The sequence below is a fragment of the Argopecten irradians genome, chromosome 3 (genome assembly GCF_041381155.1).
Source record: "Argopecten irradians isolate NY chromosome 3, Ai_NY, whole genome shotgun sequence".
Taxonomy (NCBI): domain Eukaryota; kingdom Metazoa; phylum Mollusca; class Bivalvia; order Pectinida; family Pectinidae; genus Argopecten; species Argopecten irradians.
In genome coordinates, this window is record NC_091136.1 from 11,254,626 (window position 1) to 11,368,495 (window position 113,870).

General features: G+C 34.6%; 7 protein-coding genes across 10 annotated transcripts; 5 read left to right on the forward strand and 2 right to left on the reverse strand.

The window, feature by feature from the left end:
• Positions 1-1,147: 1,147 nt before the first annotated feature.
• Positions 1,148-2,265, forward strand: LOC138317545 (transmembrane protein 79-like). Its single transcript, XM_069259296.1, has one exon. The coding sequence runs from the start codon at positions 1,223-1,225 to the stop codon at positions 1,757-1,759; it is 537 nt and encodes a 178-aa protein (XP_069115397.1). The 5' UTR covers positions 1,148-1,222; the 3' UTR covers positions 1,760-2,265.
• Positions 2,266-7,906: 5,641 nt separating this feature from the next.
• On the forward strand, positions 7,907-8,877 carry LOC138319916 (transmembrane protein 79-like). Its single transcript, XM_069263031.1, has one exon. The coding sequence runs from the start codon at positions 8,049-8,051 to the stop codon at positions 8,601-8,603; it is 555 nt and encodes a 184-aa protein (XP_069119132.1). The 5' UTR covers positions 7,907-8,048; the 3' UTR covers positions 8,604-8,877.
• A 1,231-nt stretch (positions 8,878-10,108) lies between these two features.
• On the forward strand, positions 10,109-23,938 carry LOC138317544 (ammonium transporter Rh type A-like). Of its 3 annotated transcripts, XM_069259294.1 has the most exons (11): positions 10,109-10,260; positions 10,424-10,659; positions 17,840-18,032; positions 18,410-18,560; positions 19,351-19,495; positions 19,900-20,063; positions 20,495-20,632; positions 20,988-21,121; positions 21,636-21,775; positions 22,692-22,824; positions 23,319-23,938. In XM_069259294.1, exons 2-11 carry the CDS (start codon positions 10,509-10,511, stop codon positions 23,353-23,355), a joined length of 1,386 nt encoding a protein of 461 aa, XP_069115395.1. In that variant the 5' UTR covers positions 10,109-10,260; positions 10,424-10,508; the 3' UTR covers positions 23,356-23,938. The 3 variants fall into 3 exon arrangements, with proteins under 3 accessions (XP_069115395.1, XP_069115396.1, XP_069115394.1); XM_069259295.1 differs by lacking the exon at positions 10,109-10,260 and having other exon boundaries at positions 10,278-10,659; positions 22,692-22,820; XM_069259293.1 differs by lacking the exon at positions 10,109-10,260 and having other exon boundaries at positions 10,279-10,659.
• A 3,826-nt stretch (positions 23,939-27,764) lies between these two features.
• LOC138319469 (uncharacterized) lies at positions 27,765-43,214 on the forward strand. Its single transcript, XM_069262625.1, has 9 exons — positions 27,765-28,343; positions 29,342-29,438; positions 29,920-30,081; positions 31,716-31,915; positions 39,251-39,347; positions 39,804-39,925; positions 41,694-41,790; positions 42,031-42,192; positions 42,854-43,214. Exons 1-9 carry the CDS (start codon positions 28,293-28,295, stop codon positions 43,069-43,071), a joined length of 1,206 nt encoding a protein of 401 aa, XP_069118726.1. The 5' UTR covers positions 27,765-28,292; the 3' UTR covers positions 43,072-43,214.
• A 1,436-nt stretch (positions 43,215-44,650) lies between these two features.
• LOC138317547 (uncharacterized) lies at positions 44,651-64,409 on the forward strand. The gene is made up of 3 exons (XM_069259297.1): positions 44,651-44,788; positions 57,457-59,443; positions 60,448-64,409. The coding sequence occupies exons 1-3, from the start codon at positions 44,768-44,770 to the stop codon at positions 60,528-60,530; spliced, it is 2,091 nt and encodes a 696-aa protein (XP_069115398.1). The 5' UTR covers positions 44,651-44,767; the 3' UTR covers positions 60,531-64,409.
• Positions 64,410-65,264: 855 nt separating this feature from the next.
• On the reverse strand, positions 65,265-71,579 carry LOC138317548 (brain-specific homeobox protein homolog). The gene is made up of 3 exons (XM_069259298.1): positions 70,974-71,579; positions 69,155-69,453; positions 65,265-65,442 (listed from the first exon to the last, which is right to left on the reverse strand). Exons 1-3 carry the CDS (start codon positions 71,239-71,241, stop codon positions 65,266-65,268), a joined length of 744 nt encoding a protein of 247 aa, XP_069115399.1. The 5' UTR covers positions 71,242-71,579; the 3' UTR covers position 65,265.
• Positions 71,580-76,012: 4,433 nt separating this feature from the next.
• Positions 76,013-82,526, reverse strand: LOC138317549 (phospholipid scramblase 1-like). Of its 2 annotated transcripts, XM_069259301.1 has the most exons (8): positions 82,502-82,526; positions 81,448-81,633; positions 81,110-81,193; positions 80,136-80,337; positions 79,608-79,719; positions 79,079-79,184; positions 78,182-78,303; positions 76,013-78,095 (listed from the first exon to the last, which is right to left on the reverse strand). In XM_069259301.1, exons 2-7 carry the CDS (start codon positions 81,596-81,598, stop codon positions 78,200-78,202), a joined length of 759 nt encoding a protein of 252 aa, XP_069115402.1. In that variant the 5' UTR covers positions 81,599-81,633; positions 82,502-82,526; the 3' UTR covers positions 76,013-78,095; positions 78,182-78,199. The 2 variants fall into 2 exon arrangements, with proteins under 2 accessions (XP_069115402.1, XP_069115400.1); XM_069259299.1 differs by having other exon boundaries at positions 76,013-78,303.
• Positions 82,527-113,870: the final 31,344 nt, after the last annotated feature.

Consider the following 113,870-nt stretch of genomic DNA (forward strand, 5'->3'; position numbering starts at 1 on the left):
ATATGGAAAGGCCTTAAAGTCCTTCAAAACGCTTGTGAGTTATATGACTCTTGGGTCTCACGTTTCCCCCTTGGGAGTGGGTCAAGTTTATTATAGTTTATATTAGGAAAAACACATTGTTGAGCATTTTTTGCTCAATTTTCATAGGAAATGCATCAAACTTGTTTAAAATTATTATCCTGAGATAGCATTTTAATATCATATCCATATTGGTCCTGGCCGATCCCCTGGAGGCAGAGGGGCGCGGCCAAATGGGGCAATTTGACTAGAACTTCAAAAGATTCTTCTAAAATTCTGGAAATGATAGAATCAAATATTCTTTATAGATGGAAAAGTCTTAAGGTGTTTTATGAAAATTGTGAATTATATGACCCTGGGGTCTCACGTTTACCCCCGGGGAGGGAGTCAAGTTTACTTTATACATGAAAAATATATTTTTGAACGTTATTTGCTCAATTTTCATAAGAAATCAGTCAAAGTTGATTAGAATTATTAGCCTGGTTCACAGGTTTGATGGAAGTAAATACTCTTCATAGATTAAATAGTCAAATTTATAAAATTACTGACCGACTTCAAGGGCCAGTATATTAGTGTTTATATGTCTTTGTTTCATTCTAAACGAACTCAGGTGATCGTTAAGGTACATTGGACTCTTGATTTTCTTAGAGTTATTCATTATTCATATCGAAAAGAGTGTTCTAGTGAGAGGTAAAGAACCGTTTGAGACGTATCACTCATATTTTATGTTGTAGAATTAAACATTGACTGTACACCGACTGTAAATTATAATTTTAAATTTTATATCTTTTCCCGTTTCATGTATATGTGAATTAGAAAAGGGAAAATACAGAGAAAATGGGTTTTTCTGACAATTTTGTGCTTAGGGAACAGATACATATACATAATAAAGTCTGTTTAATCTACTATGAAAGCAAAACATGTGCATACTATACATGTATATATATATATATATTTAAATAGCACCTATCGATATAAAGATAATTAGTTTAAAATTATCTTGCTGTGAATGTTAAATGCGTGTATGCAATATGCTTGACTCTCAATAGACATATTCATATTAACTTAACCTCTTATCAATGTACCGACCTAAGCAGGTCGATATGTAGGACGTTCCGGCCAGTCATTATTTAGAACGCTAACACTCAAAGGGGATATTTACTTTATAAAGCCAGGGAGCTAGCCATTGTGGAAGACAAAGAAAATGGCGTTCGGATTGTCGCCTTCCCTTCTTTCACTTCTCCGTTTCAGGTTGTCTGTGACGGTTGCAGCATCCTTAGGATTTATCCTAGTGGGGTACAACAAGTTTCCTTTTGAGCTTCCTATTATGAATTCCGTTAGTGATAGACTCATTTTTACGATACGATGCCAACTATTTGGAGCTTTAACGATACTTATGGGTATCCATGGAGTCGGGAAAATTCGTGGAATGTCGGACGCAGCGAGTGATCCTGTCTATGGCAATGGCGAACATCTGGTGTATTTACCGAAGAGGATTTTACAGAACACCATTGAACAGTTTGTCTTTCATTTCATAGGCCAGCTTGCCTTGTGTACCTATCTGTCACCGGAGGCTATGAAACTGATTCCTGTTTTGGTTGCCCTGTTTGTTATTGCCAGAATCATCTTCAAAATAACCTATCAGAGAGATGCCATGTTGCGGATCTACGGAATGATGAGCACCTTAATTCCGACAGTAGGGGTATATGGCTACTGTCTTTATTGCTTCCTCACAGAGTAGAAACATCTTTAATTATTCCGTCAACCAGTGCTATCGTGTGTGTGCCATCGAACACCAAGAAGTATTCTAAACAAAATATTTGTTAAATGCAAAGTGAAGATTGAAGATATCTAGACGTTATGGCACAGATTTAATACAGAGGTAACTGATGTTTGCTATACAACTATCGTATAATACTTTGTGTTAAAGACAGATAATACAATAGTAACTGTAGACAATTGTTGGAACAGAATTCGTCAGAAGGCAGAAACACAGGGGACAAGAACGGCACAAGACTATATAAAACTATATAATGATTTTTTAGGAAAAAGGCAAATGCTTGTTTGTCAAATTATTGAAATGTTATTATTGTTAAGAGTACAATTGCAGACATTATTGCTGTTTAAGTGGCTTACGATGATAAATTGATAAGTCTTACCTTAACTCTGCTTTGGTAGATTTCATCTCCAATTACTGCAAACGTTGTGACGGATATTCATAGCTGTTAAATAAATATCGGAATATTACTGCCTCAGAGTTATATTATTTATTAATTATCTGTACATCATACGTCGCTTTTCAACTATTTTATGTAATGTTAAAGTGAATAGTCGGACAAATGAAAGCGTTAGAATTTAATGGCTATATCCGTGATTTCCACGCAACCTCGCTTTCAAAGTGTCAGGTAAAAGAAGAGTGTCAATTTGGGCTTTCTGGTGTCCATGGCCGATAAGCATTATATTTCGTTTACAATTACCCGTGATTGAGGACATCATGATATGGCATATGATTAAGGTCAGGTCGGAGTTCCTTGTGAGTTATGTACCATGTTTGAGTGATATTTAAGTCGTTTGTGTATCATGATACACTTTTGCATGGTACACAATCAAAGCATTTGTTACTCAAATATGTACCGCGATACACTATGACATGGTACACAAACGTAGTATTTTACACTCGATTCTGTGACACTTAATATTATGGGGTACAGATTTTTTTTATTCAATTATGTCCCGTAAGCCGAACCCGGCCTGGCAAAGGATAAGTGTCAATTTGGGCCCTCTGGTGGCCATGACCGATAAGCATTATTGTTGTTTACAGATACCCGGGGGTTAGGACATCATGATATGATATATGATTAAGGTCAGATCGGAGTCCCGTTTTAGTTATGGGGGGTTAAACAGGAGGGACAATTTTCTGTTTTGTGTAGTTTTGTTGGAACCAAATTATATTTTTGAATGAGTTTTTTAATGAAGTATAATGCATTTATATGTTAGAAATAAAACATTTTGGAAATATAACTTGGTGTTAAAAAGTAGGTCACAGTGACATAATTTTGTTAAATGTCAATTATTTAAGAATAAAGTTCAACTGGTGCCAAAACACACCAGATTTTTTTTCTATAAATATTATATTAAATTATATTTACACCTACTAGGCTTGTTCACTATACGCAAGTACTAGCCGATTTTGTTTACCATAACTGCATGGTAACATTGAACTTTGAACTTGCGTATGAAAATGTTCTATGCAACGTAAAGGGGCTACTGTTTTTAAAGAAACACATGGCTTTGTTTACATTTTGACGCAATAATTTACGTGTATTTTGTTGCTTTTCATAGAATTTATAGAATTTTGGAAAAATGTAAACAATTCATATATTTTATATTTATATATGATAGTAAATTTTTTTATAAAGGAACGGAAAAAATATAACGACCGGGGCGACGTGCATTGCTTTCATTTTTGTAAAAATGATGATGTCAAATGTAAACATTACCTCTGTGTCTGTGTTCGTCCTACGATAGAGTCTTTGGGATGGACGGGCGTGAGACCCTCTGACAGAGGTCAGTTATAAACATATCCTCTTGTCTTTTTTTCTTTGAGAATTTAATCGTATGTATTATACAATACGCAACGCTAGTAATCCACGTGTTAACAGTAACGCGTCACCACAAATACAATGTATCCATCGAACACAAGTGAAGTTGTTCCATCTATCGATGGCGATGGATCTAAGCGTATATTATATAATCACATGGCTCCCAAGGATGTAATATCGTCAAGTCAGACGACAATCTCAAACACATTGAGCTACTAAACACATTGAGCTACTTGAACACAGGTGCTTTGACAACTTCGGCAAACTCCAGTGTGTAAGCGTGCGTCAGCTTCGCCTCGCTGCATAATAACGGTCACCGAGTACACACATATGGCCGACAACTACTACTTTGTTATTACGCTATATATTAACTTTTAGCAAAATTGAATATATTTAAAGTTCTGAACTGATTAAATAAAATTATCTCTGAAATTTACTTTGTTTGCCATGTTTATTTTACGCTAAAATATTGAACTTTTTTGTCGTCGCGGATGAATAATTCTATCTTACGTAAAGAGTCATCATTCGCTGTTCGATTGAGTAAGCTCCTCCCACTTTTGACCGATTTTATTGAATATTTACGTCACTTTCAAATGACTATTTTATGGCATAAAATCATAATTATCAAATTATTAGGCAAAGAATATTATGAATGACATAGGATTGAGGAGGGGGAGCAGGGGGAAGGGTGAGTGGATTTTTAATTTTTATTTTTTTTTTAATTTTAAAACACCAATAAATGTTTTTTTTTGTTCAGAGGGCCATATACTTGCTCGAATACTTTGCTATACAATTTTGAAATGCAATAATGATTTTGTAAATGTTTTAAATGTGTATTGTATTATTTATAGTTTCCTTATCTCAAAGGCATTCATTACAGAAAAATGGTAATGTTTAAGCCAGTTTATTTTCATTCTGAATATAACAATATATTTATTTGTGTTTTAAAGTTAAAAAATAAAAATACTTCTCCCCGACCTGCTCCCTTTCCCATTCACAATATCTTTTGAGTTGATAATATACAAATATATTGCTCAGTGCAATCTAATATGATATATAACATTATTGTCTGGTGAATTATGGCATCAGATGAACTTAATTATTACATAATTGACATTTTACAAAAATAAGGTCTCTATGACATATTCTTTGACATTTAGTTATATTTTCAAAAATGTTTTATTTTCAACATATAAATGCATTATTATTAATAGAAAATCATTTAAAAATATCATTTGGTTACAAAAAAACGGGACAAAAACAGAAAATTGCCTCTCCTGTTTAACCCTCCTATAACTCCCAAGGGACTCCGACCTGACCTTAATCATATGTCATATCATAATGTCCTAAACTCCGGGTATCTGTAAACAAAAGATAATGCTTATCGGTCATGGCCACCAGAAGGCCCAAATTGACACTCATCCTTTGGTTTTAGAGCTGTACTTTTAAACGGTGCTTTTCATAATTGCAATGGTCAAAACTGAACAACGTAAAGACTTTTGGAAGGCCAATAAACGCATTTCAACTGGTCTTCATTGTCCGACTATTCAATTTAAAAAAGAAAATACGTTTTTGTGTATATTGCTACCGTGTATTTGGTAGTTTATTATTAGACCCAGAAAATAAATCTTTATACCTAGTAATTCAATTACATGTTGACTTCATGTTATCGTATGTAATGACTTCTAACAAGCTACGTTTTTATAATAAATGTATAGTAATCGGTAGTTGTGTTAGGTAATTATCATATCGGTCGTTTTATGTGGTAGTATCTATATCAGGTATTAATTTCTTTATATGACATGCATTAACGCTGTCATACCATCATACAATAAAATATTCTGAAATGAAATATGAAATATGCAAACTTTTAAACGTCATCATGTGATATAGCTTATACATTGGTCACCGAATACAAACGATCTAACGCCTAATGTATTAATGTCTGTATTCCTATTTTAAAGGACCCCGTTATCATTCCCCTGTGATATATTTCTAGGTTACTATCATAATTATAGATATAGATTATTCAAAATTCTCGTCTTATAAAGATACTATATATCCTGATTTTGGACGATTTATGATATTTACAACATAAACAGCGAGGAACATAACTGCAACCTTTCAAATGAATAAGTGTATCCATAAACTTTGTAACATATATCAATTGAATGCAAATTAAACTGTGTACTCTGCGTTTAAATACACTTTAAATTATATTAATATTATCACAAAGTGAATAAGAATTTACATTTCAGCAAGGTGTCACATTCGTTCTACAAAATCATGTAGTGATCATTCTGGTTAGATAATGTTTGTCAATAAATGTTAAACTTAAAAGTACAACTAATAACCTGGACATCCATAGTAAGAGTTCATTTTCATTTCAGCAAACCTTTTTTTCCTTTTCCTGTGTGTATAAATTATGAAGCTTTGTTTGAATACGAAATGTATTAGGTAGCTTAGTTTATTTATTTATTTGTTTGATTAAATCTATGTCCTATCAACGACCAGTGTCGTGTAAAGTCCAATGTATGCGTGGTATATCGTGCATAACGTGTGTGGTGCGTGTTTTGGGAATCTGTAGTATATTCGTGTTGTATTTTCTGCCTGCTGGTAGGGCGTAAGAATTACACGTGCTGCCCGTATTGCATGGTCGTAAAAGGCGACTAAATTTAGGATTTTATATTTTCTCTTCTTCCTAACTACCTTTCTTCTTCCTAACGTCTCTCTTGACAGCCTAAACGCTCGCCCCTGTGTGGTGGGCTGTGGGTTCTGTCCCCTCGCCGAGACATACCTAAGTCTATAAAAGTAGTAGTCTCTGGTTCTGCTTAGCAATCAGCATACTGGGAGTGGGACGACTGGTTTCCCCGTTATCAGTATAATGTGACCGGGTGGGGTATGATGCTTAAAGTCTTTGGCTGCTTGCTTCAGCGATATGAACCACAAAAAGGGCAATAGTCCCCCTATACAAGAAGACACAACACGAATATACCGCAGTCTCCCAAAACACGCACCTCGCACTACATACCGCAGATAAAGTGGAATAGTGGAACTCTTGCTCTTTGTAATGTTATATTACTGAAGCATATATATACCATCGAATAACCATCCGTCACATTATACTTACAACAGTTGAACCAGTCGTCCCACGTCTTTAATGCTAAAGTTACATTATTGAAATATATCTATCTTTTCATTATTCTACTGAAATGTTATAAATAGCTATGCGTGTAGGGTAGCGCGAATACATTTATCTGTAATATTGTACATTATATATATATATATATATCTTTAACACGATTCAATTTAACAAAACAATTTTAATTTTAATTGATCTATCTAAAAATTATTTCTGATATAGATTTTTGCTTATGGCGGATGATGTATATTCTGTACTAATTAGTTCTGTTTTCTTTACAAGTGTTATTCCTGTCAAAACACGCCGTTGTGAGTGTTATTAAAGAACCGTTTGAGACGTATGACTCATGTTTTATGTTGTAGAATTAGATATGGAATGTACACTAACTGTACATTATAATTTTACATTTAATTGATTTCTATGACTATTCCCGTTTAATGTACATCTACATTATGTATATGTGAAAATAGAATAGAGAAAAGTAGAGAAAATGTGTTTCAGGCATTTGTGTGCTAAGCAAACTGATAAATAGACAGAAAAAGGTGGGTTTTTTTTCTCATACAGGTGTAACACTGGCTGGTCTCGGGCAACACACTCATGTCACCTGAGGCTGTATTCCATGGCTACCAATGCAATAAAGCCTCATGATGTCAACGCGTCAACAAAATTACAATTTTACTCATTTTTGTCAGAAACTAGACTTGCTTTGCTATAATACATGCAATCAGTGATGCTTGCGTTAAAACAATCACGCAATTTCCATTTGTCGTTTTTTTCGAACTTATTTCAAATGGAGGGATATCACATAAAAGTACTCGTACATGTATGGATATGAAGGATATGGATATTCTCCCCACAGGATCACAAAATTTTGTAAAACCCTCGGCAAGCCTCGGATTTAACAACATTTTGTGACCCTTGCATAGAATATCCCTATCCTTCATATCCACATATGAAAGAGCCTTAATGTACAATGAAAGCAAAACGTATGGATAAAATACATATATATATATAAATATTTGTTATTTTTGAAATATACATACCATACCACATTATAGGTAAATAGATAAAGACAATTTGTCAAATAATTATCTTGCAGTGATTGCTAGATATGTCAATATGCTTGGCTCTCAACAGACATATTTGCTTAATCTTTTATCAATGTACCGACCTAAGCAGGTCGATATGTAGGACGTTCCGGCCGGTCATTATTTAGAACGCTCACACTCAAAGGTGATATTTACTTTATAAAGCCAGGGAGCTAGCCATTGTGGTAGGCAGAGAAAATGGCGGTCGGGATGTCGCCTTCCCTTCTTTCACTTATCCGGTTCAGGTTCTCTGTGACGGTTGCAGCATCCTTAGGATTTATCCTAGTGGGGTACAACAAGTTTCCGTTTGAGCTTCCTATCATGAATTCCGTAAGTGAGAGACTCATTTTTACGATACGATGCCAACTATTTGGAGCTTTAACGATACTTATGGGTATCCATGGAGTCGGGAAAATTCATGGAGTCGGGAAAATTCGGGGAATGTCGGATGCAGCGAGTGATCCTGTTTATGGCAATGGCGAACATCTGGTGTATTTACCGAAGAGGATTTTACAGAACACTGTGGAACAGTTCGTCTTTCATTTCATAGGCCAGCTAGCCTTGTGTACCTATCTGTCACCGGAGGCTATGAAACTGATTCCTGTTTTGGTTGCCCTGTTTGTTATTGCAAGAATCATCTTCAAAATAACCTATCAGATAGATGCCATGTTGCGGATCTACGGATCGATGAGCACCTTTATTCCGACAGTAGGGGTATATGGCTACTGTCTTTATTGTTTCCTCACACAGTAGACAAAGCTTTCATCAATCCGTCGCGAGTGCTATCGTGTGTGTGCCATCGAACACTAAGAAGTATTCTGAACAGAATATGTGTTAAATACATAGTGAAGATTGATGATATCTAGACGTTATGGCACAGATTTAATACAGAGGTAAACAAATGTCTAGAATACAATGTATTAAAGACAGATAATATTGTAGTAACTGTAGACAATTGTCTGAAGAGAATTCGTCAGAAAACAGAAGCACAGGGGACAAGAACGGCACAAGAATATTAATTTCAATATATTAATTTAAACTATATAATGTAACACATATGAGTTTTTATAAAAAAAGGCAAATGCTTGTTTGTCAAATTATTGAAATGATATTAAGGGTACTATTGCAGAGATTAATGCTGATGTCAAAATTTTCGTCCAGTTACGGCACATATAACTTTAAGTGACTTACGATGATACATTGAAATACTTAATGTGTTTTGGTGGATTTCATCCAATTACTGTAACCTTTGTGACGAATATTCATAGCTGTTAAATAAATATCGGAATAAAACTGCCCCAGAGTTAGATTATTTACTCCAGTAACTATCTGTACATCATAGGGAACTACACAATTTAAGTTTTATCAAACGTTAACGTGAATATTCGGGCAAGTGAAGGCGGTAAAGTCGGTAAAAATGGTGTTAAGATTTTCTATATGATTTCTTATGACATAGAAAAAATTAACGTCAAAATTGCTCTTGATGCGATCCCGGCTGGCTATGTCCGTGTTGACATTTCCACACAACCTCGCTTTCAAAGAGTCCGACAAATTTATTTTTAGAACTGCTAAATTTAAACTAGGCTTTTCCATAATTTCAATAGTCAAAACTCGACAACATTAGCAGAATTATCGTTTTGATATGTAAGGACGTTTGGAAGGCCAATGAACGCCTTTAAACTGGTCTTCTGTACCCGACTATTCACTTTAAAAAGAAAAAAAAGAAAATATGTTTTCGTTAACATACTGTAACATTACGATGAGATGTAATACTGTCGTGCATGTGGTGTTTTTATTATAAGACGCAGACAAGAATCTATATACTCGGTAATTAAATTATATGACTTCATATATTCGTAAATAGTGACTTTTACGTTACATGCCTTTGTTACATTTCGTAGCTATACTTTTATGGTAAATGTATGGTAATCAATGGTTGTATTAAGTGCGCATTATTCCAAGTCGTTAAATAGATTTATTCGTTGTCATGATCATCAGGTAGGTAAAGTGAAACATTCTTGTCTGTTCACACTTCTCTTTATATGAAATGTATTAAGGTTGTAACATCATCAGGCAAAAATATTCTGAAATGAATATAATATGCACACATTGAAAACGTCCTCATGTGATACAATATATAAATTGGTCACCGAATAAAAACGAAATAACGCCGAATATAGTAATATCAATTGTATCCTTAGTTGTAGGGACTTCATTAGCATTAACCTGTGGTAAATTCTAGGTTACTACTAAGATTATAGAGTTAGATTATTCATAGGTTTCGTATTACAAAGATAGGATATAGGTTGATTTTGGACGATTTATGATATTGTAGAAACTGGTGGTTCATCTACCTTTATATAGACGGTGACCTATATGTGTATGTGTGTTAATGATAGGGCCTAGAGAGGTATGTATAACTTATACGTGTTTGTTTCCGTGTATTGGCCATGGACGTATGTGTAAGTTTGTAATATGATGTTTATGTCTCACGCTTGGTTGGCTAGTCACAATACTAAACCAGACTCGGTGATTAAATGGAAAGCTGTTTGCCGACAATTTACTCATTATAGATATATCACGCATTCTGGGTAAATAAGACGAACCTACCCAGTATCTCGGAGCGGTGCCGATCGCAGCATTCAATCCGAACACATCATGGCTCTCCCAAAACGAGTGAAATTTCCGTTGGCTACCTTATTAATTCAGGCTGTTTTTATCATCATCTATGTCATCTTTGTTGATTATGAAGATGCCGCAGATCCAACAAAGCCCGACAGCGATTATCCGACACCTAGATATTATCCAAGTAAGTAATAATTGCTAAATACGAGGTGAGGATTAAGTGCAGCATAATTGCATAAGAACATTTTCTGCTGCCCCTAATGTAATTGTGAAAGGAGACTTTATTTTGGATCTCTTCTTTTTTCTTGTTCCTAACCGACTCTTGCTAAGGTCTCCCTTGACAGAGTCTTTTGGCCTTCAGTTGAGCGTTCGTCCCTGTGAGGAAGACCCTGTGGGTTCTGTTCCCTTGGTGAGGCACACTATAGTCTATAAAAGTGGTAATTTCTGCTCCTGCATAGCGCTCAGCATAAGGGAATGGGACAACGGGCTGTCCCTTGTTTTTATAATGTAACTGGATGGGATATACACACAGACAAGGCAATCTTTAAATGATGCTGGCTATTAATAGGACGTTTATTTAACCAACCAACCAAACAAACAAACAAACATAAGTAATGAAACAATATAAACAAACATACCTTTGGTGATCCTAACAAGTATCATCTTAAAACATTGCCGGGAGGATAGGTCGATAGCAATCTCTACGTTCGAAACAATAAGACCCCATTATTTTGTACGGCTCAATACACTAATATTATTAGTATAATGTATCATTTTTCGCTTGTTAAGAAAACTATATTGACTAAATCAATGCCACTGCTTATTTAGATATTCTGTTGTGGTACCGACATGGTGTAAATATAGTTGTTACATACGAGAATAATTAAACTAAGGGTTAATGAAACACTAGGTAGGGCGTTAGAATTGTACCTGCTGCCCCTATTGCAGGATCGTAAAAGGCGACTAAATTTAGGATCTTATCTTTTCTCTTCTTCCTAACTGACTTTATCCTTCCTAATGCCTCTCTTGGCACCGCCTCACTTTTTGGCCTTCAGTTGAGCGTTCGCCCCTGTGAGGAAGGCTCTGGGTTCTGTCCCCTGGCCGAGACACACCAAAGTCTATAAAAGTGGTAGTTTCTGCTCCTGCTTAGCGCTCAGCATACAGGGAGTGAGACGACTGGTTCACCCGTTGTCAGTATAATGTGACCGGGTGAGATGTGTTGCTTGGTGTCTTCGGCGGCATGTTTCAGTGATATAGCACTATAAAAAGGGCAACAGTTCCACTATACAAGAAGACACTACATGAATATACCGCAGTCTCCCAAAACACGCACCTTGCATTACATACACGCAACACAGCATACACGGGAGGCCGTCCTTACATGACCATAGCTGTTAATAGGACGTTAATTAAACAAACAAAAACCTCGTCAAAGATTGATGAATCAGGTCCACTTTCGCGCTGGACAAGTAATTAGTAAGACAAGAAGCATTTCTAAACAGTGTAAATACGTTACCTCAATTGTGGGTATATCTATTAATGTTACAATAGCAGTGAGGAGGCTGATGTGGCACTGTTCTTCAATACACATATTAGGAAAGGGTCAATGTAAATCACGGCGGAAAGTGTGTCAGCCGAAAGCATATCTGCAATATGTGTTTGGTTTGGGTTACTAGGTTTACCATCTTTATGATAGCCAGGCTCATTTACGGAAGTCTTATATGTGTGAAATGTGCTGCGGTGTGTGAATGTCTGACTGGTTTGGAAGGCCAAAACAGTCAATGCAGCAGGAAACATTGCATTGTATTGTTTCACCAGACACAGTATTGCCCTGTGAATCATTCATTGGTTTACCTGAGATATACATGAACTGTTTATCTCGCAAAAAAGCCTTTAAGTATTGTTATCTAAGTCCGATTTCTCATCGGCTGTAAAACATATTTCAAATTTAATATTACGATTGATATCTAGTAAGTGAATATGGCGTAGATACAAATCAAGACCTTCACGGGTTGTTTCTTTAATAATATAAATGTTTACAAAATGCGATATAAAGTTGTTTTCGTATCAAAGGCAAACAACAATCTTCATAAAATATGTTCATATCTGATTTCCTGAAGCTATGGCAGGCGACACACTTGTGACATTAGGAGAGAAAGATAAAAGTAAGATTTTAGCAAATGATATTCTACATATTAAGTAGAACACATACTACAGAAATGACCTCTCACGACTATCATGTACCCGCTGTATATAGTTTTCAACATTAAAATGTATCATTTAGGTTTCTGGAGTATATGGTTGACGTCATGACGATCGCGTTACAGTTTACTTCGGTACACTGAGCACCATGTTTGCCTTGTCTATCATGATGTGCGTAAGTCATTTTTATAATATAATTGTGGTCATAAAAATAGTCTATTTTCTAAAGCATTTTTGAGATATACACTAAATATAGAACGATGGATGTCAGTTAGTGTCGAGAATTCGTCTTTAGAACGTGAATGGAAGACGTTTGTTAATAATTTAACTTATATATATAGGTCGTTAAAATTAATCCGATGAAAGGAAAATGTATGATGTTTAAACTTCCTACAAAACCCTATCCTAATATCAACATGTAACATGGAACAGAAAAATAGTCTCAAAAGTCCATTTAAATTGTGGAACAAGCTATTGGGAAGGTAGACCAAAAACTCAATTTTCTCAATTAATGAAATAATTTAGTACACGGCAGAAAAGGTAGAAAAAATACATACTAGGTCCAAATACCTTGTAGAGTAGGTATATGATAGTAAAATGCATAACATATGTATGGAAGATAGAGTGAAAAGATTTTATTGATAGTAGACAATATATAACAACTCTTCATATAAGTAATCAAGTAATTGACTCTGGAAATAGGTACCACTTTTTGTATATACACAACACATCATATGCATTCTGATCAGAAGAAATGATTTCTATTTAATCAAAATAAGGCAACTTGACTTGTTTAGCTGTTGATATAATAGTATTTGAATACAGTAAAACACTGGTGTTCTTTCAAGGATTCGCCGTATCATAGACGGTAGAGTAATCAGTTTCAGATAAATGTACACCAACCCTGTGCTGTATAAAGCGCTAAAAAATATGAAAGAAATTTAAACTATGTACATGTAGTTATGCTAGGATATGTAACAGTCTGATTTATTACAATCCTGATCCTGCAGGTCGGGCGTTAAGGATGTTCCTGCTGTCCCTATTGCATGATCATATAGAAGATATGGTGTCTTCGGCGGTAAACTTCAGTTGGATAGCACTATATAAAGGACAAGAGTTTATCTGTTGCATGAAGACTCAACACGACGAATATACAACAATCTCTGCTCCCCACACTTCATACACACAACACATCACATACATGGGAAGCCGTCTTTATCTTACCCTGTATGCTGATATAAACGTTAATTTAATCAAACAAACATACAAAAACATATTAATGGAATCTTATTTCATTATCCTAGTTGTGACCACAACGAAATTACATCGCTCGATTATACATAAATATGCTGTGACTGATTACATGGTTCTTAGTTGCTATGTTTTTTTTATTTATCTATTAACTTATTTATCAATTGAACACACAGAAAAGAAATATTGAAAAAAATAATACAGTTTAAATTAATAAACATTCAACATACAGATATCTCAGCAATTAAAATTAGCATGCAAAATAATTTGCAAATGACAATATAAGATATGGTATGTACAAATACGTATTAGAATATGGCGATGTCACAAATGAAATACAACTTGAAATACATTTTGACAATGCTGAGTAAATGTGATTTACATGTATTAAAAACATATTATATTCATTTGATTTAAAGAGTTCAAGTAAACAATTGGCGAAACTGTCAGGGAAACAAGCAATATGGTCTATTCTCTGATTAGAAAACTATAGTTTCATATATTGATATAACATATTATAGGATAAATCATCATTGACACTGATTTTATCAATACCTGTATTATCCATCACATTTATCTGGTCTCACAATGTGTCGGTTATGTCAGGTTTCACTGAGTATAGTAAACAATTTCAGCGTTCATGAAAACAAAACCATCATCAGGTCTTGGTTTACACAACATTGGAGATTATCAAAAGTATTTGTGACTGTATGTGTTCAAATAATTAGTTTCATTACTTCCTGTCTGACGTTCTTTTTCAACCTTCCTCCATAACACTTCCATCGTTTTGTCTGTAAGTTGACCATTCGTCCTTTTGAGAAAAGCTACGGATTATTTTTCTTTACAGATACATGGCATATTTTAGAAATAAGTAATTGCAACTGTTAAAAGTTTAGCATATCGACTGCTTTACCGTTGTCAATATAATTGGACCTGATTGGCTATGCTGGTCTGTATCTTTACCAGGTATACTTCGGCGAGGTTGCGGTGAACAAAGTGAGCAAAAACCTACTACTATTGAGATTTATCACAAACATTACCGCATTTTTTCCCGACACACATTATATTCGCGGTTTAATTTTGTCCCTTTTGTAAAGGGATAGACCAATTATCAGACCTTAAATGAGTAATATTATAGAGTAAATAAACGAAACAAATGATTGATAAATGAGTAAACAAATAAAATCAGTATGTCTATATTATATCTAACTAATCAGTATTCAGGTCAATTTTCAATTTGTTTATTTCCGTAAACCTTGCGGTTTATAAGACACAAAGTACAATTTTAATACTGAATAATGAATAATTTAAACATGTACATAGTCCAGTAAAAATACGAAAAATTGAGGCCTAACCTTCAAATAATTGCAACAGAATTTGTTTTCTGCTTTTTGGGTTGGAGGATCTTAGTATTTTACCATGAAAAAAGTCGCCAAAAATCATATGTTCGGAAAGTCGTTTTTTCAACACCCGAAAAAATAAGAAAAATATATAGAAATTACACTTTTGACCACTTTTAAAGAACAATATCTGCTATTTTTGCAATACTTGAAATATGAAATCTGGTGTATAGTAATACAAACTTCAGGTTAGCACAAATAAGTTGAAATGGTACAATAATTTCAGTCAGTCCAAGAAATAAAGAAGGATGAAAACGGCTCAAAACCTTTTGAATTTAGTTATCATTACCGTTTTTGTTCCTTTTAGATGCAAACATTTATAAAATCTTACCCTGAACTATATCAGTTTATGTTTTATGCCTTAAAGAATTACAATTTCTTTGATATTAATGCATGATCAATAATACATTAGCTAGAAAAACCTAAATATTAACTTGTCAAGTTGACTGATCGTGCCAATTTGACGTGTTTTTGTACTTAGATTTTTGGTAGTTGATATTTCGGAAAATAAAAAAGCAAATGCTTCCAAATATGTTATATCCTTTTTTGTATATTTTGTACTTGTTATTTTGATCATTTGTTGTAAAAACGGTATAAATATGCACATCTTATTTGGTAGTAAAAACTCCCTATTTAGTTAATTTGGCTGAATACCAAAATATGTCTAAGTCCATAAATCTGCAATACAAAAATCTTAATTTTTCGAATATGCTTTATTCGATTGTCATAAAATTTTGCCAGTAAATAAATTCGAACTGTTATGATTTTCAGCTATAAAATTGAACTTGAACTTTTATTTTATTCCTTTATCTCATTGAAAATTATGTAACCCCCATCCGGTTCTAATATGGAAAAATGAAAAACTGACCTATGCAAATATTTGATCAAAAAGAAACTTCAATAATATTGGCTAATATCTGCCAAAGGATTTTCTAATCTGATTAGTCACAAAATAGATATTCACATTTTTGACATTTCAACTTAAGGACTTAGCCAATTAGAGAAGTTTAGTCAAATTGGCACTATATGAGGATTTGATCGACCTCACGTCTTTTATATTTGGGGATATATTGATATAGTAGTCTCTTTTAGGTGAGTATAGCCTATATAGAATCTGAATTAATAACTATCTAAACACTTTAGACGGTGATTACTGAATATTTCTTGAATGAAAAAGACACATTATTCAATTTGGACTTCAAAATGTCCTTGGAAAAGGCCAAAAATCCAAACTTTGAGCAACCATGTTATCTCAGGTATTTAAGTAAAATGTTTTACTTTTAAAGCCTTTAAATAACAAGTTTTATTTAAAAAGATTCCACCAAAATGAGTACCAATGGTATTGTTGATAATAACATTTTTTTATCTTAACAATCAAACAAAAGCATATTTGGCTGTTACAAGGACATATTTATGCAATTTTCATGCTGTCATCGATTTTCCCTGTGTTGATATCAACTTATCTTTTTGGCAATCTGTGCTGTCCTTATAATGATCTTGCCATACATTTATTTTCTAGTATCTCATGATAACCATGTAAGTTTATATTTGGCTTCAAAGTTGGCAAATTATGCAAATATCCCTATTTTTCTGATTTTTGGGGGGTCAAGAAAAACACTTTCCCAAATTTGTGTTTGTGGCGACTTGTATAAAACAGTCAGATCTGTATGAAAAACAAAGAAAAAATTATGTTGCAATTATTTTGGGGTAACACCCTATCTTTCCTGGACTAACAGGAGAGTGATTGTATACAATAAAACACAAACATTAGTACACAATTATTATACATCAGATACTATACAGTTACGGTGTATTAAGAGACTGAGAACGTTTCTGGAATGCAAGTTTTAAGAATTTTCCGAGATTATTTGGAACTTAAACATTATTTACACTGAGTAATTGAACAAGTTTGAACACACTTGGATGATAAAAATAATAAGGTCATTGTATGATGGACTACATATATATATCATTGTACTATACAAGAAGACACAACAAAAAGATATCACAGTCTTCTAAAGCACATAACACACTAAATAACACACTACACACACCATGCATGGGAGGCCGTCCTTGCATGACGCTGACTGTTTATAGGACATTAACAAACCAAGCAAACAAATAAACTATATGTTATATTTTATTTTATTTCTCTAGTGTTCCGGGATGTACATGTTATATAATTTCATTATCTAGTGTTCCATGACGTACTTTTTATAATTTTTATCATCTTGTGTTCCAGGATGTACTATATATCATTTTTATTCTCTAGTGTTCCAGGATGCGCATGTTATGCATTATATACTATATATTATTTTCATTCTCAAGTGTTCCAAGATGTACTTTATATAATTTCTATTCTCCAGTGTTTCAGAATGTAAATGTTATGCATCATATACTATATATCATTTTTATTCTTTAGTGTTCCAGGATGTACTATATATCATTTTTGTTCTCTAGTGTTTCAGGATGTACATATTATGTATCATATACTATTTTGTTATTATCCAGTGTTCCAGGATGTACACGTTATGGTATTTGTGGGGTTCGGCTTTCTCTATACGTTCCTTCAGCGGTATGGCTACTCCGGGTTTGGTTACAATATCTTACTGGGGGCTGTAGCAGTGCAGTGGACACTTATAGTAAGAGCCCTTTTCTTTCATGACATGGCCTCAGGAAGTCGGGTGAAGATGTCCCTAATCGAGTAAGTATGACGTTCTTTTGAGTAAATATGATAATAATATCATATGATATAAGGTACTCACAGCGGTCATTTGTTTCTGTTAGCTTAAAGATAAGTACTTAACAAGTTTATTTTTCTGATCATCTTTTCATTCAGATAAGTCGCCTTAGTAATACACTTTAAGGACATACAACGTTTCATGACGTTTGGCCGATGTATAAAATTTACCACAATACATGTAGCTGTAAAATAAGGTTTACAGACATGAGATGATTTGCTTTTCCCCATATTGCAATTGCAATAATTTTCGCTTTACAGTCAAAAATCTTTCCGTCTAACACTACCTAAATTAACGGAACCCCCCCCCAAAAAATTTTTTTGTGTTTCCTGTTTTATAGAATGATAAATGGCGATTTTAATGCTGCGACAGTGTTAATATCGTTTGGAGCCCTTATCGGGAAGACCGGGCCTTTACAACTTCTAGTCATGGTCATTCTGGAGGTAGTCTTTGCCAACCTGAACCAGTATATAGGGACTGAACACCTCACGGTACGTCTACAGAAATATTCTTTATTGCAGATATCATTAATAATTTATGATTTAGTTTGGTTTAGTTTATTATCATTATGTCCTATTATTGTCAGGGTCATTTAAGGACGGCCTCCTGAGGATCTGGTGTCTAGTGTGTGTGAAGTGTGAATTGCGTGTTCTAGGAGAATACGGTATATTCGTGTTGTGTCTTCTTTCTTAGTGGAACTCTTGTCCTCTTCATACATGTAGTGTTATATCACTGAAGTATGCCGTCACAGTCAAACAACACACCCTACCCAGGCACATTATACTGACAACAAGCGAACCAGTCGTCCCTCTCATTTTATGCTGAGCACTAAGCAGGAGCATAAACTACCATTTTGATGTGTGTCTCGGCCATGGAACAGAACCCATAGCCTATCTCACTGGGGCGAAAGCTCTGTTATCTGTATAAGATGGTCGATGTGCTTGCTCGGTATATCGGGTGCATGCTTCAGTGAAATATCACTAATTTTACATGGACACACGAAAATATCACAGTCTACCAAAACACACAGACATCTTCAAACCGCACAGATGGGAGACCGGCCTTAAATGAACTTGGCTGTAATTAGGAAGATAATCTAAAAAACAAAACCAAATCTCATTAATGTGAGAAACACATCCTGAAGAATTTCTTGTCAACAAAGTATCTGATGAATTGATGTCTCTTCATCATTTTTGGACTTTTCACATTATTTTGACGTTATATCTGTTATTTTGTAGGGTTTTAGTGATATTATGTATTATTTAACATGATTTATTTTAGGCCAGCGATGTTGGCGGGTCCATGTATATACACGTCTTTGGAGCCTACTTTGGACTAGCTGTGTCACGTGTCCTTTACAAAGACTCGCACGAGACATCGACCAGTCTCCGTAGCGGATACCTTTCTGACATATTTGCTCTTGTCGGTAAGTAGATTTGATAATCACATGGGCGTTAAAAACGGTAGAGTGCACTCCGATGACGTTTATCAAACACAGTTTAATTTAGTGGGGTATTCAAACTCTCGCTCTGTTTTTCAGGTTGACTGAGTCTGGATATTTGATCTGACATCTTATCCCCAAACACATCCAAATACCAAATATTGTAACAATTCCACGTTTAAATATAAAACCTATTACTAAAATCTATACATCTCTCAAATTTTATTATATTTCACACGTGTTCTGCTTAGCATTCTACGATATGACCGGCTTGCCATTTTAAAGATAAATTGATCAATTAGGTCGTCATTTGAGTTGACATAAAAGTTGATAAATGAAGCTGAATAAAGTAAATGCCAATTAATGTTGAGAATAATGTTGTGTTCCAGGCACGGTTTTCCTGTGGTGTTTCTGGCCAAGCTTTAATGCAGTCTCTGCAGTAGATGACGGTAGATTGCGGGCTGTCCTCAACACTTTCGCCTCACTTCTCGCATGTGTTGTGGTGACACTGGCAGTATCATCAATGCTTAGTCGACGAGGTACCTTTGATATCGTAAGTGATTAATGCATTTTTCATACGCTTGTTTAGTAATCATAAAGTTCATTGTTCCCATGACGTTTTTTTTGTCTTTTTCATATTTTGACATGGATGATAAAGATAACATTACACAATTTTTACGTGCGATGGTTTATTATCAATGTCATTCTAAGGATATATTTAATTGGCTACTTTAGTGCATATCTAAAGTCAATATCATTGCATATCATTTTATGATAAAGATAAACCTCTGCGAGGTATAGATTATGCATATATATTATCATTTCTGAATAATTGTATTTATATATATATTTCTTCCCCTGTTATTTGTGCCACGCTGTATTGATTTGGAATCTTCCTATTTTCTCAGATCTATATATCAAGAACCTGCGTAGTTCAATTTCAGTTTCTAAAGCTTAGTTTGATAATTATCTTTCTATTTTAAGATTCATCTACAAAATGCATCGCTTGCTGGTGGTGTTGCTGTAGGGACATGCGCAGACATGCCAATAAAACCTTGGGGCGCTATGGTAATTGGGTCACTAGCAGCCATCATATCAACGTTTGGTTACAAATACGGCTGTGTAAGTATACTCGTTTTCTTTTTTACTTCATAAATATTACGTCATCATAGACTTATTTCGTGTTGTTAGTCTGATACTACTTACAGTCCTCTGTTTAAATCTCATTGCAGAAGAATTCAGTACATTGACACTGTTATAGTTGAATCACTTAGATTACCACATATATTTTTTCTCTCTCGTCATTGTTGATACCAATCTCATGTTATATGATTCTTTATATCGATAAAGATTAACCTTAAAGCTATGAAGACTTATTAATAATAGTACATCTATTGATAATCCCTGGTTTTGGTATTGACGACAAACTGCATTCTTTTGAGTAAAACAATGATATCAGATCGAATCTCTGTTGCAGGATATTCTATCTTCTAAATGGAAAGTCCACGACCCAGCCGGAATTAATAATCTACACGGTATGCCAGGAATTTTAGCAGCGTTGGCCGGGGCAGCCATGGCGGGATTGGCAACTTCAAACAATTTTGGTGATAGGTGAAGACTTTATTTGGTCTTTATGATTCACATGATATGTGAAAGTTGAGTTTACGCATGTGCTGATTACCGAAACATTTGGATTGACAATCGACACATATTTTTCATGAATTAAATGAAAAACTAAGCAAGGGGTTACAGACTTCATAAGTAAATCTATATGCGCCAAAACTCATATAGTGATAACTGCAGGTCACATAAAATGTGTATTTTTTTTTAATCAGTGATATTTGGAGCGGTTTAAGACATACCAATGAAATACATAATTACTATAATTGTAAATGAAATTCATTTCGAAAAAAAACCCATTCTAGATAATATGATATTTAAAACGGCCTTTGCGAAGCTCTTTTACAACAGCAATGTAAGCCAACTAAAAAGATAAATGTTTTATGTACCCTTGTCTGAATAAAGAAAAATATATATTATAAGATTCTTTTATCTATAAAAATACTTTAGTACCGGAAATGAGTGTGCGCCATTGCCTGTCATCAATGTCTTTGTACCTTTGTAGTCTCTATGTTGTCTTCCCTGCCCGGGCTTCAAACGGTACGATATATGCTGATGATCGGTCAGCTAATGAACAGGCAGGGTATCAGCTGGCAGCCCTGGCGACGACCTTAGGGATAGCTATAGTTGGTGGTTTACTGACAGGTAAGTATACCCAATGGGAAGATAGTGTCATAGATTAACTCAATCACGAAGTTTTCTTTCTCTTGATTCAGTTCCATCCAGTCCATCCCGATATCATGATAATGATTTGACGTGTTTATTGTTTGTTTGATTAATTAACGTCGTCTTGACAGCATGTATGCAGTGTGTAGCGTGTGTGAAATGCGAGGTGCGTGTTTTGGGAGACTGTGGTATGTTCATATTGTATCTCCTTGTATACTGGAACTGTTGCCCTTTTTATACTTTTATATCACTGACGCATGTGACTAATTTCAACTTCAATACAAAGTGAAATTTCTTAGATGGTTCTAAGATGAGGTGTTGTATTTGTCTTTACGCATAAACGTCTCAAAAAAATATCCACACAAAAGTTAACAAAATGTGTTTGTTTTAATGAAACAAATATAAGCTATATTTCTAAGCATTGCTTGGTATTGTGAATTGACATGCTCGTAGGTGAATTGTTATGCTTATTTGGTTTCGTATTTCTATTTTCTACTACTGTAAATGTGCCAATTTTAGCGCAAATACAAAAACTGTATGGTCATGAACAGGTTAGTTCGTGATGAATTAGCAGAATCTGTATGATTGCTATATAAACAACATAGAAACAAATGCTAGCGCGAAAAGCGCTGAGATAAGTTTATCGCTAAATTATGGTTAACATGTATTTTGTTTTTTTTGAACACATGATAAAACTTGGTCGAAAGGAAGGTTCCGTAACTTCCGAGTTTCCCTTAATTTATGTAACACTTTCCTATGGGTAAATTTAATATAGGGAACTTTCTTAAGTTAAGAAACGTTTGTGAAAGTGGGTTTGAGATAAAAAAGAGATACATTAACATAAACATAGGAAGTGTTAAAAAGGCGTGACTTTACAGCAAACCCTTGTTTGTAGGACTTGTAATGCGTCTCCCGGTCTGGGACGATCCTGAGGACGAATACCTGTATGATGATAGGGATTATTGGGAAGTCTCGGATCAGGGTTTCCCTTCCGACCTGAGTGAAGTCCGACCACTTAATACAGGCGGGTAACTATCGTAAAGTAGTTTTGTGTTTTTTTTATCTTGTCTGCCAAAGAATCTTAAGATGTATTGGTCTTTGTTCAAATAGTATCACCAAAGTATCTTAAGATTATATCTTTGTTCAAATAGTATATGTTCTAAACTAACGATATGACTAACAGCAAAACAAACCTTGGTCATCTTTATTATGTTTAAGTTTTGATCTAATAAAATAGATCATAGTTCGGTTTTGACATGTAGCATTATCTTCATGACTTATAAAGAGAGGGTGCAGCTAGACAAAATTTTAAGACAATATTAGCGCGATAAAACGCAGATGTTTGCAATTCCGGATATCACTATTTAGGCTTTTTTGTCTGTTGTCTGATCTATTGTGTTAGATTTAATAGCATGTTTTGTAATGAAACGCAGCAAATGGCGTTTAAAGCAATGTGACATCTGCCAGAATGTTATGTATTGTTTTCAATACTAATATGGGTCATACACCTTTCCTGTTTCAGAGGGTTACTGACGAACTCCACCAATGGAGAGATGTAGCAGCAAAGCAAAGAACAACTTGTACATGGTTGAAACATGCACATTTGAAGACCTTCTAGAGTCTTGCAATGGGATACTCGTTTTTACAAGCACTCAAAACTGTAGATATAAAATGAATGTTTGTTATATTATCGTTTTTGATAGAGATTTTGTATATCTTGTATTCAACTTAAGATTTAACTACTGATCATATCTACGGTATCCGATACCATAATTAGATTTAATAGTCGGTATCGGGTTCAGTAGGAGTGGTTTGTAATAGTAATTTTAATAAAAGCATATTACAAATATATAGCATTTGATCCAGAACTGCATCATTCCATTTATATAATGACTTAAAGTATACATCTATCATTCCGGCACTGTCACATAACTACATTAATGTCGTCGATATATCGTGTAAGTACTAAGAAATGATAGGGAAGGCATTAAGATACATGAGCGTTGCATGTATTTTGCATCTGAAGTGCAATAAAGCGTTCTGGTTGTCGCGTTCTGTAGATACGACTGAAAGATTAAGTGTTAGCTGACGTAATCGTCTAGTTTTATGTCCTATGTTCAATAAAATGCTTTTACAAATGTTGCTTTGTCTATAAACAACTCATTTAGTGTCAACTGTACTATATTACGGTTCTGCTACAGTGGAGCTTCGTTAGATAAGATCGCTAAACGTGTATGGAATGGTAATACATACATTTTACATGACTTTTCGAGGATAACATAGATATACCTAAGATCTAAAATAAATAAACTGCTTATATGTTGTTAGGTATGGTCACCTTTGCCTAACCTGTTATTATTGTAAGTGTTATCTTTTCCCGATAAATAACCAATTAACGTTTTGCAACGTAATTACATATATACACTTAATAGTACATGAGGGAAATTTTCGTGCTTAAAGTCTTCCCGATCAGTTTTCACATTTTCATTTTGCAGTTTTTACATTTCAACACAGTGACAACATTTTCGCAATCAAGGCAACCTTCGTGTAATTCGGGCGAATTCCCGACATATAAATGTTCACCTTTATTGTTTATATAATGCCTATTTTTTCAAACAGTACAAATGTCAAAAGGTTCAAGATGGATTTCACTTACATGTAGCTTTTCTTGTGTTTGTATTATCTGAAAATATTCAAGATGCCGAAAATTTGTGAAAGAGGCATTTATACTGTTTGAAATTTGTATATACATTGTATATATTCTCCCTCTGGAGAACTAGTATTTGAAGAACCTATTTGTACTGCTCCTCATGTATACCATACTTTGACATCTTACATTATAGTTTTATTTCAGATCAATAACACTAATGAGAAGCAAGAATTAGTTGCTTACTAAATTACTTATAACATTATTTCATTATCGTGCGATCCATCATCACGGGGGTACTTAATTCTATATAACACATCTATTTGTACCTACTGATCTACTGGTACTGTTACGGAAACTTTAAAGTATCTCCGGGGAATTTGTCGAATATTACTTATTCAACAAACCCGTTCCTGTCTGCTTTTAGTCATTGGGCATATATTGGTAAACTTATATCCAAGGTAAATACTTATTTCTAACGCGCGTCATTTGAAATATCTGTCCAACAAATGCAGTTTACACCCCAGTAAATAACAAAACAATTCCTTAAATAATTATTAAATTCAAACTAAAACTATGCTATATTTCCTCTAATTGGCCCCTCCCCTAGGCCCCTTGGGGGGCCAGGGTCACCGTTTATACAAGATTGGTTCTCCTTCAACCAAAGAAGCTTCAGACTAAATTAGAACTAAATCCAGTCATTCCTACAGAAGAAGAAGGATTTTAAAGAATTTGTTATATTTTCCCTATTCGGCCCCGTCCCTAAGGCCCCTGGGGAGCCAGAATCACCGTTTATACAAGGTTATTCAAGGAAGCTTCAGACCAAATTTGGTGAAAATCCACGTGACTAGAAGCAAATTGAAGGAAGCCGGACGCCGGACGCCGGACGCTGGACGCCGCGCCATTACATTAGCTAAACGGCCCTTCGAGCCCGGTGAGCTAAAAACCAGCATATCCTAAAATAACCCTGGTTGTTAATAAGACGTTTAACTAAAAAAAAAAATAAAATAAAAAAAATCAGCATTAACATAATCTTTCATATACTTCAGCCAATTTTACCTGCTAACATTTTATTCTTTTTTTAGAATTAACAGAAAACACACTTGCTTTTCCAATGCTTTTGATATTTTCTGCGTCATCTCGGCCCAGTTGTTCAAAAAGTAATTAATCTAATCACAGTTTAGAGACAATTTTCAAATCAAGATAAAATAATTACTGGTAATAATACAAGTAATGCTGATTTTAGTGTAGATGTAATCACAAACTTTACAACAAATGTGAACTGAAAATTTCACTAATCATGTGATTAAGCTAATCATCTTTTGAACAACTTGGTGCGGCGTGGTGAACGTGATTATGTTGCGTCTCCTAGACATTATATAACATAGCTGATGGTGCTGTATGTATACAGTGAAGCATAAAAGACAATTATACACATTACGTCCGTCATAGGGACCATTCAAGGCCAAAAATGAAGAAGCGTCAGAGGAGACCTTTTAAAAGTAAAAGGAATAAGGTAGGAATAGCACATCATAGGGATACTTAACAACGAGCCCAATGGACCTTCACGATCATCTGACTATTTATAAAATATACCACATAGTAGACGGACACAATTGTAGAAAAGAATTAGGGATAATGTACACAAGAAAAAAAAAATCAACTTAATCGAAGATCGAGGTCATTAATTTGAACAAAATGTGCAGCCCTTCATCCCAGCATGGTACAGGCTTACTATCAGTTCTCTAGGCCTCGTAGGTATTCATAGGACGTTGTTTAAAGTTTTTAGCCTATGTGACACGTGACCATGATTGAATGTGAACGTCACTCATTTAAACAATCTTGGTAGCCCTTCATCGCCAATCCTTACATACGACAGTCTTAATATAAGCACCCTGGATTCATCGATTATGTAATTATTATGGTTCTTTTTTTTAAACTAATGCTTTGACTTGAAGCCCAAAATGGCCTTGGCTCTTGATGAACCATAAATTTTAAACAAACAAACAACTATTAAAAAAATAGTCGTTTGGATGAAATATTTACTGACGATGCACGACAGACGAAGACGGACAAAGCATTAATGAAAATAGGCCATTCGAGGAGAAGTACGAGAAAAGAAAACCCTGCAAAACATTCGTTTCTTAAAATTTATGAAATAGTTTTACACTTTTCCTTTTCACAGATGACATAAATTATCGTAAACTAAAAGACCTTTTCGATCTTATTATGAAAACGACACTTATTCGTTCAGCCTTGGTTTCCCTGCAGTTGGGGCGTTGGAATTGTACCTGCTGTCCATATTGCATGATCGTAAATGGCAACTAGATATAGGATATCTTTTCTCTTTTTCCTACCTACCTTTCTTCTTCCTCACGTCTCCCTTGATATAGCCTCATTTTTGGCCTTTCTGTTTAGCCCTCGTATCGCAGGTAGACTCCACATTGTATTCCCTGGCCAAGACACACCAACGTTTTTAAAAGTGGTAGGTTCTGCTCGTGCTTAGTGCTCAGCATACAAGGAGTAAGACGACAGGTTCATCCTCGGTAGTATAATGCGACCGGGTTGGGTATATTGTTTGGTGTCTTGGACGGCATATCTCAATGATATAGCACTGTAAAAAGGACAACAGTTTCACTATACAAGAAGACACAACACGAACATACCGCAGTCTCCCAAAACACGCACCACGCACTTCATACTCTACACATCTTATACATTGGAGGCCGTCCTTACAAGATCCTGACTGTTACTAAGACGTTTCTTAATCAAACAATCAAACAAGCAGAGAGATCCGGATTGGTTATCTCAATTTCTGTCGAAAAAGAAATTGTATATACGACCAAATTTTGAAATTGAAAAAAAAAACTATTTTTGAAAATATCATAAAGGTTTCATTGGGTTTTTTCTAATCAAAACGGCATCTATAATGTTCAGCAAGCGGAACTATTTCTTCGGTCATCCTGACTATTGTAGATACTCAACTTAGCAACCATCACAGGCTTTTGACGACGAACACACAAGAGTGGAAAAATGTGTAAATGTATTAATTGAACAGTGTTTTGATTGCATTAAAGGTAATATGAACGCAATTATCATTAGTGTGATCAATGAATATCACGATGATGAGCATTATCTTTTATTCATTAATCAATTATTCAGGTCGCTGACGTTTGTATTATGTAGTTATTCAGATGTATCAATGAAAGTCGAACACCCTATATCAACGTTGTTTATAGGCAGTTGAATGCCTTGTGGGAGCTGTGTGGGACGCTGTAGACAGTATAGGGAAATCAAGAGGCTCCGATATAATTTGTTTTAACTACAAAAAAGTAGAAGGGAACGAATGGAAAATCATTTTCATTGTAAATTCATATATTATGTTTTGTTTTTGTTGGTTGTGAGCAGCAGTGCCATAGTTTTGAATTCAAGTCATACATTCCAAAGATTAAATCTTGTTACGCCGTCGGGCAGTGGGTATTTACTCACTGCATCAACAGGCATCCGTACTGATTTCGAATGTGCAGCGCATGTATAACCGAAGAATGTCAATCTTTTTTATACAAAAAAGTGGACAAAAACTGTGAAACCTTCTCACAATTGATTGGTTCTGTGACCAACGTGGACCTATCTATGACTGAAATATACTTTTACAAGACTGCAGGTAAGGAAGAAACACAATTACTATACAAATATGTTAATATGAAGTGTTATCATATCGAAAAGAGAGATGTTATGCCGATTTTATAAAAAATATCTAATGTTTGTTTTATTTTAGCTCTGCATAATTGCTCCGACCTTCCAGCTACTTATCCATCGGATGCATACCCGGTAGCTTCAGCAGACGATATGCCTAACACACTGTTTTGTAACACGGAGACAGCTGAGGGGCCCTGGATTGTAAGTCTTAAGGCTATATTTTCTCCACGCTGTTTACAGGAGAATCTCCGTAAATATTACTTAAACTCACGTCAGGAGAGGATAGCGAAAACGACGTTACCTAGATACTGAATATTGATATTGTTAATGTATAAAGTAAGAAACATATCACTCTTATGCATTCCTATGTCTTAACTTTCTTTCAATCATCAGAACACCTATTTTTCTCTTGTTCATAGAAATACTTTCCACAGGAATTACATCTCAACATTGAAAACAAGTGTAAGATAAATGTTCCTAGTGTGAAAATAGTTCCAATCATCAACAATCATTAGACATACCAATGTAAGTATTACATATATTTTTAGGACGTTAATATGGCGTTAATTAATGAAACAGACAAACAAAACAATGCATTATTTATATTTCTCGAACCAGTACAGGATTTAGCATGTGCCAAACAACCCGATTATAACATCTCAGAAAAACAAAATTGTGTTAAACTCATTATTACTATTACACAATAGAAATTTGGAAGTGAAGCGTCAAATAATGAACATAAGATCATTGAGATAGATTGATTGATAGTATTGTACTCAATACCGGATGCTACAAGGCGATAATGAAACAATGCCACTTAAACATCTATTCTGCAAAATATTGCATTTTATTTTGCGTTTGTAAAACAAAATGATACAAAGTTAGATTTGACAGAAGCCTAATCTTATAAACCATTGCAATTAAATATCCAAACGTGAGCAGATAACCGTAGGTCTATACAAATATCCATATAACAGCTGATATTTATGTACAATGTACATGAATGCTTCTTAATTGCATATAACGCTGTTATCGCATGTTATATACATATAATTAATTTGCGCGCCTAAAATCAATTAAGTTTCTGTTATAAATATTGATAAATATACTAAAAGAGACCGTGTTTATAACACAATCTTCATATCCTTATATAAGCATATATAACCTGATATTGCATTAATTGAACATTGACTACACAGGTTATACAGAGAAAATTCAGCGCTCTCGTAGATTTTCAACGCACTTGGAACGAGTATAAGAGCGGTTTTGGTGATCTGCATGGGGATTTCTGGATTGGTAAGTTGAAGATAACTTTAATGCGATGCCCATTTTATTGATAGATTTTATCAGAAAATATTACGATTTTTAATTTTTTGTTTTAAACAGAAATCGGGTTTTTCCAAATTAATTGAATATTCAAACAAGGATATCTTGAATAAATTATCTTAACTTTGCAATCGACAAATGAAATCCTGAATATAAAATCCAAATAAACGAAATAAAATTTAATCCGAACTGCTTAAAGTGCTGTAGCTAGGATCAAATGAGCAATTCAAATCTATTACAATATTCATATAGTGAATTCTAGGTAACACCGCATAATAGACGATTCGTCTTTATAACAAAGAAAATATGGCGTGAATATAGTGCAAACGTTTAAAGTTGCGTAGAAAATTGATTGATTGGATATGCTGCATTATCAAAAGTTTTCAAACAATGTGTAACTATAAACATTGATGAACGTTTGTAGTTGGATAAGATTTTTTTTTTCTGCCAGGTAATGAATTTCTTCACCGGGTTACCAGCATCTCTAGAGTCTTGCGTATTGAACTGGAATTCGTTGACGGGTCCAAAGGGTATGCCCAGTATTCAACTTTCAAGGTCGCTGGCGAGGATCAAAAGTACCGACTTGTAGTACAGGACTATTCAGGCGATTTAGGTAAGAGTTACCTACAATATATCGGGTGGACATACTTGTCAGATAACATATCCGCCGAATTTAAATGGTTGGTAGTGCAATGAAACCCAAATTTCAGTTTGTTTTGCCTTCAACATTTTTAGAAATGATTTTATATGAATGACACTCTCTACATATCTATCGTTCTTTTGTTATGGAGGTAGACGCATGAGCAAAATCTTAGCAATGCCTTTGTATTGCATTGTGTGATGTATTTTCCTAGAGAAGCATGCTTTGAGTTGAACGTGAGCTCTTATCAAATGCTATAGCTACATACACATCATCAGTTTATGCATATTAGTTCTGTGTTATTAACAATATCTTTTTTATTTAAACATATTTTAATGTGTAATTTTATATACAATGGGATTGGGCACAAGTTTCCCAACTTATATGAAGCCCTCTCCCTACAGAATTAAATTAATTTTATGCCAAAGCATAGAGAGAGAGAGAGAGAGAGAGAGAGTTTGTTTTAACATATGTATATAATTACTTAATTTATTGATATGTATTTGTAATCACTTCTGATGCTGACGACCGAAGTTGTACTGATCGCTGTTCTTGTCACGCTTCTTAACTTATAGTTCATCACATCCAGTGCCTTGGTTTCTTTCTTCTGTCACTTTGTTGCTTTCTTAATTACGTTTCTCTTCGGTCGTCGGCATCGGAATGATATTTTTAAAAGAAACATTTTTTTAATAGTTCATTTTATAAATAAGAAACGTAAGAGGGGAAGGAGGGGGTTAAAACCTATTACAGTCAGTTATATATTGTTGAGAGCTCTGACATATTGTAATGTTATCTTCAAGAGATGAATCTGGACTTCCATGTAGTAGTTTGTTTGTTTGTTTGTTTGTTTGATTAACGCCCTACTAACAGCTATGGTCATGTAAGGACGGCCTCCCATGTATGCGGTGTGTTACATGTATGTTGTGCGAGGTGCGTGTTTTGGGAGACTGCGGTATATTCATGGTGTGTCTTCTTGTATATTGGAACTGTTGCCATTTTTATAGTGCTATATCATTGAAGCATGCCGCCGAAGACATCAAGCAACACACCCCACCCGGTCACATTATACTGACAACGGGCGAACCAGTCGTCCCACTCCCTGTATGCTGAGCGCTAAGCAGGAGCAGAAACTAAGAACTACCATTTTTATATACTTTGATGCGTCTCGACCAGGGGACAGAACCCAGAGCCTTCCTCACAGGGGCAAACGCTCAACTCAATGCCAAAAGTGAGGCGGTGCCAAGGGAGGCATTAGGAAGGATAAAGTCAGTTAGGAAGAAGAGAAAAGATAAGATCCCAAATTCAGTCGCCTTTTACGATCATGCAATAGGTACAGCAGGTACAATTCTAACGCCCTACCTGCAGGGCAGCCATGTGGTAATAGCTGCAGGTCTAAAGGAATGAAGTTGTTTAATGTTCGAAATAATTGAATTCTCTGGTCAGCGTAAGTATTACATGTAAAGAGCAAGTGATTCCACATTGACATTGCTTGTAACCCATTGAGTTATAGCGGACTAAAAATATGCTTTCAGTTTGGTACTAAAAAGGATTTGAGATGTGATGATTGTAGTGATACGGAAATAACGATATATATCTTATCATTGTAGTTGACAAATTCAGTAGCGCCGATGGTTCCTTCTTCACTACGACCGATGTTGACAATGATCAGAGTCCAGGCAGTAACTGTGCCGATGATTTTGGTGGCGGTTGGTGGTACGGGTGGTGCAGTCCAATTAACCTCAATGGCGGGTATAAGAATGATCAGGGCTATGATCTGTTTTGGAACCAGAAGTCCGTTAAGAAATCTGAAATGATGATTCACTAACTAGGTTTATGATAGTGCCATGTGTGTTGATGGTAACTGCTATATGTACTACTGTAAACCGACTTTCTTTCGTGTGCGATTTATTTTTTTCGAATTTTGCGATCCAAATACATGTATCTTCGCAAAAGTTGATCTCCGCGAACTGAAATTTACATAATTGATACTGATTTCAAGCAAATTTTAAATCCGCGAATATCAACTTTCGCGAACTTGTTTTAAAATGGAAATCGCTAAATTAATAAGCCGCGAACTTAAGCTGGTTTATAGTATATGTTTTATTATGAACTATTCCCATTAAATTGGCTGTTTTCGTATTCATAGTACATAGTAGAGACAACCAATTTCATTTTTACTAACAGTTGTGGTACTTTTTACTTTGTACAAATTAATTGGCTTTTCCGTGTATGAATATATATTTACTAAATGTACGTCATTTTTTTCCAAATGATATTTATAATACCTCAAATGAAGCGAAATTATCAACTTTAAAATTGTTGAAATTATTGCGATTATTGATGACATCACAGACGTTTAATAATTGATCATATCTTGATACTATCTATAACGGCGCTCGGGTCATTTGTTTTCATAAAAATAGTACATGTGCTCCGTGGTACACGACATATTGTACATTATAGAAAATAAAGACAAATGTTAGACTAGTGGCTTAACTTTTCTGGTTCCAATTCATACGGAGGTTAAGGAGTAGATAATGAACATCGAAATTTAATATATTGCTATGAAAGTGAGATTAATCATAAGTTGTTCATGTGTGGTCATTCTCAGATCACGTGTACTATGTACGTGAGACAAGCTGAGGGGCTCCAGAAGGGGGCATTTGCTTGGGTTGTTTATCTAAATTATAGTTTCCTTGAAACAATCGCATGGATAACTTTCGATTGATGTAAACTATGGAAGATGCCAATTATGTTTATATGTTTTCCGATTTCGTGGTGTGGCGAGGCAGAGCTCAATTTGATCAAGGCTTACTTTAAGTTCGGTTACAAGCTCTAGTGTGAACTTTATGGGAAGAGCGCAATTTTAATTTATTGAGAATTTATTGTGTTTTTATTGTAAATTAAAGTTTTTAATCATATAACGCATTGTTTCTTGTTTTGTCTGAATTGTAATTATCACTGTAAAGAGACTGGTCCTCACATCACTTGACTCACATCATGCTCACAAACTACCTCATAAATATCTTTATGGGCCTTTGTTGAGGTCTATATGGTGTTATATCGCCCGTAGTAGAAAAAATAATGACCGAGGGCGTAGCCTGAGATCATTATTTGAAATTCTGCAAAGGCGATAGTATACAATTATCGACCAATTTTCAGGTGAGTTGTCAATCCGAGTAAGTGATATATCTCGAGGCCGGGGGCCGAGCGAGGGTCATATCATTTTCGAGGGTGGATAACTCGCCGTATCCACCTGAAAATAGGTCTATAACTGTTTTATTATATGACATTTACAGGATAGTAACCCGGTTCTTCAAAAAGACTAAACTACAATAAACAGGATGATATTTGCAAATGTTCCTTTCACAAACTTAAAGTAGTTAATCTTTTACATGTAGTACATGTATATGGTAAATATCCAATTGTTTCTCGCTAATATTTTATACTAGTAAAAACGGAATATTTTATCGCTGCATCAACTTCCCGTCTGGCATTCTTGAACGTTTTCCATAAATTGAAGTTTGCAGTTGATCACCTTTGATCGCAGTAAACTTGCTGCCTTCAGCCATATATGTTGCCGACTATGTATAATGACGTCACAATAGATTAATCTGACGTCATTGAATGAGGAAACTCCCGTTACGCTATATTTGGGTACGACTCGACGTCAAAAGTGATTATGACGTCACATCTAAGGAGTTTCCCTCGATCTATTTTTGACACAGGTTACTGGACTCGCGAGAGGTATCTCGATTGAGTACAGTAACCTCGCGTGCTTTTCGCCGCCGATTTCGAGGTTGATATCGATTCTGAGAAATGTATCGGCCAATCAAAACAGAGAAAAACACCAGTCATATAATAATGGAGAATAGCTTTAATGTGTTCCGAAAGTTCAGTAATATTTAAATGGTTTGATTACGATTTTGACTAGACTGGTTCCCGCCTCAGTTACCTCCCTTGCGTACGCTTCACTGAGGACCGGTAGCGAGTAGCCATCTTGAGTGAGAATTCCAACTCCAGAGTAGTGCGCATCATTTCTGCGCATGCTATGTCATCATGGAGACGGCTACTTCCGTTAAGAGAAAATAACGTCATTAACGTCGTTCCTATAAACACTTTAATCTCTGTTAGCACGAAATAGCTTCAAAACTTAAGACCTTATTTACTTTTGTTTATATATCGTTCAAATAAATTATTTATTCTTTACGTGAAGATCCGTCGCTTCGTGCGTAAAGGGGTTTCCCACGTCCAAAAAAGTGATGCCCGTGAACCGGATATGTAGATTGACCAATCAGAAAAATCATCATGGTTACCCGCTACCGGTCCCTAGTGAGCGTAGCGCAGCCTGGCGGAGAGCAGAGAACTAAGGGAAGGGAACCAGTCTAGATTTTGACAATAAAAAACAATAATATTTTTACTTTTTAACAAATAAAACAAAATGCTATTCCGGTTTTAAATGTCTGATTTTCAAAAAACCAGGTAAAATCGCTTATTTTCTTCCATGCTTTCAAAATGGTTAAATCATATTAACTAGGATAACTGGACATATAAAACCATAATATAATGGTCAAACTGTGTATTGATGCAAACATATGGTATTTAAAAGAATACCCTTAACAGTAGTTAGCCAAGAGGAAATGCCTTTAAACCAGATGTCGCTCTGCCGGCAACAATGAGAAAGCAGGAATTTTCACTCTCTATGTATATATGTGTCTGCCTACAGTCTGTTGCGATATATTACACAGTTGACTATATACAAGCATATACATTTTTTGCTTTCTTTTCTGTTATAAATATTCACATCAATGACTTTTGTGTGCTGGTAGAGAGAAATTGTATTCGCATAGTTTTTGTCTCCATCAGTAAAAGGTTTAACATCATTGTGTACTCAAATGCCAAGAGTCTTTCTGTGGTTTTTATCACCAGTGCATCGACGTATATAGCTAAACATATCTATTATTTAGGAATCGAAACCAGGAATACGATCACTTATCGGAGGATAGTTTTTTTACGCGCATCGGCTGAAAATACTCAAAGGTAGTTAAATTGCAGTGCAAACACGATTCGTCAAGAGATATGACTGTTTTGCTCTGTTTAATTTCATGTAGATTGATATGGTAATGGGTATCGCTTTCATGAGAAATATTTCGAAACAAATAATCATGGGTATATCTACATATATATATATATATACATCTTACTAGCAGTTCAACCATGCTTATCGTTATTATCAAAGACAACAAATACACTTTGGGAAAATACTAGACATCAAATATTCACTCCGTACCAAGCGATGTCGATTCAATGTTTTAAAGATAAACATATTTATTCTGAGAAACTTAAGAACTTAAGTTATTCGTCGTAATGGAAATATTGATAATTAGCATGTTTTATTTTTGTGTAGGAGGTTCATGTAACAGGGCCAAAGATGTATGCTACCAGCCAGGCTCGAACCCGCGACCCCGGTCTCACTAGTTCACCGTTCTACCGGCTTAGGTAAAGGGAAAAAACCAACCCCAAAATGCAATGCTAGAAGTTGACTGTATCACTAGGTATAATTAAAACCTGCTACAAAACAGCTAGTCATATTGAAGGATTTATAGCTAGTTTTCCTAACTTGACGGATGAACGGAAATGTACATCGTACGATAGTGGATTTGTTCATCTGTGGCAGTATTGGACTGGGTCGATCATCGGTGACCAGGTAGCTCAGTGGTAGAGCATTCGGCTAGTGCTCAGAGGTTCCAGGTCCGAATCGAGATCTGGCTGCTAAATTTACCCCTCTCCTTGGTGCCCGACTAAAATACCCGCGGTGGTGGTATAAGGGTTTCGTGGACTTGTTACGTCATACTTGTCCGCGGCTTCACAAGGTAAGCCTACTACATACTTTATCTATGTATATTCAACATATATGTATGCGTTAGGTTTGAGTTTTTTGCAACGAAATGTCTATTCTATCTTGATGATATAGATATTTTTCAGTTTCAAAATATTCCATTAACTCCATTTCAAACAAGCAAATCTAACTTTAGATGAAATAGTTACATGTAGTTGAATTTGATGATGATATCAAAATGATTTTCTGATCAGTCTTAATAAGGACGTCGATGACTATAATATAAATCCTTGATTATTTCATAAATTGAGATAACATACTATTTAAAATTATGGGTACTGTTTAAAACAGTGCAAGGTAACACTGGCTTGTTACGAGTAAAATCACAAAAATAAGCATGAATAGATAGCGTTTTCTTATTTCAAGTTTGAAGTTTCTGCCGTACGATACAAACACGGGACTATTTCAAAGTAAACAAACAGAAATATTGGAGTAAATGTAAATAACTTATATCGAAAAATAATATATCCTTATTATTGCCATTGAAACATGTTCCATAACGTTAACTGGATTAAGTAGAAATACTTTAATGATATTTCTTATATATATGTTTCAAAATTACAGTATAAATGCAGAATTGATTTTTTATAAAGGTATTGTTTATATTAAATATTTTTGTAGAGGTATATAAGTCGAACGACTTACCCTGCGTTCCCTTTGCAGGTTTGTACCAGTTGTATCGATACGAATCTGTTGTATCTCAAATGGAACGCGCCGTACCAGCAGAACTGTACCGGTACAAGTGGTTCGTTTTCAGAAGCGTACCACTTGGATCCAAGATGGTGGACTCGAGATTTTTTTATTTGTGATCGAAAAATGTCTGTGTTGAAAACAAGACAGGGATTATTTATATCTAATAAAATTACATATATCAATTTTATTTGTTAACAACGAAAATTCTTGGCTTTCATATTCGGAGCGTATTTTTCATATGGGTGCCGCCATCATGGAAAAATCCAAATTCCATTTGGCGGTGCCATATCAATTTAGTACAACTGGTACGAACGCACGGATTGTGTGGAACGTGAGTAATGGCGTGCGAGTCTGGCCTAACTAAGTTATGATTGCCTGTTTCAAAAGATGAAAACCTTTTTGAAACGATCCAAAATCACATTTCAAACTCCTGCTGCTGAAAATGCTATACACCGTTTGTCCTATACTGGCAGTGTAAAGGCTTTCAAGCAAGACAAGACTGATCTATTATTCCGTGATCAAACCCAAGCATACCACTTAACTTGCCGAGGGTTAGGCTGTCGTGAACCTCCTCCGAGGGTAGAGATATTCCTGTCCTACACTCTAGATATATATTGAATGATTATTTTGCTTCATCTGAACCCCCCCCCCCCCCCCCCAAATATTCTACGCGTGCAGACTGTCTTGCCCTGGGTACAACAGCGAAATCTTACCTTTACGGGAAGTGCGGAAATCTCTGCGGGGTAGGATGTGTTATCTTAACCAGGATCTCTTTTTAGAAATTCCGATATCTCTGAAGAATATGAAGAGTTTAAAAAAATATACTCGTCTTTGTATATAAAGATACAATCTGAATTATTATGCAATTTTTATTGTCTTGGGAAGAATGTGTGCATGTTGTTAAAACCATTCTGTTGGAAATTTTAATGTGTAAATGACGTTTTTATCCTTAAAATTCATATGTATCCAGTTAGCAATTCATTATGCATGCATGACGCCAGTCAGCGTAGCGTGGTGTAGTGTTGTGTTTTAACTTTCTGAAACTGCTAAAAAGAAATTACTTACGATTCCTGGGTAATGGATATCTATTGACAACATTCCAGACTTATGTTGCAGATTCTGTACTGTCGTATGCGGTCATTTATACCGTCGTTCCTTAACTTGAAGTTCAGCCTCAATCATCAAAACTCACACACCGTCGTTCCTTGATTTGAAGTTCAGCCTCAATCATCAGCACTCACACACCGTCGTTCCTTGATTTGAAGTTCAGCCTCAGTCATCAGCACTCACACACCGTCGTTCCTTGATTTGAAGTTTACCTCAATCATCAAAACTCACACACCGTCACTGATTTGAAATTCACCTCAGTCAACCCGTCGTTCCTTGATTTGAAATTCAGCTCAGTCATCAAAACTCACACACCGTCGTTCCTTAATTTGAAATTCAGCCTCAGTCATCAAAACTCACTCACCGTCGTTCCTTGATTTGAAATTCTCTCAGTCATCAAAACTCACACACCGTCGTTCCTTGACTTGAAGTTCAGCCTCAGTCATCAGCACTCACACACCGACGTTCCTTGACTTGAATTTCAGCCTCAGTCGTCAGCACTCACACACCGTCGTTCCTTGACTTGAAGTTCAGCCTCAGTCATCAGCACTCTCACACCGTCGTTCCTTGACTTGAAGTTCAGCCTCAGTCGTCAGCACTCTCACACCGTCGTTCCTTGACTTGAAGTTCAGCCTCAGTCATCAAAACTCACACACCGTCGTTCCTTGATTTGAAGTTCAGCCTCAGTCATCAGCACTCACACACCGTCGTTCCTTGATTTGAAGTTCAGCCTCAGTCATCAGCACTCACACACCGTCGTTCCTTGACTTGAAGTTCAGCCTCAGTCATCAGAACTCACACACCGTCGTTCCTTGACTTGAAGTTCAGCCTCAGTCATCAGCCCCCACACACCGTCGTTCTTTGGCTTGAAGTTAAGCCTCAGTCGTCAGAACTCACACACTGTCGTTCCTTGACTTGAAGTTCAGCCTCAGTCATCAGCAATCTCACACCGTCGTTACTTGACTTGTAGTCCAGCCTCAGTCATCAGCACTCTCACGCGGTCTTTCCTTGATTTGAAGTTCAGCCTCAATCATCAGCACTCACATAACGTCGTTCCTTGACTTGAAGTTCAGCCTCAGTCATCAGCACTCTGAATGATTGGTTTCTGTTGCTTGAACCAGTTATTCCAGAATTACAGATATATTGTTCTTTTTTGACTGAAATAACTTACGTGCTGTCAATTTGAATATACATACATTATATCCAGTCGTACAAAGCATGGGATCTTACGTTCATTCGCAAATGGAATATTTCGGCTTGCTGCTGCTCCATGTAGCTTGTGTTGCTACAGTTCCCACTTCAATGCAAGAATTCAAAAGATTGTTCCAAATTCTACCTGAAGATAACAGTATGTATCTTCTCAAGTCAACGAGCGGGATTAAAAGTAATATTCATTGTGCAGTAATGTGTCTTAGTGAAGTATGCATGTCATATTTTTATCAGGCAGAAGACAGAAAATGTCAGACCTACTCACAGTTGGTTGGGTCAGGGACCGCGGTGGCCATGCCCGCGACCGATATGTACTTTTATAAAAATCTAGGTAAGGTCGTACATGAGTATGTTACTTTCTTGAACTTGTGTAATTCTTATTACATAATACCTTCATAATTAGCTGGTTGAAAATAATACTACATGCACAGGTTCTCTCTGCTCTGTTTTGGTCGGCATAACTTACAGATAATTCAACAACATTAAATTTGTTTGTCGATAATAGCATTTATTAACTAAATGCCAATACTAGAGAAGAATTTTGTTTCATAGTATTACATATACCATTTAGTATATTCCTAATCTTTTATAACCAAAAGATTGGAAAAAAAATTACACAACGCCACAAACTTGAGTGCAAATAACAGTGCTCAAGTACCCCCATCCAAGTTCTATACTGATATTACAATATAGATTGATTTTTCAAAGCATGAAGTCGTATAAAGATTATCGAAAAAAAAATTGTATGTCTTTTTTGGTATTTAGATATGTACCATCATTTTTGTAGTCCTGCGCGAATGTTCTGACCTTCCCCTCGGTTATCCTTCACGTGCATATCACGTGACGAGACCTGATGGTGTACCCCACACAGTGTTCTGTGACATGGACGAGCCTGATGGGCCCTGGAATGTAAGTAGCGCGCCCTTTAGATCTTAACATAATGTCGTACGTCAAAGAAGATATATAAAGTTTTTGTTGTTTTGTTTCTTCTAGTCTTTTCTCACTACAGTTCACTTCTTTATAATAGACAAATCAAAGAAGAGTAACCATGGTAACACAAAAATGAAATTCATTAGGTAGACAATGCGTTTTGTTATATCATTTGCGACCTGACTCATGATGTGTTTAACTAATGTTAAAGATGCTCCACCGCTGACAAACGTTATTTTTTCACTATCAAAAACATGAGCAGACGATTAAGTATTTTTATTCAGTTAAAAAAGTTACTTACTTTACACCATTACCACCATTGAAAAGTTTGAGCTTCAATTTAAAAATATGAAAAATAATTAATTGCATCCCGAAAAAATTCCATGGCACTATATCCTATATGGAATGAAGTACTGATTGCTCATGCACCAAAGGCAAAATAAATTATTTTATATTATTTTTTATGTTAATTAGACATATATATATACACGATTAAACACCAATTATTCATTAAGTGATGAATATCATTTATGCTCTGTCGGCGGTGGAGCATCTTTAAGGATCTTCTCTGCTGAGATGTTTTCTTAGGACTAACGCTATTTCTAATAAAGATTTTGGAAATATGAGGTTATACAAGGCTATACTAAGTGACGTTATGTGAGATTTAACATGAATTTTCCTGCTGTGACTATACATATGGCAAGCTAAAGTAATGTGTCCCAAATAAGTTGTCTGATAGGTAACAAACCAAACGTTTTTTCTGAAAACAATAATAGAATCACACGATCAACCCATTATCTTTTAACCAAAATAGCAGCATATGTTACTTCTAAACGTGAAGTTGAAAATACTCCATTTTCCCAAATTTTCGACAGATTTATTGCTTCATAAAAATTGTAATGACTAACGTTTTTTTAATATCATAAGAATCTTTGAAACGAGTTATAACAAAAACTTGATATAGCCGAAATGTCGTCACACCAGCGAAAAAATCGAAGTGAAAAAGGATGAAATTTCGCCTTTCTACAATGTTTGAGAAACGCTCTTTTTTCAAAATGGCCAAATAATTTCACAAAATTTGTGTATAAAAAATTCTACAAACAACAAAAGTCTAAATATCACCACGTTCCTAATATGGTGAATTGCTACAATCAGAGGCAGTCGTTTTTTGAAAATCACAAAATTTCTTTGATCTATGAGACTTCAACGAGACTGAAACCTCTTTACTTCTAAATTTGAACATTATTTATTGATTTTTATGCTTCGTGTAGTCGTTGTGAACATTATACTAAACATGGGATCAGTACAAATAACAGTAAGATATAAATGTTTATCTTTTGCTTCCATAGAAATGCTTTTGGTTGTACTCTGTTCAAGGTCTGACACAACAGATAATCAAGTTCTGGATTAAAAACAGCTACAATATTGCTTTCACCATATCAAGGCAATAATATGATTAAATATCAAGTTTTAAACATGATATCGACAAAATGGATTTTTTCAAGAGTAGGATAAGACCTGTTAATGATCTCTTTGCTTTTCAGTATACTTTGTTGTTACAAGCCTTAACGAAACTGTTAAAATAAAATTAATTTACAAGGAGTTCAGATGAACTTTTTTGTATTATTTGACGAGTTTTAGTTGTCTTGCATAGAAATCTGCTGCTAATTGAAAAGTATTAGATAATTGTTCATTGTTAAAGTATAAAATAGATTATCTTTACAACGCTATGTCATACATTTAACAGGTAATGCAGAGAAGAATAAATGAACTCACGGATTTCCAACTTACATGGGATGAGTATAAGCGTGGGTTTGGCGATCCGTATGGAAATGTCTGGGTTGGTAAGTAGAAATCTCACCTGACGTGTACCTGATATCCCGCACGCTATATTCAAATTATTACCATTAAGATAATCTATCTAACAAATGTTTTAATGATGTAGACACTCTGATTTTAATGAACATGAATACAGAATTAAAACAATGATTTAATACGTAAAAAAGTAATTTCAATGTGCGAGCTTAATACATGTTTTGACAATACATTTCAACCAAATCTCATCGCATATTGTCCTTTTAAAGGCAACGAATTTCTCCATCTGCTTACAAAAACCCCTAGAGTTTTACGAATAAACATGGATTTTGTGGACGGTACGAACGGGTATGCCCAGTATTCGAATTTCCAGGTTGCCGAGGAAGCTAACAAGTACCAACTTGTTTTAAATGGATATTCGGGCGATAGAGGTAAGTCAGGCAAATTTAACTACTACTACATACACATTTGGTATGGATTGCTTTGTTTTGGGGAATCAAACCCGACACCTAGAGATTGTTCAAATATGTACAAATGTATCAACACCCTTCCTCGGAAAGAATTAGATTATCTAGGCTAGACTGTGTTTGTTAAATCTCCTTAGTATATAAACAAAAAAGGGCTGCGATGGCCGAGTGGTTAAGATGTCCCCACATAACACTACATGTCATCCACCTCTGGGTCACGAGTTCGAATCCCATGTGGGGCAGGTACTGACCGCTGATCGGTGGGTTTTCTCTTGGTCGTCCGGCTTTTCTCAACCAACAATCCTGGCACATCCTTACATGACACTGGCTTTTAATAGGACGTTAAACTAATAATAATATATAAACAAAATATTGATGTCTTTCTATAGCTGTCCTTTATACGGTATGTAATCATGTTAGGATGTTTTTCCCATTATATGGTGTGCAATTTTCAAAGCTACGAAAATTACAGCACATCATATAATGAAAATAACACATCACATAATGATGGAAAAGAAATTCTACAATGAAGATGTAATATATTTTATTAATTTTTGTCATACAGGCCATAACTGAACAACTTCATATCAAACGTAAATAAATCCTAATTTATTAATCATACTAGGAGATTACATTGATGAAGCCGATGGTTCCTTCTTCACGACGACCGATGCCGACAATGATCAGAGTCCAGGCAGTAACTGTGCCGATGATTATGGTGGCGGTTGGTGGTACTGGTGGTGCAGTCCAATTAACCTCAATGGCCGGTATAAGTACCAAGGGAATTACGCACTGAACTGGAAACTCATCCGTGTAACAAAATCTGTCATTATGTTTCGTTAGTGGTCGGTTTATCATCGTATATTTAAAATTGTGTACTTTTATTGTTCGGGTGAAAAGTAACATATTAATTGGTGAACTGGTTATTCGGATCGTCTAAGCTTTCGATCAAATAGTCTCATCAAACGCCAGACTTTTGAAGTACATGCTCACGGTTTAGTTCCTGTTTTTTGTGTGTTTTCTTGCTCTACCTTTCCATTTTTGGAGTGTTACGATATATATTGTGTACATGCTGGATATAAACCTTTACAACTCCGGGACATTACTGTATACAAACGTTATTTGTTGCATGAGAGGAACCGAAATGTTTTGTACGATGTGTATTTGAGATAATAATGAAAACAAAAATGATCACTTCTTCTTTCTCGGTTCAATATAAAGATCTGAATAATATTTTCCAATGAACGTTAATTCAATTTTTTATTTGATGAATGCATAATGATGTTTTAATTGTGTTTTTGTTTCTTATCTAAACATATATTATACACTGATTTTGTTTATATCTAAGATTAGGGGTCAAAGAAATAATATCAAAGATTACTGTTACGTTTCAGTGCAGCAATAACATAAGTGCACAAGCACGTGTTTTAATATACGTCCGTTGTATTTTGCCTAAGGATTACTTATGATCTAATACCAATGTGAGACAAGGATTACACGTTTGGTCCAGAGCCATCAAAATAACTTTTGGTTTTCGTATTTGGATGGCTTGACTGTTTGGCATGCATTGTTTTGATAAAAATGCATAGAATACATTACCAAATAAACATACCTAAGATTGAAATTGGTAGTCATTGATTTAAATTTATTGGCAAATGTCTACGTTTTTAAACCTTTGATATGTCTGTTCGTATCAGGGAGTTACCTCCCCTTATCTATTGATCAATTTGGTTGTTTATTCTATTTTTATAAAGGTATGAAGACAAGCCAGGTTTAATGTTTACTCCTTTCGACAATGAATATTCTGTCAATAACAAAAGTGGACACATCATACGGGATAAGAAAAGTTGGTAATTTGTAATGAACATATTTATCAAAAACATACATGTATTTTAAGGTGTCATTTAAAAAAAATAATTCAAGTAATTTTATTGTACTCGGGGTGATTCGTTTAACTTTTGCATTAGACGCTATCTCTAAAGATATAATTTCAAACCTTTTTCTGATTTATTTCCTAAATGACTCTTTTTTAAATACAACAATTATTTTATGATTTTTTTGAGATTATCAAGTAATCTGTTAATGCATGTATATCGATGAAACAATCAACAACAATAACATTAAGATATCATGATAAAGTCAATATCTACAAATCCTTCATTAAGGCAGATTCTGAAGGGGTGACAAAAAACAAAGCCGTGACGTCAGGATTCGAGAATGGCCTGACACAATGGCGATATCCACTGGTTTTGCAGTACTGATTATTAGGTTTTAAAAAATCCTGAGATCCTATATATACCATACCGTATTCGAGTTCTGGCACATGTACGTACATCATGTGGGCTAGCAAACCCATTAATTTAATTATACCCTATTCGCAGAATCTATTTAACCGAAGACCAAATTCGTAGAAATATATATATATCAGATCCTTTGTTTGAGGACCTTGCACGCACTAATGCACCCGAGGTTTGAGTTGTTATGCAACACCTAAGTCTGCGTCGAACACACTAAAGTCGGTGCATATTCACTTGTGAAGATGGGCACAATATATTTAAAGGTGAGTTATTATTTGAGTCAAATATATATTTCGAAACATAATTGAATAATTCGGTAAATAACAATAGGTTCCACAGCGTATGCAGTATATGTGTAACTAATAACAAGAAATATATAAATGAATGACAAATATGTTTAATGGACATTTCCTATTTTTGTGAAAAGCGGCTTTGTACGCGGACTCTATGCAGACTGCAGGTGGGTTGACTGTTTGTATGTGTTATGAATATATTGAAATATATCTGTGACTCTTTAATATCATATGAATTCATTGTAATTTGTGTCTTACAGCTTTAATATGAACCCGACTTCAGCAGACGTCCTCGTAGTTAGTATGTCTACTCGAAAATCGGAGATGTCCATTACATTGTATAAATGTATAGCTAGACATTAAACAGTACCGACTCGTTATATAACTAAATGATCTCTTATTGAATTTTTACAGTTTCAATAAAAGCAATATATAGCATTGCCCAATTTGCCTGAATTTTGCGGCAGATGCATCAGGAATTACCTTAGATACTTTCATATTATATTTTTGTTTTAAAGATATTATTTTCAAATTAAATATTTTGATTTGCTACCGATATCACTCTAACCTGTTTTCGTTTTGATTTTTGTAATATTATGTTGTTTTGGGGCCTAGGTGCCCGGGTTGTTAAGATATCCTGACATATTACCACAAACCCTGTACCTCTGGGTCACGATTTCGAATCTCATGTGGAGCAGTTGCTAGGCACTGACCGCTGACGGGCGATTTTTTTTCTCTGGGAACTCCGGCTTTCCTCCACTAACAAACCTGGCACGTCCTTAAATGACCCTGACTGTTGATAGGACGTAAAGCTACAACAAAAAGTCCTTTTATAGTAGTCAACCGATGCATAGTATAAAAGATATTTAATTCACATGATACAACTACCGTGATGCACAAGCATTCTTCATTCAAAAGGTTCACATATACCTGATCATCTTACCTAGAGAATTAACACATTTTTTAAATTATCAGGAACAGAATTCTATCTCTGTTACTCATAAACAAAGGATTACCATTCTTTCATGTTTTTGAACAAAATGTACTCGTTTATTTGTATAATCATAATTGTTAACCCTTCATATTAAGAAAAGAAATAAATTTCAATAAAAGACAGATATAGTTTACTGCAGAGGAAGATTGGTTCTTTGGTTGATTGATTTTTCTATCATATTAACAATTGCCACTGTTTCTATATCGATAAATTAAGTTGGAGCAGATTTGTTTATTTCCCAATAACTTAAGTGCAGAGCGTGATCGGATTCGGTGCGTATGAATACCTGTAAACATTGGCGGACTTCCTTTGACATTCCACAAAATCATGTGTCAATTTTTACAAATAACACATGTACGAAACAATCGGAGATATACAATAAAACATATGTTATTGAGAGTGTTATTGCTATTTTACATGAATAAAATAACTGAAATATAAGAACTATTTTTGTGACGTCATAGAAAAAAGGGCGGATGAAGCTTTCAGTCAACGGCGCGCTTTTTCTAATTGGCTGTTGTGCACGGTTAAACATGACGGCAGTATAATTTTGACGGCGAATGGCACATGGTAAATGAATGTATCTGATGTTCTGGTAGATTTTATTGTTTAAAGAAAATATTGTAAATATAAGAATTAAAACTCTTACTTTGTTTTATTTATGAGATGATAAACCCAATGTAGCAATAGGTAAATTGCGCATAAACGCTTTGCGTTTACGCAATTTACCTCGTGCTACATTGGGTTTATCATCTCATAAATAAAGCATTGTATAACTTACATGTAACCGTTTATATACTCAATCGCCTTGTGTGTTTGTTTGAATCTTTCTACCATGTGAGGAGGTAGTATTTCCTTGCCAATATACAGCAAAAGCTATAAAACATCGGTTTCTGTTCTCACTGAGCGATAAGTGGGACGCCTGGTTTGCCCGTTGTCAAAATTGATTTGACCGGGTGGTAGACACGCCGATCAATTAAATTATTACGTGGTTTGTTCATAATAGAGCGTAAAAAACTTTAAGATTTGTCTCTAATTACGAATGATTCATCAATTACTATATACTCGTCTAATTGTACCTTGGTATTTAATTCTTGTTATAGATCTACAACGATCTGCTGTAAAAGCTGTATACCTATTTAAATTATTTTCGAGTCCTGACTACCTAAGTCAACAAAATTCTAAAAGAAATGCGTTACTGCAAAACATTTGTATGTCTACATGTTTAATCAACTGTGCTATTGTAAGTATAGAATGAATAATAAAGGGACTTTAACAAAGGCTTTGTAAATGGAAATAATGATACTGACAGGGCATTGTCACAGCGAAGCAGAACGAGTCATACAACAGTCCAGAAAAATAGTAATTAATGACATGCATTACAAAACTCATTTGTAAAAGTCAAACATTTATTCAGGTAACGATTTCGTACGTAATGAGCTCCGTAGCACACATTTGTATTTAGGAACAATGAAACACCTGTATTATATGTCCCCAAACAGAAATGGGTACATTAATGCGGACTTTTATAATTAACTTGGCACAACGACATACTTTGTTTTTGTCTACTCGAAAATCGGAGATGTCCATTACATTGTATAAATGTATAGCTAGACATTAAAGATGCTCCACCGCCGACAGAGCATAAATGATATTCATCATTTGAACAATAATTGGTGTTTAATCGTGTGTATATATGTCTAATTAACACAGAAAATAATATAAAATAATTTATTTTGCCTTTGGTGCATGCGCAATCAGTACTTCATTCCATATAGGATATAGTGCCACGGATTTTTTTCGGGATGCAAATAATTATTTTTCATATGTTTAACTTGAAGTAAAATTAGAAGCTCGACCTTTTCAATGGTGATAATGGTGTAAAGTAAGTATTTTTTGTAACCGAAGAAAATTACTAAATCGTCTGCTCCTGTTTTAGATAGTGAAAAAACACCATTTGTCAGCGGTGGAGCATCTTTAAACAGTACCGACTCGTTATATAACTAAATGATCTCTTATTGAATTTTTACAGTTTCAATAAAAGCAATATATAGCATTGCCCAATTTGCCTGAATTTTGCGGCAGATGCATCAGGAATTACCTTAGATACTTTCATATTATATTTTTGTTTTAAAGATATTATTTTCAAATTAAATATTTTGATTTGCTACCGATATCACTCTAACCTGTTTTCGTTTTGATTTTTGTAATAATATGTTGTTTTGGGGCCTAGGTGCCCGGGTTGTTAAGATATCCTGACATATTACCACAAACCCTGTACCTCTGGGTCACGATTTCGAATCTCATGTGGAGCAGTTGCTAGGCACTGACCGCTGACGGGCGATTTTTTTTCTCTGGGAACTCCGGCTTTCCTCCACTAACAAACCTGGCACGTCCTTAAATGACCCTGACTGTTGATAGGACGTAAAGCTACAACAAAAAGTCCTTTTATAGTAGTCAACCGATGCATAGTATAAAAGATATTTAATTCACATGATACAACTATCGTGATGCACAAGCATTCTTCATTCAAAAGGTTCACATATACCTGATCATCTTACCTAGAGAATTAACACATTTTTTTATTATCTGGAACCGAATTCTATCTCTGTTACTCATAAACAAAGGATTACCATTCTTTCATGTTTTTGAACAAAATGTACTCGTTTATTTGTATAATCATAATTTTTAACCCTTCATATTAAGAAAAGAAATAAATTTCAATAAAGGACAGATATAGTTTACTGCAGAGGAAGATTGGTTCTTTGGTTGATTGATTTTTTCTATCATATTAACAATTGCCACTGTTTCTGTATCGATAAATTAAGTTGGAGCAGATTTGTTTATTTCCCAATAACTTAAGTGCAGAGCGTGATCGGATTCGGTGCGTATGAATACCTGTAAACATTGGCGGACTTCCTTTGACATTCCACAAAATCATGTGTCAATTTTTACAAATAACACATGTACGAAACAATCGGAGATATACAACAAAACATATTTTATTGAGAGTGTTATTGCTATTTTACATGAATAAAATAACTGAAATATAAGAACTATTTTTGTGACGTCATAGAAAAAAATGGGCGAATGAAGCTGTCAGTCAACGGCGCGCTTTTTCTGAATGGCTGTTGTGCACGGTTAAACATGACAACAGTATAATTTTGACGGCGAATGGCACATGGTAAATGAATGTATCTGATGTTCTGGTAGATTTTATTGTTTAAAGAAAATATTGTAAATATAAGAATTAAAACTCTTACTTTGTTTTATTTATGAGATGATAAACCCAATGTAGCAATAGGTAAATTGCGCATAAACGCTTTGCGTTTACGCAATTTACCTCGTGCTACATTGGATTTATCATCTCATAAATAAAGCATTGTATAATTCCTACATGTAACCGTTTATATACTCTATCGCCTTGTGTGTTTGTTTGAATCTTTCTACCATGTGAGGAGGTAGTATTTCCTTGCCAATATACAGCAAAAGCTATAAAACATCGGTTTCTGTTCTCACTGAGCGATAAGTGGGACGCCTGGTTTGCCCGTTGTCAAAATTGATTTGACCGGGTGGTAGACACGCCGATCAATTAAATCATTATGTGGTTTGTACATGATAGAGCGTAAAAAACTTTAAGATTTGTCTCTAGTTACGAATGATTCATCAATTACTATATACTCGTCTAATTGTACCTTGGTATTTAATTCTTGTTATAGATCTACAAAGATCTGCTGTAAAAGCTGTATACCTATTTAAATTATTTTCGAGTCCTGACTACTTAAGTCAACAAAATTCTAAAAGAAATGCGTTTACTGCAAAACATTTGTATGTCTACATGTTTAATCAACTGTGCTATTGTAAGTATAGAATGAATAATAAAGGGACTTTAACAAAGGCTTTGTAAATGGAAATAATGATACTGACAGGGCATTGTCACAGCGAAGCAGAACGAGTCATACAACAGTCCAGAAAAATAGTAATTAATGACATGCATTACACAACTCTTTGTAAAAGTCAAACATTTATTCAGGTAACGATTGCGTACGTAATGAGCTCCGTAGCACACATTTGTATTTAGGAACAATGAAACACCTGTATTACATGTCCCCAAACAGAAATGGGTACATTAATGCGGACTTTTATAATTAACTTGGCACAACGACATACAAATGTACTTTATTTTTGGAGCTAACCCTTATATGCATGGCATGATGTATAAAACATAACCTCACCAACCACTGGTACGCGGTTACCTCTCCAACAATTAATACACAGTTACCTCAAGAACCACTAGTACATGCTTACCTAATTAACAACTAGTACAGGTTTCCTTTACAACCGCTAGTACAATTTTACCTCACCACCCACTAGTACACGTTTACCTCACCAACCACTAGTACAGGTTTACCTTTACAACCACTAGTACACGGTTACCTCACCAACCACTAGTAAAATTTTACTAACAACCACAAGTAAATGGTTACCTCGCCAACCACTAGAACACGTATATCTCACCATCCACTATAACACGTTTACTCACCAACCACTATTATACGGTTACCTCATCAACCACTAGTATACGGTTACCTCACTAACCACTGGTACACAGTTACCTCACCAACCCCTAGTACACGTTTTCCTCACCAACCACTAGAAAAAAAAATTACATCACCAACCACTAGTACACGTTAACCTCACCAACCACTAGTACACGTTCACCTCACCCACCACTAGAACACGTTAACCTCACCAACCACTTGTACACGTTAACCTCACCAACCACTTGTACACGTTAACCTCACCAACCACAAGTACAAGTAAACCTCACCAACCCTCATCAACCACTAGTACACTGTTACCTCACCAACCACTAGTACACTGTTACTTCACCAACCACTAGTACATGTTTACCTCACCAACCACTAGTACACGTTTACCTCACCAACCACTTGTACACGTTAACCTCATCAACCACTAGTACAAGTAAACCTCACCAACCCTCACCACCAACCACTAGTACACTGTTACCTCACCAACCACTAGTACACAGTTTCCTCACCAACCACTAGTACACGTTTACCTCACCAACCACTAGAACACGTTTACCTCATCAACCACTAGTACACTGTTACCTCACCAACCACTAGTACACTGTTACTTCACCAACCACTAGTACACTGTTATCTCACCAACCACTAGTACAACCTCACCTCACTAACTACTAGTACACGTTAACCTCACAACTGAAATTTTCCTTACCAACCACTAGTACACAGTTAACCTCACCAACCACTAGTTTACCTCACCACCACTAGTACACGTTATCCTCACCAACCACTAGAACACGTTACCTCACCACAACCACTAGTACACGTTCCTACCAACCACATATCTCACCAACCACTAGAACACGTTTACCTCACCAACCACTAGTACACGTTTATTAACCTCACCACCCACTAGTACACGTTTATCTCACCACCACTAGTGTACACGTTACCTCACCACCCACTAGTACACGTATATACCTCACCAACCACTAGAAACACGTGTACCTCACCAACCCACTAGTACACGTATATCTCACCAACCACTAGAACACGTTAACCTCAACAACCACTAGAACACGTTTACCTCACCAACCACTAGTACACGTTTACCTCACCACCACTAGTACACTTCTCACAACGTTACATATCTCACCAACCACTAATACACGTATACCTCACCAACCACTTGTACACGTTTACCTCATCACCAACCACTTGTACACGTGTTACCTCAACAACCACTAGTACACGTTTACCTCAACCAACCACTAGTACACGTTTACCTCACCAACCACTAGTACACGTATACACTCAACAACCACTAGTACACGTTTACCTCACCAACCACTAGTACACGTATATCTCAACAACCACTAGTACACGTTTACCTCACCAACCACTAGTACACGTTTACCTCACCAACCACTAGTACACGTTTACCTCAACAACCACTAGTACACGTTTACCTCACCAACCACTAGTACACGTTTACCTCACCAACCACTAGTACACGTATATCTCACCAACCACTAGTACACGTTTACCTCACCAACCACTAGTACAGTTATCTCACAACCACTAGTACACTATACCTCACCACCACTAGTACACGTTTACCTCACCAACCACTAGTACACGTTACCTCAACAACCACTAGTACACGTATACTCACCAACCACTAGTACACGTTTACCTCACCAACCACTAGTACACGTTTACTCACAACCACGTACACGTATATCTCACAACCACTAGTACACGTTACCTCACAACCACTAGTACACGTTTACCTCACCAACCACTTGTAACAGTTACCTCACAACCACTAGTACACGTTACCTCACCAACCACTAGTACACGTTATACCTCACCAACCACTAGTACACGTATATTCACCAACCACTAGTACACGTTACCTCACCAACCACTAGTAACCACGTTTACCTCACCAACCACTAGTACACGTTTACCTCACCAACCACTAGTACACGTTTATCTCACCAACCACTAGTACACGTTTACCTCACCAACCACTAGTACACGTATACCTCACCAACCACTAGTACACGTTACCTCACCAACCACTAGTACACGTTATACCTCACCAACCACTAGTACACGTTATCTCACCAACCACTAGTACACGTTTACCTCACCAACCACTAGTACACGTTTACCTCACAACCACTAGTACACGTTACCTCACCAACACTAGTACACGTTTACCTCACCAACCACTAGTACACGTTACCTCACCAACCACTAGTACACGTTACCTCACACACACACTAGTACTCTACCAACCACTAGTACACGTTTACCTCACCAACCACTAGTACACGTTTACCTCACCAACCACTAGTACACGTTTACCTCACCAACCACTAGTACAGTATTACCTCACCAACCACTAGTACACGTTTACCTCACCAACCACTAGTACACGTTTACCTCACCAACCACTAGTACACGTTTACCTCACCAACCACTAGTACACGTTTACCTCACCAACCACTAGTACACGTTTATCTCAACAACCACTAGTACACGTTACCTCACCAACCACTAGTACACGTTTACCCTCACCAACCACTAGTACACGTTTATACCTCACACAGTTTCTCACCAACCACTAGTACACGTTTACCTCACCAACCACTAGTACACGTATATCTCAACAACCACTAGTACACTGTTACCTCACCAACCACGTACACGTAATACCTCACACAACACTAATACACGTATACCTCACCAACCACTTGAACACGTTTACCTCACCAACCACTTGTACACGTGTACCTCAACAACCACTAGTACACAGTTTCCTCACCACCACTAGAACACGTTTACCTCACCAACCACTAGTACACGTATATCTCAACAACCACTAGTACACTGTTACCTCACCAACCACTAGTACACGTATATCTCAACAACCACTAGTACACGTATATCTCAACACAACACTAGTACACGTATACCTCACCAACCACTTGTACACGTTTACCTCACCAACCACTAGTACACGTATATCTCAACAACCAGAGTAGTACACGTATATCTCAACAACCACTAGTACACGTATACCTCACCAACCACTTGTACACGTTTACCTCACCAACCACTAGTACACGTATATCTCAACAACCACTAGTACACGTTTACCTCACCACCACTAGTACACGTTACCTCACCACCACGTTACTCACCAACCCTTAGTACACGTTTCCTCACTAACCACTAGTACACGTATACCTTTACCAACCAACTAGTACAAGGTTACTTCACCAGCCACTAGAACACGGTTACCTCACCAACCACTAGAGCCCGTTAACCTCACCAACCACTAGTACACGTATATCTCAACAACCACTAGTACTCGTTTAGCTCACCAAACCACTAGTACACGTATACCTCACCAACCACTAGTACACGTTTACCTCACCAACCACTAGTACACGTTTACCTCACAACCACTAGTACACGTATATCTCAACAACCACTAGTACACGTTTACTCGTTTAGCTCACCACCACATACTACACGTTAACCTCATCAACCACTAGTACACGTATATCTCAACAACCACTAGTACTCGTTTAGCTCACCAACCACTAGTTCAACCTCACCTCACCAACTACTAGTACACGTTAAAGTGTACACGGAATGGAAAATGATATTAAGATATGTTATTCTGTTTGATCTCCTGACAAGAATGTTGAAAACCGCATCAAAATCGGCCGCTTCGTACGAGTACGCCCTCCGTAGTGCTCGATTTTTACCTGTATTTCAACTGCTAATCAGCTGGGAATCGGCCGCTCACGCTGATTTGGGGAATAACTGGATATGACGTCACGAGGACAACGGCAGTGAGGTGTTTGGTAGTGGGGTTATAGCACAAAGGTGGACATATATGTATTCCTAAAATGGGGTTACGAGAATTTTACAGATATATATACAGTTATGGTGAGGATTTAATTATGTATAAAATAGGAAATATTGCAACTGAAATCATGCTAAATACATAAGTAGATTAGTGGAAATTATAAGTTAATTATGTTTCTGGTATAAGCCAGGTGTACCTTGTGTAAAAACTTTTAAGTAGAGATCTTATCTCTGTTTTAACAGCTTACTAAATTATCAAACCTGGGGAATATTCAATTTTCATAATGTCATATAAAAAGAGACGAATTCGAAAAATGATGGTCATATAATTATCCATTTGAATATGTTTCTGTATAAATAAAAATTCACTTGGCCTATGGATTTCAAGAATCAGCATAACGAAAAGAAAATGTGTAAAATGTATATCATAGTTCAATACACGTAAATATCATAGACATAAATTGGTAGGGGAGTAAATAAAAAAAATAAACCACTTGAGAAATTGAATTTAAAATACATAATTCATTTATAGCTGTAACGAGTCTATCTTCCTTTTATAGCTACATGTACATGTACATGTATGAGAACATATGTTATTTTAACAATATTCAACAGTACATTTATTGGTCATATAGATTAGTATTTATATAATGATCGATATTGACCGAAATTCACAAAGAATTGGATATCCAAAATCTAGCAACTACCAGAAATATCAAAATTCTGACATTGTGCATCATATTTGCATTGTTCTTTCTCGACATGCCATTTGTAAATAATTTTGTAGTTTCTGTTATAAAAAATACATATACTTATAGCTAGAAATATATATATACGAGACAAATGTATACATTGGTCATTCTGAAATATACAATTATGTATACATTTAGTGATTTATACACTTGTTATATGTTATGTTCGAACGGTATATATTTTACTGTAAACCAAGGATTTATAAGTGTAAACAAAAATGACATAATACAACAATAAAATGATGGTCCATCGCTAACTTACCTGTGATCTTACTTTTGACACCTGACGTGAGCTAATCAACGAAGCGTGACAGGTCACTAAACACCTTTCTTACGTAATCTGGTTATTAGCCCCCTCATTAGTCTCGGTTGACCACGCGTTTTAGTTACTGCAGTATACAGGTAAAGAGATAAACGCAGCACGAAATTGGCTATTCGGAAGTTCTGATTTTGTTCTGTACTTGATATCTGCAACTTGAATTAGACTTAGACATCTTCAGTCTTTTTTTCGTCTGACTCGTGCATGATTTATTTTTTTTTCAATTAAAGACACTAATAAATGAACTTGAGCGAAATATCAACAAGTCGTCGGATGTATTGTATTAAATGAAAGCTGAATGTATTTCGTCAAAAGAATGGATCGATTTAAGATAAAATGCAATAAGTAGATGCATTTACATATATGCAAAAAATTCTATTTAGAATCATAACTTCATTCGTATGGGTAGGTTATATGAAAAAGTCAGTAATTTGTAACGCGGGTTTGACCAGTACAACGACCCGAGTCGGGTTTTGGATAAATCAAGTCAAGAATCCTTTACATAATATTCATGTATATGTGGTTCCAAATACCGTAGATTTTGTAACGTACGTGGATTATTTACACACATTCTATATTGTGTATAAATTGTGCAGTAATTGCGCAGAAATGGTCATTTATCTTACGACAGGTACATCAATATATGCATGGTATAAATCCCTATTTTTCAAGCGAATTCCAAACTCATATCTGTGATTGAGGATAATATTAAATAGGTATCCGGATATGTACACAGGTACATGTGTCTGTAAAAATCGATATTTACAAACATGATAGTTTATATTAGATGGCAGGACACAGAAAATCGCAACTCTATCTTATGCGAGTAGAGTATCGTAGGTCCCGTTGTCCTCGTGACGTCACAGGTCAGGGGTCCCGAATCGGGGTCAATGGCTTGGGGCTTCAGTGTGTTCTAGAGAAAAGTCGCATTATCTCTAAATACCGTATTCGCTATGAAACTCGTACTTTCTCCATTCTAAATTTTATACAATGACACATTTTATCAAGCCTTATATACCAAAACCATTCCGTGCACACTTTAACCTCACCAACCACTAGTACAAATTTACCTTACCAACCACTAGTACACAGTTTCCTCACCAACCACTAGTACACGTATATCTCACCATCCACTATAACACGTTTACCTAACCAACCACTAGTACACGGTTACCTCACCATCCATTAGTACACGTTAACCTCACCAACCACTAGTACACGTTTACTTCACTAACCACTTGTACACGTTAACCTCACAACCACTAGTTCACGTTTACCTTACCAACCACTAGTACACGTCTACCTCACCAACCACTAGTACACGTTTACCTCAACAAGCACTAGTACACGTTTTCTCACCAACCACTAGTACACGTATACCTCATCAACCACTAGTACACGTTAACCCCACCAAGCACTAGTACACGTTTTCTCACAAACCACTATTACACGTATACCTCACCAACCACTAGTACACGTTAACCTCACCAAGCACTGGTACATGTTTACCTCACCAACCACCAGTACAAGGTTACCTCACCAGCCACTAGTACACGTATACCTCACCAACCACTAGTACACGTTAACATCACCAAGCACTAGTACACGTTTACCTCACTAACCACTAGTACACGTATACCTTACCAACCACTAGTACAAGGTTACTTCACCAGCCACTAGAACACGGTTACCTCACCAACCACTAGAGCCCGTTAACCACACAAACCACTAGTACATGCTTATCTTACCAACCACTTGTACACGTTAATTTTACCAACCACTAATACACGGTTAACTCACTATCCCAGTACATGATTATCTCACCAACCACTAGTACACGGTTACCTCAAAAACCAAAACAGAGTTGATATTCAAAGTAAAAACTAACTATACCTCTACACAATCAGTTTTACCACTACAGGTACTTTTATTGTCCAAATTGATTACCGTATAACGCGGAATATCCATAATGCTTTTTAACTGTAAGTGTTTTCTGTTTATTCTTGGACGGCGATTCCATTAATACATTAAAAATCTTTGATTTTACATTTTTGCTTTTCCGCAGGACCTACGAAACGACGACTGTTCACACACAACATGTCCTGTTATACGTAATCCTTTCTATTTTTCAGAATGCGTCCGTGAGAATCTTTCTATTAGTTACGCTGGCTAAGTTGACCTTTTGTCAGAACTACTGGGAGGACACGCGGACTGGGAAGATTCCAGCCTGTCTGACCACTACCTGTGACAGGGGACAGGATGTATGTGAGTGCTACCTCACCATTGAACACCGTTTAACAATGATGAATGAGGAGTCACAATCATTGGTGATTCCATCTGGAGGACGATTATACGAATATGATAAAAGAAGAACACCAATTGAAAACACCATTGAACTCCCTTTCATCTTAACCGCAGATGGTAATACCTCTCGTCTTGTAATAGCAATAAATCGGCGTTTCCCAGGTCCAATGATCACGGCATACGAGGATCAAACTATCATTGTTCATGTCCGCAATTTGATGCATACTGATAGTACCACAGTACATTGGCATGGCATACACCAACAAGGAACCACGTATTCTGACGGCGTCGCATACGTTTCACAATGTCCGCTTGGACACGGCCAGGAGTTCACATACAAATTTAAAGCAAAGCCGCATGGAACAAGCTTTTATCATGCTCACATCGGGGACCAAAGGACCATGGGGTTATACGGCGCTCTCATTATATATCCTAAACAGGAACTCCCTTCGACAACACGCGCTGAGCACGTGGCTGTATTGCAGGACTGGAACCATGATGATGATGCCGCCACATTATACCAACGCATGTTGTTTGGTGTCTTCTATCAAGATAGTCAAACGCGGTACGATCCAACAGCATCTAAAGATGGGGGACAGTTCAGCCGATTTTTGTTCCACTCTGGGCTAGTAAATGGGAAGGGTCGTTATTACAGGTCTAATAACCAGCATAACGAGGCTCCCCTTACCACGTTTGATGTCATAAGAGACAAATGGTACACGTTCAGGGTAATCAGTGCCGCAACTCTTTATCCATTTCTTGTTTATGTCACCGGCCATCCACAACTCACGCTTATCGCGTCGGATGGGTTTGCCCTTCAGGACATGGTCGTCAACGCCTTTATCATCAACCCAGGGGAGAGATATGATTTCAAGATATTTACAAATAAGAGGGACGGTAATTATATGCTTGTAGCCAGAACTCTTGAAAAGGACAAATTCCATGTTGCTGAAGCTATAATCCACTACAGCACGGTTGCGGTAAACATCAACCCAACTGTACCTGTTCCTCTCTATTGTTCAATAACTCAGAAATGCACGATCTTCAACTGTCCATACCGTAGTGTTACAAATGATGACCACGTATGCTTAACATTTAACGATGCAAGGACAAACGATTTCAATTCCAAACCGGAAGATGTTGCTTCTATCGATCAGGAATATTTCTTTAACTTTGCTTTTCCAGGAGAGGTAGGCTATACCCCTGGCTCGGTTAACGGCCGGCAGTTCGTCCCTCCTATCGCGCCGCTGTATTCGCAGCCTGGTGATCTAGATACCGCCTGTCCTGCAAATTGTGCTGACAATAATCTATGTTCCTGTTCATATACACAGGAAATTGAGAACGGAAAGGTGTACCAGTTCACATTAACTAACCTTGGCAACGGGAAGGGATGGTCACACCCAGTGCATTTACACGGACATTCCTTTTACGTCATGAAGATGGGTTTTGGCATGTTTAATACTAATGGAGTCCTCTACGATTCTACACCAGATATATCTTGTAGAATAGGATCAAAAGGTTTCTGTAACAGTCCAGTTTGGAAAAACGAGACTTGGAATAATGGTAACGTTCCTGGTCTTGTCCTTGACGGAGCTGCACAGAAAGATACCGTTATCGTTCCCACCCACGGTTATGTCGTAATCAGATTCAAAGCCGACAATCCAGGAGCCTGGTTCTTCCATTGCCATATTGACTTGCACAACACAAACGGAATGGGGATGGTGATCATCGAGTCACCGACAATGTATCCTGCCATACCGAAGAACTTCCCTATCTGTGGAGCATTCAAGATAGATAACATCAAAACCCCAGTTGGTATGTATTCTACCTTCACGCGGAAACATTGCTAAAACATGTTGACTGTTTTAAACTGATCTAATTTGCGACACCCCATGGCACAGATAAATATAGAGAAATATAAATTATAGAGTTACAAATATATCACATGAAGGTACGGATGGCAATCTCGACCAATTTACTGTTCGAATAAGCGGTCAGTTTATTACTCAAATATTTCGGATATAACATTACTGCTAAGGATCTTTGGATTACTACACTCCGTTGATCGAGCTAATTATCTCGCTGGGGTAACGTACTCACCCACCAGCGATTGAATCGCCGTCGAATTTCCTTCGCAGGTATCGTTAAGTATAATTCCCAAGTCCTTACGTCGGCGACCATGTAATTTAATTCATTAATTGTTGAGTATAGGATTACCTTATTGTATCTTTATAAAAAGGAGGATCGCGTCATAATCCAATAATGTGAAGATAATGAATTTCATGTATTTAAATACGCGAAATGATATCAGAATTTTAATGGGTATGCTTGATTATCGCCGCATGTAATTGAGTCATATTTCTGTCGGCTGGTTAGAACCCTTGACACTGAGCCTGTTATCAAAGCAGAATCATTAAATGTAGTTACTTGATTCCAAACCACTTGAAGATATTTTACAATATTTTAAAAACAATTACATACATATGTATACATACACTGTAAATGATCCTTGCATGATGCCAGAAGTTTTGCTATTGAGAAATCTTTTTTTTCTTTTGTGGATGAATAGACATAGTACCCACCTGGGATTTGATCTTAAATGGCTATAGTCATACAAATTTATTTTACAACCCTAGGCAATACGATGTAGGTCATATGCAGTTAAAACTAAGGTCTTACCATTGTTAAGATGGGCTAGTTTTTAGGAAAGTTAGATATTTTTGTAGATGTATTTATTTTATTGTTTGTACAAATAATGGGGTATTAACAGTTTTATTTTGGATGAATATTTATTTATATTAATAATAAATTATTTTCAGGAATTTCCTCAGGCTGCTACTCAGGTTTCGACAGTTTCCTATTCCTGATGACTGGGATCATAATACTTTCCGTAATGAAGTAAGAACTGAAACCAAAGACTTTTTGTGACAATGAAACAACCACCACAACATTTTTTTTTGTGTATGTTACTTTAAGTTTTGGTTTTAGATGGTATGTTTACCTTTTAATTACATTGGCGTTAAAATGATAGATTTGATGACAGCAAAACACAAACAGTAACGAAACCTTACATTATATATATATAGGTTTTATATTTAGTTCGCGTTTAATTTACCGCTGAGTTTAGTAACGAACATTCCAAGTGATGAAGGTTGAGAGAAGACGCACTTTCCGGATTACTTACCGATCTACAGTCAGTATCTGAAAACTGAACCCCTTTATTTTGAACCCAAACCAAGCGATCAACCATATCTCGCTTTATTAGTTACACTTACAAACATATCTGGTTTCACACTTATAAATTATATCTGTTTATTAGTTACACTTACAAACATATCTGGTTTCACACTTAAAAATCATATCTGTTTTATTAGTTACACTTACAAACATATCTGGTTTCACACTTATAAATTATATCTGTTTTATTAGTTACACTTACAAACATATCTGGTTTCACACTTATAAATCATATCTGTTTTATTAGTTACACTTACAAACATATCTGGTTTCACACTTATAAATCATATCTGTTTTATTAGTTACACTTACAAACATATCTGGTTTCACACTTATAAATCATATCTGTTTTATCAGTTACACTTACAAACATATCTGGTTTTACAATTATAAATCATATCTGTTTTATTAGTTACACTTACAAACATATCTGGATTTATGAGTTACACTTACACATATATCATGTCTTTACCTGTCACACAAACACATCTTGCTTTATTAATCCAACTTGAAAACTATTTAGCACTAATAAACATATTACAAACATACATGTATATATGTAATGTATCTAGGGCTGTGTTGTCGCTGTGATTATTTTAACACAAATTCTGTTTTTTGTCTCCTATAGAGCAACACCAGCCTACTTCTTAGAAATCTTATAAAAGAATCTCAACTTTTACCAAGAAAATCTTGTTTACGTAGTGATGTCACAAGGCTGCACTGCATGGATAGTCATGTAATACAGCCTCAGCTAACATAAGTGTTTTGTATGATACAAACCAGCATAACGCCCGTATAAAAGGGTGAAATATAGGTGTGTGCAAGGATTTCTATACGTCCTTGGTGTGTGATATTAAGTAACATACAATATTCTGTGTCAATGACATGTAAAATGTACATAATTTCATCAAAATGGTTTTAATTATTAAAATGTAGCAATACAACTAGTTCGATAATTTATAAGCTAACCTTTGATATAAACTAATAAATGTAATCACTCTCTGGACGATTTTCAAATTTTCAAACATTGTAATTGTTGTAGATAAGTTTTGTTTTCAAAACGTAGAGCGTCTTATCGAACTTAATTAAATCATGTATTAAACATTGATATTTTTAAATGAGAAAGGTCTCAGAACAATTTCTGACTAAAACTGATTACATGTAACATTAAATAAAACCTGAAAATATTATCGATTAATGTATGGCATAGACATGTGCTTTGTGTGAATTGTGTTTTAATCGTAAATTCAATATGTGAAGTTTACACTTTCGATTAGATAATTATATCTTAATATTTATATTTATCTGTTGTTTTTTTCAAATTACTGTTTGTACTAATGAAAGTTAAGTCCTTTCTTATGCTCTTCGTCATATTTGAAATAAATTCAAACATAAATTTTGGAATGTAAACCATTTCTTTTACAAGATGTACAGCAGACGTTAACTTGTTAGGTAAATATAATCAGCAAATTAGCTATAGACACAAGACTGTAAATAACTTACCGTTTTCTAAGATAACCTGATCAAACATATAACAAATCAATTAAAATCATAATACTATCTAATATCAATATTCTGATATATAAACACGTGTTCAACTTTAAAGGGACAATTCATTCTAAGAGAACATTAAAATTTGTACATATATCGGAAAAACCCAGTTCTAATGGAATTTAGATCAGTCGGTTTTACTGTGATGTGCCTGAAAAGCCCATGGTGGTGACATGTGTGTGAAATTTTCAAACTCGCTCGCTGTCCGCCATCACACATTGTGGTCGAACTTCTTGTATGCCGAACCCTGTCCCTTGCTCGTAGAGTAATGCAACTTTTGTCTATAACTGCTCAAATCGCTCTGACTATAGTTTGTTTACCTTATTAGGTGAATTATCTTGCCTCAAAATCATTTTATCACCTTCGCAGTGGTTATGTAGTTCATTTGTTTAACGTGCGTGACTTTGGCTCGGGTATAGGTACAGCGCCCATATTCTACCTGCTTAATCGTATTGATCAACGATTTGTTATTTCAACGATATTAATTAAAATACTTAACAATGACGTGGAATTTGTCAATGTTTAACGTTATTTGTCTCATAAGAAATATAGAACAATACATTTATATCATATTTCACTTCTTGGTTATGTAAAAGAATTAGCCTGAGTGAATTGTCCCTTTAACCTTGACATACGAATGAGTCATAAATGATATCACGGGGAGATAAATGATCATAAAAAGCATATATCAATGTTTAAAACATCTTCACTGTTATGCACAAAGGTGTGTGTATAAGGGAAATTTTGATACGATATTTCAAATGGTAAAGTAAACTATAATACCAGTGTGTAGTTGTAGCAACTATATATACAATGTACGTTGTGGTTTTTTTCTTTGTTTGTTTGTTTGTTTGTTTGATTTATTAACGTCCTATTAACAGCTATGGTCATGTAAGGACGGCCTCCCATGTATGCGGTGTGTTGCGTGTATGTTGTGCGAGGTGCGTGTTTTGGGAGACTGCGGTATGTTCGTTTTGTGTCTTCTTGTATAGTGGAACTGTTGCCCTTTTTATAGTGCTATATCACTGAAGCATGCCGCCGAAGACACCAAGCAACACACCCCACCCGGTCACATTGTACTGACAACGGGCGAACCAGTCGTCCCACTCCCTGTATGCTGAACGCTAAGCAGGAGCAGAAACTACCACTTTTATAGACTTTGGTGTGTCTCGGCCAGGGGACAGAACCCAGAGCCTTCCTCACAGGGGCGAACGCTCAACTCAAGGCCAAAAGTGAGGCGGTGCCAAGGGAGGCATTAGGAAAGATAAAGTCAGTTAGGAAGAAGAGAAAAGATAAGATCCTAAATTTAGTCGCCTTTTACGATCATGCAATAGGGGCAGCAGGTACAATTCTAACGCCCTACCTGCAGGGCAGTTTTTTTCTATACATATTTATATTTACATAGCATAGCGTATATGTGTTGTTATTTTTGTTGTATTAAGTTTTATGTGTATGTAACACATTAAACATACTACGTGGACAATGGAAACGTCGTTCAAAATATAGGCCATAATGACTTTCACCTTGCAGTTCCACCTTCAATTTTTATGAAGTTGTTCTAGCTCTTTACGTTTTTTTTTGTAATAATCATGTTGTTTTGATGTTGTTTATTAATGTTGATTGTTTACAGAATACAGAGTTAATATGTAGCTTCTTACTAGAATATTCTTATTTGAAGTTCAATCTTTCACCGACAAATAATAAATTAGACAAGTAATTCCGCTCCACTACGATTCTCTACGACACGCTCTAATAAACCTCATCATGACCCCTTATCTAGAATCGGAACATCTCGGTACCTACTGTTTGCTGTGATATTTACTGATGCTTAGCGTAGAGCATCATAGTAGAGCGGATTAATCTTTCCTTAATTAAAAACAGAACTATAATGATTATGAAGCCAAGTTATCTGAATTTGCAATAATTTCCTTTCGTAATATGACAAGATGAATCCTCGTTATCGCTTTTTACCCTATAACTTTACTTAAAAGGCTTGACAGCTGCATGGAGCATGGTGGTTACACCATTTATTATGTATATAATTCTGTCATCCATCAGTTTCATTTCGGAATATTTTTGTCAGTGGTTTAAGAAAATGGGATATTGGCAATAAGTTACATGTCTATACACTCGCCCTCTCAACAAAATCATCTATCCAACACCATTGGTGACAAAGGAAGTCTACCGTAACATTAAAAAAAACCATTTAAAAGTACAACAAACACTTAAATTTCATCTGCTAATAGATCGTGGAGAGGAAGTTGGTCTTTCTCGGCTCCGAACTGGTCATATATATCGTACCTAAGTACATCTGCTGAGAGGATGATCCTCTTACGTGCTATACTTATTATTCACCTCTCACAGTACAGCACTTTTTATTACAGTGCGACAAATGCTTTGATGTCTCGGACATGCTAACTTGTTTTGAGACTCGACGTTACATGTCTGTACCTAAACCATAACGGCTGCTTCACAGGATTTGAAGTATCTGGTGGTATCTTTTCATCGTTTTTCTCCATTTCTTATATACTGTAAACCACATTTATTTTGCGGTTACAAAATTTTGCGATTTTTTATTTCAAAGTATTTACACAGAGATTAATTTCGCAGATTTAAATTTCAATTGAAATACATTCTAAAAGATATGGAGAGATATCAATTTGCGGAGGTAATCTTTTGCGATCTAACCTTGATCGAATATAAAAATGAAAATTAAGCTTACGCCATACAAGCGTTTAAAAAACGGAGATAGCACAAAGATTGCAAAATACATTGAATTTCCAAGAAATGTCTTTAATCAATAAAATTTGTTATATTCACATTTATATATATAAAGGTTATGAGCTACTTTATGATAAAGCCAATCCCGTTCGGCAATTACCGTTTTCAAAGCAAATTCTCATTGTTAGAGAATCAGCTATGTCTTCGTGTGTGCGACATTTTTGAAGATATTCCTTTTCTGAATTATCTCTCCTTGTTCTATCCTTGCTCTTCTTTGATGATTCTTCCCAGCCTCTGTCCATGACCTAAAACGCGAAGAAGGATCAAAGAAGGAATGCGACAACAAGTTCATGACATTGCATTAATTAAAATGATTTTATTATATCTATTATTTTATACATTGTAGTGTGACCGCGGGTCATTGATAAAGTAAGTGCATAACATCGAGGATAAAAAAGATACCACATAGTAAAATCAATGACTTCATATTTATCTTTTTGACCAATGGTTTCATAAATGTTTTTATCTTTTTGGACAGTGACTCTTGACAATGTTTATACGTGGCGTAGAATGGAGCGTCTGCTTCTATGGAACGCCATAGCTGTCTCGTATGATTCAAATATACTATATGAATTTGTGTTTTCGTTATATTATATGGTTTTATCATTATATGATTTGATCTTATCAATATATGGTATCATTTTATCTATATTTGATTTGATATGATCAATGTATCATTTGTTTTTACTATTGTTTTGTTTTCATTTGTCATGGTATTATTTTCTTGTATCATTATATCAATCGATTTCACCATTATTTGATTTGGTGACATATTTATATGGTTTACATCTATCATTGTTTTATTTGGTGTTATCATGGTATTATTTTCATTTATCGTTGTATTATTTGATTTCATCTTTATTTGATTTGATTTCATCTTTATTTAATTTGATTTTACCATTGTATGATTCTACTTTACATTATTCCCAAACATCATTTTTTTATTCCATAGATACTTTATATTGTTATATTTTTCCATTATATGGTTATATTTTTCCATTGTATGGTTATACTTTTCCATTATATGGTTATACTTTTCCATTATATGATTATACTTTTCCATTATATGGTTATACTTCAAATAAAGATGAAATAAAATAAAATAAAAATGAAATCAAATAAAATAAAAATTAAATCAAATAATATAACGATAAATGAAAATAATACAATAATAGCACCAAATAAAACAATAGTAGATGTAAATCAAATATATGTGTAAAAAAATCAAATAGTGATAACATCGATTGATATAATGATAAAAGACAATAATACCATGACAAATGAAAATAAAATAGTGATAAAGCAAATGATATATTGGTCAAATCAAATCAAATATAGATAAAATTATACCATATATTGATAAGATCAAATCATATAATGATAAAACCATACAATATAATGAGAACACAAATTCATATAGTATCTTTGAACCATATGAGACAGCTATGGCGTTCCATATGCTTCTGTGATGAAGCCTCTGTTATCGTTCACGGGGAGACCGATTGAGGAGACCGATTGAACTCTAACTGTATTATGTGGGAGATGTATTTTTTTTGTTTGACGCTGAACAGACCGTCAGTGAGACACTAGTCTGTCTGTTGTCAGTGGAAGTGTTACGGGGTTGGATGTACAGATGTCTGTTGGTATGACTTACAGCAGTTATAACGTCCAATGTATTACAAGCAAGAGGACACTACAGTATACTCATACCACAATGCATATGTTTTAATTAAATTACAAGTTGGCAGTACCGCCAAACATCATTATAAATATATTAACATATATAGTGCAGTAAAATGAGTACATACAGTCAGACCATGAAGCAAAATTTTGATCTACAATTTCATGTTACATTTTAGCAGTGTTATTAGTAATTATGAACTGATTTTTGCAGGTATGCTTCCGTCTGAACATACATACATGTAGGCTTAAAATCAACAATTTACAATGCATAATGCCGGTGTTTTAAGTAACGGTTATAAGTCCTCATGTGTGTTTGCCTGTCCATGTGAATGATTTTCACAGCTCAAATTCATGAAACCTTATGTTTTCAAATAGATTATCGAAGGAAAAATAACATCACAAAATGTTTGTTCATTTAAAGATGCTCCACCACCGACAGAGCATAAATGATATTCATAATTTGAAAAATAATTGGTGTTTAATCGTGTATATATATGTCTAGTTAACACAAAATGTAATATAAAATAATTTATTTTGCCTTTGGTGCATGCGCAATCAGTATATCATTCCATATAGGATATACTGCAACGGATTTTTTTCGGGATGCAATTAATTATTTTCGATATTTTAAACTTGAAGTAAAATTAGAAGTTCAAACTTTTCAACGATGGTAATCGTGTAAAGTAAGTAACTTTTGTAACTGAAGAAAAATATTAAATCGTCTGCTGCTGTTTTTGATAGTGAAAAAATACCATTTGTCAGCGGTGGAGCATCTTTAATTAAGGTACAAATAATTTTAAACGAGCACATGCAATGTTTAAGTTGTATTTCTTGTAATTTTCACCATCACAAACTCTCATAAAACATACAATGTGTAAAAAGGGATGCCTATATGATGGTTCAGATCCATGAAAGCCCCAATATACTATTGACATAGCGGTAAATATCGAGTGAAACATCACACGTTTTTAAAGGACCGCCATAGTCAACGCCATGTTTCAAACTTTCGGGTAATATCGGAAAACCGAGTTGCATCACGTGATCTACATCGGCGATACCCGTATAGATTGGAACCTCCCGAGCCGTATCACGTGGTAAATATCGGCATTACCCGTACAGATCGCAATATATCGGACCAGTTCGGATACTTCCGAGCTATTTTAAACGTGTACACGCTAATAAAAATTTCATTTTATTTGTTTAATAACCTTGCGAATACGAACTTTACAAAATTCGGCAAATATCGAAAGTTTAAAAGTTAAAGAGGCGGAGATAATATGTAGAACACTTTAAATACTTTTTCTAAGCCAAAAATACAAAAAGTCATAGACCATACAACTTTAAGCAATGTCAATTCAAAAACATTCATTCCTTCGGTCCTAGATTATGCTAAGCACAACGCTTATATTGATATGAGTTGATTAAAACTAAAGATGGAAAGTTGCCAAAGGTAGTATGCGTATTTCGGGGATCATCTCATTTTAATGATTTATACATTAAACATTATGTACATGTCCAGTAAACGTTAAACATGCGATCATCATTCACACTGTTTTATCAAAGTTTTGTTGCTTTCTGCTTAAAATGGAATTTTTCATATCGACATGGGTTGTAATCAATCCATACATTGGCTTTCAGTGGATGTAAAAAGCGGGTTTTTTTAAACTCTGACCTACGTATCCACCTATCATACACTGTAAAGTGTTAAAGTTCGCGATTTGCAAGTAAACATTTCGCTATGTCATAATCGCGATAAAAGAATCTGATTTTGCAACCTAGTTTCATATACAAAATGTATACACCAAATATTGATCGTTGAATTTCGAGCTGAAACGTACTTCTTTTCTTTTTATTTTGTTGAAATATTTTGGAACAGATGTTTGGAGTTTTTTTTTCAATGAAGAGGGGGTGCTCGTGAATTGTGATTTATCGCTGTTCTATCTTCAAACGTCTAACTAATCATTAATTTTACATTACACGTGTAACAACAAGCACGTAATACCATTGAAAAAGGACAGGTGAGCTAGTTACCGTCGATGACATATTCAAGAAGATAACGAGGACAACTTAACATGGTATGACATCAAACGTAAGATTTACGACAGAGTACATTGTATCGAAAATGCATTTTAGGGAAAGTATTTAAATAATAAAATACTATAGATTTTTAAATCATATTAGTTTAGCACATTATTTTGACTTACAAAATGTGTGCAAGAATTATATAAAATCGTAAGTTACTGTATAAACAAAATTACTGTCCGTATTCCTTACCTGTTTCTTCCACTTCATCCGTCGGTTCTGGTACCAGGTTTTGACTTGGACTTGTGTAAGTCCGAGACTATCGGCCAGATCAAGCATTTCAGGAGAAGACAGATATTTCTGTCCCTCGAAACATTTTTCCAAACCAATCAGCTGATGTTCAGTAAATACTGTTCTTGTTCGTCTACACTTCTTCTTTGGCCTGATCATACCTTCTTCATTTAAGGTTAGCCTTGACCTCATGTAAACCGGAAATGGCATATGCACTGCCATAATATCCTTCAGACATATCTTGTCATCAAAGTTGTTATCTGTCGAAGAAAAAATGTATAACAGTAGTTGCATTGGAAGTACTCATAAACGTTTAAACGAAACGTATTACATCATATAATCGCTGCTTATAAAACATGATCATGGATACTAAGCAATTGCAATGGCCATACATTTTAAAAGGATATGGACTTGCAGGGTTCATTTTTACGGTTTTTGATTTACAGAAATAAACAATTAACACGGTTCGGCTTCATACATCATGTGGATGTTTGTTTGGTACAATGATAAGTATTTTTAAGTGGTTGGTAGAATTGAAATATACCATTCCACGTAATATCTGTGTCCTTTGCTCGGGGAATTCATATCGCATTTGTGCGTCGTATACATGTGGTATCACTATGTATATTTATATATTTGTATAAAATCAAAATGTTGTGAGGTTAATAGAAACAGTAGCTAATCTCATATAAGAACCTACCATTATTTCGAGTCTACAAGAAAATAATATTGTGATTATTATATTTTTAATGTATGAATTTAATGAACATTCACTATTTCATAAAAAAAAACTTTACATCATATGGTGGTTATCAGTTATATCCAATCTGATACAGTCAAAAGTTAGTAGATAGATATTACTAGCATCACAATTATACTCGTAAGTTGGCCCTCTCAGACATGCCATATAATTGTGTATATATACATGATAATTTACTGATTTGTATGTTAAAGTGACAAACACTGCTAATATAACTCGAAACTTTTCTAAATTATATCAGTATGTATTTACGTTTACACATATGTGCAGAAACTTTGGAAATGGGTTTCGCTTAGAATTTGAGATTGCAATGGGTTGTTCACCATACATATCCGACAGATTATATGAAAGCGCTGTAAATCTGAAGTTCTTTTTCTGCGTCTATACCTAAATTGGGCGAGTGTGACCATGATTTAAATAGAGATATGGTATGACGTGCCGCACTCAATCGAAGTTTTATTTTATTTTCTCTATTTTGGTTGGATTGTATGATTAAATTATAAAGTTTGCATTACAACATATACCAAATTTAGCAAATAATGCAAAAAGATAATTTATAGTTCATTAAGTATATTGCAGGTTCCTTAAACATTGTAATATTATAGTGTACTACAAAGTTTATAGCATATGCAAACGAAAGAAATTGCTCAAAATAAAATGTTTGTAGAGAGCAATACTTAAACGTAAATGCTCAAAATTGATCATTAGAAAGAAGAAAACCAAAAGATGCTGAGGCTTCTTAAATACCATCGAAAGAGGTTTAGAACAACAGCCCATTTGGCTTCTGGACTTAAACAAACGTAAACATGATAAAACAAGTTTATCAAAATGTTCATACATATGTTATACACTGACTGTACTTTTGCATTGCATCGCTTTGTATGTATATTTCTTACGGATAAAATATGTTTTTAATGAATAAGGAAGCTGATATTCATTTGATTGTTCATAAATACCTTAATCGATAAAGATAATCATAAAATAATTAGAGTAGATTTATAAACATATATGCATATTTACCTCTTTGCATTGATGTGTAAAAACTAGCCTCAAATGGAATAAATCCTAAATTCGGCGCTGTTACTGGTCTATCGGTACCAGTCGTATAGGAATGAGGATGGAAGCACTGCGAAGCGTCCACAGGAGTCTGGCCCATTCCCAAAGAGAATTGCCTTAAGCTTGACGATGTCGGATTCGGGGTCGCTGATTCGGACCTCAAAATATCCCGGATTAAAAACGATGAAGACGAGGACGGATACCTTGGTTTAGGATGTAGCTGTTCAGACATGTTGTAATTCCTTACGTAGGTAGTAGTCTTTATTGTTTTATGACTGCCTCTTTGTTTTGCATCTATAGTTAATTGGGAAGAATTAAACAGCTTAAATTAATGCGGCAAAGCTTTCTTTGTTTTGTCCTGAATTCTTCTTTAGGACCTCCGTATTCTAACTAAATTATGGTTTAGGTTGTGCATACCAGTTATTTGCTAATGGTTCTAAAAATCATCCAAACTGAATTTCTTTCACATATATTGTATCAGAATATATTCACAGAAAATCCGATACTTTGTTGCAACTATCATGGCCCAAATGACATCCCCATCAATAAGTGTTGCCATGTATGAAATTCCCCATCAATAATTGTTGCCATGTATAAATTTCCCGATCTAGTGATATTTTTGAACGAAAATTCTTCATGTTAGTCGGTCGAAAATCACAACTATGAATAAACACCAAACTACTACACACTACTCAAACAAACGATTAAAACACTCCCCTCTTTATGAAAACAAATTCACATCTCGTGTTGATTCACGAAGTGGGTGTTCGGGGGTATTATCCGCCAGAAGTGGTGTCTGTTTGTATAAAAATATCATTAACACACTCTAATGTTTAGAATCTTCAGTCGAGGTCAAGGCAAAAGTTGCACTGGCGAAAGTAATATTTATGTTTGTAAAACATCGCAGCGTCCAATCAAATGCTTCGTTATCGGAATCGGTCTGCACTAATTACCCAATCAGTACGCATTATCCTTAAATAAATAATTCTACTGTGTTTTACTTACGCGGTGCCATATGTGTTTGTGTAAATAGAGAGTAGAGAGGAGGGAGAGAGGACCTTTATTGCCCGGGAATCGGAAATTAACTCTTTCTGACATATCTTTTATTTCATACATTACATGCAACACGTCATGTACATTTTGAATCATTCCAAACTGGCACAACGAAAGCGTGCCTGGCGTGAAACTACCATATATGTTCAAACTGAATCAGAGTATGTTTACATGTACATGTATACACAAAATCTATGAGAAATAATTATTTTTCCTGCATCGCAAATTATAATGTCATTGTATTGAATTGCTGGGTTCGGCAGGAAATCGGCAGGAATACGCTATGGTACCGACTGTACATTTATTCTAATTTAATTGAAAAAAATATGGACGCAATCCATACACCAAATGCAGTATAAGCACATGGAAATATTATCATACGTCACTGTAACAAACCAAATTATCACGGATATGTTTAATCCACTGTCGACGATAATTACAAGGGTTAGTAGTAGTAATAAATCAATAATTGTTGCCGTGTATAAATTTCCCGATCTAGTGATATTTTTGAACGAAAATTCTTCATGTTAGTCGGTCGAGAATCACAACTATGAATATACACCAAACTACTACACACTACTCAAACAAACGATTAAAACACTCCCCTCTTTATGAAAACAAATTCACATCTCGTGTTGATTCACAAAGTGGGTGTTCGGGGGTATTATCCGCCAGAAGTGGTGTCTGTTTGTATAAAAATATCATTAACACACTCTAATGTTTAGAATCTTCAGTCGAGGTCAAGGCAAAAGTTGCACAGGCGAAAGTAATATTTATGTTTGTAAAACATCGCAGCGTCCAATCAAATGCTTCGTTATCGGAATCGGTCTGCACTAATTAACCCAATCAGTACGCATTATCCTTAAATAAATAATTCTACTGTGTTTTACTTACGCGATGCCATATGTGTTTGTGTAAATAGAGAGTAGAGAGGAGGGAGAGAGGACCTTTATTGCCCGGGAATCGGAAATTAACTCTTTCTGACATATCTTTTATTTCATACATTACATGCAACACGTCATGTACATTTTGAATCATTCCAAACTGGCACAACGAAAGCGTGCCTGGCGTGAAACTACCATATATGTTCAAACTGAATCAGAGTATGTTTACATGTACATGTATACACAAAATCTATGAGAAATAATTATTTTTCCTGCATCGCAAATTATAATGTCATTGTATTAAATTGCTGGGTTCGGCAGGAAATCGGCAGGAATACGCTATGGTACCGACTGTACATTTATTCTAATTTAATTGAAAAAAATATGGACGCAATCCATACACCAAATGCAGTATAAGCACATGGAAATATTATCATACGTCACTGTAACAAACCAAATTATCACGGATATGTTTAATCCACTGTCGACGATAATTACAAGGGTTAGTAGTAGTAATCACTATCGTATCACAGGGGTATACAGGTATAACAGAAAGAAATCAGAGTTACCGGGATTGCCTTTACACAGAGAAATAATCTAAAACGAAAAAAACCCAAATTCTACTTTGTAAGTGACGATAGAAGTTCAAGTTGATTTATGAATGTACTAAACTTACTTCAAGGTGTTCAGTTCAATTATGGTTAAACGTTAATTTTGGACAGAGATGCGAAGATATATGTATCAAAAATAATCAATATTTATAAAGATCGATTTTAGTTGCTATATATAATGAAGTTCAATTCTTGGGGTATGTTTCTTTCTTCTTTCAAACACAGGTACATATTGTACCAAGGTGTAATCAAAGCTTACCTTAACCCTGATTGGCCTTCCCGTATGATATGCAAGTGTAGGCCTACTAATACTGCATCTACATCTGCATTTGTATGTTTGCTTCGTTGGTGGGTCGGAGGTCCCTAGGGCCGTTTTCGGTTATGGGGTTTGACTGATTGGACCTAGTTGTTCGTTTATGAATTAAAGATGGACCTGGTGATTTTATATTGTTTTCAGACGAGCCTTGACAAAGCCCTCACAGACCTGTATCAAAAACTGCAGGTCCCTCAAGATTTATACTTGAAATAATGACTTTAACCAACGGCCGAACCGGTTGTTTCGAATAAACGAAAACGACCTACATGTAGGTTACTTTTCATAGAATACACCTACCAGCAATTGGGCGTTCTTGTTTTGTTTGTTGTGATATGAGTGACTAGTCGGCGGTGAGCTGACGAGTGAGAACATGAAATATGATAGGAGATAATGAATATAAAGGTGTGGAATGAGTCAGAGAGAGACTGCCTTATGGTGGGAGTTTTAAAAAAAGGGAGAGAGAAACAACACGTCAGGTATCTGAGAGAGACTGCCTTATGGTGAGAGTTTTAAAAAAGGGAGAGAGAAACAACACGTCAGGTATCTGAGAGAGACTGCCTTATGGTGAGAGTTTTAAAAAAGGGAGAGAGAAACAACACGTCAAGTATCTGAGAAATAGAGGATTAGGTACCATTTATCTGTATATAAAATATGGACCCACCAGAGTGTCTATTTTTAGAAGTTTTAAGGGTCACTGGAATTTCATGGTTTTTTGGCGAGTCCAAGCACAATCAAAATGTTTCTCTGTGAGAAGGAAGGATAAATGAGTAAAAATATGCAGTCGAACATTGTGTAATGTATAGACTATTTTGAAAATATCACTCTAGTTTATCATCATTGTTGTTGGATATTGTACAATACTTGTGTTTTGAAACATTTATTTCTTTACAAAGGCACGAACTAAAATATATTCCTGGAATTCTGATTTTCACTGCTTATTTGGGTTTTAGACTGCCTCATTGTAAAATTTGGTCCGGTTTCCTGGATTGTTTGAACTGTTACGGGATAAGTTGCTGTGGAAGGGATTCAGCAGGGAAATAACATTGCATCCACATTGTTTCAACACGAATAAATATCCATATCTTTTTGAATATCTTATCTTTGGATCTCAGAACTGTATAGACTTGTTATTTGAGGAAAGTTAAGTTTTTAGGGCTATTACACCATATTTTGTCATTATTTGTTTTACGGGCCCTGAAAAATACGGAGTATGCGGTTTTAACCGATTTTCTAATTACTCATCTGTAATAAATCGAGTAAACCTCATCAGTTTAGTTGAATCATGGAATGACAGTGAGGGTCAATCCAGCCAATCGCGAGGTACATCGATATCAAGTGTCCGGTCATGTCCCAGTGCTAATATTTCTGTCGTAGTTGTGGACTTTGCATCGGGACATTGTCTGAGCGATGTCCTTTTCAGATCTGTAAAAGTGTGTTTTACTGACAATGATTTAATTATTGTTGGAATGTCGGTACCTATTCACAACATTACCCAGCATTTGCTCCATGACTTGCAAAATGCATGTTGCCTACTTTCGGAAACGGTAACAAGCCAGGAATATTTAGATATCTGATTATCCGATCTGATTAAAATAAAAAATTGACATGTCCTCTTTTCACTTAAATTAGCTCCATTGGGGATCTTACAACATTCGGACGTTTTGGATAAGTCTATGGAGTCAGTCTTCAGAAAAATTGTAAGTGATTTGTCTTGAATCAGCTACCTGTACATTGTAAGTAAAGCATCATCGATATTCCAAAGGTTGCTGTTATATGTACTATCGTAAGTAACACAGAAGCTCTGTGTGTGGCAAGAGATGAATCCAACAACAGTATATTTATGTTATTTAGCTTTGAAGATGTTTTGAAACAATACATGTATACATTGATTATATAATGACATTTAACTTGATATTACATTAGAGAGAAGTAAGTGTAATTTCTGTGCGATGTAATATAAGAAGCAGTGGAAATAAAACAAAATATTTGATTTGATATTTAGATTTATTTAAAAAAAAAATATAACTACATGTATATTGGTAAATAAGTCCGAGTAAATATATCTTATACGTCTTAAACAGAGCAATGCAAAAATAGTCATGTAATAAGAAACAACATGTTACTTTGTTTTTCTAGAGATTGATTTATTCAAGCTGATGGAAGTGACTTTAAATTTTATGCTTATAACCTAAAGGCAACAAATTGAACATTAATATATATTACTATATAATTCCAATATTATTCCATGGTCCCAATGTAGAAATTAGCTAATCAATGTCAAGGTCAATATATCCACGTGAACAACAAACATTCAATATTATTTAAAAGTTCCTATATATGTATATCCATATAAAAGACAAGCATAAGAAACAAAGACCATTACCTCCATGTGAAAAATCACACATACACATATATGAAGTACATGATTTCTTTACGTCAATGTCAGTACATACATTTATTAAAGACATTTATCAAATACCAAAGTCTATATCTTCATGTGTATTAAATGACACAGACATAGAGTTATAAAGAATACAGAGCTGTATGCTCATGATTTATTATCAATTATTATACTGTAACAGGAAAGGATCATTTACTCAAATATCACTTATAGTTATAAAAATATTCAAGTCCATCAACCCTCACTATAATATATTGCATGTTATTCATCGCTATAGGTAATATCTTCTATCTGTAAATAACTATTTTTTAGTGTTTCAGTAATATGTATGATTTGTGTTAATCCAAAAAAATGATTTAATATCATGTTACAGATCTAGTCAAATGCAAATATGCTTTAAAAGATGTAATATGTTTCTAAATTGTATATATACATTTTGTAATACATGCATGCAATCATGTGGAGAGGGTATATATAGGCTATGCCTGCTGCCCGATCCAGCAAAATATTTTGAAATGAAATAATATTATTATGTACTATATAGGAATAGACATGATCCTGTGGACGAACAGTTTTAACATTTTAGGCCTAACATTGATAAATCAAGAATATCAACTCTTCAGAATACTAAAAACGATAAATTACAAAATAATATTTAGAATAAATGTATATAAAACAAAAGTACAGATCTATCACAGATTGCTTGTTAAAGTGAAATATTTAGTAGTATAAATATTGCAAAGGCATTTGTGGTATTTCACGCTAGACACTAGGATCAGAAGAGAGTATTTACTCTAAAGCTACTTAAGTTTAATCTAACCAGTCACAGGCACTACTAGCAATATCAATATTGGTTGACTCATTCTGGATTTATCGGAGTAACTTCCCTTTGCTTCACTCCCTTCAAAACTGATAGAGTGAAACAAAGGGAAGTAACTATGATAGACCTAATTAAGCAAAGACTCCAATTTTTTTGTCATTATTTGAATCTAGGTCGTAGTTAAATTACATAACTATTTTCTACAGACTATTAAAGCAGTGGGTAGCATTCCTTAAACAAATAATGATTGGGAGTACAGTGTATACAGGTTTACATAAATAACACTTTGTAATCCATCTAGTTAAATGTTCCACAATAATCTATGTGTCACCAAATGGTCACATATCTTCTAGCAGTATCTCATAAAAAGAGAGAAAAAAAATTAGAGTAAATTTTTCTAAACTGGATATCACAAGGACAGCATATTTAGTCAGCATAGCCAGGTTTTCAGGGAACATAGGTTTTTAAAACTATAAATTGATTAAGAAGGAAAATGCCATACAATTGAGCCAGCTAGACTACTCAGAAATATGGATAAAAGATGGGCAGGTTTTAACAAGTTATATGGTAATCCATCCTTGATACTCCAGGAATTACAATCACTGACAATATCTACTCCCCTAGACTATCTAATAGTAAAACTTGAGGCAGTTCAGCAGAAAAAAAACAAACAAAGAAACACCCACAGGCCTGCAGAGACTTCCTTTGAATATTTAAAGAGAGTGACGCCTGACTTCAAAGTCACACATAAAGTCAACCACAGTGTACCGTTATTCAATTCTTTTGATGAAAATAAAAGGAACAAATTATCTGTTTTCTGTTGCCTTCAATTTTACTGTGAGATTAGCCCAGGGGTGGATATAACGTCAGTGATAGTAGCCCTCCAGTATTGAGTATGACGGTAATCATAAATAAACCAATAACAAACATCTAAACAAAAATATCTAAATTTAAAAAACTAATGCAGGTATGTAAACTTTTCCTATGGATTTGGATTGCACAGTGTACATTGTACCATGTTAGAATTAGTTTAGTATTGAGCAGCTGAGTTTGGTTTCACCGTATCAACATGGTCAGGGTTTCTATTGCTTTCAAAATTCTTTTGTCAGCAACATGATCTTTGTTGACGTTCAAAGAAATTGTAGTCAATGAGGAAGCTAGCACCCAGTAATAATATTTTATCCTGAACATGGAGATCTGGCGACAAATCTGTAAAAAGAGACATAAAATGGTCATACCTCAGTTAAAAATATAAAATTTACCTTAACAAAATAATCAACATGCATTTCACATGGACCGGACCTGCATGGCTATAGTGATGTTTGCTTTTCTAGGGATTTAAAGTTATATTTGCCATAACTGAGCGATATTTTGACAATAAATATTTCTTGAGTAATATATTGAAAACTACCAGGTTTGTTGAATTAAGATGTGGAAATCATTCCAATGGACAGACAAACATGTACATTTATGTATGTTGACATATAAACATTAATTATAACACAGATCAATTTAAGCACAGTAAATTTCTCTTTTTTATGCCTTAATTAATAAGATGGAAATATACCTACAGAAATCAATTTTCAATTACCAACACTGTTAAAATGTGAAATGACTTTGTAGACCACAACTTGGCCTCATGGTTTGATCATATGTACTCATTTCATTGCACTGTAGTAGATTATGAATTTTGGCAGTACTACTTAAGTCCTTTAAGCTCTTATTTGTACTTGAAAAATTAAAATATATGCATTTTAAGTATTGCTATCTTTAAAATGTTGGTAATTTTTGGTGGTAAATAAAATTAAATATGAATTAAAAGCTCTTCTTGGATCTCAACTATGAAAATATTGGCACATATAAATCTAATTGACTAGAATTCCACCTAGATCTTTTCTGTAAGAAGCAGTAGTTTACACAAATCATCCTCTATTTAATTTAGGGAACTATTACATCACTGGTGACTTGTCTAATTCAAACTTACAGTGGAGAGTATAGTTATTTTCTGTCCCCCAGCAGTCTTTACTGTTACCACCGCAAGCTTTAGTTATTTCAGCCACAGCCTCATCTCCATGGCGACCACCATATACCTGTTAGAAAATACAACAAATTAATTAAGAAGGAAATGCAATATAATTATGCTGGAAATAGACAAGAATCCAGTTTATCCAATAATATTAGAAGTGTCATTTTGAGAAACTTCTGAGGACAACATTACACACAATGTTATGTTTGAAAAATGTTTTGTCATACATCCAGAAAGATCTGGATAAGACGTCATAAGGCAGGAAAATGCTACATGGAACATTTTAGTTTTGTACAAACATAATATACATTTGTACAGTATGTAATAAGTATCAGGATTGTACAATACTCAGATAAAGCTTACCAAACTTAAAGAACTATCTTGAGTTTAGTGAATAAATCATAAGCTAAATTCTTGTCTGATTATACTTTTAAAAAACTGCTTATAAATCATGTTGATTTTTCACATTTTTTTGTCAGACACTTACCTTTATAGACACATCCGCACACAGTTTACATAGGCAGCAGGAAAACTCGACATTAAACACAACATTATCACCATCATCTAGGATATTATATCTAGGACAGCAGCACATCCGACTGAAAAGGGATACAAATCTTCTGATTCTGAGGGCCATGGCTTCCAATGGGCTTATACACTTGATCACAATACATATACCGTAAATACATGCATCATGGAATCAAATTATACCTATAAATCTCACTTTGATTAATGTATATGTATAATCGAGAATAAAAATGAAGATGCTATATGTTAGTGATATTGATACCATATACTATATTTATTCAAAGGTTACCAAAAACAATTTACATTCATCATTTAAGCCAAAAACGCATAACAAGAAGTGTCTGTAAGACGCCATTCAGCAAAACATCATATGCACATAAACATGTGTAACTTTATTACTGATGTCCAATTCACCTTTATGGCAAGGCATACAGGATATACCGGTATATGCCCTGTAACAAAAGTATATATATACAGACGAACTTACTCCTCAACAATACGTCCAATAGAATTTCCCGGAGGACTTTCTATAGAGAGTTCCTGAACACAACAGCACCACCACCAACAAATCCCGCAAGGACATCGTAGGGGGCGCTGCAATTTCATCACATCCTGCATCTCCCCATTACTAAACTTCATCACAAATCCTCGTACAGCTCCTAAACACTGGCGGAGGTAACACTCTGAAACTGTTACATAAAAAGTGATGAATAACTTTATTTAAGTTTAATGTAAAATAAGTTGAGGGGAGATAACCTATTAATTTAATATCATGATCACAAAACTAACAGATATGCACATTTGAATGTCTTACTGATTTTTTGACAATTTAATTTTGTTACATGTGACTTTCAAACACCACGCACATTCTGTGGGGAATCGAGGAGTATGAAGATGATGATAAAATATGATAAAAACTATACTCCTTAATTTACATACAAGGCAAAATAGGGAAGGTTTGAATTGTTATTTCCTTTTTTGTCCAGCTTATTTAAATTTCTCTTCATTTATTACTGAGTAACCATACTTTTCTGTAAATCAATAACAGTATAACTAGCCTTATTTGTAGCAATACCACAAAGTCAACATTTTGAAATATTTAAATGTGATAGGAGGTTCCTTTTGATTTTTCAATTGTTATGACTTGTCTTTAATATTCATAGTAATTAATTTGAAAAATTTCAAACAGACTTTTTATCAATTCAATATGAAAAAGACCAACAGTTCAAAGGGCTAAAATATTTTAACTATATATCTAAATATTATATATAATGTACATTTCATTAAACATACATATATATGTACAAATAAATCATCTCACAGTATGTTTTGAGACAAACAAAAAATCAATCAATCTATTTTCTGTCTGAAAGAATTGAGGACCACATTATACAAACTACTTTAAACAGGACAGAATACAAAATATTACCTAAGTTGAATTGTTTATTTACAAACACTTACTTTCCTGAGCATAAAGGAAATGGTCTTCATCCTCCACTGATGTATACAGACTATATCTGCATGGTCGCTGCCAACAAAGAACAGCTGAAAAAGAGATATACTATTAGGATTCCATGCATAGTTACAATATGTAGATAATATTAATTGGCACATAAAATAGCTATATATGTATACTGATTCATTATCTTATTTTTCTTTTCAAGCTTTAGTTCTGAATTATTAAAGTTACATGATGGTATTACCGTATATTCATTACAATTAGCACTTCTCCCCCTGTAAATGCCCCTCCCATCTTCATTACTACACATGTACATTTATGTATGTATTATATAGTGTACCTTCAGCTACATCTAAGCATTGTCTGATTATGACTTGTTTAGCATGGATAAGCTCCCTCAAGCCTTGTGGATATTCCTCCCTAACATTTTCCTGTTCCAGCTTTTGACCTGTTGGTGTCTCCTTGTTGGGCTGTCCTATTACTGTCTCCATAACAAGCTATCTACAGCTACCAGATTCATCTAGATCTGTCAAAGAGAAAATAAAATGTTGGTTGGTTGCAATTGGTTGATTAGGCTCTAAGGTGTAGGTTACCCTTGACCTTTTCATGTCCGTGCCGTGAATCAAACCCTGGCCGGCTAGGTGAAAGCTAGGCAAGTGACTTATTATTTACCACACGATCAACAAGGATATCAGACTCTATTGCATAAATTAAAGCAGTATAAGATACATGTATACATGATTACATGTAAGTATCATGTAGTGGGGTGCACATCTCATATTTATCCTTTTTAAAATCAAAGATAATATTGTAGCTGCTCAGTAGCTATTTTGAATCCGTACAGTTTGCCCCAAAAATAAAAAATAAAAATAGCTGGATGATATATATGTAGATGGCATGGGAAAATCATTCTACATACATTTGTTCTACATACTCACCTGCCGTAATCAGATAATATTCATATAGGCCTAGATTTTTTGTGTCACTGTACCCAACGTTAACCAGATGTGGGTAACTGTAGTTGGGTACAGCACAGGGCCATGTATACATATAAAGATTTCTGGCTATTTTTTTCATATATAAAGACTTTACATGGCCCTTTGGGTACAGTGTTGTGTCCTAATATATCAAAATACATGCGATCAGACCTTCGACGTCTGGCTTGTATATTTTCTATTCTCCAACAATGTTAGAGGATAGCACGAAGACACACTTTTGATCAATGCGTCGTGTCTATTGCCCATTAGAGTACAGCTGTCAGAAGTTTATCAATATCGATGACTTAACCATACATTATTTTTTGATAAAAATGTTTGATCATGTTTATTTTAAATTGAGAATTTGCTGAAATGAAAATGACATAGGCTGACTAGGTTTTACAAAATGATATTTACGTGCGTGGTGTAGATACATGTAGGCGGCGCGGCTAAATACCCAATACTACCCAATACTACCCAATACCACCCAATACTACCCAATACTACCCAATACTACCTGTAAATAGCTAATAAACCATTGTTTTGGGACTTTATATAATCAATACCATTCAATTAAACTATATTTTGCATTTAAAAATGAGTTTTGTGTAAAAATGAGTGTGTTAAAGCCAAATATCGCCCAATACTGGCCAACGAAACGACTAAATACCCAATACTACCCAATACTATATGTAAATCACTAATTAAACATCCTTTTATGACATAATCTATTTATTTATATTAAATTTAAATAAAATTTGTCTTATAAAATGAGTTTTGTGTAAAAATGTGAGTTTTGAGGCCACATATCGGCCGGAAATTACCCAATACCAGCTAACGAAACGTCGAAATACCCAATACTACCCAATACTATGTGTAAATAACTTACTAACCATTCTTTTATGACATTTTCTTTTTGTCTATGTTAAATTAAAATAAAATTTGTCTTATAAAATGAGTTTTGTGTAAAAATGTGTGTTTTAAAGCCAAATATCGCCTAATACTGGCCAACGAAACGACTAATTACCCAATACTACCCAATACTACATGTAAATCACTAATTAAACATTCTTTTATAACATAATCTATTTAATTATGTTAAATTAAAATAGAATTTTGTCTTATAAAAATGAGTTTTGTGTAAAAATGTGAGTTTTAAGGCCTAATATCGGCCAGAAATTACCCAATACTAGCTAACGAAACGACGAAATACCCAATACTACCCAATACTATATGTAAATAACTTATTAACCATTCTTTTATGACATATTTTGTTTATCTATGTTCAATTAATATAAAGTTTGTCTTATAAAATCAGTTTTTGTGTAAAAATGTGTCTTTAAAGCCAAATATCGCTCAATACTGGCCAACGAAACGACTAAATACCCAATACTACATGTAAATAACTTATTAACCACGCGTTTATGACATAATCTATATTTACTTATGTTAAATTTAAATAAAATTTGTCTTATAAAATGAAGTTTGTGAGAAAATGTGAGTTTTGAAGCAAAATATCGACCGGAAATTACCCAATACTAGCTAACAAAACGACTAAATACCCAATACTGTACCCAATACTATATGTAAATCACTAATAAAACATTCTTTTATGACATAATCCATTTATGAATGTTAAATTAAAATATAGTCTGTCCCATAAAATGATTTTTGTGTAAAAATGTGAGTTTTAAAGCCAAATATCTCGCCCGAAAATTACCTAATACATAACGACTAAATACCAAATACTACATATAAACTAATGTTATTAACACTCTTTTTGTCTATTTCCCCCCCCCCCTTCCCCGTATTTTGAATGATATTTTGCCTAATTGTTGTAATTTTATTGCAATTTTTAAATGTCAAATAACACCCTATACCGACTGAACCAACATATAAAAACCCAATAATACTTTTAAATACAAACTAATTTAACACGTTTCGATAATTGATATTGTCAAATGAAGATTTGGCCTTATTTCTAATTTTAAGGTTTTTTTTATGCCAAATGCATCTATAAATACCCAATACTGAAACAAATTAACAAATCAATACTACTGAAATTAGATCAAAATGCTGAGATCAAATCTTCATTATTTTATTTTTATTAGATGAAAGTAAAAGTCCAGCTAGAAAACAAATTTTGTATCCCCCAAACACATCAAAATAAATAACTCTATAACACCACTTTCTAATTATAATATTTAATAAATGCTAAAATCGCGTTTGTTCCAAAATATCGCTAGAAATGTTCATTATTTAAAACTGATAGTTATATGTAACCAGCATGTAGAAGTAATTTTGAAGAAACGTTGTGTTTGCAGTAAGGGTAATGGCGTATTTGCAAAAACTAATGTAGAACTTTTAGCCTTTCTTTTAAGTAAGAATGTTACCAGGCTCTGCAGTTCTCCTTTTTTCTTCAATATCCCACAGGCGAAAATGAAAATGTCTCTATCTTCAGTATTGAACATATTCAAGTCATATCTTTTCGAATTAAAGCCTCATTTTACACATTTCACATACATGTGCAATTTATTTTAGAAATAGGTTAGTTCATGTCTGGGGAAATATTCGATCCGGGCAAAAGAAAAAAGGAAAATTCTCATTAATCTGCAGTTGTATATATCATACCCATATATTTGTCAATTTGTTTAATTTACTTTGCATATAAGTATACCGGAATTATCCTCCGCCATCTTGATAATATAACAATGATCATTGTACTATGTATTTATGTATATGTTAAACCTATGTGCTGTATTGCATTGGTAAATAAAAAACTTGAAACCTTGCCAAAGATCAAGTAACCAATGAGAAGCTCCGCCTTGTCAATCACTTGATTTATTTTCAATGACTGACACCTGTAATTAGTCTCCGCTAGCCAATGATAGGTTTGAAGGGGAGGGGCCTAGGGTCGTGTACCTGTCAATCATACCTGACTGCGGTTGATAAAACGAAAAAACGAAATTAGAACAAAAGTTGTAATATTTCCAAAAGCTAAATCAGCACCAGTTTACGTTAAGCAATACAGAATTAGATCTATTAGAAGGATATACATATCTAGGCTAGGCATATTTTTTTTTTAAATTTCAATGGTAGCTTTTTTAAAGCAAGGAAAAAGGACTGCTGAATAAATCAGTGTTTGCTAATTCGACTATATCTCTGCCTGTTGATCTTCAACTTAAAATATATTATATACTCATCAGAAGTATAGGGATTTGAAAATACAAATGTTGTAGAAAAAAAAATTATGGTATATGGCGAGCTGGGAAGATACCCGATTGATATTGAAAAAAAATGTAGAATGATTACTTTTTGGCATAACCTTATAACTTCAAATAAATTACCAAGTAACATTATAGATTAATGTATACTTTACATGAAACTGGTCTATGTCTTTTAAATGGTTGTCATATGTTAAATATAATTTATCCAGAGCTGGGTTCAGTTTGCATAGAAAAGTGTTTATTAGAACTTAATGAAAATGATAGAAAAATTATGTGTAAATTTAGAACCGCTAATATTAACCTACTGATAGAATCAGGAAGATGACTTGGTATTCTGCGTAATGAAAGAAAGTGTGATTTATGTAAATCGGATATTGGCGACGAATTTCATTATCTTTTTAAATGCAAACACGAATCAGTGATGTTTTTAAGAAATAGATTTATTCCAAAATACTGCTATACTTACCCAAGTCAAGAAGAAATGGAAGGAATGTTCAATATAGTTAATGCTAAAACCTATATAAAAAATGACAATATTTCAGGTGGACAACAGCCTATTTAACGACGGAAGTACGCAACATATACAATCAATCAATAAATTGCCTCTGTCTATTATATTTAATTATTCCCTTTCGTCTGGTGTATATCCTGACGCATGGAAAAAGCTAATGACCCCAACATTGTGTCTAATTACAGACCAATATCTCTTCTTAGCTTTAAAAGGTTCATTACAATGAGTAGGTATCCATATAATTTTATATAACAAAAAAAAAGTAAAAGTAGTCTTTAAATAGGAAAAGGTCATATATAAGTTTGGGGTCAACGGGTATTAGTGTGCTCGTAATTGGTATCTGGTGATGTGTACACATTTCTCCGGATGTTAATTCAGCTGACACATTCGGTGATTTGACAGGTGTTTCAAAGGTTACCTAGCTGTCGCAACTAAGCGGGGGGGGGGGGGGGGTGAGGGGGGGAGCAATTCTCTTGCCAGATATACGTATCATCATACACTCTTCAGGACAATATCGATTATTCGTAATTCTGCCATGATCTGCATTGTATTCATTTTTTTTCAATTTAATTAAACATGTCTCTCTATGATAGTAAATGTAGAATGTGAGAAAGAAGTGTCGGGTCAAAATTTATGATGTTCGCTTTTCTACAATTAAACAAACTATGTGTACTCATTTATTTATTTGTACATATATTTACAGTATTTATGGACTTCAAAATATGTTTTGCATCGAATATACATAAAATATTAGAAACCGAAGTTGTTTTCAATATGTTAAATCTGTATTATTAACCATTTTAAAAATCCTCATACCGGTATATGCTTGTCTTACAGGTTAATTGTCTAAATCTTTTAGCTTTTGATAGATTACTGAACAAAACTCTACATGTCAAAATTTGACAAATTATAACTTCAGTTACGATGCTTTTTTTTCTAATAAATACTTTAGAGATACACTTCTTTGCAATACAAAATATAAACTATACATGTCACAAGAAATGAAAGATGGCAAAGAATGTCACCCTGGAGAAGTCTTATAGCAATACAGAATACTGTTACAGTAATAGTGTTCAAGAAACCCGCTTGATTTTCTAATAAAATCGAAAAAATGATATGAAAAAAATATTTCATCAGAAATACCAAAGCTTTTTTTTTCATATTAATATGCATATAGATCATTATCAATTCCACGAAATCTGTATTTTCCTTCTGCGGGATGTTAGATTTAGAGAAATTTGAGCCAAGCGTTTTCGTTACAATATCCACGACGTGAATCCAATTTCATCCTTTTCAATCCATATTTACATGTATCATTGTACCCTTTTGATAACTTCGCAAGAAATACTATTAAAGATGCTCCACCGCTGACAAATAGTATTTTTTCACTATTAAAAACAGGAGCAGACGATTTAGTATTTTTCTTCGGTTACAAAAGTTACTTAATTTACACCATTACCGCCATTGAAAAGTTTGAGCTTCTAATTTTATTTCAAGTTGAAAATATATGAAATAATTAATTGCATCCCGAAAAAAAATTCCGTGGCACTATGTCCTATATGGAATGAAGTACTGATTGCTCATGCACCAAAGGCAAAATAAATTATTTTGTATTATTTTTTTGTGTTAATTAGACATATATATACATGATTAAACACCAATTATTGTTCAAATGATGAATATGATTTATGCTCTGTCGGCGGTGAAGCATCTGTAATGCCAAATAACAAATACAGTATAAGATTTTTTTTCATTAAAATACAATGCTGGTGTAGTTACCCTCAATGACTCAACAATTAATACTAATTTTCTCCAGTTTCAAGGTCTTGTGTCTGCAGTCAAGAATTTCCTTCGAAAAATGTATGTACAATTGCATTTGGAGATACTCTCCCTACCCGCTATACAACTTGAATTTAAGATTTTCTTTAAGAAACAAAAAGGGTCTAAAGATTTTTTTACTGTTTGATTTCTCCTGCTGATACACCAACAGGTACAAGAAAGTGGAACCTTGAATTTGATTATGATAAAGAGAAATAGGAAAAAAATTATAAACTCCCCTTCACCGTGACAAAAAGTTCGAAACTACAGTGGTTGCAAGTGAGAATTATACATATTCTAGTGACTAATACTAATAATGAAATCTTACTCATTATTAACCACTATATTTATAAAACAAAGTGTCTCCATAAAACGTTTAATGTAAATGCACATGTAAATGTTATAAAATATCACTACCGTGTCCAAAAATATATAGTTTTTATTTAATAAAAGCGATACTCTTCAAAAGAAATTTGAAAATCATTGGAAAAAATGGTTGTTGCCGTTGTTAGGAATATGACTTTTAAGTTTTTGTTTACCTTTTTCAAAAATATCATCTTAATATTAGTGTTGTGCCGTCATATTCGCATAGATATTGTAATTTTTAACTCCAATGTCCAAACGTTGAGTTCACCAGGGTAGTGTCCTATGGCCATCCTTCAAGCACCTCAAACAATCCAATTGATATTTTTTCAGAGAAACTACGCATCTAATGTAAAAATTAGGGACCGATTCGAATTCGTTTAATATGCATATGGTGTTATATTGCCCAGGTAGAATATAAAAAAATGATGTCCGATTATGTATACGACCTCATTCATAATTTACACAATGTAAATTAATTATGGTGGTACAACACCATAAAATAAATATTTGCCTCATCAAATGCACACGTTTTTGCACCATTGATCATGTAATAACCGTTTGGTTTGAAAGTTGTTGATTATTTTCTGATAGCTACAAAAATGTGTGCTAACGATCATACGTATAATGTACATTTTGCGTAATAACGCGATAGTTTTGCGTAATAACGCCAAAGTTTCGCTTAACAACGCCAAAGTTTTGTGCAATAACGCGATTTTTTCTACAAAAATTTCGTAGAAATCCATTCAAACTTTATAATTAATCTTTTTTACAAAATACACGGTATAGAGAAATTACGGCATTTGTCCGTGGACGTCCCCTTTGATCAGTCAGGTATAATTGACAGGTGCACGACTCTAGGCCCCTCCTCTTCAAACATATCATTGGCTAGCGGACACTAATTACAGGTGTCAGTCATTATAATCATCAAGTGATTGACAAGGCTGAATTCTCATTGGTTACTTGATCTCTAACATTGGACATGAACGAATCCACAGTGTATGAACGGAAGTGTATATATAGTATTTTTTAAATTTCGTAGTTGCGAGTCTGTATAGCGGTACTCGATCACTTGCTAAGACAAATGCAACAATGGATAGTGGATAATTTTTGCCAATTTCATTTATTCTATACATTTTTTTTTTGCAATTTTCAGTTATAAATGGCGTCATGGATAGCAATTTGAACTACCAGTGACTAATGAAATGTTGAGGGTTAATCAGTATTAACGTTTCAGACACTTTTCGAGAGTTGATCTGCTGTTCATCATCGAAGAATTGAGACGCCCGCCTAATATTTTGCACAATTTTAAGGTATTCTGTATGACTTTCATTCTTTCAAGCACCATCTAAGGTTTACAAATGAATCCAACAATATAAAACACATATCAATATATATCAATGGACACCATATCTTTTACTTAATCGAATTTTGAAGTTGTAGGATGATTAGTTAAAATTGTATAGTCACTTTGCACTTGCGAGGACACTGTATAGTCGCTTGTTATAGAAAGGAAATATATTCAGTGATAAAAGACTCTGAAGCTAAGAAATTAAACAAATCAATCTTATGGCAAGCCAACATGACATTTATTCAAAGAGCAATGTCGATCCTTAATTTCACTGCATATATATATATAAGATATTTTATATATACTTTATAAGATATCTTCATACACTGTGTAATCTATTTCTAAAATTGCACAATGCATCTGAAATGTGTAAAATGATACTTTTATATAGACTATATATTAGGCAAAAAAAATAATAAATAAAAAAGCCTAATAATATAGGCAGGTTTAGCGGACTAGTAATCGCATTATACCAGATATTTAGATAGTTAATATTTAGTCAAATTACTTTTGTCCGCCGTTAATATGAAAAAAGAAATCTTTTATTACACTCACTGGAGTAAATGTAACATGTAACTATAATGAAATACCAACCCATTACGAACCCTAATCTAACAAAAATGAAAGGTCTAATCTCACTGTGTAACGTACGTATTCTTTCGCAACTTAGCAGGTTTATTGAGAAATTAGAGAAATTAATTTATAATAATTAGATCAATTAATTCCATTATATTCTGTATTATACTAATGTTGTGTTGATTGTATTATTACTAATGCTATGTTGACTGTGTTCCGTCATGTCAAAATGTATTACACTGATTTGACCTCTTGTTACACACGTTAAGAGTAAGAGAGTAATAAAGAAATCTGAAGAAATCTGTCACCAAAATCGTAATTGCTGGATATTTTTCATCAGAATTACGTGATGTACATATTTGAAAAGTTGCTAATGAAGGTGTTGATCTAGTCGCTTCATCCAAGTCATTTCCCACATGGAGAGAAGAATGTATCAAAGAACTTTTAGAGGAAGAAGTGACATGGAGGTAGTATGGTGCTAAATTACTCTCGATTTATAGACTAAACAAGTTTTCTTATTTTGCGTCTGTCAGAAAGTCTTCAAAGCCTGTTTCCGAGTATGAAACTGAAACAGTTATTAGGTATTTATGGGTTGGCTCAGTCAGTATAGGACTTACAAATTTTGAAATAAATTTACACCAAAACATCATTCAAAACACAAAAGAAAAAAAAACGGCAAAAGGATTGTTAATCATGTTAGTTGTTTTTATGAAGTATTGGGCATTAATTCATTGTGTATTGGTTATTTCCCGCGCGAAATTTGGCTTTAAAACACACATTTGTAAAAACAAGTTCATTATTGAAGGTAAAAGATACTTGATTTTAACATAATTAGATAGATTATGTCATAAAAGAGTGGTTAACAAGTTGTTTACAGTATTGGATACAATGAGCATTTAAAACTTCATTTCGATGCACAGCCCATACTGAGAACTTAATGAAAATATCTCCAATGGTTCCTAAATGTAGCTGAATATATCGCAACATGTATATCCATACATAATGGTCAGACTTGCTAAATTATGCCTCTATACTGACCTTGTATTCAATAAATAAGGATATGATACTATCAATTCATCTTAATCTTTATTTATACTGTACATGTATGAAATTCAAATTCATTCCGGGAGGATCCCCCCCCCCCAAAGTTGAACCAATATTGTACATGGCCATTAAAACCGTATTAAAATTCGTGATGCCTTTATATAACAAACGCTTGTAACAAGATAGATACAAATTTATATTTGTGAAATTCAATCTGTTTCTCAACTTTGGAAATGAAACACGATCCGCGAGAGAATTTTCACTAAACAAGTGCAAAACACGTGAATTTTTCTGCAGTAAAAAACCTAGTTAAACAAGTAACATGCTTTACTTCCTCATTTGTGTCATTGGCTGAAATATGGAATTGTACTTTGGGTATCTAGTGATCACGTGATTATGTGTTTATTTCCAAATATATAGTGATTTCTCTGACTCTTACGTGCTCAATACTATGTAAAATAGAAACTTTACCGATTTTCGATCTATACCAATAAAACGGGTCCATATTGATATAAACTATAACTAATTTTATGATCCCTGTGTTTCGCAATAGAATATTTGCCGTATTGCTCAAAATAGATAATGGAACGGCAAATGGAAATTGCAAGTGGTTATTAATATTTTTCATAGTTTTACGTTGACTTTAAAGACAGGGAATTAAAATGTATATAGAGCGATATGCATATCCCATCTTCTACTTCTAGCCAAGCATATTTTTACCATGTGTATTCCTGTAACGTACAAAATGACGTTTTTACAATATAAATTGATAACTTTTAGGATATAAAATATACGGAAGCCTATTGGTGCCAAATTAGATATAAAAGATGAAAAAAGTATTGCAAATAAATGCAAAACTTGATATTTTACCCGGCTGGAAAATACCGTATATTTTCACAATAAAACCTTGCATTTCACAGCAAAAATGTAATAAACCGTCACATTGTGGACTGCTGTCTCTCAAGGAAAGTCATTCCTTTTCCACTCCCACAGCAAAATCTAGCCCAGTAGATGACAAGCACGCGCATTTTATTGACAAATAACATCGTTACATAATGTACGTTATACTTAGGAGAGTTTAACAAAACAATGTGTAAGTAGTATTGTGTAGTATCTAGACTCATTGTGTTGCGTGATATCAGGTATTTATGGGTAAAGGATATCAAAGCAAATCATCTATTTTTACATTTACAAATTACTTTTTAGGCCATATATAACTCAAATAATAATGTCAAGGATTTATAAGTAAGACTCTCACTTCTAAATCCTTGAATAATGTAAACTAGATTTGGATTAATGATACATTATTTGTAATAAAGTAAAACTTATTTATCATAAAACAAAATTAATTAGAAATGTTGCATAAAATGCTAAATTAGTTGCTTTTTATGTAGTATTGTGTAGTATTGGGCATTTAGATGTGTTTGGCGGTATATGGGTGTTTATAGGCGATATTTGGCCTCAAAACCCACATTTTTACACAAAACTCGTCATATAAGACAAACTCTATTTTAATTTAACATAAATAAATAGATTATGTCACAAAAGCGTGGTAAATAAGTGATTTACATGTAGTATTGGGTATTTAGTCGTTTCGTTGGCCAGTATTGAGCGATATTTGGCTTTAAAGACACATTTTTACACAAAACTGATTTTATAAGACAAACTTTATATTAATTGAACATAGATAAACAAAATATGTCATAAAAGAATGGTTAGTAAGTTTATTTACATATAGTATGGGTAGTATTGGGTATTTCGTCGTTTCGTTAGCTAGTTATTGGGTAATTTCTGGCCGATATTAGGCCTTAAAACTCACATTTTTACACAAAACATCAAAATTTTATAAGACAAATTCTATTTTTAATTTAACATAATTAAATAGATTATGTCATAAAAGAATGTTTTAATTAGTGATTTACACATGTAGTATTGGGTAGTATTGGGTATTTAGTCGTTTCGTTGGCCATATTAGGCCGATATTTGGCTTTAAAGACAACATTTTACACAAAACTGATTTTATTAGACAAACCTTTATATTAATTGAACATAGATAACAAAATATGTCATAAAAAGAATGGTTAGTAACTTATTTACATATAGTATTGGGTAGTATTGGGTATTTCGTCGCTTTCGTTATGCTAGTATTTGGTAATTTCTGGCCGATATTATGCCTTAAAAACTCACATTTTTACACAAAACTCATATTATAAGACAAATTACTATTTAAATTTAACATAATTAAATAGATTATGTCATAAAAAATGTTTAATTAGTGATTTACATGTATGTATTGGGTAGTATATGGGTATTTAGTCGATTCGTTGGCCAGTATTAGGCGATATTTGGCTTTAAAAGACACATTTTTACACAAAAACTCATTTTATAAAGACAAACTTTAATTTTTAATTTAACATAGACAAATAGAAAATGTCATAAAAAAGGGGTTAGTAAGCTTATTTACATATAGTATTGGGTAGTATTGGGTATTTCGGTCGTTTCGTTAGCTAGTATTGGGTAATTTCCGGCCGATATTTGGCCTCAAGAACTCACATTTTTACACAAAACCTCATTTTCATAAGACTAAATTTTATTTTGATTTAATATAAATAAATAGATTAGTGTCACAAAAGGATGTTTAATAATTAGTGATTTACATATAGTATTGGGTAGTAATGGGTATTTAGTCAGTCGTTACGTTGGCCAGTATTGGGCGATATTTTGGCTTTTTTAAAACACACATTTTTATTACACAAAATTCATTTTTACAACAAGTCAAAATATAGTTTTAATTGAATAGTATTGATCTATATGAATGATGTCCCAAAACAGTAGTTAATAATTAGCTGTTTTACAGGTATGTATTGGGTAGATATTGGGTGGTATTTGGGTAGTATTGGCGTAGTATTTGGGTATTTAGCCGCTCCCTTAAAAAAATACTGCTATTTCCTCTTCAGCAACATTTTGTATGCTTTTTTTCTCTTAAAGTCTTCCGGTCCTCTTTTTATAGTCTTTTGCTCATTTTGTTAAATATATGCGCATGTTATGTTGGTTATTTTGGTGATGTGTTTTAACAATTATCCATAGGTGAGGGTTATATTACATTTTGATGCACGCGATCATGATCATGACATCACTGATTACAGTGATTGTCTGATTATGAGATTGTTTGTTGATATTTATTGATAACTATATTTATATATAGAAACAAATCTATTTTAGTTGCAATATATCAAAACATCATAAAATTGAATATTTTCATCATTCGTTGGCAATTCTAAACAAATCTGACTTTATATATTATTATTGATGGAACATCTAATAATATACAGGAGAGGATTTCGAGAAGAGGCAGCGACTAGCGGTGTCATATCAAATTTGTATCCCCCATCAAAAAAGTATCCGGATACATTTTGCCCATCAAAAAAGTATCCCCCCCTATCAAAAAAGTACCCCCCCCCCCCCCCCCCCCCCCCAACCATCACCCCCATAACATCAGTAGTGATTGTTATAAATTTTAGTTGGCAAATGGTCATAAATTAAGATATACCAGGTGTCCCTTTTACAGGTGCCAGGTAACTAATCACACCTGGTCAGGTTTACCTAACTACCCTAATTAGTGGTGGGAGGGACAGGTACAAGTGTGTCTGTTTATATATAGGCACTGTCAGATAGTCACCTGTACGCAGTTGTATTACCAGGGGGGGGGGGGGGGTGGTTATTACCTCATGTTTACCTGTAAAGGTACATCATCCCATGATTTTATTGAGCTTCAGCAAATTTTTATTACAATTTATTTATGTTTTCTAACATATGTTTGTGATTAAAACTATATATATATAGCTCTTTACGTCCTTGTAATACATATTTTCAATGCTTATAAATTATGATTATTCAGTCATCAGACCTTTGTTATAAAATAGATACAAACATATTTATAACTTATATAGCTTATATATTATATATGAACCATTGTTTTGATTACATGATTTTTGGATCTGGGAAAAAATATTATAAAAACTTGTCATATATATTTCAGATAACATATTTACTAATTTAAATACAATGTAAATCATTTTTATGAGTGAATAATTATATAAGTCTAAAATTGTACGTCAGTTGTAATTCAACTTTATATAAGGATTAGACACAAAATATATGCATACATATAGTTGCATAGATCTGGAAATAAAATCTACAGTTTTGTTGAAAAATCTTCTGGGGGATACTTATATTATCAAAAAGGATGTGCGCCTAGACAAAAAATGTTACAATATATTCAGGATGGGGAGTAGGTAACAGTTACATAGTTCATAATATATATTAATTATTAATGTCCATCAGAGGGAAAATATATATAAAATATCTATATATATATTTAAATACATAATGGCTTTAATTTATATTAGTATAGCTGTAGCTGGAGATGTCTTTGGGGAGTGAAGTATAATATACATACATATTTTATGACCAATGCAAAAAGTATAATATATATTTGGGGGAGATATTTGTATTATCGTATAATGTGGGATATAGGGGGGGCAGTGTTTTTCCTGCCTATATATTTGGGGCCGAAATAAGGCCCCATTTCCAATTGTATTTTTTGTAATTTTTTCCAAAATCTATGTCTAAATTTCCCAAATCAGTGAGTTGACGCATATTTTGTGCGACAAAACTAAAAAAAAAATCAGGAAATCCCAAGTCTGAATGTCGTATTTTAGTAAACATTCTTACACTTGATTCTTAGAAAAGCATAATTGTCTATTCTACCTTTTCCAAAATTTCCATAAACACCGTTCAAATTTTTCATTTCTTACTTTTATCCGCACAAAAATTTCCCAATTTTCACCAGGTGGCAATTTTCCAAAATACCCAGGAAAAAACACTGGGGGGGGGGGGGGAGGGGGGGGATACATATTTCATGGTCATCAAAAAGAGTATCTAGGGAGCAATTAGTGTAATATCTAGGAAATATTTGATAGCCATCGAAAAAGTATCTAGGGGGAGATTTAAGTGTCATATCTTTAGCGGGATACGTACTTATTAGATGGCCATAGAAAAAGTATCTAGGGGGAGATTAGTGTAATATCAAAGGGAATACATATTTGATGGCCATCGAAAAAAATTTCTAGGGGGAGATTAGTCTAATATCTAGGGGGTCTCCATGCAAACACTAGTTAGGGGGATTCTCAACCAATTGAGTGTATCCTGCATGGTACCAATGTTCAATGACACAGTTCAATTCCACTACATTCCATAATCTCCTTTCTGCAAGTCTTTGCCTGCAAGGCCGAATTACACTTACAATTTTGCAATGGCAGGGAGAGTAGAAATTATGTAGAGGCCAGACTAGGGTCGAAGCCTGGAAACTCCAAACACTTGCGTGATGCTCTACTGATTGAGCAATATATATATATATCAGCATGCATATATATGGTCACAGCAATTAATATTGCAATTTAATTTATGTAGGATTTTTTAAGGCGACTATGAGTCCAGAACACAAATTTTCCAATTTTTACGAGTCCCGGCCATACATAATTCAAAGAAATATATAGTGGTCTCTATAAAGTAATCAAGTCCAATAGCAAAATCATAGATCATGAGTCCAGTATATTTGTCTAGTTGAATCCTGTAAATCACTCGCTGATGATTGACCCAGTCCCCTTTTCTGATTTCTAATGCAAATACATTTATATAGTTTATCTAAGGTCCTGGATGAGAGATTAATTGATATTTTTTATAGAGTTAAGTGATGTTTATGAACATCAAACCTTATAGATCACTTATATATATATATATATTTTTAATTGTCATTATTTTGTCAAATTGTATTATAATTAGTTAGATACTAAAACAAGTAAGGTTAAAAACAGAGGCTGAAGAAATTCAGTAATCCGAGGATAGCAAAATCTTATTTATTCCCAGGTTTGAACTCTTATAGATCAATTTCATTGTATTTTATTATAACTTTTCAAACTATAAGTGATTTACATAGTCTACGACTTTAAGCAGCTAGTCTGATGTACATGTCCAAGACTAGTAATATTATAGCTGTTCCTAGCGCTAGTGCCAATTGTAGTTAACTAGCTATAGTTCAATTGAACTAGTGGCTCGATCCCCACCCGAATTAAATTTGTAAATTATATAATATATAATATTATTCAATAAGAGCGATGGTCAATTGCATTTTGAGTGCATAGCCAGAGTGTATATGATTATTTCAGTCTGGATGCATCATTTTGTGAGAATTTGCTTTCACGAATATTATGCACAGACTGTAATTTGGGTCAAAAATCATAAACTGATCATGATCATGACTAGAGTGCTGAAGAAAAAAGGTTGTATATTTAATTTGGACTAGTGATTAAATAGCTGGACTAGTAAAATTTTGGGGTTTATTAGTCCAAATATCTAGCTAGCAGTGAAAAAAATTAACTTCACAGACCTGATATGATGCATAATCATTAATCTGTCCTTCATACACGTAAAGTTACATGTAGTTCTTTTTTTCTTTAAAATGTTTAACCCTACAGTACAAGACCCTTTATCTTTGATCCTCGAAATCTCCTATAGTGTAAACATGCATGGTCATAGTTAAATAAGAAGGAGCTGATCATGAGGAAAAGGCAACTGGAATTAATATTGGAACCAGCATATATATAATTCAGACTGTTACAGATTAATTTATACATGCAAGCAGATCTACATGTTTACACTCTGTTTTAGTATAATTATGACATTGTATTTGTCATATGTGTTAATTTGATTGCCTGATCATTATTGTAGCTTGACATGCAAGAAATCATTGTACCTATAGATAAATGATATAGTTTTGAGTATTGAGCTATAAATGTATCTCTCCCTGATAGTATAATGACCTGGATACTAATTAACAACTATTTCTTTGTTTTCTATAAACACTATTATTGTATTTCCAGATGATACATCTGCCTTTTATATGCTGATGTCAATGGTAATCGCTAATCAGTACAGGTTAGTATAATGCTGCTTCATAATAATTGTTATATCATACCATTAAGCTTTATATACATGTACAATGTATATATTACTGTATTCGGCGTAATTAGCACCCCTCACCCTATCTAAGCGCCCCTCCCCTTTTCTGGAGAAGAGTTGAAGTTGTATAAACGCCCCAATCTCTTGGATTTAACAATTAATGTTTAACAAAATGTGATGCCTTTAAGATTAACAGTGTATCCCATATTACATGAACTTTTGAGTCTTTTACGTCTTTTTACATGTAAATCAAAACAAAATAATGTGTCTCCAAGAATAAAAGGGATATGCATACTGTAACAGATTAATGCACCATATGCATGAGTACAGAAAGATTTAAGATATGGGTGATTTATATCCGTACACAACTTCCATTTTTGCTCATTAATAAGTGCCCTGGGTGCTAATTATGGCACATACGGTATATATATAATTGCATTATGCCCTAAATCATGGTTCTCCATTTAATGGAGAACATTAGTGTTTGTCATGCCTGAAATTCAGCTACAATAGATATACATGGTCCTGAATTTAGTAAATGTCTTGAAAACATATAAACCATGATAATAGACTTCAGTTTTCTGTATGAACTTTGTTCTAATGTATTGTTTCACTAATGTATTGCTTCACTAATGTATTGTTTCAGATCAGTGTCAGATTTACTTGGTGATTCGAAATACAATGTGAACTATCACCATGGGAGAGCCAATAGAAACCTCCTCCACATTGCAGCCAAGTAAAGTGTAACAGCCATGGCCGACCCACACACCAGTATTACAATGCAAACACAAAGTATCCCTGAATGAATAACTTCTTATTGTCTCTCTAGCCCCTTTTAACCCCTAAAAAGTTGTTTTAACACATAAGCGGGCTTGCTGAATGCATAAGTTGTTCTTGTTTTATTAGTATTGTTTATTTATTTGTTTGATTAATTAACGTCCTATTAACAGCTATTGTATTATAATTGTGTTATACATGTAAATGTATATCTTTGTAATTTGATGATAAAACCTCATAAAAAATAACGATAAGTATTGAATGAAAACATGAATAAGTAAGAGAATGATGACTATGTATCAAGTTGTTTATACATGTATGTAAAATGCTTTTATGTAATAAAGAATAAACAAAAACATAACGTAATGATTTTATAAAGACAAATGAAACTGAAGAAAAATATCTCTGGTGCCATTCTTCTCTTCATTCCAAAGATAAAGAACTTGTATGTTTAAATCTTCCTTCTGGAAGAACTTCATCAGATCTCGACTGATCTACTGCAACCTATGGAAGCCCCTGGGATACATCACACATTCTCTATTTTACATTTTGTGTCCCAAAGTCCATATTTTTGACTCCTATTTGCACTCTTTTCTTTACAAAATAGTACAAAATACGAATTAAACATAACCAAAAACCATGGACTAAAACCTTAAAAAGCATTCATAAGGTTCGAGCTTCCTTCATAACCAACTTTTCTTATCACGTGCAATCTACTTTCGTGAATTCCGTGATGCACGTAAAATCCCGAAACAAAATATATCTTCGCAAATAAATATCTTTATCCCTTAAATTGCCTATTAATTTCCTATTCAGTTTTTAAATCCCATGAATGTTAATCTCCGGGAAAACTGATGTGAAATGGAAAATCGCGAAATTTCGTAGCCATGAAATATTAGTGTTAACAGTGGTGCTTGTTGGTCACATAACTTGTCATGGTGAACACTTACTTCACTATATCAAGGGCCCAGTTTACGAACATTCATTAACTTAAAGGAATCTCTTAATTAACTGTTATAAAAGCACTACAAAGTATTATAATATACTTCTATAATATACCAGGTATTAGTGTTTGTGGTGCTTGTTGGTCAATAATGTCATGGTGCTACTATAATATATCAGGTATTAGTGTTGTGGTGCTTGTTGGTCAATAATGTCATGGTGCTTATAATATACCAGGTATTAGTGTTGTGGTGCTTGTTGGTCAATAATGTCATGGTGCTTATAATATACCAGGTATTAGTGTTGTGGTGCTTGTTGGTCAATAATGTCATGGTGCCTTATAATATACCAGGTATTAGTGTTGTGGTGCTTGTTGGTCAATAATGTCATGGTGCTTACTATAATATATCAGGTATTAAGTGTTTGTTGTGGTGCTTGTTGGTCAATAATGTCATGGTGCTACTATAATATACCAGGTATTAGTGTTGTGTGGTGCTTGTTGGTCAATAATGTCATGGTGCTTATTAATATACCAGGTATTAGTGTTGTGGTGCTTGTTGGTCAATAATGTCATGGTGCTTATAATATACCAGGTATTAGTGTTGTGGTGCTTGTTGGTCAGTAATGTCATGGTGCTTATAATATACCATGTATTAGTGTTGTGGTGCTTGTTGGTCAGTAATGTCATGGTGCTTATAATATACCATGTATAAGTGTTGTGGTGCTTGTTGGTCAGTAATGTCATGGTGCTTATAATATACCAGGTATTAAGTGTTGTGGTGCTTGTTGGTCAAGTAATGTCATGGTGCTTATAATAATATACCAGGTATTTAGTGTTGTGGTGCCTGTTGGTCAATAATGTCATGGTGCTACTATAATATACCAGGTATTAAGTGTTGTGGTGCTTGTTGGTCAATAATGTCATGGTGCTTATAATATACCAGGTATTAGTGTTGTGGTGCTTGTTGGTCAATAATGTCATGGTGCTTATAATATACCTGGTATAAGTGTTGTGGTGCTTGTTGGTCAATAATGTCATGGTGTCATTAGTGTTGTGGTGCTTGTTGGTCAATAATGTCATGGTGCTTATAATATACCATGTATTAGTGTTGTGGTGCTTGTTGGTCAATAATGTCATGGTGCTTATAATATACCAGGTATTAGTGTTGTGGTGCTTGTTGGTCAGTAATGTCATGGTGCTTATAATATACCAGGTATAAGTGTTGTGGTGCTTGTTGGTCAATAATGTCATGGTGCTTATAATATACCAGGTATTAGTGTTGTGGTGCTTGTTGGTCAATAATGTCATGGTGCTTATAATATACCAGGTATAAGTGTTGTGGTGCTTGTTGGTCAATAATGTCATGGTGCTTATAATATACCAGGTATTAGTGTTGTGGTGCTTGTTGGTCAATAATGTCATGGTGCTTATAATATACCATGTATTAGTGTTGTGGTGCTTGTTGGTCAGTAATGTCATGGTGCTTATAATATACCAGGTATAAGTGTTGTGGTGCTTGTTGGTCAATTATGTCATGGTGCTTATAATATACCATGTATTAGTGTTGTGGTGCTTGTTGGTCAATAATGTCATGGTGCTTATAATATACCAGGTATAAGTGTTGTGGTGCTTGTTGGTCAATAATGTCATGGTGCTTATAATATACCAGGTATTAGTGTTGTGGTGCTTGTTGGTCAATAATGTCATGGTGCTTATAATATACCAGGTATTAGTGTTGTGGTGCTTGTTGGTCAATAATGTCATGGTGCCTTATAATATACCAGGTATTAGTGTTGTGGTGCTTGTTGGTCAATAATGTCATGGTGCTTACTATAATATACCAGGTATTAAGTGTTGTGGTGCTTGTTGGTCAATAATGTCATGGTGCTTATAATATATCAGGTATTAGTGTTGTGGTGCTTGTTGGTCAATAATGTCATGGTGCTACTATAATATATCAGGTATTAGTGTTGTGGTGCTTGTTGGTCAATAATGTCATGGTGCTTATAATATATCAGGTATTAGTGTTGTGGTGCTTGTTGTTGTCAATAATGTCATGGTGCCTATAATATACCAGGTATTAGTGTTGTGGTGCTTGTTGGTCAAGTAATGTCATGGTGCCTATAATATATCAGGTATTAGTGTTGTGGTGCTTGTTGGTCAATAATGTCATGGTGCTTATAATATACCAGGTATAAGTGTTGTGGTGCTTGTTGTGGTGTCATGCTTATGGTGCTATATTGGTCAGTATTATGTCATGGTGCTTGTTGGTTATAATGTCATGGTGCCTATAATATATCAGGTATTAGTGTTGTGGTGCTTGTTGGTCAATAATGTCATGGTGCTTATAATATATCAGGTATTAGTGTTGTGGTGCTTGTTGTCAATAATGTCATGGTGCTACTATAATATACCAGGTATTAGTGTTGTGGTGCTTGTTGGTCAATAATGTCATGGTGCTTATAATATATCAGGTATTAAATATATCAGGTATTAGTGTTGTGGTGCTTGTTGGTCAATAATGTCATGGTGCTTATAATATACCAGGTATTAGTGTTGTGGTGCTTGTTGGTCAATAATGTCATGGTGCTTATAATATACCAGGTATTAGTGTTGTGGTGCTTGTTGGTCAATAATGTCATGGTGCTTATAATATACCAGGTATAAGTGTTGTGGTGCTTGTTGGTCAATTATGTCATGGTGCTTATAATATACCAGGTATTAGTGTTGTGGTGCTTGTTGGTCAGTAATGTCATGGTGCTTATAATATACCAGGTATTAGTGTTGTGGTGCTTGTTGGTCAATAATGTCATGGTGCTACTATAATATACCAGGTATTAGTGTTGTGGTGCTTGTTGGTCAATAATGTCATGGTGCTTATAATATACCAGGTATTAAGTGTTGTGGTGCTTGTTGTCAATAATGTCATGGTGCTACTATAATATACCAGGTATTAGTGTTGTGGTGCTTGTTGGTCAATAATGTCATGGTGCTTATAATATACCAGGTATAAGTGTTGTGGTGCTTGTTGGTCAATAATGTCATGGTGCTTATAATATACCAGGTATTAGTGTTGTGGTGCTTGTTGGTCAATAATGTCATGGTGCTTATAATATACCAGGTATTAGTGTTGTGGTGCTTGTTGGTCAATAATGTCATGGTGCTTATAATATACCAGGTATTAGTGTTGTGGTGCTTGTTGGTCAATAATGTCATGGTGCCTATATATATATACCAGGTATTAGTGTTGTGGTGCTTGTTGGTCAATAATGTCATGGTGCTACTATAATATACCAGGTATTAAGTGTTGTGGTGCTTGTTGTCAATAATGTCATGGTGCTACTATAATATATCAGGTATTAAGTGTTGTGGTGCTTGTTGTCAATAATGTCATGGTGCTACTATAATATATCAGGTATTAGTGTTGTGGTGCTTGTTGGTCAATAATGTCATGGTGCTACTATAATATATCAGGTATTAGTGTTGTGGTGCTTGTTGGTCAATAATGTCATGGTGCTTATAATATACCAGGTATTAGTGTTGTGGTGCTTGTTGGTCAATAATGTCATGGTGGTATTAAATATATCAGGTATTAGTGTTGTGGTGCTTGTTGTCAATAATGTCATGGTGCTACTATAATATACCAGGTATTAGTGTTGTGGTGCTTGTTGGTCAATAATGTCATGGTGCTTATAATATATCAGGTATTAAGTGTTGTGGTGCTTGTTGTCAATAATGTCATGGTGCTACTATAATATACCAGGTATTAAGTGTTGTGGTGCTTGTTGTCAATAATGTCATGGTGCTACTATAATATATCAGGTATTAGTGTTGTGGTGCTTGTTGGTCAATAATGTCATGGTGCTACTATAATATATCAGGTATTAGTGTTGTGGTGCTTGTTGGTCAATAATGTCATGGTGCTTATAATATATCAGGTATTAAATATATCAGGTATTAGTGTTGTGGTGCATGTTGGTCAATAATGTCATGGTGCTACTATAATATACCAGGTATTAGTGTTGTGGTGCTTGTTGGTCAATAATGTCATGGTGCTTATAATATACCAGGTATTAGTGTTGTGGTGCTTGTTGGTCAATAATGTCATGGTGCTTATAATATACCAGGTATTAGTGTTGTGGTGCTTGTTGGTCAATAATGTCATGGTGCTACTATAATATACCAGGTATTAAGTGTTGTGGTGCTTGTTGTCAATAATGTCATGGTGCTACTATAATATACCAGGTATTAAGTGTTGTGGTGTATGTTGGTCAATAATGTCATGGTGCTTATATAATATACCAGGTATTAAGTGTTGTGGTGCTTGTTGGTCAATAATGTCATGGTGCTACTATAATATACCAGGTATTAAGTGTTGTGGTGCTTGTTGGTCAATAATGTCATGGTGCTTATAATATACCAGGTATTAAGTGTTGTGGTGCTTGTTGGTCAATAATGTCATGGTGCTTATAATATACCAGGTATTAGTGTTGTGGTGCTTGTTGGTCAATAATGTCATGGTGCTTATAATATACCAGGTATTAGTGTTGTGGTGCTTGTTGGTCAATAATGTCATGGTGCTTATAATATACCAGGTATTAGTGTTGTGGTGCTTGTTGGTCAATAATGTCATGGTGCTTATAATATACCAGGTATTAGTGTTGTGGTGCTTGTTGGTCAATAATGTCATGGTGCTTATAATATACCAGGTATTAGTGTTGTGGTGCTTGTTGGTCAATTATGTCATGGTGCTTATAATATATATCAGGTATTAGTGTTGTGGTGCTTGTTGGTCAATAATGTCATGGTGCTTATAATATACCAGGTATTAGTGTTGTGGTGCTTGTTGGTCAATAATGTCATGGTGCTACTATAATATATCAGGTATTAGTGTTGTGGTGCTTGTTGTCAATAATGTCATGGTGCTACTATAATATATCAGGTATTAAGTGTTGTGGTGCTTGTTGGTCAATAATGTCATGGTGCTTATAATATATCAGGTATTAGTGTTGTGGTGCTTGTTGGTCAATAATGTCATGGTGCCTATAATATACCAGGTATTAGTGTTGTGGTGCTTGTTGGTCAATAATGTCATGGTGCTTATAATATATCAGGTATTAAGTGTTGTGGTGCTTGTTGTCAATAATGTCATGGTGCTTATAATATATCAGGTATTAAGTGTTGTGGTGCTTGTTGTCAATAATGTCATGGTGCTACTATAATATACCAGGTATTAAGTGTTGTGGTGCTTGTTGTCAATAATGTCATGGTGCTACTATAATATATCAGGTATTAGTGTTGTGGTGCTTGTTGGTCAATAATGTCATGGTGCTTATAATATATCAGGTATTAGTGTTGTGGTGCTTGTTGGTCAATAATGTCATGGTGCTTATAATATATCAGGTATTAGTGTTGTGGTGCTTGTTGGTCAATAATGTCATGGTGCCTATAATATACCAGGTATTAGTGTTGTGGTGCTTGTTGGTCAATAATGTCATGGTGCCTATAATATACCAGGTATTAGTGTTGTGGTGCTTGTTGGTCAATAATGTCATGGTGCTTATAATATATCAGGTATTAGTGTTGTGGTGCTATGTTGGTCAATAATGTCATGGTGCCTATAATATACCAGGTATTAGTGTTGTGGTGCTTGTTGGTCAATAATGTCATGGTGCCTATAATATACCAGGTATTAAGTGTTGTGGTGCTTGTTGGTCAATAATGTCATGGTGCTCTATAATATATCAGGTATTAAGTGTTGTGGTGCTTGTTGGTCAATAATGTCATGGTGCTTATAATATACCAGGTATTAAGTGTTGTGGTGCTTGTTGGTCAATAATGTCATGGTGCTTATAATATACCAGGTATTAGTGTTGTGGTGCTTGTTGGTCAATAATGTCATGGTGCTTATAATATACCAGGTATTAGTGTTGTGGTGCTTGTTGGTCAATAATGTCATGGTGCTACTATAATATACCAGGTATAAGTGTTGTGGTGCTTGTTGGTCAATAAATGTCATGGTGCTTATAATATATCAGGTATTAAGTGTTGTGGTGCTTGTTGTCAATAATGTCATGGTGCTTATAATATACCAGGTATTAAGTGTTGTGGTGCTTGTTGGTCAATAATGTCATGGTGCTACTATAATATACCAGGTATTAAGTGTTGTGGTGCTTGTTGGTCAATAATGTCATGGTGCTACTATAATATATCAGGTATTAAGTGTTGTGGTGCTTGTTGTCAATAATGTCATGGTGCTACTATAATATATCAGGTATTAAGTGTTGTGGTGCTTGTTGTCAATAATGTCATGGTGCTACTATAATATATCAGGTATTAAGTGTTGTGGTGCTTGTTGTCAATAATGTCATGGTGCTACTATAATATATCAGGTATTAAGTGTTGTGGTGCTTGTTGTCAATAATGTCATGGTGCTTATAATATATCAGGTATTAAGTGTTGTGGTGCTTGTTGTCAATAATGTCATGGTGCCTATAATATATCAGGTATTAGTGTTGTGGTGCTTGTTGGTCAATAATGTCATGGTGCTACTATAATATATCAGGTATTAAGTGTTGTGGTGCTTGTTGTCAATAATGTCATGGTGCTACTATAATATACCAGGTATTAAGTGTTGTGGTGCTTGTTGGTCAATAATGTCATGGTGCTACTATAATATACCAGGTATTAAGTGTTGTGGTGCTTGTTGGTCAATAATGTCATGGTGCTACTATAATATACCAGGTATTAAGTGTTGTGGTGCTTGTTGGTCAATAATGTCATGGTGCTACTATAATATACCAGGTATTAGTGTTGTGGTGTATGTTGGTCAATAATGTCATGGTGCTACTATAATATATCAGGTATTAGTGTTGTGGTGTATGTTGGTCAATAATGTCATGGTGCTACTATAATATACCAGGTATTAAGTGTTGTGGTGCATGTTGGTCAATAATGTCATGGTGCTTCTATAATATATCAGGTATATTAGTGTGTTGTGGTGCTTGTTGGTCAATAATGTCATGGTGCCTATAATATATACCAGGTATTAAGTGTTGTGTGGTGCTTGTTGGTCATATAATGATACCATGTCATTGGTGCTTGTTGGTAATATGTCAGGTATAATATAGGTATTGTTTGTGGTGCTTGTTGGTCAATAATGTCATGGTGCCTATAATATATCAGGTATTAAGTGTTGTGGTGCTTGTGGTCAATAATGTCATGGTGCCTATAATATATCAGGTATTAGTGTTGTGGTGTATGTTGTCAATAATGTCATGGTGCTACTATAATATATCAGGTATTAAGTGTTGTGGTGCTTGTTGTCAATAATGTCATGGTGCTACTATAATATATCAGGTATTAGTGTTGTGGTGTATGTTGGTCAATAATGTCATGGTGCCTATAATATATCAGGTATTAGTGTTGTGGTGCTTGTTGGTCAATAATGTCATGGTGCCTATAATATACCAGGTATTATTAAGTGTTGTGGTGCTTGTTGGTCAATAATGTCATGGTGCCTATAATATATCAGGTATTAGTGTTGTGGTGCTTGTTGGTCAATAATGTCATGGTGCCATATAATATATCAGGTATTAGTGTTGTGGTGCTTGTTGGTCAATAATGTCATGGTGCTACTATAATATATCAGGTATTAGTGTTGTGGTGCTTGTTGGTCAATAATGTCATGGTGCCTATAATATACCAGGTATTAGTGTTGTGGTGCTTGTTGGTCAATAATGTCATGGTGCTATAATATATCAGGTATATATTAGTGTTGTGGTGCTTGTTGGTCAATAATGTCATGGTGCTTATAATATACCAGGTATTAGTGTTGTGGTGCTTGTTGGTCAATAATGTCATGGTGCTTATAATATACCAGGTATAAGTGTTGTGGTGCTTGTTGGTCAATAATGTCATGGTGCTTATAATATACCAGGTATTAGTGTTGTGGTGCTTGTTGGTCAATAATGTCATGGTGCTTATAATATACCAGGTATAAGTGTTGTGGTGCTTGTTGGTCAATAATGTCATGGTGCTTATAATATACCAGGTATTAGTGTTGTGGTGCTTGTTGGTCAATAATGTCATGGTGCTTATAATATACCAGGTATAAGTGTTGTGGTGCTTGTTGGTCAATAATGTCATGGTGCTTATAATATACCAGGTATTAGTGTTGTGGTGCTTGTTGGTCAATAATGTCATGGTGCTACTATAATATATCAGGTATTAAGTGTTGTGGTGCTTGTTGTCAATAATGTCATGGTGCTACTATAATATATCAGGTATTAGTGTTGTGGTGTATGTTGGTCAATAATGTCATGGTGCTTATAATATATCAGGTATTAAGTGTTGTGGTGCTTGTTGTCAATAATGTCATGGTGCTACTATAATATACCAGGTATTAAGTGTTGTGGTGTATGTTGGTCAATCATGTCATGGTGCTACTATAATATATCAGGTATTAGTGTTGTGGTGCTTGTTGTCAATAATGTCATGGTGCTACTATAATATACCAGGTATTAGTGTTTGTGGTGCTTGTTGGTCAATAATGTCATGGTGCCTATAATATACCAGGTATTAGTGTTGTGGTGCTTGTTGGTCAACAATGTCATGGTGCCTATAATATATCAGGTATTAGTGTTGTGGTGCTTGTTGGTCAATAATGTCATGGTGCCTATAATATATCAGTATTAGTGTTGTGGTGCTTGTTGGTCAATAATGTCATGGTGCTTATAATATATACCAGGTATTAGTGTTGTGGTGCTTGTTGGTCAATAATGTCATGGTGCCTATAATATACCAGGTATTAGTGTTGTGGTGCTTGTTGGTCAATAATGTCATGGTGCTACTATAATATACCAGGTATTAGTGTTGTGGTGTATGTTGGTCAATAATGTCATGGTGCTACTATAATATACCAGGTATTAAGTGTTGTGGTGCTTGTTGGTCAATAATGTCATGGTGCTACTATAATATATCAGGTATTAAGTGTTGTGGTGTATGTTGGTCAATAATGTCATGGTGCTACTATAATATATCAGGTATTAGTGTTGTGGTGCCTGTTGGTCAATAATGTCATGGTGCTACTATAATATATCAGGTATTAGTGTTGTGGTGCTTGTTGGTCAATAATGTCATGGTGCTACTATAATATATCAGGTATTAGTGTTGTGGTGCTTGTTGTCAATAATGTCATGGTGCTACTATAATATATCAGGTATTAGTGTTGTGGTGCTTGTTGGTCAATAATGTCATGGTGCTACTATAATATATCAGGTATTAGTGTTGTGGTGCTTGTTGTCAATAATGTCATGGTGCTACTATAATATATCAGGTATTAGTGTTGTGGTGCTTGTTGTCAATAATGTCATGGTGCTACTATAATATATCAGGTATTAAGTGTTGTGGTGCTTGTTGTCAATAATGTCATGGTGCTACTATAATATACCAGGTATTAGTGTTGTGGTGCTTGTTGTCAATAATGTCATGGTGCTACTATAATATATCAGGTATTAGTGTTGTGGTGCTTGTTGTCAATAATGTCATGGTGCTACTATAATATATCAGGTATTAAGTGTTGTGGTGCTTGTTGTCAATAATGTCATGGTGCTACTATAATATATCAGGTATTAGTGTTGTGGTGTATGTTGGTCAATAATGTCATGGTGCCTATAATATACCAGGTATTAGTGTTGTGGTGCTTGTTGTTGTCAATAATGTCATGGTGCCTATAATATATCAGGTATTAGTGTTGTGGTGCTTGTTGGTCAATAATGTCATGGTGCCTATAATATATCAGGTATTAGTGTTGTGGTGCTTGTTGTCAATAATGTCATGGTGCTACTATAATATATCAGGTATTAGTGTTGTGGTGTATGTTGGTCAATAATGTCATGGTGCTACTATAATATACCAGGTATTAGTGTTGTGGTGCTTGTTGTCAATAATGTCATGGTGCTACTATAATATACCAGGTATTAGTGTGTTGTGGTGCTTGTTGGTCAATAATGTCATGGTGCCTATATAATATACCAGGTATTAGTGTTGTGGTGCTTGTTGTCAATAATGTCATGGTGCCTATAATATATACCAGGTATTAGTGTTGTGGTGCTTGTTGGTCAATAATGTCATGGTGCTACTATAATATATCAGGTATTAAGTGTTGTGGTGCTTGTTGGTCAATAATGTCATGGTGCTACTATAATATATCAGGTATTAAGTGTTGTGGTGCATGTTGGTCAATAATGTCATGGTGCTACTATAATATACCAGGTATTAAGTGTTGTGGTGCTTGTTGGTCAATAATGTCATGGTGCTTATAATATACCAGTATTAGTGTTGTGGTGCTTGTTGTCAATAATGTCATGGTGCCTATAATATACCAGGTATTAGTGTTGTGGTGCTTGTTGGTGCTTGTTGGTCAATAATGTCATGGTGCCCTATAATATACCAGGTATTAGTGTTGTGGTGCTTGTTGGTCAAATAATGTCATGGTGTGCTTATAATATACCAGGTATTAGTGTTGTGGTGCTTGTTGGTCAATAATGTCATGGTGCCTATAATATACCAGGTATTAGTGTTGTGGTGCTTGTTGGTCAATAATGTCATGGTGCTACTATAATATACCAGGTATTAAGTGTTGTGGTGCTTGTTGGTCAATAATGTCATGGTGCTACTATAATATACCAGGTATTAAGTGTTGTGGTGCTTGTTGTCAATAATGTCATGGTGCTACTATAATATATCAGGTATTAAGTGTTGTGGTGCTTGTTGTCAATAATGTCATGGTGCTACTATAATATATCAGGTATTAGTGTTGTGGTGCTTGTTGTCAATAATGTCATGGTGCCTATAATATACCAGGTATTAGTGTTGTGGTGCTTGTTGGTCAATAATGTCATGGTGCCTATAATATATCAGGTATTAGTGTTGTGGTGCTTGTTGGTCAATAATGTCATGGTGCCTTATAATATATCAGGTATTAGTGTGTTGTGGTGCTTGTTGGTCAATAATGTCATGGTGCTACTATAATATACCAGGTATTAGTGTTGTGGTGCTTGTTGGTCAATAATGTCATGGTGCTACTATAATATACCAGGTATTAAGTGTTGTGGTGCTTGTTGGTCAATAATGTCATGGTGCTACTATAATATACCAGGTAATTAGTGTTGTGGTGCTTGTTGGTCAATAATGTCATGGTGCCTATAATATATCAGGTATTAGTGTTGTGGTGCTTGTTGGTCAATAATGTCATGGTGCCTATAATATATCAGTATTAGTGTTGTGGTGCTTGTTGGTCAATAATGTCATGGTGCCTATAATATACCAGGTATTAGTGTTGTGGTGCTTGTTGGTCAATAATGTCATGGTGCCTATAATATATCAGGTATTAGTGTTGTGGTGTGTTGCAAAATGTTGGTCAATAATGTCATGGTGCCTATAATATACCAGGTATTAGTGTTGTGGTGCTTGTTGGTCAATAATGTCATGGTGCTACTATAATATATCAGGTATTAAGTGTTGTGGTGCTTGTTGGTCAATAATGTCATGGTGCTTATAATATATCAGGTATTAAGTGTTGTGGTGCTTGTTGTCAATAATGTCATGGTGCTACTATAATATATCAGGTATTAAGTGTTGTGGTGCTTGTTGTCAATAATGTCATGGTGCTACTATAATATACCAGGTATTAAGTGTTGTGGTGCTTGTTGGTCAATAATGTCATGGTGCTACTATAATATACCAGGTATTAAGTGTTGTGGTGCTTGTTGGTCAATAATGTCATGGTGCTTAATATAATATACCAGGTATTAGTGTTGTGGTGCATGTTGGTCAATAATGTCATGGTGCTACTATAATATACCAGGTATTAGTGTTGTGGTGCTTGTTGGTCAATAATGTCATGGTGCTACTATAATATATCAGGTATTAGTGTTGTGGTGTATGTTGGTCAATAATGTCATGGTGCTTATAATATACCAGGTATTAGTGTTGTGGTGCCTGTTGGTCATAATAATGTCATGGTGCTTATAATATACCCAGGTATTAAGTGTTGTGGTGCCTGTTGGTCAATAATGTCATGGTGCTACTATAATATATCAGGTATTAGTGTTGTGGTGCCTGTTGGTCAATAATGTCATGGTGCTACTATAATATATCAGGTATTAGTGTTGTGGTGTATGTTGGTCAATAATGTCATGGTGCTACTATAATATATCAGGTATTAAGTGTTGTGGTGCTTGTTGTCAATAATGTCATGGTGCTACTATAATATATCAGGTATTAAGTGTTGTGGTGCTTGTTGTCAATAATGTCATGGTGCTACTATAATATATCAGGTATTAAGTGTTGTGGTGCTTGTTGGTCAATAATGTCATGATGCTACTATAATATATCAGGTATTAGTGTTGTGGTGCTTGTTGGTCAATAATGTCATGGTGCTACTATAATATATCAGGTATTAAGTGTTGTGGTGCCTGTTGGTCAATAATGTCATGGTGCTTATAATATACCAGGTATTAGTGTTGTGGTGCTTGTTGGTCAATAATGTCATGGTGCTTAATATAATATACCATGTATTAGTGTTGTGGTGCTATGTTGGTCAATAATGTCATGGTGCTTATATAATATACATGTATTAGTTTATGTGGTGCTTGTTGGTCAATAATGTCATGGTGTTTATAATATATACCAGGTATAAGTGTTGTGGTGCTTGTTGGTCAATAATGTCATGGTGCTTATAATATATATACCAGGTATTAGTGTTGTGGTGCTTGTTGGTCAATAATGTCATGGTGCTTATAATAGATATCAGGTATTAGTATTGTGGTACTTGTTTATATATTGATATAAAATAACACGAAACTTTCAATGCTTCAGTTTTTATGAATTTAATTTAATGCTCTGCGTTTGTTGAATTAAAATAAACTTAACGCAAGCAATATTAGATATACGAAATGTTTCTGTAACCTTATTACCTTATTCAGTGTACTAGGCCTATTTCAATGTTGTGGTGCTTACTAATTTTTACGAATAAACCTTTGCTTATACAAGATGAAAGAATATTTGTTGTATTTTTCTGACTTCTTAACGATTTCCTTATATCGACGGAGATTTTTTTTACGAATAAACCTTTTGCTTATCACAAGATGAAAGAATATTTGTTTTTGTAATAGGGAGGGTTTTCCACAAGAGACCCGGAGGGGCGATCCGACTGTAGCTCCCGTTATATGTTCAAGTCCCAAATCGTGATCGTATAGTATTTTTAGTATACAACAGAGTCCACAGTCGTCACAAATCCTCTCCGGATCCCGTTTCCTCCACAGGTTACAGGCCTGTATCACAACAGGTTCGATCTCTATAGGATGTAGCGGAAGCACAGATACTAATCCAATAATTCAACTAGGTAAATACAGGTACAAACAACTATTTATTATATAAAGACAAATAATACAGAATTGACAAAGAATATATTTACAATAGTGCCTGATATAGACAACTTACAGTAAGAGAAACAAGTATACAAGTATCCTATATGAAGCGAAACCCTAATTATATAGCTACAGAACAACAAGACCACGTGTTCCCAAACACAGTCCAACAATACCTAACGGGAGACAACCGACCTACCAAATGTTCCCAACTCTAAGAGACATAACTAACTGCGTAAATAGGTTTCCTATGGATGTCTAAGCCCTAAGCCCCTGACGATCCCCTACTACACTGTGCGAACTATATTTCCTTTGGATGTCTAAGCCCTAAGCCCCTGACAATCCCCTAGAACGACACAAACCATTGTTAGTCATGTAGCTCTAAGTATAAACCCAAATGGTAGTTCAGAGACCCCGCAAGTTGACAGTGCACGGCGTGGTTCTGTCCCTAAACCATTCTCCCTAGTCAAGACCCAAAGCTTCCTTAGAAGCAGCCCCTTTTATAACGACACATCAACCCAGTACCCCAAAGTGACCACTGATTGGTCAAAGTCCGGACAGAGCACCATATTTAGGTTAAACCGTTCCTACAACACCTACACACTAAATATAACTTCGTCTTAAATACAGACAAGGCTCAACTGACTGATAAACACCTCCCACGTGTACCACACGTGTAGTCCGGCCAGCGGTCATCATCGGGGTGATCATGAGGACAACTAG

Excerpts from the sequence above, each read along its gene's own strand:
- LOC138319916 (XM_069263031.1), top strand. The coding sequence starts at position 8,049 with ATGGCGGTCGGGATGTCGCCTTCCCTTCTTTCACTTATCCGGTTCAGG.
- LOC138317544 (XM_069259294.1), top strand. The coding sequence starts at position 10,509 with ATGGCTCTCCCAAAACGAGTGAAATTTCCGTTGGCTACCTTATTAATT. Across the intron at positions 18,561-19,350 it reads TAGGGACTGAACACCTCACG|GCCAGCGATGTTGGCGGGTC; the intron begins GTACGTCTACAG and ends GATTTATTTTAG. Across the intron at positions 21,122-21,635 it reads TCAAACAATTTTGGTGATAG|TCTCTATGTTGTCTTCCCTG; the intron begins GTGAAGACTTTA and ends GTACCTTTGTAG.
- LOC138317547 (XM_069259297.1), top strand. The coding sequence starts at position 44,768 with ATGGGCACAATATATTTAAAG. Across the intron at positions 44,789-57,456 it reads TGGGCACAATATATTTAAAG|AATGCGTCCGTGAGAATCTT; the intron begins GTGAGTTATTAT and ends TCTATTTTTCAG. Across the intron at positions 59,444-60,447 it reads TAACATCAAAACCCCAGTTG|GAATTTCCTCAGGCTGCTAC; the intron begins GTATGTATTCTA and ends AATTATTTTCAG.
- LOC138317548 (XM_069259298.1), bottom strand. The coding sequence starts at position 71,241 with ATGTCTGAACAGCTACATCCTAAACCAAGGTATCCGTCCTCGTCTTCA. Across the intron at positions 69,454-70,973 it reads TTACACATCAATGCAAAGAG|ATAACAACTTTGATGACAAG; the intron begins GTAAATATGCAT and ends TTTCTTCGACAG. Across the intron at positions 65,443-69,154 it reads GGATGAAGTGGAAGAAACAG|GTCATGGACAGAGGCTGGGA; the intron begins GTAAGGAATACG and ends TTCGCGTTTTAG.
- LOC138317545 (XM_069259296.1), top strand. The coding sequence starts at position 1,223 with ATGGCGTTCGGATTGTCGCCTTCCCTTCTTTCACTTCTCCGTTTCAGG.
- LOC138317549 (XM_069259301.1), bottom strand. The coding sequence starts at position 81,598 with ATGGAGACAGTAATAGGACAGCCCAACAAGGAGACACCAACAGGTCAA. Across the intron at positions 81,194-81,447 it reads ATGCTTAGATGTAGCTGAAG|CTGTTCTTTGTTGGCAGCGA; the intron begins GTACACTATATA and ends TCTCTTTTTCAG. Across the intron at positions 79,185-79,607 it reads GTGCGGATGTGTCTATAAAG|GTATATGGTGGTCGCCATGG; the intron begins GTAAGTGTCTGA and ends ATTTTCTAACAG.
- LOC138319469 (XM_069262625.1), top strand. The coding sequence starts at position 28,293 with ATGCCTAACACACTGTTTTGTAACACGGAGACAGCTGAGGGGCCCTGG. Across the intron at positions 39,926-41,693 it reads AGCCTGATGGGCCCTGGAAT|GTAATGCAGAGAAGAATAAA; the intron begins GTAAGTAGCGCG and ends TACATTTAACAG. Across the intron at positions 41,791-42,030 it reads GTATGGAAATGTCTGGGTTG|GCAACGAATTTCTCCATCTG; the intron begins GTAAGTAGAAAT and ends GTCCTTTTAAAG.